The sequence below is a fragment of the Lichenostomus cassidix genome, chromosome 3, assembly GCF_008360975.1.
Source record: "Lichenostomus cassidix isolate B80296 chromosome 3, HeHo_3.0, whole genome shotgun sequence".
NCBI lineage: Eukaryota > Metazoa > Chordata > Aves > Passeriformes > Meliphagidae > Lichenostomus > Lichenostomus cassidix.
In genome coordinates, this window is record NC_139483.1 from 106433544 (window position 1) to 106577722 (window position 144179).

A 144179-nucleotide genomic window follows, 5' to 3' on the forward strand; every position below is an offset into this window, starting at 1 on the left:
TTTTCAAATGTTGCATTACTCTGTAAAAGACAAAAAGAAAGAAGCTGTGCTGATACATTTTACACGGACTCATGACCATGTAGGTTTGTTATTCATGTAACAAGTTCTCTGGCTTCCTGTTATAAATATCTTAAAGCAATGCAGCTTTTAGGAGTCATAAAGTACTTTATCCTCAGTCTCCTTTTTTAGGCAATAAATTAATTAGTTTTCATATTCCTTTTTACCTCTTATTGAAACCACCATGCTCTCATGATGTTTAACAGCCAACACCACCACTAGGAGAGATTTATTGCATATCGCTTGATTTCATGTCAATCTAAAGGAATAAAGTCCAGGATCTGGCTGCTCTTTGCTCCTCCTCATTGGTTTCTGTAGCAGCTTCTCTTACCACACTCATCTCTGCCCTCACAGGACTCACAGCAAAGGCCATCTCAGGCCATCTCCAAAACAGCAGACTAAGGGGACAGAATTAGCAGAGGCAGATGCAATAAAGGAGAAGCAAGAAGCCTCTCAGGAGGATGTTTAATGAAGGTGGTCTCTTCTACAAGATCTGTAGTATAGCCTTTCAATCCTGACCCCACCTTTGTGAACAGAAAATAGCACTGCTTTGTGGTATCACCCTCTGATCTGGGCTAAAGGACAACACTGCCCTCCATTCCCCATAAGGTGGTGAAACAGCACAAGGCAAGCATCCAAGATGTTGTCAGACCACAAATTAATACCATCTATTTTCTTACTGGGATTCCTGTGCTTAGGAGAGGATTTCCGCCTCCCTCAGGAGCTGCAACATTAAAAATACATTGCTGTACTTTCCCCAGTCAGTCTGAACACTCACAGCACAGATTTGGTGTCTGTGTAAAGCCCTCACAGAAGATGTGGGTAGCAGGTACAATTGGCAGTGCCACAGATCTCCATCTAGGGATGGGTGGTAGCAGACACCTTTGGTTTCAAAGTACTTTTCCAAATAGGCAGGGACATGAAAATCAAGTCATATGGTGACAGAAGAAATGAATATTCATTGTTTGCCTTTTATGATAGTAGGAAGCACAGCAGCAAGAGCTGAAAAGATGGAGTTTAATTTTTGCAGGAGTGATAAGGAACACATGTGGGAGCGCGTTTGTTTGATTTTTTCACTCATCTGAGGTAGCTTCCTCAGTCATTTCCATTTTCTCCAGATGAATCAATATTTTCTCTCTCACAAAAGAAAACAAAACCACAACTTAACCTCCCCACCCACACAGAACATATTACTTAACTGCCTGCTGCTCCCAGCTATCTTCACAAGCTGTGTTCTTGCAGCATTTTAATTTTTCAGCCCTCTCAAGAAATATAATAACATTAACATTATGCATTTTATGATGCTCTTACTTGTTACAGATCATGCAGTTCTTTTCTAACACTGGGAGCTTTTATCAGGTTACAGCATGAATTAGATATAAAAGCTCAGAAAATGGCAAGGATATTTTTGCAACCAAAAGAAAACCTAAACAGGAAAAAAACTTGTCTATGTCTTTCTAACAAATTTCTAAGAAAGCTTCTATTTTTTTGTTTAAAAACCTGCAATTTAATAAGATTTTCAGAATTAATCAGTGGGAAAATATTTAAAATATATTCCCAAAAACTGGATATTTAAATTAACAAGTTTTTCTTTTCAAAAGAAAACTAAAATAACTTGTTGTAGGAGAGAAAAAACAATCCTCTTAATGGAGAATAAAGCACTGAATTTACACCCAATACTTTTCAAAATCTGCATTTCATATGTGAAATAAATGACCAAGTTTAACCAACAAATATTAACCCTTTGTAAACCCTGGCCTGGCAATCTTTACTTATGTGAGCAGTGTTTCAGCAGCTTCCCCAACAGCTCTGCAGCTACTCAAGGAAATAAAACCCAACTGAGGGAATAAAACTTCCCCAATAAAGCTGAATACTTGAAAATACATCAATGCATAATCCAGTACTTGTCTCCTCCCATAGCAGAGATTCAAAGGCACTTTAGCTTCTACTCTTTTGCTATTACCACTACAGCCTCCTGTGCCTTCTCTGACAGCCTGGCTGTCCTCACTTTTCAGCAGTGGCAGGTGTTTCTGTATAAAATCTCCAGTGCCAATGGGTGCAGATTTCTGCTCCCACAGGGTGTGACATCCTGCCTAAAAGCACTTCAGTGTTTCGTTCCCTCCACTTCTTCAGCTGGAAGGGTTTTCTCAACTATTTTCAAGACCACCACATAGCACAGAAACAAAACAGCCAATTCAACCACAGAAACAAAACAGCTAATTCAACCACAGAAACCACAGGTTTTGCTTTGTATTTTTTTTCCCTGAAGGGTGACCCTAGTTCTTACATCCTTTCTCCACTGCTCTCATCCCCCAGTAGGATTAACAAACCTCTTCTGTCTCCCCCTTCCCATCCCTGCCCTCCCTGTGCAGTGCTGGCCCTGTTGTTCAATGAAGTTCAGAACTGAAATGAAAATTCCTAAGGGATCTTTTTTCTTGCAATCCACATTTCTAAAACTGTATAGCACATTTGAGTTTTAGTTTCTCAGTTTGAGGTAAAAATCATTAAGGTGTATGAACAAGAACTGCTTGTTAGTCTGAAGTTTGTTTTACTTACTCTTATATACACAGCCTCTGTGTCTATTCTGAATTATCCCCCTGAATTATTTTTTCACTATTTAATGTCTTTTTATACCATTAACTTTTACTATATCCACCCAGCTATTAAACTGTAACAACTTAAAATCACTGTGTCAATAGGACCGTTTGTGCCTTTACTTGTTTTTGAATCTCCATATGGCAATGTGGCTCCTGGGCATGCAGTATACCTTCTTCCAGTACCTCATCAGGGCACCTATGCCAACCCCTCAAGCCTGTTGATAATTCTTGTTTAAACTATTGTGTCTCAGCAGCCCTTTGAGCTGAGCACAGTCCACCAGTGCAGCCTCATCAGAGAATCAGAGGGACTGTTCCTGTCCTCTTTGCTTTAGGGTATCCTCTGAGTAAATTTGATTTGCTTTGACTCTCTGCTCTGTAATGCCTTTTCCAAAACCATGTCCACCTTGCCCTCTGCCGTTATTTCCTTTGTGCTGAATCACTTGTTTCCAAAGTTGTCTCCTTTCTGGGAATAGGCAACTTCAATTACTTTCCTCAGGCAGATCTGCGCTTTTTCCAAGCTGAATCCTCCCAAATATTTTGGTGGTTTTAGTTTCTTTTTGTGGTTTGCTATTTCTCTGAGCTCCAGACTCTGTGAACCATCACTCAGTTCCCCCAGCTAACATCCCTGACATGTCTGTTATTCCACTTTAAAGAGGATTCATTGGATGACACCAGGGAGGATATAAATATCAGCATATCCCAGCAGTGTTCTCAGAAAAGGTGCTGATGCCCTGCTTGTTTCTGAAACGTGCTTCAAGCTGACTTTTTAGATCCTCCATGGATTTTGCCATTTGGGATCACCAATATAATGCATTGCTCACTTTATCATCCACATTACCTGCGGGGCAGCACTTGCAGGCACCTTCAGATCAGCAATATCTAGGCCACTACACAAAAACAGCCTGAATTTGAAAGGCACAATGTGCTTGCAGCACCCATTCAAGTATCTAAAAATTAAGCCAGTTTTACCGGCACTAATGCCGGATTACACGTTGTTGCTGTGTACTCCCAGAGACAGGCAAGACCAGCTGGCAGTGCCCTTTGGCACTATTCTTTATTTTCCTGCTCAGGAAGGAAGCAGCATGAACTCAGTCACATCTGTCACTGGACATCTTTCCTTGTCCCCTCTTTGTATGGTCCAAGTTTTAGCCATGCCGTGTCGGAATGCTCCACTGCATATCTTGGCAGTTTTTGTCCTGGTGTTGTCCTGGTGCTGTCCAATACCTTGAGAAGCTGCAGAAAAAAAATCATCCTTTGCCATATCTTATTTAGGCACTAGAGGGACTTGCCTGTCCCAGGGTGGTCCAGCCAGCTTGTGCTATGCTCCTGAACTGTTCCTGTGGTCGCTGCCTGTAATGAATCATCTCAATTACCTGTGGCCTAAGAGATCAATGGGGAATGGGTTTAAGCTTAAATAATTGTAGATTTAAATTAGATATTAGGAAGAAATTCTTTACTGTGAGGGTGGTGAGTCAGTGGAATACGTTGTTCAGAGAGCTTGTGGATGCCCCATCTCTGGAAGTGTTCAAGGCAGGTGGGATGGGACTTTGAGCAACCTGGGCTAGAGGAAGCGGTCCCTGCCCATGGAAGGGGGTTGGAACAAAATGTTCTTTAAGGTCCTTTAGAACCCAAACCATTCTGTCATTTTATGGTCAGGCCAAGCTCCTGAGTGATGATCAAGTCTGTGAAGGACTCACCAGGCAAGGCCATGGCAACCAAGAGAAAGGATTCCAGCTTTCTCCCTGCTAGATCAGCTCCCAACACTGTCTCAGTCACAGGAAAAATGAGTGCCAGGGATCCAAAGGCTCCAAGCCCACAGTGCCCAGGCATCTCTGCCACCCATGGCTCAGACATGGTCACATCATCTCTCAAGGGCTCTTACAAGCCTGCACGTGCAGAAATTGGGAATCAGGCTCTGGCTTCCCCCTCAAGGTCTCACTCCTGTGTGTAAGTACAAAGGCTCGATAAAGCCTTTGCATTTAGACTTTATTCACTGGGAGCACTCAACCACTGGCATAAGTACCTCATAAAATAGACAAAGAGCTGTAATACGTACCAATGGAGCTTAGCATTTCCTGGGGTTATTGAGGAAGGCAGCACCTTAAGATGTGCAAATAAATGGCTGACAGGGTCTTTTCTGCAGAACTTCCCACCTTAGACCTCTCCTTCTTGCTGCCTGTAAGAACTCCAGTCCATATTTGTAGATCAACAATACCTAGGCCACTAAATAAAAACAGCCCAAATTTGAAAGCCATGATGTGCTTGCAGAACCCAATCAAAGACCTAAAAATTAAGCCTATATTACCAAGGCAGTTGCTTCCACTCTTCTGAAGAACTTCAGGCTTCCAATCTGAATCAGTGTCTCCACAACCTAACACAGGCCCTCCAAAGCCATCACAGATGTGCTCCTTCTCTGCAAGTTATGTTCCTCCACACAGAGTCATAGAGTCAGAGGATGATTAAGGTTGGAGAAGACCTCAAAGACCATTAAGTCCGACTGTTAGCAGCAGTAGAAGTGTGTGCATAGGGGTGTCAGCATGAAAGACATTGCTGAATATGCTGTTTCTTCTCCAAAACACTGATAAATACTTCAAGATGAACACAGCCTGCAGTTTGTCTAGTACTGAATCAGGCAGAGGCTGCTAACTGACATTTTTGAGTTCTCCAGTTTCCACTCACCCTCCTCTTTCTGTAGGGTTTTATTGCGGAAGAGCCTTTTTCTCTCAGACTTTGCAGAGTATCCTTGGTCCCATCGCAAAATAAGTAATTTCCACTTGACAAAACTTGCTAAAACATAGCAGAAATTGGTGAAAGGGGAGACACCAAGCACAGATCTGCATTTTTCAGGTTTTGCTTTTTAATTACATTTCTGGGATTTAGAATTACAAGTATAAAGCTCCTGCAAAGCCAGCCTGCCTTTCCTCCTGCCTTTCCTGCAAGGAGCTGTCAGCTCAGCTGGGGCTGACCTGCTGTCCCGAGCAGTCCTGGCTCAAGCTCCCAGAGGAGCAGAGCTTGCTGCCTGGAGAGTTGGTGGGCAGCTCGCCTGCTGCAAATGCATTTCTCTGCTGCTCTCCTTTGGTCCGAAGGAGCTGCAGAATTTTCCTCCTCTTATGTAATGGTCTGCTGGTGTCTTTGCTCGGAAAACCTCTTTTTCAGCTGGAGGGTGTCAGGAGCTGTGTCCTACCTCTCCTGGGTCACTGCTGAGAGAGCAGCTGCCCCAGGGAGATGTGCCAGGGTGTGGGGCAGCAGAAAGGAGCAGCTCCTCTCCCTTCCTTCCCTTGTGTCCAGCATTTCCCGGGGTCACCCCCCTCCTCCTAGGAGCGCGAGGCAGCTCTGAGCGACCCCGGGCAGCAAATGGGGAAAAGGGGAAATTTGGGCTGGGAGCTTCGCTCGGAGCGGTGTGTGCCGTGTGTCCTGTGTCCCCTCCGCCCCCTGAGAGCCACAGCGGGCTGGGGCAGAGCCGAGTGCGGGGGGATGCGGTGGGACCGGGGGTGAGAGCGGAGCGCGGCGGGGGAATGCGGTGGGACAGCGGGATGCGAGCGGAGCGCGGCGAGGAGATGCAGCAGCCGCGGGACCGGGGAATGGAGAGAGGAGTGCGGCGTGGGGATGCTGCAGCCGTGGGACCAGGGGACGAGAGCGGAGCGCGGCTGCTGATGCTGCTGCCGCTGCTGCTGTGGGAGAGAGGATCGCCAAGTCTCCGGGCCGAGCTCTCCCTCCTCCGGCAGCCGGCGGGGATGGGGAGGGGGAGCGAGGGAGGGGCGCGGAGGGGTCGGGGGACGTTAAAATGCAGCATCATCCTCCGGCCCCGCAAATTCCGTGTGTGTGCGTGTGTGAAGGGGCGGAGGGGGGAAAGCGGCAGCGCTGCCCGCACCGCCCGGAGCAGCGGGGCTGCGCGGGGCGCGGAGCGGAGCGGAGAGGGCACTGCGGAGCCGGCAGCGCTCCCGGTGCAACGCCCGAGCCCCGCCGGAGAAAGGGGGGCACCGGGCGGGAGGGGAGGGAGGGGAAGGGGGGCGGCGATGCTGCCTGGCTTGGGGGGAGGGAGGAGAGAGGGGGAAAAAAAAAAAAAGAGAGAAAGAGGGAAAAAAGGCAAGGGCCCCCCCTCCTCCCTCCCCTGCCCGGTCCCTTCCATCCCCGGCACACACACACACGCCCGCACGCACACACACACCCCATTGATCAATATTTGGCTGTCTTGCTGCAACTTGCTGCAGTCTTTTAAAGGAGTAGTAGAGAGAGAGGGAGAGAGAAAGGGAAACTGGCAGGAAGGGGTAAGGAGCTACACATGTCACATGTGCTTTCTAAGACGGCCAGGAGCATCTGCAGGCTGGATCTGGTGGAGGATGCTGCGGCAGGTGATACACAGAGGGCTCCAGTCGTTTTTCTACAAGCTGGGCTTATTCGTGAGCAGGCATCCGGTGTTTTTCCTCACTGTGCCCGCAGTCCTGACCATCATCTTCGGCTTCAGCCTGCTCAACCGCTTCCAGCCTGACACTGACCTGGAGAGCCTGGTAGCCCCCAGCCACAGCCTGGCCAAGATCGAGAGGAGCTTAGCCAGCAGCCTTTTCTCCCTCGATCAATCCAAAAGCCAGCTGTATTCGGACTTGCACACCCCGGGGAGGTATGGCAGGGTGATTCTCCTCTCCAAACCCGGAGGCAATATTTTGCATCAGGCTGATGTGATCCTGCAGATCCACCGAGCCGTGCTGGAAATGAAGGTGAACTACAAAGGCTATAATTATACTTTTTCCCATCTGTGTGTGTTGAGAAATCAGGATAAGAAATGCGTGCTGGATGATATTATTTCAGTGCTAGAGGATCTGAGGCAGGCTGCCCTCTCCAATAAGACAACAGCCAGGGTGCAAGTGAGCTATCCCAACACTAAATTAAAGGTATGCTCTTACTGCATGCTTTTGCCAATTAAAGAGGCAGCACTTCATTTCTTGTCCTAAACAGCAAAAAGAAATATAATCATATAATCTATCTCTCTCTGTGGAAATGTGTGTGATCTGGGCTTTCCTCGTGAAGCAGCTGAATCCAGTGCCTTGCTTTTGTTCTGGGTGAGGAGGGAGGGTGGGGGACTGACTGGACGCTACCGGAGCAGGAGAAGACGGGAACGGAGAAGAGCCTGAGCACCGGGAGACCTTGCAATGCCTTGAAGGTTCAATACGTGGGGGAAAAGGGACAGGAGGTCGGTGGGGGGTTGAGAGCTGCTTTGCACTATCACCTTTTCCAGCTTCACTGCTGTGGTGGGATAATTTGTCTTTAATGTGGCCAGAAAAAGCTTTCCTCAAAGGCACAGTGAGGTCCTGTGTCTCCCTTCCCCTGCCAGTGCTGAAGGAGCAGCAGGAGGTTTGGGCCAGAAGAAATTTCAGGTGTCCTGCCTTCTTTACCTGCATGCAAAAAAGGGGAAGGGAAGTGGGATTTTTTTTTTCCTTGGTGTGAAAATTATTAACTCTGTCGCTGATGGATGGGCTGGAGTTTTGATATGGAAGCCACCAGCTAGAGGCTTCCAACAAAGTTGAAACAAGGTAAAAGGTGAAAGAAGTTTCAGTCCTTCCAATTAAAAGAATAAACAATTTGGCACAAATTATCTCAGGACTATTTCCCTGGCACACAAGCACCCATCTGCTTTCCCTCCCATCTGGAGCAATTCCGCTCACCAGGACCAACCTGCTGTGAGTAAATAAGGTCCAAAGTTTGCAGGTGGCTCATGAAAGAAGTTTTTGTGGATTACAGTATATCTGCATGTTCCCCTGGGCATTGCACCAGAGGCAGGATTTGTTTAACTGACTGTAACAAACTCCCTAGCACACTATTTACTCACGGCTTGGGTCATAGGGAAGAGGATGCACTCCTTCTTGTAAAGCACAGATCTCTGGGGTTATCTGGTCCCCTTTTTCAAAGAGCTCCTCAGGGATAAGAGAGATAGTGCTCTTGCAAGTACCAGCACCAAGATCCTGAGGTTATAATTTGTTTCTTACTGTTCATTTACCAGAACAAAACCCCATAAAGTCAGTCCCTGTTCCGTAATCTGAAGCAGAGACATAAATTGATTTTATTGGTCTTTTTACTTCAGTAAAAGGGCCAGGTGAAATGGCTTGGATTTGGTCCTGTGGCTGTAGATGTTACAGTAATTGCTGTGTGCAGAGTTGTGGCTGCCTGAGTTGAGTGTGTAGAAATGAAAAGGTGTCCTTGCTACTGCTGGAAAGTCCTGAGAGCACAGAGTGCTCAGAAAAACAAGCTATTCTTGATTAAATATCCCTGAACAAATTTTAGCTTCTACTTTGCTGCAAAGGCAATCCCACTACTGCAGATTTAAAGTGTTTCCTTTACATTTTGCTTATTTTAAAAGTTAAGATTAAGGTAATTCAGTGGAGAATAGTGATAATCTGGACTAATAGTGTTATAACCAGCTTTATACAGAAATAGTCACTCTATGCTCTCAGTCCAGGTTAATTTTTTTCTGTAGAGAAACCTGACCTGAGCTTGTCAAAACTAGGATGGGGTCACTTGCGATGTTTTTTTATTAGAAGGTTGCCTACAGCTCCTCCTTTTTCAAAGATAAAAGCAAAGAAAAAGATAATGTGGTCTGGATTAGTTACTTCTTGAATTGGCAGATAATTCATACACAGAGAAAGGTTTTCCCAAAGCATAGATGTCTAACTCTGAGCACTGCCAAACACCAGCCCAGCACCTTCCATCCCCCAAGGAGTTGTTGTGTATCATCTTTTGGGTGAGGGAATAAATGCCCTTAAGTATCTTACTTTAAAGCTGGACAGAGCAGGCAGCTTTCTACCCACTTCCCAGTGAAAGAAGGTAAAGTCACCGAAGTCTGTCACTGCACTTCAGAGACAAGCCAGCTATTGCAACCCATTTCTGTGGATAGGGAGAGTTCCTGCTTTTACTGAGAAAGAGAAACACACTTTGTCACAATTTTCCTTCTTCTTATATGGTAAGGACTCTGTTATGGAGCTGTGGTCAGCCCAGAGCCCGGGCTGGTCTTCAGCGATGGCATGTCTGCAGAGACTCAATTTTTCTGGTCTCTTTGGCTCCAGCTGCTGGGATTAAATTACTCTTTTGTATAAAGTAATTCACTAGTTCATGTCTGTCATCTCTGTTGTCCCATCTACTGAGGATTAGGAAATTGTGGGCAAATATCTCATGCTCTCTTTCAAGCCATGGGCAAAGTCTTGGTTTAATCCAGGCTCCCATGGTGTTTACTGACCTCCCTCTCTTTGCACCTCTGAGCAAAGGCTGTAGAATCCTGGTCTGTGTTTCTTGTTTTGAGGTGTCTTGTGTTTAACCAGAAGTATCTCAGATGCTGCTCCCACTTGGGCACATGAGGTTCTGGATGTTCAGTGAAGGCAAACAACCCCTGTGGCTGTATCTGTGAGGTTTTTTATTTCTTCGTACTTGAGTTGTGACATTAAGGAAAAGTTATGGCTAAAACTCACGGGACTGCAAACAAGAGGGCCAAATCCACCTGCTCCTATTCAGTGTAGGTCAGTGTTCATCGCATTCATTGGTCCATGCCCTTGGGATTCTTCTCAGATAAACTTTCCTGCACCTTTAGGACCCACCAGGATCTTCTAGGTGGCCTCACTTTCCCAAAGGTCACGTTGTTTTGTTAATACTGGTAGGTGTTGCTCTGTCTTGTTCTTTTAATAATGGCCTCAGCTTGAACAAAATTCTTCTAAGAACAATGTGGGGATTTACAAACAGTGAAGGTGCCCCAGATGTGTTTGGTTGGCAGCTGGCATGGGTCAAGTGTCAAACTGCACTGGCCTAGGAACCACAATGACGATGCTGAGCTGTTCTACTCCTGCTCCATCTGGGGGCTGCAAAAATACCTTGTAGTTTTTTATCTCCCTCAAGCCTTGTGAGTAGCTCTCACTTTGTTTCTCTTCTCATCTCCTGATGGAGGGCAAATCGGTTCAAATCTCTCAGGTGAGGCTGGCTGAAGACTGACAGGGGGTGAGCTCTTGGCAGGTCTCCCACGGGAACTTTGTGGGAACCACTCAAGCAGGTTCCAGCAAACTGCTCCAGTTTTGAAGCAGCTGTTATCAGCCAACAAAATCTGATAAAACTGCTTGGCTTTTCCTGAGGAAATCTGGATGTGAAGGATAACTGTTTAGCTGTTACTTGCTGTAGTGTTGGAAGAACTTATAACCCTAAATACTTCTACTTTCACTATGCCTCCGTACGTCAGGAAGTTGATCTTCCCACTCACCAGAGAAGGAGCAGAGACACAGAACCCACATGCAGAGCACAGACTGCAGGGTGGTTCCCAGTGCCTGAGATGGGTTTAAAATCCACTCTGGCAACTCAGGGGTCATTGTAGACTAGTGCAGGTGAACCAGGCTGTAGGAAAATGCTGGCTCCCGTTGCTTTGGGGACACAGTAGCCTGTTCACTGCAGTCTGCAGCCCAGCCAGAGAGTGACTTGCCCAAGGTCATGCAGATAGACTGTGACAGAGCAGCAAAACAAAGCTGGATGTATGAAATCTTGATGAAGACTTTTTAGATACTTCCTGAAGAAACATTGTTCATGCTTTCCTCAGTCCAGGACATAAAAATGGTGTTCCTGTGCTTGGGGTCTGGACTGTGCCCTAACTTGCACAGACTGGGCAAATCCACACTGAGCACTCACCATCAGCCATCAAACTGTTAAATCTCAAGTTTTGGCAAATATCAGCTTTGTTTCTGTTAGTTAAGACTTCCAGAACAGTGACTGGGCATGACCTGGGAGACAGCATGGGAGAGAGTCCACTCCTGGTTGGTAAATCTACTCTATCCCTCTGATAACAGTGCTTAGTGTTCTTAGAAGTGGACATTGTGCCCCTGCCTCCAGGGCCAGAATGTGGTCTGAGACACAGTTTATTTGTTAGTATAAACAGAATTATTGAGCATGTGAGGATTACTTCTTGTGTACCATCAAATATGAGGGAAGAGATTGCTTTTTGACCCTGTTTTGCCTATAACCACAAAAAATTTGCTGTCCTATTCCAGAAAAAAAATCCAACAAAAATAATGATTTTTTTTTCTGAACACAGTCCTTATCTGGAAGGTGGGTGGGGGGAAGCATAAAAATATTTTTCAGGTATTTCATCTTTACTGTTTCTTTTCATGTTTATTTGCTAGTTTGTCTGAGAAAGAATAATAACTGAGAATATGCCTGTCTGAGATCAAAATAAATATGACAACTGCTGGTTTAAAGGAACCTTTGTCAGCAGATTGGTTTCTGTAATACTGCCTTCAATTAATTAAGTATCAGTCATTTATGAGCACTAGGCAAAATAGCAGCCAATAAACCAGAAATCTCTATTACCACATTTGTGATAAACACATCAGCTGGATATTGAATCTTCTCTCGCTTAAGCAGAAACGTTACTTGCATTCGTTTAACATCTTGAAACCTCTAATTGCAGTTTTGCTACTGGCCAGATTCTCAATTTTTCTCACATTAACAGCTGTACTATTAAATGAGTCTTGCTCCATTTACATTTGTGAAGTCTTTCTGGCTGCTCTAAGATAAATCCCTCCTTGAATGTCCCTGAGGCATGGACCACCTCCATGGGACAGGGAAGATATGAAACCAGAGCCCACCTGCAGCACAGTAGGCATCTAAGCACCAATAATATCCACAAACTGATTATCCCTTCAGTAAAACCAGTTAAAGTGTAAGATTGCCCTGACTCCAATGAGCACATGCTGCCTTGGAGGCAGTGTGGCTCTGCACCCATTTGTGATACCACCCATCCCAATCCAAGCATGGGGCTCAGGATCTTGTGAAGCTCTGTGGCTGGAAAAATCTACCAAGTCAAAGCAAAATAATAAAACATGTGCAGGGAGAAGATCAGAAGAGGGAGGCTGGAGGCTGCAGATAGTTTTCATCTCAGCCTCTCAGATGCAGACAGGACTGGGGAGGCTGAGCTTGGAATAGCTGCTCAGTAGCATGAAAGCAAGTGGAAAATGTTTGAAGCCTAGTAGCATCTTCTGGCTCACAGACTGGGAAACTAATTGGGGAAAAAAAGACCCTTTTACACTTCCAACTGTGTTTCCATACATTGAGCAGCACTGAGTAGGGCTCCTCACCCTCCTCACCTGGATGGGCTGGTGGAGCTGTGCCCTGTTGGGAGATGTCTCTGCAGATATCAGCTCTTGAGGATGCAATCAGGCAGCCTGTCTGCTCAGCATAGGCAAGAAATCAAGTGTTTCCTTGCATTTTTGAGAGAATTCTCCACTTCTTCCTTTGCTTAGTGTATTAGGAAAGGTGTCAACCTTGGCTCTGATAGATGAGGTTTTAAGATAACTCTGTTTTGTAAAAGCAAGGCCAGACTATGAGCCCTGACTGCACCAGAGACACGAAACTGGATTGACCTGCACCAGGATAAGCTATTCCAACACAAACAAATGGCAGAAAGGCAGCAGAGACCTATCAAAGCCATCATGAGTGTTTGGGAGGTCTTTTTGCCTTGCTGTTCTTCAGTTTGGAACTTGATTTTCCTTGTCAATGTCTGAGGGACACTCCACCTTCAGCTGACCACGGGGGCAGACAACAAGTTCCTTGGGTGTGGAGCTCATTCCTTCCCATCCAGCAGCTGAGAGCAGTGGCCATATAGAAGACTGCAAAGAAAATATTCTCCAGTGACCTTTTGGATGACCTTGGTCATCTTCTTTGTGCCTTCCCCTCCCAGCTACTCCACTTTTTAGTTTTGTCAGCACTTGCAGGGGGACATGGCCTTTTGTGCAGTGCCAGGCCTTGATGTGAATAATAATAAAGAAGCAATTGGAAGGTTGTTTGGGAGGAGAGAAGAGAAAGATGCAATTTCAAACCCCTTCAGTTAGTAACAATGGCTCATACCTGTGGACCTGGGATGGATGTCATCTGCTTGCCAAAGGTAGGAAGCTCAGTAGAACTTTGCCATCTTCCTAAAAAAGATAATCCTGTGTGGACATAAAAAAAGTATTTATTTCCTTTACTAAATATTTGGTTAATGCTTGCCAATGTTTTACACTGACATGGTATCTTCTTATAACAGCCATCCTTATGTTCTTCCAAAATGTCTTTGTAGTCCCTCCCTGTACTGGCTGTGTTAGCTGTTGGAGGGCTTTGAACTTCTCTCTTTAGTTTGATAACAGATGGGTATTCTTGGTATCTGTAACAAGAATTAAAACAAATTCAGATACAATCATGCTAGCAAGGCAGGGGAACAAAATTTATTAGAAGATGTGACATATTGCCAGAGAAAGATATTTTTGAGGAGAGGAGAGGAGAGGAGAGGAGAGGAGAGGAGAGGAGAGGAGAGGAGAGGAGAGGTCCTTGTACATATTCCATGGTAGAAGTGAGAGGGACTTCATAAGGACAAAATTAGATTAATAAATAAGGCAAAAAAAGGTTCTTAAATTATTTAGCATCCTTTATGCGTATGTGGGTAAGCAATGATGTAGGTAAGGCTGTGCTAAGCATTTGGAAAATTGTAATCTAAGAGCAAAACCTGTATTAAACCTCTTCAGACATTGAGATAAAAGACCTCTATACACTTTGTGCAGTGGTTGTTACAGAAGTCACAGTGAAAAAACCTGCTGACTGGTTTTCCAGGAGAAGTGAATTGAGCTGGGGAAACCGTGATCTTGCATTTCTACTGAAAGCTTTTAATTTATGCAGGGCCCACATCCACTGCCCCTTCCTAGTGCAAACAGTGACACGTGGCTGGGACTTGAGCTGTAAAACAGCTTTAAATACAAATGAAAGTCTTCAATAAAGTAGGAAAGCAGGTGCTGTGTGTGATGGAAAGGAGAGGGGAAGACAACAAGAGGCAAAGGAGCAAGCTATAAAGCCTTTTACACCTCTTTTTCTCACTCTATTAGTCCTGTTCTGTTTTCCTACCTAGCAAGGTGCAAGATGCTCATGTGGAGAATAGACAGCAAAGAAAGTTCTTGGAAGTGAGGCTGTGAAACATCCTACAAAGGGAGAGAGCAGTGACCGAGCCCCTGAGCATTGCAGAGACGATCTCATGCAGTGGCACATGGCACTGCCCTAGCCCTGGACTCACAGGGTGAGAATGAGCCTCCCTCTTACCCTGGTCAGGCCATTTGGGAGCAGGAGCTTAAGGTGAAATGATGGAAATCTTTGATGACACTAGCAAGCACGACCTGGTGGCAGCAGGAAGATTTCCAGCTAAAAAGAATTAGGGTGGAATCGTCTCAAAGGCAAACTAGCAATCTTTTTTTTTTTTTGGTGTCAGCTCTGGTATGAAATTTTGCTTTAGTTTTTTTCTTTCCCTTAGCACCACTTCCACACTGGTAGGCAATTCCTACACAACAGCATTTCTGCATGCCCAGCAGCAGCTCTGCTAGACACCAGACAGCCCTCACAGCTGTGAGTTGGCCAGATCAGCTTTTATCCCTGGTTTTATGTTTTGCCACCAAACACAGCCTCCTCCAGTCCACTCTTGCCAGTAAACTGGCATCACAGCCAGGGAACTTCTGGGTGATCATGAGTTGTGAGACTGGCATGTCTCTTGCTGGCTAATTTGCAGAAAGTTTTGGTCTCATAGTGGTCTATAGCTAAAAAAATTGGCACTACATGTGTGTAATGTTTCCTGAGTACATATGATGGCAAATATTTTGGTGTCTTGCAGAAAAACTTTTCTCTAAAAATACTGATTACACAAACCCTGAAGCCTGCTTGTCTGTGCTGAGGGCATCTGAGGAGGTAAAGGGCACTCCTGCCTTCCTGTCCCACACCTTTGAAGGCAACACACACCACTCAGACTCTTAGTGCAATGCAGCCTAAGCAAGGGTGTGCCAGCGGGATTAAAGATCCATCTCCTAATGGGTCAGTCTGCCACAGTTATTCCCTTTTGCTAATGGTGGGAGACCTGGGAGGTGCCATTAAATCCTTCCACAGGGAGCCTAAACACTGACATGTATCCTCTCACAATGTGTCAGGACAAACATCACCTACAGGGCTGGTTTGGGGGCATCTAAACCTCGTGCCCAAGTTTGGCACCGAAACAAGACAGAAAAGCTGCCCTCGTGTAAGACAGGGTCTTGCTTTCCTTACACCTTGTGTGATTGTTTCCACCAACATTACACAAGTGTTGCCAGGCTGACAGGCAGGTGTTATTCTTACCACACACAAGCTGCACTTTTGCACATGTGCCAACAGCTTCCTAAAGGCTGCTACAATTCAGCGGTGGCCATTGAGTAGTTTGCTGCTTCTGATCTAAATCCTGCATTCCTGGACTAAATCATGCATGACCTGGTGCTGCAAGACGAGCTGGCCCAGAAATTTTCAGCTGAATCTTTTTTTTATCTGAAGTTACAGTACTCTTGAAACCGAAAGCATTTGTGAAGCATTTTCTACCCTGCTCCCAATTCCATTTTGGAGGATGGAAGGAGAAAGGCATATTCCCACAGTTTCATTCTGATATGCCCCTAACAATTTTTAATTTTTTTTTGGTATTAAAATGGTTCTTTCTGGGTACTCTTTCAAAATTATTCCAAAAAATATTTTTCTCTCACAGTATACTTTAGATTCAAAAATAAAGGAGGAAAAAAACAAAGTCACGTTAAGAGGAAATGTTTTCCCACATCCAAACTTTAGGGAAGAAAAATTGCAGAAAAATAGTCACCCAGCTAGCTGAGGGGACAGCCCAGTCCCCCTGTACACAAATGTACTCCCCAGGAAGATGCTCTGACTCTTGCTAATGCAGTTCTACACCAGAGACCAAGGCACTGTATTGATGGGACAAGTGATCCTGGCTTCCAGTTTTCCAAGCCAGTTTAGTTTATAAAAAATTGTGCGCCTCATTAAGAAGAAAGATGTTGTTAGCAGTATTTCATCATGCAATTCCATCTCTTTGACAGAATGTGTGACTTAAATATAAATCACCTTTTTCCTAATCATTTTCCAGGATGATTTCTTAGTGCAGATTTTAATACATTAACCAAATACATTAACAAATTCAGTGCCGAGTAAATGCAACATGGAAATATTCATGTGCATTTTTTCCTTAAAATTCAATTCAGTTTGTTCATGTTCTTGACTCCTTGAGTGAGGTTTTGTTCACAGATAAACACAAAACATCCCCCAAAAAGGATTTCACCATGTAGACTTTTGCATCCTGAAGACAAACCCACTTCTCTTCAAGAGTGGTTGGATATGTAGTAATAAATATTCTAACAGTGGTGTTTCTTTGTTAACTAGCCTTTAATTTTCCTGTCCATAACTGATTTCCCATCTGCTTATCGAAAACACTGGTCACCCACTTGGTGCACAACACATTTGTCCTTGTAAATGGCATAGAAATTTGGGACACCAGCAGAGAAATGTGAACATTTCTGAAGATTTACAAATGTCTCTCCACTTCTTTCTTTCCCTAGGCTTCAAGATTAGTACAAGCATTAGGCTTTAGGTATATACCCTAAAATAAATTTCACAAGCTTGACAAGCTTAAGAGCTCCCCTGCTCTCATAAAGCATTTGATGTTTTGGTTTGGGGAATTCAATTTGAAAGAAAAGGGTGACTTTTTTTTGGTTTGGCTTTTTTTTTATTCCTAAAAGAATACATCTTGTATCCTTACAACTTTTACAAATTTTCTTACCTCAAGTATCAGATTTTGGAAGTGGGAGAAAGAAGACATCCATCCTTGAAGGGAAATTTGTCTTACATAAATGCCAAATGCTGTAATTGCATATGATCCATGGTCTTTTCATCACAATATTCACCTCAAAAGGCAAGTTAAAACAGGTCATTTGTCACTACTTAACAGATCTGAACAAAGCTCCTTTAGGAACTATTCTGATACTTTCGTTGTGGAAAATCCAATCACATCCTGAAGTAGCAAAAATAACAAAGAAAAATAAGGCAGAATGGGATGTATTTTCATTTCCTTTAGAACAGCTGAAAAAATGTAACCAGGATAGGGAATAGCCCAGGATGAAGAGCAAAAAACCCAGATTCCCTCCTAAATAATTTGAATTGGCTTTTCCCACAGCCTCTTCAGTGAGGATACAGTGGACAGAAAGGACATTTCAGATGTTGTTTGGTAAAGGAGCAGTTTGAGATGTGGAATGGTGGTTTTGGTGCAGGGCTATGCATTCAAGAATTCATATTCTGCTGTGACTTCTCCTTTATATTGATTTTTCCCATCATAAAGGAGGGCTGTGGTGCTGCTGGAGAAATTCAAAGAGCTGTTGAAGTTTTATGAGCCTCTTCCGTGTAACATCAAGAGGTCAAAGACATAAAAGGTTTATAAGGTCAGTCTAACACATTCCCTGGCCTGTGCAGGATTATGAGGAAACCCTAATAGAGAAATTAATTCGGATTGGCTTGGATGGGAAATCAGTCATGTGGGTTGGAAACTGGCTGAAAGACTGTAAACGAGGAATCATGATAAATGATAATGTAACAAGTTTATGGAAGGTATCTTGCAGGGTATCTGGAGAATTTGTGTTAGGTCTGGTCTCATCTAACATCTCTATTAATTATCAGGAAATGGAATTGAATTGCACAGGAGTGAAGTTCAATGATAATATTAAGCAAGGAGGACATGTCAGCAGCAGCTGAGTCACAGAATTTACACAGACAGATCCAGAGCAGTTACAAAGCTGAGCAGAAAATATTACCATTTTCTGAAGTGCTTGTTTGCATTCTGGTGCCCAAAGGGCAATGTAGGGTCCTCCCTTGGTACTGATTCCTGTTAGCTGAGTTCTGCAAATCTCAAAGAGAAGGTGCAGCACTTAAATGACATGTTTAAGGTCAAAGACAAAGTTGATGTTGGAGTTTTGCAGCCCCCAGAGAAAGGACACTTACATTTACTTCTGCCTCTGACACTGCTTTGCAAGTACAGACATTTCAGTACTCGATGTTCTACTTCCTCCTTCACCTTCTTGCAGATCAAACTCAGCAGGACACAAAGAGCTCCCTGTGAAGAGTTTGAACAGTGCTTTGGAGGCTGTAGAGGATGTGTTAAATTTTCAGGGAAGCCTTGATAGAATGTTGATTTTCTTTGGTTCTTTTGTTATCTTTCTAGAACGAAACAAGTCTTCTTCTGGTGTTTTATGCTGACTGTGGATTTTTGATGGATGATTTGATTTGGATTTGGATGATTTCTGAAAGTCCTTTTGCCATGTGATGCATTTTTTGATTGTTCCCCAGCACTTCAAATTTGAATATCCTCATACCCCTAATGTCATAAATTGGCTCCATTTTGTCCCTGTTGAATTCTGTCATTTCTTAATTGTATTCTGGTTGTGCCAGGGGAAAATTATGTCAGAAGACAGTCCTAAAACTTAGCTGAACAGGATAGTTATGAAATATTCAGCTGGATCATTCCTACTATTTCTTTTCCAGCTTGAACATGATTGCAGACCAAGTATCTAGGAAATGGCTGGTGATGTTTGTGAAAAGAACAGTGGAGTCAGACCGTTTCTTCTCCTCTTTTTGAGCACAATGTCAGGGCCTTTGCTGCAGTGGATGGGACCTGGTCTTGTCTTCAGAGCTGGGCTGTTACCCTGCCACTGGGTCTGTGATGGAGCAATTTGTGGATGCTCATGCAGCATGTTAAAATAGGCACACTCATCCCAGAGATGGGATCTGTTTCCTCTAATTTGAGCCCTTTTCTATGGAGCATCTCATCTAAAGTGGTCCCAATGGGCAGTCAGAGGATAGAAGGGTGAACCTCTAGAAGCAATGCATTTCAGTTTCTCTAAACATCTACATTAGAACAGGAGAAACTCACCATTCAGAGACATCATGGACCAGAGAAATATTCATATTATGCATTAACCTTTCAGATGGCTAAAATTAGGTGAGTTGAATGCCACTATACATTTATTTCAAATCACCAAAAAAAAAAGTTCTATGAAATTTCTGTAAGCATGGGGATATGCTAAATCTAGAGATCTTTATTGAAAAGGCTCATGTCAGTGAAGTGTTTCCAAAAATCCTAGGGAATAATCTGCATTTGCACTGACATGAGAAAAAACTTCCCAGAATAATTCCATGGGGAAAATCTAGGCTCCTACTGAAGTCCATTGCAACTTTTTCTCACCCAAAATCCCTGACAGTGCTTTGAAAAACTCTTTTTGGAAATTATTATTAGACAGTTGCAAAAGAACTAAAATACATTAATCTGAATAAAGAATTAGCTCCCACTGAAGGAACTGGAATTAAATGCCATCCTCTTCCAAAATAGATTGCCAGATATTGGCAGTTTATTGCAGCAGGGAGACAGATATTTTGCAGAGTGCTCAGAAGACAAATGCTGAAATTCCATCATCTGGAAGTGCTTTACCATCTGATTACTCTTTGGCTTAGATTTAGAATTTTTCCCTAAATATTTGCTTGAAATCCAAAGGTGGCTAGATACCACAAGGTCCCACCATCTGCAGCATTTTTGTTTTAAAACGAAAAAGTCCAGTCCTTCTTGTTCTGCCAGAACCAAAACCTTTCCAAATAGACTATACTAATATAAATTGAAAAATCACTTTGCACAGCAGGTGATTTTGAAAAGCCTTTTTTTTGTTTTTTAGCATCTATTGCATTAAAGTAATTGTAAAATGTATATTTGAGAAGAAAAGCTTTGATGTCTTGCAGGGAAACATCTGAAATAAGTTGAAAATATGATTGTTAATAGTATTATTCTTTACAGTGAATATTCTGCATTTCTCCAGAAGTGTTTATATGCAGTAATTAAATATTCACCTTGGAATCTTGAGCTCATTCTTAACAGCAGAACTACATTAATGTATACATCTAAGCACACAGATAACCTAAGTTCAAGCATTTTATGAAGGTACCTAAATAAGCCTTTGGGGCATTGTAGGCTTTAGGAGGACTAAAATCCCTAAGAATGAGATTCAGTCCATTTAAGATCAAAATTGCCCTCCAGAGATGCCCTATTTTCCTCTTTTCCTGGAGCAGGCAGTGCAGTAGTCCTGACATTTTCACAGTAGTCCTGACATTTCCAACCTGATGCCTTGGTTAGGCAGCCTGACTCAGGACCTTAGAGCCTAAATTCTGACTTCTCATGTTTTGAGCTTTGTTCTGGCTGAAGAGGCACATCCAAATCAGAAACTCTCCTTGCAGATAATAGGGGTTGTGTACCCAGAGTAAGGACAAATACTCAACTGTGAAATGCAGTCACCTTGAGGATGGAGCCATTCAGGTGTGGCACAGCTGAAATCACCACCAGGCCAGTGGGTTTGAGCAAAGAAATTAAAGAAACCTTCTTCCAGATGGCAGCAAGGAGGGGATGAAGGGATTAAATATTTTGTTTTTCTTTTTTTCCCTGTATTCTTCCTGTCCATTTGCATAAACCTAGATTATTTCTCCAATCCATTTCACCACTCACCACATGAGCAGCTGCTCCCAAGCTTGGCAGGGAGAAGATGCAGGCTTAGGACAGAGAGGGAAGGGACTTCTCCTTTGGCAGCATCACCAGTTCACACTGTGAAATACAGAGATTAAAGGAAGTCAAGCACCAGAACAGGAAGATTTGTGGAGCATAGGCAGCTTCTCCAGCTGTGTGTTTGCACAGCACCTTGCACAACAGGGTCCTGGGCCATGCCAGAACCTCACTGGTGACCAGTGATTATGGTCTGAGCTGAGACCTCAGCATTTGCTGGACTTTGTTTGTGTCCTCCCAGTCCTCCATAGAACAGAGGCTGCATTAAGATAACTTTCCAGGCATGCAGAGCTTGTTCAGTGGCAGTCCCTGCAATCTCTAGGTGAAGGGTTTTTATGGTTGTCTCACACTGCTGTTTAACACTTGTTTATTAGTGCAGTGTGCCCTGTGCTGAGACAGTGCAAGACACCTTCTCCCACAGAGTATGACTGAAAAAATACAGAAATCCAACCCTCATAGTGTCAGTGAACTTCCAGAGTAAGAGTCCTCCAGGGATGAGAGGCAATGGGTAACCCAAAGTGGAGAATCATAGATTAATTTATGTTGGAAAGATCATTGAGTCCAGCAATTAACCCAATACTGGAAAGTCCACCATTAAACCATGTCCCCATCGACATGTTTTTGGACAATTCCAGATGATGCCATGGGCTTTGCTTTTTTTAACTGGGATAAGAATTAAAGAAGACCTGTTAGAGGATCACACATGACAACACATTCATCTCTGTGGGCTACTAAGAACATAATATTTTACCATGAAGGGCACACATTACAAGGTGATCTTGAGACAGAATTTGCAAATATAAAAGCTACCTGCTGATGTTCATATGTGGGAGTCAAAAATCTCTTTGAATGTACTGAATTTGAAAGTACCCTGGGTGGGAGTCAGCAGAAGCCCAGCTCCAGTTAGATTTTAATGCATAAACACAGGCCTACTTAAATGCCTCATTCCCATTTCCCCTTCCCAGATTCTTGTCCAGCACCATGAAAAGAAAAAAGAAAATTAAAAAAAAGAAAACGTCTGAAACCAGACATTTTTTTGGCTCTCTCTAGCTAACAAATGGCCAAACTCATTAAAAAACAGTGTGTGCTGGAGAGAAGGGAGGGATGCTTCACGGTAGAGAAATTGCTTCACAATGCCAAATTTGAGAATAATAAAAAAGAGGGAAAACTGATTAATTATCTCTTAGAAAAGAGGAATTTTCAACTCGACATTTTAAGTGTCCTCAACTGTATCTTCTTTGTGCAGTGCCTTGTTACACCTTACTGAGCATTGTGAGAGTAGAAGCTCCTGCTAGGATTTGGATAAGAGCACAACAGCATCTTGTATTCAAAGGCCGGTCTTAGCTAATTCAGTTTAGTTGTAAATTAACCTCAAAACCATTCTAGCCCCAAAATCTTGCCACATCACACTTGGCTCTGTCTGATTCTCAGTTACTTCTTTTCTTCTGACTTTTGATAGAACATTTTTGCAGTGCTTCAGTACTTTGGCTGCTGGTCCTCAGAGAAAACGGGATGAGCAGAGACAGATAAAATTAAAGAGAGGTTTGCCAACATAAAACATAATTTAAAAAGAAAAAAACACCCTTTTCTGTGTCATTATTGATACTTCAGATTGTAAGAGCTTAAATGATTCCTGTGGATATGCTTTGCTGTTCAATTTTTATTCTCTGCTGCTTGTTTTTTAACATTTCCTTTAAATGAAGTAATAAAACCAGGCAAATCCAATCCCTTCTGCTTTCTGGCAGGTTTTCTCCCTATTTCTTCTGTGTATTGGACTTCAAGTGGTGTAGCGAAAGCAATTAGAAGAGGCACACTGTGGATGCTCTTGGAGCAAAAGGGCCCACAATTATGTCAGGGAAAACCTGTGTCCTCCTTTTAGAATCTCCTGTTAGGGACAATCATTGGATCCCATTCTCATCCACCCAAACCTCTTCAGTTTGGCCTTATGGAGTATGCGATGAAGTTTTGCAAGCATTTTTATGTCTTTTGCTTTTACTGACACAGAAAGAAGACAAGAAAGAAGGTATTCTACATTTTTGATCTTTTCTGCTATCTTTTTTACTTTAGTAATTAGGATCTTGTTTAACCTATAACTCCATGGACTTCAAGAAAGATTAAGATTAAACATTCTCCAGAGATAGAAAGAATTTTGGTTGAATGTTGTCCTGTTTACTCCATTTGGAGAAAGACATGACCCTCTTGAGATAAAACTGTCTTGGATTTCACTTGGGTACAAGATAGCTTTAATTCATAATTTGCTTACTTTTTGTTGCTAATATAATTCAAATCACTGCATTTAGAGGAAGGATTTCTCTATTTAAAAAATTGAACAGTTCCATTCTTTCTCCTTCTTCCAAGCAGCTCATTTAATTTCTTTTTTTGTTGAAGAGGTGGAAAATCAACAATACTCTGAGACACCCAAAGGCATCTTCCATCTGTGCTGTGGAAGACACTGTCTTGGTGCACCATGGTTTAGAAGTGGACAGAGACTGAAAATTGGGCTAGATGGACCACTGGTCTGCACTAAAAAAGCATTTCTTGTTTTATTTAATTCTCTTTGGAATTTCTTCCTTTCCTGTGAATATTTTTAATATTTTGCTTGAACTGTGGAGGAAATCAGAATTAATACAGAGTATTCATTGATTAAAAGTATTCATGACATAGTTTCCTAGAGACTGCCAAATATGAGAGATGGTAAATGCAGTCTTCAAACACATTTCTGCACGTCAGTGAGAGTGTTTAACTGTATATATCCAAATATTGGTGTTTTATGCAATTTTCTAGAGACACTGCTGTCATTGATTCATTCCTGTGTTTCACCTTGGCACAAAAAAATCCTTTGGGATGAACAGTAGCTGTGGACAAGATCACAGAGACAAGCACTCTTTTTTTCTTTTTTTTTTAATTGTACCTGAATATTTTTCATGTCTTAGCACATGGCAGGGGCTTAGATGTTTTCCCAAGTTGCATAGGTGGAGCGTCACAGCTCCACCATGCAATGCAGGAGCTTGGATTTCCCCCCACGTGGCATCTCCTTGCAAAAGTTCTGGTCTGCACTGACTACTTTTACCATCATCCTTCATCCTGGCAGATTTAGGGGCCAGATGCAGCCCTACCTTTTGCTTCATGATTGCCCCACTGGCAGGGACAGGCTGTGAAAAGTAGAGGCTGATCCCAAAGTCCTGCCTCCACTTGTGATCCTGGGCAGGGCAGAGCACAGACTCCAAAGACCATGAACAGTGAGGAGGGAGCAGGGGCTCTGTGCCTACTGAAAACAAGAGGACAGTTTTAAGACCTGACCTGGTAGATTTACACAGCCAGGGTAACCTATGACTTCAGAGGTCCTGCTGACATGAATCTCCTGTTCAAGGTGAACTTGTGTCACTGACAATAAGCTGTGCTGAGCCACCCACCTTCCTCCTGAGTGAGCCATCCCAGTGTCCCCAGGCTGCTGGGCATCCAAAGCAAGCTGTGCCCTTCACCCCTGCTCCCATCTTGTGGGGCAGATGTGCAGACATCAGCTCACCTGCCTGAACTGTCTGTGCCAAAGCTGTTTCACTGCTGTGCCTGTGTCCTGCTTCTGATGGAGGTGAGAGCAGAGAAAGGCTGAGAGAGAAGCTGTGCTACAGAATTATCCTGCAGTGCTTGTGGTTCTCTTTGTGCTGACTGTGATCCCCCCATCTTCCAGCACCCTTCCCACCTTGGGAGGTGAGTGATCACAGCCCACATGGGTATTGCTCATCAGCTTCAAGGACACCACTGTGTCCTTGGGTGCACGGGTGCTGCTCAGGACAATGGGGGACAAAGTTCTGCTGGGCAGTTAATCCATTCCTCTTTTCCAGAAGGAGCTGGGACAGCATCTGAGAAGGACAATGGGAATCTGAACTTGTGAGTGAAGGGGTCAGTTGAGCAATGAAGAGCTTGAATATAGGACAAAGAATGGAGTTGGAAAGGAGATAAAGGTGAAATACGGTCTAGGAGGGGAGTGGAGCTGGTCTAGGATGGAGAGGGCTTATCTTACATTTTCATCCCAGAGGGATGTGCAAGGGAAGCAGAAGGTGAAGTCAGAGCCTTTTCTACTCCCCTTCTGTCCTTCCTTTGCCTTGACACAGATGCCCAGTGGAGGGTGGTGAAACCCAGGAACAGCTTGTCCAAAGAGATGGTGGATGCCTCTTCTCTGGGACCATTCATATCCAGGTTGGACGTGGCTGAGCAACCTGATCTAGTTGAAGATGTTCCTGCTCATTGCAGGGTGCTGGACCAGGTGACCTTCAAAGGTCCCTTCCAATCCTGACCACACTATGATCCTCAGAACACCTGACAGGGGATACTGAAGGAACAAAGTGAGGAGAACCACTCAGAAACAGCCTGCCCACTGCCAGAAGCTCCTCCAAAGAGAAGTGCGCTCTAATAGCAGTCACACTCTGCTATTGCACCCTTATGAATTCTTCAATAATTTGATTTAGTTGTCAGGGACATTTCACTTAATCTCTGTTATTACTACTACAATATATAAGTCTCTTGAGACACTTTTCATCTGTTCTTGTCCTTTTCATTAAAAACTAGAAACCCAAAGCTGTTAAGGATAGGAGCGCAGGCCCAGAGTCATCAGAAAGAGGTGCCAGCTGGTTTTGGTTCCCTTTAGGGTGCTCTGTGTACTTATCTCTTTCACTTAAGAATCACTCTAGCAGACCATGATTTCCCTGGGAAAGGGCTGAAGTTCTGTGTGTTTGTTAACCTGCAGGACATGTCTGTGAAGGGGCCAATATGAGCCAAGAATGATGAGACAGGTCAGGCAGTTTTCAGCACAATAAAAGCAGGGGTCAAGTCTTAAGTAATCTCGTGGCTCTGCCTTAAATGGAGAGAGACAGGCAACTGCAGAGAAAAAGTCTGCTTTTGACCTGTACCTCAGGACGGAGCAGATCATCCTTTGGATATGCCTGACTCTTCACAGTGACTATAAACCTAATTTGTTTGACCAGCTGGTGAGCCTAGCCTCATCATTGATGGGTGGCTGGAAATAACTGAATTATTCTTTATTCCAGCATAGAGTTAGATAATTATTTCCTCAATAACTTCTCAGGGCCGCTTTCATACATTTCATTTTTGCTATGTGACCTCCTGACCATTGCTGTGTCCCTGTTCCCAGCCAGCCAAAGTGCAGCTCTACCTCAAATGTGCTGCACTCAGTGTTCACCTGCTCTGGATGCTCCCTCCATCCTTCATCCATAGAAAACAGCTGCACAGCATACAGTACGGGAGCACCTGCACAGCTGCAAGGGCAGGAAAATTGTTACATAAAAATGCATGGGAAAATGCTGACGTGAATCAGCGTTACTCACTTTGCCCTGGAAAGGAAAGCTGCAAGAAATTTTGGTCATTGGTGGCTTTGTAATAGGGATCTACTGCTACAAGATCATGCATAAGTGTACCAGGGACAGGGACAGAAAAATCAGTTTGATTGAGGAGGAAAAACCTCCCTCGAAAGTTTTGCAGTGAGGCTGAAGGGAACATGAGCAGTCCAATATGTTAAACCTTAAATGAAAGGGGATTTAATTTTTTTACGTTTTTTTAACCTTGAAAACCAGCAACTGGCTGAAAAGCAACTTGCTTCATCCTAACCTCTGTGGCTGTTAGCATAATGCTTTCTGTGACCTACAGTAGAGTGGGAATGTCCTTATCAGAAGGAGAAACAACTGCATTGATTTCATTAGGATGTTGATCACACAATGTATTTCAGCAGACATTCCTGGTTGCCCTCTGTTGAACATTTTAAGGTTTTAAAATAAAATAGCATGCAACCAGGATGGCATGCTTTATCTTAACATTTCTATAATGTAGCTTGATAATGATCCATCACTCCAGTTGATGAGAGGTAGTGGTTTAAGAAAAATAAAAATAGAGATTAATTTGCTGGCAAAGGTCCTGCAGATATACTTGAATGAGAGCGATCAAGCAGTAGGGAACAAGAGCTCCTCCTTGCCAGGGATCTGAAAGGAGTTTTAAATCTCACAGCCCAATCTATGCTGAGCAGTGTGCTAAGAAGGCAAGAGCCACACCCTCTCAAAAATACCTCCAACCCTCCCTTTTTCCTGTGAGAGGAAAGACAGTGGAGGCTGATGCCATTCGAAACAGAGATGAATGATAGAAAAATTTAAGTTGGAAAAGACCTCTAACATCACTGAGCCCAGCTATTGACTGAGCACTGCCAGGCCCACCACTAAACCACTTCCCTCAGTGCCAATCTCCACAGCTGTCCCTCCCTGCCATTTTTATTTAGTGACTGCAGTCCTACTTTCTTTCTAACTGAATGTGCTTTTGGACAAAGAAAATACCAGCAGATGACAAGGCCCTGCCCAGGGCTGGTGCTGCAGGTCCCCACAGAACCCCGGGCTGGGAGCTGGGCCTGAACCTGCTGCACTGAAAATATTAAGGAAACAAAAAAAGGTCACAGGTAATTTTAGTAGGAAGGGAATATTTCTAGTGTCCCTCTGGGATGCATGCTGAGAGGATCTGTGCCTACTACTATTATCACTAGCAAAAGATATTTAGCTCAGTAGGAGCAGCTGGTTTTCTCTAACCTGAGAGGCCCTTAGCCCTGGAGCAAGTCAAACTTCCCATGACACATATCTTCTTAGGAAATTAAGGGTCCAAGCATCCTCTACAGATAAATTTCCACATGGTAGGGGCTTGTTCTGTGTCCATAGGTGAATTTTACTGCTGAACAAACAAGGAGTTTGGATTTTCAACCACATGCAAGGTCAGGTCTGCATAGACGCAGGTGGCAAAGTCCATCATGCTGGGAGAAAACGAGGGTGAAGCTGTTCCTGCCTGTCATCTTAGCTCTCATTCTCCTCCCTTTCAGAGTCTAAATATATCAAATGGCTTTGGGGCATCTAGAAAAAGAGAATGGAGAACACAAAAAACAATTTAGTACTGCCCATTGAAGCAAAGAACTTTGCTTGGCCCCTATTTTAGATGAAATATCACATGCCCCAGCAAGTGATCTATATTTCATTGCATCTTTAAAGATGTTCAGATCTGGAGAGAATTACCTGCCATCAGAATCTGGGAGAACAGACACTGTTAAGTTTTCATCAGACATTTTTAAAAAAATTAGGAAAGAGAAAGACACATAGACACAGCCTGGAAATCTGAAACAAGATTCCAACCATGCAAGTGACCTTGCTAAAGACAGTTAACATCTCCTATTGTAGATGCTTTGGGGATACATTGTATAAAATCGTGTAGAACCAGTAACTATTATTATTATTTATTTATTTGTGTTTGTTTTTCTGCATATAAGACCAGAGAGTAGCAACAGATGTAGGTAAAATGTGTAAGGGGACTATAATCTGAAACACCAGACTATTGTTATGAAACTAAAAATAGCAGCATGTCAGCATATACCAGGAAGGATGTGCTGATTATGAGCAGAAAGCACATTTTTTCATGAAGAACTATGTGGAATCTTGTTCAAAACCTGACTGGCTCTTCAGGCATCACTTATACAAGTCACTCTGGCCACATTTGTTTCCCAAACTCTAGGCTTAGTTCAGGATTTTATCCCTTCATGCCTCCTTCTTTCACTAAGGTGGTCCTGGAGGACAACAGAGAACTTGGGACAGTGAATAGCTCCCCTGAAGTTCCCGTGAGACTCCAAGAAGTAAGTCCTGACTTGGACTCTGGGAAGTGCTGAAATTCATGTTGGCAGCACTGGGTCTCAATTTTCCCATACGTCAGTTGTCATCTGTAAAATGGGATGAATGAATGACTGGTTTTCCACCTATTTCTTCTGTCTTCCTTGCTAAGATTGTAACCACTGCAGAGAAGCTGTGGCTATCCTGACCCTGAGTGTGTTCAAGGACAGGTTGGACAGGGTCTGTAGCAACCTGGACTGGTGGAAAGTGTCCCTGCCCATGGCAGGGGGCTTGGAATGAGATGATCTTTAAGGCCCCTTCCAATGCAAGCAGTTTCATGATTCTGTGATTCTCCAAGGGTGTATTAGAGAAGATTCCCATTTTCCCAAGTGCTGTGGTGCCAGGTCCATGTTGGCATACTGTAACAGCAGCAAAGGCAAACCCCTTGCTTAGACAGGAAAAAATCTGCCTCCAGAAGGAAAGGAATGGACAAAATGTCCTCACAGCAATTCAGTGCCTGTGATTTCCTCGATTCCACCTGAAAGCTTACTCTCTATTTTGCTGACATATGAGCTGGGTGCCCTATTGTACATCAGTGTAAAAAATAGCCGTTATCTGCTGTTTCGTGGGAGATACGGCAGAACATGATTTATTTGTGCCTGCTCTGCTGCCTCCTTTGAAATGTTGCCGTCGCTCGCTGCACCTTTTGCAGGGGAAGGCAGATGGTCATCACAAAGTTTCCCATAACCTTGCCGTGCCTGCTGCATAGTGAATCAATGAAACCTGAATTACAGAGCTCTGTCTGGGCTGGGAGCTGTGCTGCTAAACCATCCTGCAGTGCCTGCAAGCCTCTGAATGTCAGCACTGCCCAGACACTGAGGAAATGTGCAATTTCTCTCTAAAATTCTCAAAGTGGTGCCAAATGGGGGTTTTTAGCTGCAAAGTTGCATGCAATGTGAGCCAGGACTGCATTGCTCAAGCCTTAATTACCAGCTTGGAAATGCGCTTTTTGTGAGTGTCTGAGTGTTAGGTGTGACCTCTCCTTAGAAAGAGTAGAAATAAAAAATCCAAACAGAATTCGAGCATGAAATGTTGGGGACAAGGATTTTTTTGAGTTTGAACAGCAGCAGCTGCCCCTCTGTGATAGCTGTCTCTGCTTATGTGACATTTGCAATGAGGCTTCAGGTGATTTGAGAAGCTGGCACGAGACTGCAGTTCACCTTTCATGTCAGCTTGTGCCAGGATACCCTTGCCAGAAGCCACGATTTCGGTGGGAAATAACAACTGGGAATAGGGAAAGAAATGAACTTCTGAAAAGCACTCTGTCATATTCCCTGGGCTGTGGCAGGCAAACGCTGGGAACAGAGTGAGCTCCTGCCATGAAAGTAGGCATAGGCAGAAATTTCTCAGTGGGAGGATTACCTCCTTTACATACCTGATTGAAGGCAAGGTGAGTACAGAAAACATTTTCAACACTGCCTCCCAATTTCTGGTATTTATTTACTCTATGAGTCAACATGCTGGAAGACATCTATGTTTCATAGAGCGTAATTTCACTGATTTTTCCCTAAGATAAGAATCATTGCTATGGGCAGGTCTAGCAATTTCAGATAACTGCATGCAGCACAGGTGCTTCTAAAAATGGTTAATGCTGGATGTAATAGATGTTAAAATGTCTCTCCAAATGGTTCTGGTCTTTTGCTCATGACTTCTTCCACATGTGTGTGTAGAGGGCAGACCCTCTCCCAAATTCAAACTGCCAGTTCATTCCAGTAGTGTGCCCTGGCAAAGAATGTTATCTCATGAGAACTCACTGCTGCAAGATGGTTTAGACATCAACCAACTTGCTAATTTTATACTTTTATTAAATACAAGAGGAAATAAATCTGAAAACTTATAATCCAATTTATGTGGGGAAGAAAGCAAAATGTTACTCGGTGTGCAACAGACACTTAATCCCTGGATTTAGACTTTTTGTTCAAAGAGATTAGTTGTGCTGGGACAATTTTATTCACTGAGTCTTCTTCCTCAGTTTGCAGGTGAATTTGATCTTCTAAACCCACACAGGCTTCCCCTGTCTTAGAATTTAGTGGCACATAGAGTTATCCTACAACAAGTAGCCTAAGAGCAAGGACCTTTTTACAGGACCTTTCTTATTAAAGCCTTCCTACAGTAAAAGGAAAAAAAAACCCAAACCAAGTATTTAAATTAGGCCAGACAACTCCAAAAAAAAAAAAAAAAAAAGCCTGGTCTTGTTAATAGACGGCAGCTGAGCCTGAGTGGACCTGATGTGTCTTTTACTGATTGTCATGGAGTTATATATGTCCTAGCATATGCCAAAATAAGTGAGACCAGACTAAGGATTATACTCCTGAAATATAAAAAAACCCCAAATCTTGGCTGAACTGAGGTGTAAGGTAGATTTTTTTTCTCTGTGCCACTGATATAAATCCATGAAATCTCAAATAAACAGTTCAAAAGGTCTGATTTTAATTATGTTTTTCTGGAGACAGAGTAGCTATTAAACTTTGTGGACCTGTCTGTATACTGAGGAATCAGGCTTCATTTTCTGCACATTCCCAACTTCTAAAAATCATTTCCAAAGTGTCAAGAAATCACAAATATTCCAGAAATTAATCTTCATCTCAAACTTTTTGTAGTAATTGGAGATTTTTCATTGTCCATTGGTTAAATGTGGAAGGTGATCCTCTCCCATGGGGTGAGGAGCTTGCATGCAACATCTCAGTCCCAAACACCTGGGAACATTTGTGGCTGCAGTGAGCATCTGGGCAGCCCCTGAACTGCAGCACAGAAATGCAATGAGAAATGTAATGAGCTAGACAGAGTTGTGGCAGGGAGCAGGGACAGATCCCAAAGGCCACTGAGGTGAATGGCACAGCTCCTGCTGAGTGCAGTGGTGTTTGAGCAGAGCTCTCAGCATGTCTGTGAGAGGAGACAGAGTCTATCACTTTATCACATCATATGCACGATAACCACATGCTCATCTTTTCTGCTTTCTCTCCCAGGATGGAAGGAGCAGTTTCATTGGCCACCAGCTCGGAGGGGTCATGGAAGTGCCCAACAGCAAAGACCAGAGAGTCAAATCAGCCAGAGCCATCCAAATCACTTACTACCTCCAAACGTATGGCTCTGTCACCCAGGACCTCATTGGGGAGAAGTGGGAGAGCGAATTCTGTAAACTGATGCACAAGATGCAACTGGATCACCAGGATCTGCAGCTCTACTCACTAGCATCCTTTAGCCTCTGGAAGGACTTCCACCAGACCAGTCTCTTGGCCAGGGGCAAGATTTTGGTGAGCCTGATGCTGATTCTCCTGACTGCTACCCTCTCAAGCTCCATGAAGGACTGCCTGCGTAGCAAACCTTTCCTGGGACTCCTGGGAGTACTCACTATCTGTATTTCCAGTGTCACTGCGGCAGGGATATTTTTCATTACTGATGGAAAATATAATTCTACTCTGTTGGGAATCCCTTTCTTCGCTATGGGTAATTATTTATCTTCATAATAATAGGATTAACAGAGTTTAATGACAGGATTGTAAATTACATCCTGGGTTATAAAGTGCAGATTTTACTTTGAGTGAAAGTCTAAGTCATTTTCATCTTGCTAAATTGATCTGTGCCTTGCCAAAAAAAAAAAAAAAGGGGGGAGAAAAAAAGAAAGAAAGAAAGGAAGCGGGGGGGAAAAAAAGAAAAATGGAAAAAAACCCAAAGCAGTAGTAACAATAAAAATCAAATGACGTTCCTGGAATCTTGGTCAATATGAGAGAGGGGCAGTGTTATTGATCTCTGTTACAGAATGAAGGAGAAATTGTTATTGAAAACTAGTCAGCTCAGCAGACAAAATGGATATGCGTTGACCCGACTTTGATGGGAGGCCAGCCAAAAGAGTAAGTTAAACAGGAGGGTACCAAGGAAGGGCAGATTTTAACATCCTTCCCAAGGAGGGCTTTTCTTGGAGCTCTGCCTGAGGGACAGAGTGGGACAGGTTGGTGTAAGAATAAGATTGATGGACTTTATCTCAGAGAGGAGATTACTGTTGTGGTGTTTGCCAGGCTGTGAGCACAGGGACCTGTCAGGATCTGTGGCACATAATCCCTTGGCTTGTGAAGTCCCAGATCAGTTGCAGAGATTTCCTTGGCATTGCACCCAGGCAGGGGAAGGTGCAGAAGAACAAATGTAAAAGCCAACTCTTTAGGCAGAAGAATTGCTTTCATTCCTTCTGTTATTGTTTGGTTCCAAGCACTTTTAGTGCATCCCTGTGGCTGATGAGTTTGCTGGGAAGTTGCATCGGAAAGGCAGAGGGAAAGGTGCCCAGCTCAGTTATGGAGGTCTCCTTGTTCAGTACCCTCACATCCAACTTTGTCAGATTTTTGCCATACCATGAGTCTGAACCCGTGATGACTCTGTGCAAAATCTCAGTGATCGCAGCCCAGACATAAACACTTTCATGACGGATTTTTGATGGCAGGGAACCCTACCTGTGGCCAGAGCTCTGCACTTTTACAGCTGAATTCTTAAGTTCCATTCATGCTTCTAGTTCACCAGACCAAGTACTGTGTTATAGTGAGAGATAACTAGGCATGTAAAGCCTCAAGTCAGAGTCAAAGTTTGAAGAAAGGTCTTGTACTTTTCTTAAAACCTCAGCCTCCCAAAAGACCACATTTTCTTCCCCTAAGGAAACTCCTGTGGGTGTATGCATCCCCCAATCCCAACCTCCTATTTAATCTATCCCTTAATAATGCATCTGTGTCACTAAACAAAGGGGCTGAGCTGTGGCCTCACCAGTTCATCTCTCAAAATCTCTGGAGCAGCTGCTTTAGGTGGGAAGGAGTGGAATGGAGTGGATGGTCAAGATTCCAGAAGAGAAAAAGAGGAGTGAGGCAAAAGACCACTGTTAATGGTTCAGCCTCATTAACAGCGATAAACAAGGCCGTGCCAAAGCCTCTAATTCCATCATCTGCCCTATTAAATTGTGCCAATGGCCCCTGGCATGGGCTGCCCTGTGCCAGCTCTTCAGATGCTGTGCATGGCTTTGAGGTGGCAGAGGAGGTGATGGAAAGAAAGTGCTGGGATGAGGAAAAGGAAGAAACCTGGCAGAGAACAGGCCAGATTGTGACAGGGATGTATCCTGACCTGTGGGAGAGGTGTGGCCTTAGGAAACAGAGAAGGGAGAAAAGGATTATGGTGAGGAAGAGGATGTCATGGTTGTTATCAGATTTTGGCAACATTTTCCTGTGTGTCAGGAGGTGCTCATCAAAGGAGGAAGCAAAAGGCATTGCCTTGCTTGTGCAGCAGGTTGAAGCAAAGGCAAAAAACCCCAGAAGTGATGGAAAGCACCTTCCCTAGACTGTGTATTTGTGTGCTGGTGTCCTTTTTTAGATGGTGGGAGACATGGGGGTCACATTCTCTTTGCTTGACAGGTCCCAGACTTGCCATTCCCAAGGAGCTCCTCAATTTTACACCTTCTCTGCAGCCCCAGAGTGAAACACAGGTGGGGGTTTTCTGAAAACATCTGAAAACAAAACTGATTGCCTCAGTTTCCCACCTCGCTAGTCCATAACTTTGTTTGCTGTCTTAGGAAAAGTAACATTTATAACATTTTTGTTGTGTTTTGCGCTGTCATTGTTGTCACAGCCACTGCCAAGAGCAAAAGGAAAGGAAAAAATCAACCTCTCTTGAAGTGAGATGTTTGCAAGGATTGTTTCTATAATATTATATTGAATGAAATTCAGGTTGAAAAAGAAAGCATTTATGTAACTCTTCAGAAATTTCATTCAGGAGTCTCAGGCAGAATTGAAAATATCATTAGAGAACAGCTTGCAATGCTTGGGAACTGCTGCTTGAAAACATTAGGCAACACTTTTACAGCTTAGTGAAGAAAAAGACAGAAAGTATGTCTTACTAAAACCTAACTGGATTGTATTCTGCAAAGTACCTTGTGCCTTCAGTCCCTTAAGGGACACTAATGAGACCTTGCTGTGCCCAGAATACACCCAGAGCCTTGCTCACCTGGGCATCCACTGGGCAGGGTTTTCTGCTGGACTTGACCTTCATGGACTGATGTGACACCCCAGAGTAAATACAGTGAAGACCCCGACACTGTTGTCTCTGTGGGTCAATAAATAATCCCAGCTCACATCCCAGTGTCCCTTGCTGCTGGCACAGCAGAAAGCAAACAGCAGATCAAATAATAATTGAGTGAATATGGAAGAAAAAATGTGCAAGGTGGGGTTTCCCTGAACTGCAAATGCCAGATTTGCAAGTCAAACTTCCACAGTCAAGTTACTTAGATTAAAAAAATATAAAACCAGGCAATAGCAGTGACAAAGACCCTGCAAGTGCAATGCAGAGGACACAGGCAGCTTTAATTCTGGCAGCTCCCAACTTTGGAACACTTCAACCTGACATTTGCAAACCATCCATTTAAAGTACTTTTGTTTGGTCAAAAATACGCAGTTTCTTCTAACATTCACTTTTCAAAGGACCAATTTTAATGGAAATTTTGTGATATTCTGGGCTTGTCCTTTTCCCTGCAGAGGTGGCAGGATGCTGCCATGTGAATGACAGGAATAACCCTGGATGTTTAGATCCACAATTCCTCTTGCAGGGCAGAGCTTCTCTAGGTTTCAGTAGGCGACAGAAGCCTACAGAAAAGTGAAATGTTTAATGTTTTTCTAAATTTAGACTAGTGACCTCCACCATAATTATTTGCTGTAGTCCTGCCGTGAGGGAATGGTCTGCTGGGATAAAGGACATCTCTGTTGTATGGGGGAAGAGTGTTAGCTCAGATTGGCTTTTCTTTGTACTTGAAGGTGAAAAACTTCAGTCTTAAGTTAGGCCTGAGAACAGTGGTGGAAAATCCTGCTTGCTCTGACTCCCTTTTCCCGATACCACAGTTTCCTCAGACAGCTGCCTCAGGAAAAACAGTTTCCTTAGAATACCACTGCATTTTTAGGGTCATTCGGGAGAAATTCTTCAATAAGGTCCCCTGCAAATAGTGCTCTGGCTGCCAGGATCTCCTGCAAACAGGAGCAAGGGAGGCTGATTTTTAGCTGTACATACCCCAGACAAATGGACAAATGTTATGAATTAATGAGAAGGTGCTTCTTTAGTTTCAGAGCTTCCTTGTTTATTACCAGAACACGGCCTAGATATTTTATTTGTCTTTTTTTAGTCAGAATTTAATAACCTCCATCTGAAATCAGAATATGGGACAGCTCTACCTTGTATTTCTCTTCTGGGACAAATAAAACTTGCAGTTTCTTCTACAAATTTGACATCAGCAGAACTGTCATGACTGGCTGCGTTTCAGGCAGGAGATAGAGGGTCATATAATTAAGTTTCAGATTTGTTCTAGCCCTGGTTAGATGTTCACATCTGCCTTTTGTGTTTGGATTCATATGCAATTTCAAAGGGGTGTTATGTACGTGACATAATTATGGTTTCCCATGCCTAATCATCACTAATTAATATAACCAGAAGGTTAACTACATAATTGAGATATTATTGCTCCCATGATCTGCTTTTTAATGCACAGGAACCAGGCTGATATCATCAGGGAGATAATGATTTAACTCAGCTGAGGTCCCAACTGTGTATTTCTAAATGCAGGTGTACCAATTACATCATTTTACATTGTAATTATTTTTGGCCAGTCCATGAAATACTTCATTATATAGTTTAGTGGAAACCTTATGATAAAAAAACACCTACAGTATAATTATAGAGTAATTATGCTTTTTGTACTATAAAGGGTATGTGTTTCTTAGAAGGCTGGATTCACAGCAGATATGAGAAATATTTCATGTCATTTGTAAGTCCAGATCATTAAGTCCTTAAGATATTTGTGGGAACAGCTGTTTGTGACTGAGTCTTTAGAGAACATTAATCACAGTGGGTGCCCAATATTGAAATATTGCTGCCACTGGTGCCAGTAACCACGCTGCTGGTAGAGATGTAGGAAAGAGAAACAAAAACTTTAGGAACCAATAGGCTACCTGCATCCAGCAGAAGCCCCATGCCTGATGTAAGGGCTCGAGATGGATGGCAGAGATTGTACTTTCAGTGCAGAATTTTCTGTTAAAATTTCCCATTATTCCTTCCCCGGAGTTATTTAAATGGAAGGAGGAATCAAGGCAAAAGCAGACAAGACTCCAGGGCAGTTATTAGCATTTCAGATAGAAGCCATCTAACCTCTTCCAGATGGCAGTTGTTGAAATGATGACTGGTGATCACCTTTCAGTAAATTTGAGATGTCACAGTATTATATTAGTAGCAGAGTAATGGAAAATTGCAGGAAAAAAGTCCTAGTTCAGATGAGGAAATTATTTTTTTCAAACCTGAGAAGACAAATGTGAGAGCCAAAGTACAGGCTGTCACTAGTTTACCTGTACATGAAGTACCACAGTATTCTACCCTTTGCTTTAAGCAATGGACTTTCTGATTACAAATGTGACAGAAAGATTTCACGAGTGACTCAGACTTTGTTTTGTTCTCTTGATGCAGCAGTAAAGCAAATCCCATATGAATCTCATGTTATACCATCACCTCCTATCTGGATGAGGAGCAAGAGAATGAACCTTCAGGGAAAAGAGACCTCCTGACATAAACTCCCACCCCTCCATGCCTTAGAAATACAGTGAATTTGTTGTTTAGATCTAACAGCAGCTCATGTCCCCACTCACTCAGCAGACCATTAAAGGCTTGGAATTACCTCACCCTTAATTATAAAATTTCTTGATTTTACAGAGGGAAATGGGAATTAAAAAAAAAAAAAGCAGGGAAAAAATGGAAGATTTAAAAATGTTTAAGATTGCTTATTTGGATATGCTTCTAACACAAATGATTCATATGAATGGGTTTGGAAATTCTCCATATTTGTAAAGTTGGTTTCCCCATAACATGATGTATTTCCTGACAAGTCTATTCCCACTTGCAGTAGGTGGGATTTTTTCATTTCTATAGGACAGGTTAACCATCCAGGAACAATTTTCATAGAATTTGAGTAGAAGACTCAAAGGTTTCTGGGATAATCTGCTGCACTAGCACCATGCAGCCTGGTCCTGCTGCTATGCCTTGAAGGGGTGATGGCTGGGGAGAGGCAACTGGCCTGGCACTGTCCTCTCCACAAACACAGCTGAGGGCAGACTATCTCTGACCAAGTCCTTTGGGCCTTCTCACACCCTGCAGAAAGGGATGCACAAAGCAGCCCCGCCAGCCTCAGTCCCAGCAGCAGGGTTTGTAGCACCTAATCCAGGTGTCCCAAATGTCTCCCCTTAACTGAGTGACAAAATCTCCATTTCCTTTGCAGTCAACAGAGCAAAATAGGTAACTCCAGATATATTTTGACAACTGCTTAGTAGATGTTTGGGATCAGCTGTGTTAATCTCTGGAAGGTTCTATCCATCTCTGAAAAAAGGGTGACTTCTTAGACTTTAACACCTGAGGTGTTATGGTTTTCAGGTGGTAAAATAGGCTCATTCCTAGACTGGGTTATTTAAGGTTCTTTATTGGATGCACTTCTTCTGTGTGTTGTTCTCATTTAAGTTGTACATGAGGAAGAATTTCTCCACAGAAAGGGAGATTAGACCTTTGAACAGGCTGCCCAAGGAGGTGGTGGAGTCACCATCCTAGTGTTAAAGGAATCACTGGATGAGGCACTCAGGTCTGCTCAATATGGTGATGTTGAGTCATATATTGGACTCGATGGTCTCAGAGGTCTTTTCCAACCTCATTGACTCTGTGATTCTGTGATTCTCTTATACACATAAGATCTTAGACGTAGATATATGGATGCATATGCAGGGGATATGAACAAACTGCTTGAATCCCTTAGAGGTGGAATTCCAGCCCTTCTTTTCTGTACAGACCTTTCAGAAGGTCTCTTATCAACCCAAAAGTCATCCTCCCTTAGCGCAGGTGCTGCACCCCGGGAGCTGGGGCTGCAGGGCTGCAGAGACTCTGAGGCTCAGCACAGGCTGAAGCATTCACCCTTGCACCACTGCCCAAGCACAGACCATCACTGCCAGATCTTCTCTAATGACAGAAAATACAAAAGACATGGTCTGGGTTTGTTTCTTGAGAAAAGTCAGGTAAACTCTTCCTCCTTCTGCCTCTAGTTGGAGCTCAATTGACCCACTTGTCCCAAGAGAATCTCCAAATACAATTTTCTGTTATTATTGTTATGATTATTAAAACTTCTTCCTCAGCTCTCCATCTGAGTCTGGTAGTTGTCATTTGAACTGCTTCTAATTTGTTGCAAGCATTTCTAAAATCCTTTTGAAAATGTTATTTGATAAGAGAGGAGAGCATGATTTAAGCTAAAAAGTCAAAGGCTAAAAAGAATAGTTTGCTTTTGCACTTCAAATGTATGATTACTACTCAATCAATATACAAATTCAGTTCTGATAGAAAAGGATATTTTCTCTTCAGGTGCTCCACACGTTTGTCTGAACACCTCTTGCTTTCATTTTTCTACCTTTTAATGGCAATGCTCATTCCTGTGCCTGAGTTATTTGAGGTTCTTTATTGGATGCAGCTTTTCTGTGTGTTGATCTCATCAAGCAGGAGTTTCATTCCCTGTGCTTGGTATGTATCGACGCATATCACATTTACCTTTGGCTAATTTGGGCTAGAAATAGTAGAAATTATTTAGCTCCACGTATGTCATCCTTAATAGGGCTCTGACAAATCCAGCCTTGAACAGCACCAATAGCAATTCTACAACCTTCTCAACAGTTTCTTCCAGGGCTTAAAAAGCCATACATTTGTAAGGTATTTCTTAACATTTCCACTGCTAGTTTGCACCTATAACTCCAGGGTCTGTCTGGTCCGACTGTGGAGTGTAATTTTTCACAGTATCTGTGTATATGCAAATACTTTTAGGATATTTTATTTGTAGGGCTGTGTTTATTTCAGTTTGGATATAATTTCCTGCCAGATCTTTTTCTCTCAGATATTTTACTATTAGTTCACACTTTCCTGTGAGTGCCATCTACACAGGAGGATTGATGGTGGCTTCTGGTCTCTGCAGCAGCATGGTGGATCTGCAGGAAAGAGCAGGTGTGGGGTAGGCTGAGGATGTGTCCTGTTTTTTTGGTGTGTTGTGGAAAAATTCAGCCTTGCATTGCTGTTTCTTTTCAGTTGGGGAGGAAAGGAGGGCTCTGTTACTCAAGGAAGCACAGAGTGAATGCTCTATGCTCCATCAAGCAGGCTGTCTGCTTGCCTTAGATACTGTGATCCTCTGCAGCGAAATCCAAACTTGTGCCTCTGGGTTTTGGGCAAAAATGGAAGGCAGCAAATGTATTTGTTTTTCTCCTGGAATACATTTTGTTTGCAAATCATCCCTGTAACCCACTATTGTGAGATATGGTTGTGGCTGAAAATTCAGCCTGATGAAGAAAAGGTTGGATTTTTACACAGCTAGCTAAAACATCTTCATTATTTTGAATAATATTGCAACACTAAACCATAACCGTAAAGAAGAAGCATAAAAATTAATGACCATGCTAAAAAACCCAATTCAAAAATGGGTACAAAGAAATTTCACTTGTGAAGAAATTTTCCCATAGCTGCCTTCTTTTAGTCTGATAATTTTCCCCCAAAGAGTTCGAAAAAGGATACAGAACTCAATAGACCATTTGCCAAATGTTCTAAGTCAATATTTATCTGCTATATTCATCTGCAATGTTAAAAACTTTGCATAGAATCAAAGGCTTAAGGAGTCTATTGCAAATACCAAACGAACTAAAAAGACTTTACTCAGTATTGTATCATTTAGATGTCCTCTGTGCAGCCACTAGCTAGATGAGCCTTTAATAATTCAGTTTTATCTTTCCATTCCTGATCCTTTTTCACTCCATTTCCTTCCCATGAAGTGACTTCTCCTCTCTGGTGGGATAACTGCCTGCAGTCACATCCAGCATGCAGAACCCACTGGCTCAGGGCTCGCTGCTCCATGAGCAGTAAATTACAGCAGCAGCCCACGTAATTCATGGCATTGTCATACGCCTGTGCTCCTGGCCCTTCAGAGAAAGTCATTCCCAGGTACAACAGCTGTGGCTTTCCATGTGTTAGTCCTGCAGGATGTGGAGAAATAGGTCACATTTCAGCCACACTCATCTGATGGTGAGATGAGGAAGGAGATGCTATTTTGGATGGTCAAAGAGGCAGTGAGAGCTGCAGCAGCTGAAGATGCAGGCACTGGGCTGAATGGGATGAAAACCTCAGGCTTTTGCAGCAGCAGATCACTAAAAATGCTCTTTAGTTTTTGTTCTGCAAGAGTGAGCACACTGTCCTCACTGTCTTGGCTGGTTTTCAGTGAGGATAATTGCATTTGTCTCTTCCTCTGATTCCCCCTGCTGTGCAGGTCAGATGCAGTGCTGGTGAGCACTGCCTGGCTCCAAGCACTGCGCAGGTGCTGCTCTGGGAAGCAGATGCTGGTTTTTACCCAGATGTGTCTGTATTTCACTGGTGGAAGCAATGGCTACATTATATGGCTCAGCAGTCTCTAAAATTATTCTGAGTTCCCTGAGTAGCTGTGCCTTGGCATGTCCTTGCATTTTCCTGCAGTCATCTCTGTCATTGCAGCACTAGGGAATTTTTTCTCATACTCTATCTTCCTAAAGTCCAAGGAGAAAAAGCATTCCTTTACAGCCTCATTTGAACCTTAGACCTGCCCTAACCACATATCCCAACCCATATTAATGGAAATTTGTCCCAGAAATATTAAATACCATAGTTTTTCCTGGTGTTGTGAACTCCATTGCTGTTGATACCCTGTTTTTAAAGAAAACTATTAGCATTGCCATGAAACAATTCAATACAATAGCATTCTGGAAACTTTGCACAAACTCAGAAACTGCAGGTGTAACCTACTAGAGGGAGCAATTGCATTGCTTTGTAAAGGGGACCTAATGGCAGATTACTGCACCTGGTGACACCCTAGAGGCTGAAAAACTCTGTGTTTCTTTAAGTTTCTAGTTGATATTTTTGCTGTTACTGTTGAGAAATCATCCTCCAGGGAGGACATAGAGTTGCAAGAAGCTGAAGGTGTGGAGTTGTTCTGCATACCAAGTGCAGAGCAGTGAAACCTTATGTCCTTCTACCGTAACTGGAAACTGTTTAACACAAAGTTTTCTGTTAATGCAGTTTAAACCTTCTAAAACTAGACTGGGAGACCTGGGAACAAAAAGCCTGTTTGTGCTTAGAGTAGGTATCACTGCAAAAGGCAACTGTTCAAAGAGCAAAACCCAAACCCATCTAAAGCACAATCTTCTTTTGAGAGCAGCTGGAAGAGGTGGCTCCAAAGGAGAGATGCTGACTGCTCTCCTGAAAGCATTAACAGAAAGTGCCATGTTGGAGAGGTACAAAAGTTGAGTATTTTGGAAAAAAACCACCATTGCAAACCTCCCTCCCATCACACTCCCAGTCAACTTCAAGACACCAGTTTTAGGAGTGGGACCTGCTGGACTCAGCTCATATTCCACTGCAGAAGTAGAATCATAGAATCACAGAATAGTTTGGATTGGAATGAACTTTAAGAATTATCTTGTTCCGATTTCTCTGCCAGAGCAGGGACACCTTCCACTATCCCAGGTTGCTGGAAGCCCTGTCCAGCCTGGCCTGGAACACTTCCAGGGATCCAGGGGCAGCCACAGCTTCTCTGGGCAACCTGTGCCAGGGCCTCACCACATTCACAGGGAAGAAATTCTTTCTACCATCAAATCTATCTCCACCCTCTTTCAGTTAAAAGCCATTCCCCCTTGTCCTTGCCCTTGTCAAAGTCCCTCTCCAAGCAACTCAGTGCCTTTCATATTCCTTCACGTGGACTTTCAACGCCTCTCCCATCAGAGCTAAGAAACAGTAAGAATTTTATCATGCAGTTAGCCTGCTTCTAAATTAATAACCTTGGTAGGATATTGAAGTGGGGAAGGCTTTACTAATCATAGATGGAGATGTTCTAACTCTTTTTAGGTTATTTGAAGTCAGGCAATGCAGTTAATGAAGCAAGTCTCGAAAGATCTCTGTTACGTGGATTTTGACCTCTAATATACTGATTCTTTCCCTGAAGGGAAAGTAATAGAATCCCTCTGTGGACTATTAAAAAAAAATGTGTCGAATTTTATGCTGATTTTAAACTGGTCAGGATGTGTTAAAGTAATTGGTGGTCAAGGACAGACAAACAAGCCCAAACACATAAACATAGAAACTTAGGCAAAACAAGGCAAAAATGTCAATCCATTTATTTAATGTTTTAAAAAAGTAAAAAACTCTGCATGTGGTTCAGTTTTATAGCAATGAAATTGATAAATCTTAACAACTCGGGAGTTTTGTTCATGAATTGAAAAAGACACTTGCCAGCTTTTCAATTTCTAGAAGATTGTCAGTGCTCCAGAAGACCTTTTCTTGTCTTTTGTGACCTCCTTTACCCGACCCTGTCACATTTGCATTCCACTTCCCTTGGACCTGCCACTGCATTGCCAAATGCACAGCAAAAAATGTATTCCTTAGGAAACTTTATATTTTAGCCATTGATAAACTCCCCTTGGACCTCACTCACTGTTTATTTGGAAAGATGAACATACTTCTAGTTTCATCAATCAGTGACACAAATGTCCCTTTCAATGTCTCTTACTGGAGCACATTTGAAGGTTTTTAATTCCCAGAGGGGATTATTTTACCTGACATTAGTAAGGAAAGGTGGAAGCATCATGGAAATTATTGAAAAATAGAGACTTTTTTTAACCTGCAGATCAGGTTATTTTCCTTTTCCCTCAACAGTGTGTGGAACTGTGAACTGATGCACTAACAACTTAAATAGCTAAATGGAGCACACTGGTGATATTGGAAATTTCCCAGCCCTTAGATGCTCCTCAAAGGAGGTGCCTTCCAGCCCTTCCATCAGCTTTTTTCCCACCATCTCCTCTGAATAAATTCAAGTACCTTAAAGTTTTCAATTAAAAATATGACCAGATTCCAGCAAAATTAGACAGTTATTCTCATAAATTCCTTTAAAAATAAATGGTCAACAATTATGTAAATTGTTCAAGAGTAGGAAACTTTTTATTTCTTGGGAAAAAGAAGTGATAATTTTCTAGGTTTTGTAATCTTCACATACTTTACTTTCCAATCTAAAACCTCATTTTACTTTTCCTCTGGAAAAAAAATAATACATTTCATTAGATAAAAGATTTAAGCACAAAAGTTCCAACAGCTTTACTTTCAAGAAACTTAATGTAAAATATGATGGTAAGAGATGTTTTAACACCCTAAATCAACCATCTATCTTGAAAAAAATCAGTAAATCTTGTGCCATAAAATGATTTTTAAATGTGCATGACAGTATGGAAAATATGTCGTATTGGATAAACCTGATTTTTAAAAATTAATCTCCAAGCTTACAGGAGAAAAGAAACCATGCTGGTATAGCCTATGTTTAAATAATGGTAATTTGATTTACTCCTGCACAACATTTTGATACATGCATGTATTTGTACTACATTAAATCACTGTAGCTTATATTAAATATAATAATGAAATATTAAATTGTAAATGCATGGTCTTCCTGCTGGAAAGACATAAATAATTGGGAAAAAAAAAATTCTGCTATGGTATTCAACATCTTTCCCCATGTTCTGGAATGAAAAAGAAATCAATAGTAGTAAACTTCTTGGATAATGCAAGGTTTGGCAGATAAAAAATAATGAAAACGCAGCCCAAGCACATCGTTAAGCAGCTCATTTTGTCAACATGTGCTCCATCACAGTTAAGTGCTGGATTATGCATCTAGAAACAAAGAATGTATTCACATTTGCAAGATGAGCAATTGCATCCCCAGAATAAAAAACAATGAGATCACAGTGGATAACACAATGAATATGAATTCCCAGTGTGCTGCTGCTGTTGACATGAGAAGAAGAAACGGGAAAAGTCTGTTAGGGAAAGAATGGGAAGGTGACACCAGTTAGGAGAATGACTTTAGGAAGGTGTTAGTTGGCATTTTGAGGGGACTCACTGGGTAAAACATAGATGTCTGTCTCGTATGCAGCATCTCTGTGGCACTGCTGAGCCTTTCCTGGAGTATATTTCAAAACAGACTGGAAATCAAGTCCAGTGGGAGGAATGGGATGTTCATGCACCAGACAACAGCTCTGCAGGGCAGGTGGAGATGGCAGAACAGGAGCCCCATGTCTAGAAACTGCAGGGAAACCACTTGATATGAGAATAAAGACAATTCTTTTGCCCAGAAAGGAATTCACCACTGGGACAATTCCTCAGGGTTTAATGGACTTTGTATGATTAAAAAAATTAAGACTAAGACTTCATTTTGTAGTGTACAGTTCAGACCTCAGAACTGTGATTTTGATGTAGAAATGAATGGTTGCAGTCATTTGGCACATGATCAAAATACTTTTCCCGAGTCTCAAAACCCAAGAAGTTTCTGTTACAAAAGAACATAAATTCTGTCTTCTGTCTGTGTAACAAATCAGATTTGCTTATGCTCAACCTAAATTTTCAGCTTCTCAGCTTTATCTCACTATTCCTATTTTATGCCTGCCTTTAGGGAACTTTGGATAATTGTCTTTACTCACCAGACTCCTACAAATATTCTTGCAGAATAATCTTCTGCTCATATCTCTATTGCATAGCCTTTATTTTACAAGACAGATGATAAAAACCACTCTGCTATTTAATGGCATTTTGTAAGACTGTCACGTTACAACCAAAATCCAAACTTCCGAAACCTTTCTTAGAAAATTTCGATAAGTGAATGAGGTCCACTGACCAATTGATACACACAAGTATTTCAGTATTCATCTTCATTTTTTCTGGCAAATTTTTAGCTTTTAGGCTCTTCAGAGCAGCTGTTCACACAACAAACTCTTCCATATCTACATGTTTTTTGTTCGTGTGAATTCAACATGTGTAAAAAATACTGGAAAGATATTATTGTCCATATCGCTTACTGGCTTTGGATAACATTTTGCCTGAACTCATACAACAGTAGGACTCCGTGAGATGTTGCATCCCAAGGATTTCCTCTAATGAAGACATACTGCATCTCTTCTATTGGTTTCTGTTTTCATATCACTTCCTGCCACACATTAGTCTTAAAAACTTTGCTCTTTCATTAACTATTCCTTGTGGCTGGCCCAACAGAGAGCTGGCAAATGCTCATGTGTTTAAATAAACCATGTGTTGTCTCTCAACTTAGAGATTAATTTCACCTGCTTCTCTTATCTGGTACCTTGTTAATGGTATTTCCTCCTTAATGCTGATATTTGCTTTTGCCTAGACATGAAAGCTGGTTTTTGTGGTTAGGAATTGCTGCTCTCCACCTCCTAGGGTCAGCAGAATGGTTAGTTTTTCACCTCTTCAGTTCTTTGACACCCTTTTTATGTCATTCCAGTACAAACTGGCAGTAATTCAGTGAAACTGGTCACAACATTCCCTTCACACTAGTATGTGACATGAGAAAGCTGAGTATACTGGATTTGTGAAATACAGTGAAGGAATAAGTCTCAATGAGAGCTCAAATTCAAACTCTTCTTCAGCCGAATTGTAGCACTTGCTTCTTAAATCAGTTTATGGTTCTATGATCATCACAACCTGGATTTCACAACAGATTAGAGCCTATATACAGCAACTCAGATTCTAGCACAGGCCAGGAATAAGCTACTTAAAGTTTTCTCTCATCACAGCTCTCGCTTTATGGCTTTCTTCGGGTAGCTTGCATTCCTCAGATCGATGCTGGGTACTGGATTTCCAGTATAACAGATTAGGTCAATAGCCAAACCATTTGGGAACCTAGTACTTTCTGGAAAACAGCAACTGCTTCTTAGCGCAATCTATCTTTAGAACTACAAACAGTGGGGAACAATTTTAAAGAGAAATGGAAATAAAGTAGTTATATTGCTTTTTTTCCTTTTTATCCCTGTTATGGCAATTTTACTTGCTGCTGACCACCTCCTGGCAATACGGTCATATTATTTCCCTGCTTCCAGAGATTCCTCTAGCCATACCTTTTTTCCCACCCTTTGTTTTTGCCTTCTGTACTCCAAGCTCCCTCTGGTTGATGTAGTTAATCGACTATTCTTCCTTTATCCTTTCTTCCTGCACCCTTACATGCCCTTGGCTCTTCAGAATGAAACTGTGGTCTTTCTTTTTTCTCTGTTTTCACTTACTGCATTTGATTCCTATTTGCATGAAGTGTATGACGTGCCCATGAGCCTCCTCAAACTGCTTTGCAAATCTCTTCTTTGGTTCCTAAGGAATTCAGGATAACAGTGTTTCCCCACTTCTTCTTCTTACAGGCAGCATCCTTGTAAATCCCTCTGTGCCAGATGCCTGCTGCCTGCGCCGGTAATCCCCACACGAGGTGACATTGTCAAACCATAATCCATAGTCTCCTTGTTGCCTCTTCCTATTTGCTAACGCTGTTCTTTTAATAGTCAAACACAATAATCTTCCAAGTGACAACTAAGGCCTCAGCTTATCTGCGTGGAGCAGCAGAGGATCCTAGCAGTCAGTAAGGCTAGAAGGGGAATTGCTTCCAGCCCCATCCCAGCAATCCTGGGACATGTGCTGCCTGCTCACCCCGGGGCTGGTTTGTAGTGTCTGCCCACACCAGCTCCCAGCATCTGGGAAAACTCAGTTTCATGTGGGGAGTGGGAGGTGAGCCATGGTGAGAAGCCCTAAAGGAGCTGAGTGGCAAGAAAGCACTTGGCTTTCAGCATCCTGATGCCTTTTCCTACATCTTTTGAAATTGTCTCATTGCTCTGCAGATAATGTAATTGGTAAAATGGACCTCCATTGACTGGTCTGAGCTCTGAAAAGCCCCACAATGCCCATGTCAGGAAGGACTTGCTAGTTTGGTCCTGGTAAGAACAGAGAAATAGGAGCATCATGAAACAGGAGAGCTCCTTGTACCAGATTCTTCAAAATAATTGATTAAAATGTAGCTGTATTTTTTGTTAGAAAAAAAAATATTGCTGGCTTTGTAGTCAGACCAAATATGTATGTGGTGTGCCAGAGAAGGGGCTCCTCTACTTCACCCTTCATCAATCTTCCAACTTCCCAAAACTCTTCTCAATAAATCAGTGTGGAAATGGCAGAAATCATGCCCTTTTCGCACTGGCTTCTTTTTGTTATGGTTGAATTCACAGGATAAGTCCATCAAAGTCAATGGAATTGCCTCAGAAATTAATTTGTCTGGGATATCTTGCAGCAGATATACTGTTGGCTTCTGCTTTTATTATTGCTGTGCTCGTAGCACAGCCCTGTTGTGTGAGATCCATTCCAGGCTCTGAGGACCCTGCAACACAAAATCATTCCGGAGAGTGAGAGAAAGGAAAACTCAAAGATTTCATCAATGTCACAGAGGAGACCTGGCTTTAGAAATTTAACATGTCCCTTGTGGCTTTCTTGCATGTTCTGGTTTGGGAAAATGCCACCCAGGTGCTGTAGAACCTGGGTGGGAGGAACCACAGAGGAGGCCAGATGTTTGCTTGGGAAGGTGCCCAGGGCCTGCCACCACTGCATGAAATGAGAGAAGGAGCCACTAAAACTACTTTCGAATTTGATTTACTTGGGGTTGAAATATTTTCTCTCACTACAGAGGATTTGTTTGCGATAGATGCAGCTGAACTGGGCTGTAATGAGGCCATGGGTTACTTGGCTGAGGAGGGTGTTGCTGCAGAGGTGGAGGTGCATTGCACCACTGAGGTAGAGCTGCTTCCTTCATGTTTGGCCGTGAGCCACCACCAAAACTCTGTCAGGAGGACTGAGACAGCTGCTCTAATGCTATATATGTCTATACTATGCACTCTGGGACCTCCATTCAAGGGCAGATTAGCATTTAAAGAGGATAACGAAGGTTAGCAGCTGGCTCATCTGCTGGTCTACACCCAGACAGGCTCACCCAAAGAGCTGCAAGCAGGAAAGAATAACCATATCTGCTTTGGGGAGCCATAATGATATTGGGAAGGTCAGAGTCTTTCTGGAAATACCTCAGACACACTAGACGTTGGCTGATAAAGGAGAGAGGAGAAAAATTCTTTTGCTCAATGAAAAGATAAATGAGCAAGAGATCAGCCCTGGTGCCAGCAGAACTGCTAGAGGCACCAGCTTCACCAGAGATGCAGCAACAGCAATGGCAAATAGTTTAATAATCCCTAGCTGATATCAGCATCCTTCTGTTCAAGTCTCTAGCTGAAGTCACAGAATAATTAACCTTGGCTGGGTTATAAGATCAGCAATGTCCTGAAGAGACTTGCACTGACAGAATATTTACTGACACATATGTGGGTAGGAAAATCATATCAAATTCTTACCAGAAAGTTGGCATATGGCATTTCACAGATAGATGAGCGTTTATAGGAACGGGCTATGCTAAAGGTGAGATACAAGGGCTGAGCCTTTGTAAAAGAACTCTCTTTTTCATCTCAGAGATAGGCAGAAAGTGCATCCAGAGTCACCTGTGTGACTCTCAGTGGGATGAGATTCCCAAGGCAGTAGTGCACTACAGAGCTGTGGCTATCCAGGCACCACTGATTTTTGTACTCTTCCTTAAAATACACAGTTCCATTGCCAGGTGCCTTCACACCAGGCAAGGCACTGCTCCCCCAGAAAACAGCAGCAGGCAGTTTTGCACAGCTGTTCCTGCACCATGGAGTGATTTTATGAAGAGACTCTCATTTTTTGGCTTAGTGGCTGCCAGCACATCTGGGACAGGCAAACAGCAGCCGTCATTGCAAAAATGTTGATAAGGCTTTATCCTGTTTCATCCTCCAGCATTGCAATGTATTTAAGTGAGAAAAACCTCCAAAGTTACCACTTAAATATGGATTAAATACAGATTTTCTCCTTTAAGCATGTTTTTTTAGTAGATAAGGAGGTTAAAACTTCTGGGGTTTTGATCTGAGAACTGAGCCTGAGACACAGAGCAAGAAACAAAAAGCTCCTTTATGCTCCTCTGCCAGTAACACCTCCTTGTATGAAAATGAAGCAGCTATCTAATAGGGAGAAAATGTGATGGGAAATAATTTAGTTGAAAGGGTGTCCTTGAATGGCTGAAGATACTCAAGATGAAGCTCAGGAGAGGGGGGAAAAAATAAAAAGAAGGGAAAAGAAACACCCCAAGAGAGACAACAATCAAGAGACAATCTGTTCTAATGAAGTTTTAATGTCTTAAGTTTCTTCTTTGTGTTAGCTAAAAGATTTTAAATATCTTTCTATATAATAAATTCCTGGCCTGACAGAAGAAAAGGCACAAGTGATATGTTCTCAGGAACAGCTACTATGATGACACTGTAGTTATGATGAGACAATAACATTGCAGTTAACTTTGAGATAATTTTCATGCCCATTTTTCACATAACTGACAGTTCACCTACATGATGGGGTTATCAAATTTTTTATTACTTGTTTCTTGCTTAATAAGCCCAGGTTTTGCCATAGAAGTAGTAACAAAAGCATTTTAGTCTAAAAAACAGGTATATGAAAACAGCGTAAAAATTGTAGCATAATTGAAATTCTATTTCTCTCTACAAGCAGTTGTGTATAACGAAGTGTACAACCGTGAATGTATATTTGGGAACTTTTGAAGTGATCATATATGGTTGTGAGGTGGCCACATATACTGGCAGATCTGGTAGGAAACCAAGCCACATGTCTTAATTATTAGTGGGTTTTCCTACAGCTGGCATTTCAGCTCCATGGAAGGGCTGGTGCTCAAAAGCTGCAGTTCACTCATTCTTATTTATTCTAAATAAAATATTCAAAAATACACATTAGTATATGGCATCTTGCTGCTTTGCTCATCTGAGGGTTTATTATAATTCCAGCTTTAGCTTTTTGTCCTTCCAACATAACCTTAACTCCAGTATAAAAAGGAACAAGCTAAAAGTGGGAGTCTTTGACTTATGATTTAAAATCTGAGTCTGATAATTAATGAATTACAATAGAAACATAGCTGTCTATTTTAAGTCAACTGAAATAAAGAGGCTAGGGGGATTCTTTAATAACAATAAACATGGAACTCTAATTTCTTTTTATGCTCTGTGATCACATACAAAAGACCTAATATAAATAATTGCATTAGATGTCCTATTTTTGGAAAAAATGCATAGCTAGTATTTAGGAAGACTCTTATTGCTCTGATTTATCTATTAATGAAGCAAAACCCAGTTAATTACCTAATTTGCATGATATTTTGCATCCACATATATGCTGGGATGAGCACTGAGAAGAGGTTTTGCATCAATCCATTTTTAATAAGTTAATGATGTTGGCTGGGCTGGCTCTGCAGATCAAATCACTGGATGCTTTTCTCTTGCTGGACTGAGAATTTGTGATCAAGGTACAGATCAAACGAGCTTGTGAGCTGAGGAAGGCAAGACCTTTCCTCCTGCACTGCCAAGATCCTGTTACTGCACTGGAGCTGCAAGTCAGGAACCTGTTTGATGTCCCACAATCTTGTCCCATGGCCTTGAGTGAGGAGAATATTGTAGCTTGTAGATTCCTGTCTTTTACCTTCTTTCCTTCCTGCTCCTCTGCCCCATTGCTCTGAGGCAAGACAGGACCCTGAAAACTGCCAGCCAGAGTCACTCACATGAAGGCAGAATGTGGCAGGTCTACTTTAGCACCCTTTATACATCTCACCTTCATGCTCTGTGGTGTTTCTTTCCACTCTTTGTCCGTGCTTACTCTGTCCCATTGTGTTGGGTTGTCTTTTTCAACTTTTCTATCCCCCCACGATCATGTGTTTGCTGTTGCTGCATCCCTTGTGTCTGTCAGGAGCTGCTGCCTCAAGGAAAAAGACTTACACAATTTTCCCTGAGGCCTTCCCAAGCCCTGTGCAGCAGAGGGTCTGATTTTCCACATAAAGATTTGTACAAGAATGCATCTTCTCTAATTTAGCTATTTAAAAACAAAGCATTTGGTCTTAACCAGTTGGTTGTGCAGGCTGAGCCTACCCTGGCCAAGCAGAGCAGCACCCCCAGGGAATGCTTCTTCATATCCCCAGGTGGGAGTTGGAAATAGTTTTGAGTCCCCAGTGATGTTCTCATCTCTCTGTGTTTGACAAGAGAGGGAGCTAAGGACAGCAAGTTTTGTGTATAAACTAAACTCTGCATGACTAAAGTTGAGAGAGATTAATTTCATCCTCAGGGGCTTCTGAAATACTCTCATGTGCTCTATGCACACACAGAAAAAGTGCCATTAAACATGAAAACTCATGAAAAAAACCTAGGTCTTAAAATAAAAACATCTGCCACTGTAGAAACGAGGGGATCTGGCAGAAAAGAGCTTTCCAAAGAACAGTCTAGAGTTGTCCAATTTCGGCTCCCTTCAGTAACAACTACAATGAATGAGCCATTTAATACTGAAAAGAGGGCAGGGTCGTCACTGAGATAAATTGCTCGTTCTGGAGACTCAGCTACAGCATAAAAGTAACAACCAGCTAAAAAAATATATCGTCCTAATTACACTGGGTCATATATCGAAATATGGTAATTTGAGTGCTGAGTCACCAAGACTGCTGAGGAAAAGGTTTTTACTGTTAAAACAAAAATTGGTGAAGTCTGTGTTTTCTGGATTTAAAGCCATCATTGGGAATAAGATAAATAAGACCACATTGGCTTTTGATCTAATCAAAGCAATTTTGCTTGATTTTAATCCACCATTTCTAAAAGACATTTGGAGTTTTATTCAGATTATTTACCTTTGTGCTTAAGATGAATTTTAACAACTAACACAAGACTGAAGCTCAAAGAGCAATTTGAGCTCCTAATTATCTGGGGCAGAAATATTTTAGACCCAGTGCAGAGTGGTAAATGCCTTCATAAAAGTTCATCTTAAGTATTCAAAACTTAGTTTTATAGACTAATCAATTGTCTTAACTATTTTTACAATTGCTGGTGACAAGCAGTCACCCTAGAAAGTGATAAATCCTACATATTTTACCTACCTGGTGTTGTGGTGAGGTGCCTGCCTCTATCAGCTGACTGTAGCCAGACACTGACAACTGTTCAAGACCAGGTGCACAACTTTCAGATCTCTAAAATCAGTGAGATTAATCCCACTTTTCTTGATGCAGTAGATAAACTTCCACATGCTCCTAAATTTAAAGCTGCATTGCGTTTAGAGCAGAAAAAGGATATGTTTTTATTCCAGCATTCCAAAGCACTTCATTAAAAACTGGGGAGGAAAGGGAAGGGGTGATTTGTTTGAAATATTGTAGAGGAGGAGTTATGAAATCACAGGTTGGCAAGACATTGACATTTCTAGCTTGTTGACATTAAACATGAATGTCATTTAAAGACAGCACCTGCCTGAAAAAGCTTGCAAATGGTATTGTTTGATGCCAATGGAAGTAAGAAGAAAACCCATTAATTTCAATTTGTATTTTCATCAGGACACCCATAGTTCAATAAAATGCCTCCCCCAGTGAAAGTCTTTAATACCAATGTTAAATATGGGAAAAGTCTCCTGAAGAAGAATGGGTTCAGCAGATATTTAGTGGTACTGCTGAAGGTGTTTTGGACAACACCAGAGGACAGAACAATGGAATGACCTTTTACATGAGGAGCTGATCTAACAGACCAAGGATATTCCTGAGCTGGTCCTCATGCAGACTTACTTTTACAGTCAGGGGGAGAAGGACACAGCTACAAAGGTCAGCCATCCCCCTTATGGTCTCAGGAGGATACAGAGCAGCTGCTGCTCCTTTGCTGCAATGCTGTCCTCAGCTCAGACATCTCACCCAAGGGTACCTGAGAGGGCAGAGTGCCACCTCCACCAGCAAGTGTTGTGCTAACATCCCTATCATAAACATCTGGCCTCACTTTCCTGTTTGGATGGAGAAATCCTCCCTGATATCTTTACCTGAGCATCTTTTCTGGGTTTTACCTCTGGCAATGTGTGGACTGAATAAGCTGGTTTGAACCATGTCGTTGTTCATCTGCAGCTTCCCTGAGAATAATGGGAGACCTGTGTAGCTTTCATGCTCATGAGACAATCCTCTCATGCTATGTCATGTAAACATTTGTAAGAGATAAAAATGCTTCCAAATACAGACTTTAAATAGATCTTGGCTGCATTGAAAAGTGTCCTGGCAGCCTTGGTTTCCCTTGCATTATGCAAGGGAGGACAAATGCCAGCAGATAACACAGAAAGAAAACAAGATGATAAAAGTCTCGACTCAATTCTAAGAGTAATTACAAACTTTCTCTATTTTCTAAATGCCTTCCTGAGCTTAGTCCAATTATTGCCTGTGGGCACTTCTGATATTTTTATCTGAATTCCTAGTTGCCAGACAGACAATGAAGCAGGGCTAGATCATGACAAAAAGGAAAATGTAGCCAAAAGGATTTCACTATCAGCTTAACTACTATTATAATAACATAGAGTACATTACACAACACAGGCATACAAAGTTCTGCAGCAATATTTCCACACTGTCCTTCCTGTTTTAAATTCTGATTCTCTTGAGGAGCAATATAAAAACTTCCAGCAATACAAGAATATTTTTCCATTAGGCTGGAATTTCCAGCTCAAAGTAGCACACGAACATGTGGGGGAGTTAACATCAATCACTCTTGGTTTGGTGAATCTTACCACGAATTCAGCTCTGCTGTTTTACCCTAATATTTTTCCCTGAGCATTATTTTGAGCCCTGGGTGATGCTCTGATGAAGCTCATTGCCTCACAAATCACAGGCTCATGGACACAGTCACATATGTCAGCACTGTGTCCATAAATGCATCAGGATGGCATCACTAACAAGAATGGTTGTCTCACTTTTCTAACCACAATACTGGAAGATTACATTGAAAAAACAGGTCATAGAAAAAGTATCTGTTCTAGAATTTAATAAAGAATCAGCTTAAATCTGGTTGTTTAAGAAACTTACTCTCAGGAAACACGTATATGAGAACAAGAACAGAAATGCATCTTTCTCTGTTGTCTTAGAAATCACTGTAAAAATCACCTCTGGGAATAATAGTCCAGGCATTCCAGAGCTTAAGCTCTGCTTGAGAGCAAAATAATGGCATTCATCTTTAATTGCCATAAAAAGCACCCTTACTGGAACTAGATGTCAAAATTTTAAATTCCCTAATCAGACTGGCATTTAGTTACTTTATCCAGTGAGATGGGAAAACGATCTTAAAATAGAACTAACTATATAAATATATGCTTGTATTTCTGAGGATAGAATTAAAGAGTTTTGTTTCATTTGTGAGAGCTCTGCATTTTTTTCCTGCAGCTGAATCTGAGCTCTGACAAAGTAGGAACATGCTCTCTGGGCTGATTAAACCAAGCAAATTTCACAGCATTGGCAGCATAGGGCTGAGGGTCTCCTGATGCAATAATAGTGCTTATGGTGCTTGCTCTGCTCCCCAGAGGTGGGAGAGTATTATTTCAGGTTAGCTGGAGGCTCGGGTTTTAATGAGTGTTCTTAATGCCACATTGCTTTGGTGTGTGCTGAAAGATCCTTCCTCCATGAGGAAAAGTAGCTGCCACTTGCAGTTTTCAAGCAAAACACTTTATAGGGCAGAATATCCAAAGCACTGTTGTGTTTTTCTGATGTGCCCTCCCTTTCAGGACTGACAACAGAAATTCTTGCATTTCTGGAACCAAGGGAATAAAGTAGGAAAAGAATGAGAGGTAGAACATTCTCATCCTCCTTGTGCTGTTGCTTAACTCCACTGAATCTGGTGTGAGCCCTCCATTCACAGCCCTTGCCAAAAGAACAGACAAAGATTTTTTTCAAGGTGGTACCCAAAAATGAGTGAAAACATCTGAAGATGTTGGCTGCAATCTTATTATTCCCCAACGGGGAATGGGGTCCAAGAGAAGGAAAACAGTAAATGGGCAGATGGTAGCTGGGAAGGAATGTGACCATGAGGAATAAACACACTCATGAGGAGGGGATGGGAGCAGGGAGAAGTCCTGGCAGCAGGTGCAGTTCTTGTGATTTTGTCAGTAATGACACCCTTAAAGAAACTTGGCTCTTGCAAAGGGGGAACTTGTGTAAAGAGGAGAAGGATTAAGCCAAAGGGAAAGGAAAACTGAGTTTATTTGAGAACAGGCTATGATGCTTGAACAGATAGAGATGGAGGTGATGACAACCAGGAATACACATTGCAGGCTTCTCACCACTTCAGAGCCTGTAACACTGACAAACAGACACATGCTGAAAACCAAAATCCCTCTGTTATCATCACTGTTTGGATGTTTTCCCCCTTCCAGCACCTGTTGGTATAACAATTCCCCCTGCAGACCTTGGGCTGCAGAGAGCATGGCTGAGGCTGCAGGACATCCCATTCATTGCTGGGAAATGCATTTCTTCCTTCTGCTGTGAGTTCATTTCTCATTAATTCCTACTTGCACAGCATTGCACCTCACTGCCCTAATGATTACACAGTCCTTAAACAGAAAGGAGACTCTTAAGTACTCCATCCCTGCATGGGGAAAAAATGAGGGTGAAGTTGGTTTGACCAGATATTATTCCTTCCCAATGCACATACACTTCTGATATTTGTCATTAAATTCCCTTTGCTTCTTTTTTTCCCCCCTCAAAGCATGATAGAGAAACTTCCTCCTTCGCTGGGTTTTGAAGACAGAAAGTCATGAGGAACAGCCTCTGAATCAGAATCAGACCCCTTTTTTCAGCTCATGGCTAGTTTCCTGGAAATGCATCATATGTATCCAACACTTTCCTCTGGTGCACCCTGAGGCTCCACCTGCTCTCTGCTAACTTCAGATGCTCATCTGAGATTCCTGCCTGCCCAAGGCTCTCTATAGCCAAAGGGAAAGAGGGATCCTCAGCAGGTGTTCCTGAGCTCAGTAATCACTCTTCCCAGTCATTATAAGGAAGACCAGTGCAAAAAATACTAATGTAGGTACCTCTTAATTGCCTAAAATTGGGTGGGGTGAAGCCAGGAAGCAGCATGTAAACTGAATATCACACTCCATGCAGAAGTTATACAGATATTGTGGCCTCCCCATCCCTAGGCTGATTCTGACCTAGACTGGATGAGCCTTTTTTTGAAATCTTACAGTACAAAAGTCATTGGCTAGATCTGGTCTTTTTCAACATTACCATCACTTGTTACTCCAACACTACTCACACAGGTGTCTGGATCTTGTCTTCCTTTTGTAATTGGATTGCTATTTTCATAACAGTTTTCACCATGACTACTTCTGTCCATGAAAATAATTCTGTTGAGTTTTGCTGGTGGCATTTTTGAGAGACATTGAGCTCAGGCTAGAAGAAAACAAGCAGAAAAAAGAGGATCTTCACATTGAAACAGAGCCCCCACCACTCCTGGTAAACTGAAGGTGATCTGTTATTCTTTGGTCTCTCTAAAATATTTTTTCCTCTACTTTTGACTTAATGAATTGCGTAAAACTAAAACATGAGAGAAAAGTCTCATCTACACTTTGCTGCACTATTCTGTGATAACTGCATTCACCACAACCAGGGAATATTCCATAATTTATCACTTTAATCTACTTCTTTGTTGACAGTTTTTGCCAAAAGAAAAAAAAATATCTGTGGATTAGCTATTTGACTGACAGGAATAGGAATACCTCCAGCTAACTCTGTAGGGTTAAGTTCTTTAACACCCTGTGGGGGATCTGGTGCTATTTGTCTCTCACGGAAGAATGTATAAATAAAATGGACTGAAAAATATTTCAACACATCTGTGGCCTTGCAAAACAGCTCAAGTTTTTGACTGCTGTATAATCATATAACAATATTAGTAAAGGTACAATCTTTTATGTAGTTGGTGATATTTATATCCAATTTATTTTTATTTTTATTTTTATTATAATCATTATTTTATTACTACTACTTATTATTATTATTATTACTAATGGCATATTTTGAGGGGCAGAGCAAAATTTCACTTTCTCTGAACTGGAAATTGGGATGGAAGTAATCACATAACCTTAGCTGGCCTCACAAGGGAAATTATCTTCTCTCTATTTAGCGCTAGTGAGAACTTGCCTTATTTGATTGTATTGTGCTAATTGAGGAAACCTAATTTAAGAAAGCTGGCCTGTAAAATCCTGCTACTTTCTTTTAACTTCAAGGTGTTGGTGTTTCTCCTAAGAATGAAGCAGGCACATAAATTTATGCTGTTGTAATTTTATAACGGATGTCTCTGGCAGATGGCACATTTTAACAAGGTTGAAAAATCCCTACAGGCTCAAAAGAAGAACAGAGAACATAACAAACATTTCATAAGGAAGTTAAATTCAATATATTTAAAAACAAAGGAAGACTTCTTCCAGTAGCCAACCTATATACAGAATGTTTTTATTCTCAGGGGGTTTTAGAACAAAACAAACCCTGACCATTTTAAACGTGGTTGAAAATCTTCTTGGTCTCCTCTAGGTTGTTTTTCATTAATGTTTTTACCTCTGGTTTTTACAATAGACATGCTTGAAGAGTTCTGTACAAAATTACTAAAAATGACTGTGTATTTATATTGCCTGAGGGATGTGACAGAAAAAAGGCACCCCTTCCCTAATTTCCATCAGGACAGACTCATCCTTGGTGCAACTTCCTATATGACTAGAGACCAACTTTGAATAAAATGAAGTTGAACCAATGGAGGTCTTTTACACAGGAGCGAATCCAAAGTAATTTAAGAAATTGTAGCAGATGTACTTGGGTTTAAGACAGTATAATTGAAATGACAATTCAGAAAAGTATTTAAGCACAGACATAACTCCATCTCTGTTCATGCTTAGCTTTAAACATGCATTAAAATCCAGTCACTCAAATACATGCTTAAATATTTCCCAACGGGATGCTTTCTTGAATCACAGCCTAGACTCTGGAGCAATGTTCAGATTTTATGATGTGCAGTATATTTAAGTAATGCCACACTTCACAGGCACCCAGAATGGGAAACTTAAACTGGTAGCGATGTTTTAGAACAACCTTCCTGTTTATTATGCAGATTTGGCTTGTGTCTCTGTGTTTAAGACCATTTTAACTTCTCTACTAGAAAAATAATTCAAATCCCTTATTTTCTCCCAGACAGCTTCAGTTGCTTCACCATTGCGTTTTGAACTCTTAGTCAATAGGTCTGGACACCTCCATGAATGATGGTGAGGAAAATCAGGACCTATAAAAATGATGGGTACAGATATTTTATGTTCAGACAAGGAGAAATGGTTTTAACTTAAAGAGGGCAGATTTAGATTGGATATAAGGGAAAAGTTTTTACAGTAAAGGGTAAATCTCTAGAGCTGGTTGCACGGGGAGGTGGTGGATGCTCCATTCCTGCAAACATTCAAGGTCAGGTTGGACAGGGCTTTGAACAACTTGATGTAGTCAAAGATGTCCCTGCTTATGGCAGGAAGGTGGATTAGACAACCCTTCAAGGACCCTTCCAACCCAAATGATGCTGCATGGCAAACAATGTGCATGGAATTTCAAAGCTGTGTTGGAATACCTTTTCAAGTCAAAAGTGTTAATTATTGAGATTAGCCACTTTTGTTCCACATCCAAGCATTTACAAAGCTCTCCCTTGAAACATACACTATGTCAATTTATTTTTTCTCAGACTCTGAACAGCAAGATTTGTGATACTTTTAAATTTCAAATCTTGCCAACACATCAGTCTTCATAAAAACTCTTTTGAGAGATTAAGCTCTTTAAGAAGATCAGCCATTACAGGGAAGAGAATGTGGAAAAATAATCTATACCCTGTCTAGCATGATTAAGGCATTGGATATTATTTTGAAGTAAATAAGCCACAATAATTATAAAATCACTTCTTAATATTTCTCTACAAAAAGATGTCCCTATATCAGCTATTTGGAGGGTCTCCTTTTTCTCTGCAATGCCCAAAGAGAGAGCAGAGGTGATCATGTGGAACTAGATTCCTCTTTTCTTGGCTGAAGATAGTGAAGATGACTCCCAACCACACCTGATGTTATCTTTGCCAGTGGCTGATCCATTGCTGCAGTAGAAACATCTCCATTTCCAGGCACTTGCAGATGCCCTAAGACCACAAGCTGAGGAAGTGTGACATGAAGTCAGGTTTCATTATAGCATTTATGCAAGGCAGTTTGGGGGATTTGCATTTATGTTACCTCACTTTTTTCTTTCTTAAGACTCACCAATCAGAAAATAATTTTTTCAAAGCATTGTCAGCTAAAGAATTTCTACATGAGAGCACATGCTTTTCCCCCCAGGGTAATGCTTGTTTGACAAAAACTAAAGAAAACAATTGACTCTGCTTTTCAGCAAACACTTGCTTTTGGGCAAACAAAAAAGAAAAAAAAAACATTTTGATTGCTAGACATCTGAAATTTTAACCAATCTGAGATCAGTTAAAAGTTCCAGCTACCTGAAACTGGAAACTCTAAAAGAGTTAAGGCTTCCCTTGAAAAACTTACCAAAATATGAATTTTCTAATAGAAAATGACTTGTTTTTTCTCACTGACTCTGATAGTCTGAGCTGTTATTTTTAAGCACAGCTTCTTAAAATACTGTGCAGTTTTATTCTGAATGAGATTTGCTGTGGGTGTGCAGCTGATTTTGTGGAAACACATCTACAGTGTTCACCTACACGTGTTTAGATAAGTTGCGTAAGAAAAGAAAGTGGGCTGATATTTCTTCATGCTTCAGGTCCTTCTACGCCCTCACATTTCTGAACTGATGGCTCTGCTGGTGCCACTACCACAGCACTGCATCTGAATACTCTTGGTTATTTTTGTAAATCAGAATTTTGTTTAGCTCAACATCAGAGAAGATAATTTCTTCCTTCCCCCGCATTTGAATCTCTTCAAAAGACATATATTATAGTCTTTGAGCTATAAAGAACCTATGCTAATGCATCTCTAATCCTGACAGATGTCTTTGGACAATATTTTAGTAAAATATATTTACTGCCAAATGGCTTTTCAAAGGTAATGGTCCGTTGTTAAAAATGGTATTTCATGGTAATCTGAGCTCTTTCTGAATTTAGGCCACTTCACCATACAAGAATTTAACCTCATCAGAGAGAAAAATGAATTTCTATGAGTGGTATCCTGCTATAGGTTCCATTTTACACCTTTCCCAGTACAACTTGATGTGTTTTGCAGGACAAACACCCAGTGAAACAAAAACTTTTTTAAATCTGAGCGTTTACCAAACCCATTTTTATTAATCCTTGCAATATGTTTGGCTGATATTATATCTGAAAGACAAATGCTTTGGGGTCTCCCTATCTCTACTTTTTTTTAAAAAAGGCTGGCAATCTGATCCAATAGAGGCCACAAAAGAGACCACAAAGATTTGCCTGCCTCGTGTGACACCCAGGCACACAGGGGTTTTGGTAGGACATCATTTGTCACCCCTGCTTTTCTCAAATGTCAACCCCTCCAGTAAATGTGTGAGGTTTTGTGATTTGAACTCAACCACATAACCACTCTCAGATGCTTTAAATTCATCTCCAATATGAACTTTAGGTTTAGATCAAAGTAAATGCTTGCAAGAAAATATGAAAAATAGTGTTCCTTCACATCTCCACCTCATCTTCGGAAAGATAAAAAGGAGAAAAATAACATTTCTTGGTCTATTCCTTTCCACAGCTATAAATCAAGCAAAGTCCAAGTTTTCTGAATTGAACTTTTCAATTTATATTTACTTTTTTGTTCTTCCTGATATAGACAAGACTCTGCCAATGTTTGCTGACCTGACAGAAATGCTTTGCTGAATACTGAATGAAAACTTGACTTCCAGACACTTTAGTTAAGATAGATGCTCTTTTTATTATAAGGTATACACTACTTTTGGAAAAAAATTCACCTTGGAGCATTGTCATATTGAACCAAGAAGTTTTTATTGCAATAACAGCTTATTCTTTTCAAGGATGCATTGCTGTAAGAAAATGAATAAGGCAAGCTTAAGTGCAAGATGCTGGAGTAAAAAGGTGGAGAAAGGAATTGTCCCCTTTTCCTTTGAGGGAAAAGGCCAAATGTATTATTTTCTCTGAACTGCAGTAGTAAGAGAGGCAGGGAGCAGTGGGGAGCATCACCTGTGAATGGATAGGCTAAAGAAACATCACTTTTAGGACCTGGTGCCTGCTTGTCTTGCATGGGAGAAAGGAGTTTTATGTGTTATTGCAGTTTGACAGACTTTAACATAGCTAGTTCCCCAAGACTTAGTCCCGTTTGCAAGATTCTTTGATATCTGGCCAATTTGTCTAAAAATACCATTTATTTGACACAGAACATAACAAACATACAAACATAGAACAGATTGACACACATAAACACACAATGAATACATAATTGCAACACTATGGTAGCTAAAAATGCAATTATGGGGTAAAACCTTGCTTGAACTATAAAAATAGTTAAAAATGCAAGAAATGCTTGCTTGAACTATAATGCAAGTTAAGAGATGCTTGCTTGAGCTAGCTGAAATGCAAGTTAAGAAAGGTACCTATAAGTTAGCCAGAATAATACAATTTAGGAAACTCAATGATCTCACCAAATCCAGTTTTTGGAGCTGGAGATACATCAGCGTCCTCACTCAATCCCAGGGAAGTAACCACAGGGCTGCATCCAACCCTGGGGAGAAGGCTTTTTCACGCTCCAATGTCCATGTAGAAAGCTTCTACTTTTGCTGAGTTTTTCGTGGTGTTTTATAGGGAAAAAGAGTGTGTATTTGAGGTCACTTGAGAATTCTTCACATTCTCTCGGTGTCTCACTCTGAGTTCCAGACGCCAGCATTGATAGTCAGGATTAAGCCATTGACTTAATCTGAGCCATCGATCTCGGCCAGCAATCAGGGAGAGAGAGAAGGGGGGAGGGGTGTTTGTCCTGCCACACTGCTGATGATGCTGAGTGACTTCCAAACACACAAATGTTCCAGTAATCCCATAAATCAGTGAGCCTTTGGATCATTCCAGTCTTCTGGAAACAGAAGATCCAGTTCTTGCCTCCACAACTTTTTAATGTGGCATAAAAGGGAACGTGACAAGATGAAAACCAATCACACTTACTTGTATTTCCTACTTGACAACTACTGCTGTCAATATTAACTTCTTATCTACTTTATCTGCTTCTGATCTTGGAACTTTCTCTAGTCATTGTCAAATATTCATCTTGCATATTTTTCTCTTCCTAAAAAGAGCACCCTTGCAGAGCACCCAAGTCCCTCTCCTATACCAAGTGTGTCATGGTAACCCTGACAAGGTAGCTCAAACTCCAAGGAGGCTCCTCCAGGAAGAAGGTTTTTATTTCTGTGAATGGTTTCCAATAGTTGAACAATCCCAAGAATTCAACAATTTGAAACAATTCTGTCTGGAGTCAGGTCTGGGAATGAAAACATTCCAAGACTCTTAACACCAAGCTGATAAATGTTGAATGAATGAGTGTGAGCTGGAAAGTTTCACCTCACAGGGAGAGAACTTTATATGGGGCTTCTGCTCCAGAGGAGTACCTGATGTTGGAGGACTGGAGAGGGCTTGTCTGTGGGCTTTTCTGGCACCCCATGCAGGAGTTACACAGGATTTCATTGCCAGACCATAGTATCTGAATGAAACAATTGACAAAGTCCATTTGCAAACATTGAAAGAGAATCACAGCCAACAAGGGAGGAGAAAAAGGTGAGAAAATGGGATTAATGAACCAGATGAAACATAGTGAGGTATTAAATTAGATTTGCATTTCCCCCCCTCTATTTTGAAGGATAACAGACAATTCCATCCATTGCAGGATATTGCAGCCTCCCTGAAGAAGAGTTCATTTGTCTTTTTTCAAGTTCTGCCAAGGGGTAGTGTATCAGCAAAGATGTGTATGGTTTGCCCAGCCAGCCACATGAAAGCAAAACCCAAGAACAAAACAAGCATCTTCTCTAGACCTTCAGGTCAGAAGGGAAATGACTCTCAGTCCAGGAAGGGTAATTGGATATAACAAAAATACAGAACCTCAAATGTATTTAGATATCTTATCCCACTGATAGATGAGGGTTAAGTTTCTGTGCACCTTAGAAGACTTAGGAAAAATTCAGAGGCTTTTTTGTTCATAAGACATTTCTACCAATCAGTTGCAGGTAAAAAAACCCACAGAATTACTGAACTGTATTAATTATTTATTCTGACAGTCTGAACAAGCAATTGAATTGAGACAGCTTGGGAGTCTCTGTTGACTAATAGGGGAGAAATATTCCAGAGTTTAAAGGCAAGGAGTGAATTGAGAGTGTGTGTTTATTAATACATGATTGAATTTACTGCTCCGAGGAGAAGTTTATGTTATAGCTCTTTGGTTCTCATCTACAGAAAAGAATAATTTGGGAAGGCCTTAGAATAGTTAGGCAGGCTCTGAAACATAAAATCATTAAGATAGTAAAAAGTTAGTGGGAAATTCCTGAAGGAGAATAGATAAGATTTATATTGATCATAATTCCTATGCAAAGTTCAAACTAGAAAAAACAGGAAATGAATAGGCAAACTGGATGAAGGATTTTTTTATAATGAAGACTAGAAAATAATTACACTGTATAAATCATTTATTATCACAGAAAACCTGAAAGACAGCAGATTTATCCTGAGATTGTTTTATTTTGTTTTAGTCTCTTGGTTTCAGTATTATGATGTCAACCAACTCTTGCTGAGCAGAAAAACCTTTGTTTAAAAAAAAAATTAGAAGGCAGAATTGAAATTCTGAAACTCACAGAAGCCAGCAGAAATAAAGGGTGAGCTATACACAGTACAACTGTCTGAAATGGCTCCCTCAGCAAGTCACTGCAGGTTCTCTTTGTAGTCAGTGAGATGAAATATGCACTGTTAACTCATAATTCATCTGTCCTGATTTAGAAGCCGCCCTAGACTGAAAGGAATTGTCCCCTAAATGCATTCCTCTTTTGTGGATGAAAGGAGTGTCTAAACAGCTCAGAGTTACATGTGTTCAGATGAACCTCACTCCAGATGTTTTGCAAATGCACGAAATTCTAAGGAAGAGAATGGAGTCTCTCCAATCCTAAATTGAATCTGTATGTAGCAAGGAAGCAAAAAAAATAGCAATAATTCGTAGCTTGGACTCCCATTCTCTTGGAATTTTATGCATCTTCCATCTCTGGGAGCAATGGCTGTATCCATAGCATTTATCAAGACTGTGCCACTGTTTATTCTTTATCCCGAAGGCCAGCTGGCATTATCTGACAATATCCATATGTTTCAATTCTCATAGCCTTCAAAAAAGAGTGCCCATATCCAAATTTCCTATTGGGAACAGTTCCTGGCCTATAATACATCCTCAGCTGTGCCTGGGAGCTATTTATGAGAAATTTACTTGGCCCAGATCAAACCCTCTGACAATCAAAAATGTGGCAAATAGTTTTGGGTAGTCCATTCCTGAGCATTTTTAATGTAACGATACAGAGTTACCCATTGAAAATGACTGTATGGCACAGCTTTAAAAACCTGGGCTTCACTAACCTGCAGCTCATTTCAGAAGACACAGTGCGTGTTGGATTCAGCTCAGAGTTATCTTGTCTCTATTTTCAATAAAATATAGAAAAGATAGTTTGGAGCTACAAAGGAAGGTGATAATATAGTGAGAATGACTGGCAGCTGGTGCTGATAAAGGGGACTGTGTGCTGGATAACCCAAGTGTATATGAATATAGGAGATACAATCAATGGGAAATGGGCATTAAAGTGATCACTGTCAAAAAACTGAAATCAAACCAGGCCAGAAGAAGAGTAAATGACTGTATGATTTATTTCTGATCTCTTTATATAAGACATGAATCAATCACAACAACGCAGAGCTACATTTATAGTTTATTTTTTGAATCAAGAAGAGGCTAAATATGGAGTTCTACAGTATTACACATTGGTAAATGAGCAGTGAGTGGTCCAGTCTAGCAATGGGTGTGTCCTGGCAACTCACCCCCAGTCCCGGTGAGAATAGATGGAATAAGAATGTTACCAGCCATAACATGAACTAAATATCTTGATCAATCTGAAAAAAATACACTTTCAAGGAGAGAGCCAAGGAGATTGAAATCCAGATTGCTCTGTTGGGGAACAATGGACAAGACCTGGGTTGTTACCACCTGGCTTTCCCTAATATCACCATGATTTTTAAGCCATACAGTAGGATTATTGCAAAATATAGCTTTCTTATAGAGGAATAGCATTAGAGTAAAAATTACATTTGAAAATGAAAAAAGAAAAAGGAAAAATGAGCATTACTCTGGAACTGGGGATATGTGTATGTCTTGTGCAACAGAATTTGATTCAGCTTCTTAAATAACCTGATTCAAGATAAGGCTTTCTTGGTTTCCATTGTATCAATAGAGGTCAAAGCTGGGATTCAGCTGCTTATTGCAGATATCTTGTGCAGTTTAAGAAGCTCTGGGACATATTCTGTCTGGCTTCCAGCTGCCAAAAGAAAAGGACACAAAGAAGCATTGTCAAAGTATCCAAAATATTAGAGAATGTCTATATTTCCACCACTGGATTTCATCACTAATAAACAAACACATCCAAGAGAGCTTTTCAGTTGATCAAATGTATTCCACTTTTTCACAAATGCATTCCACTTTTTCACAAATGCATTCCACTTTCAGGACTCAGTACAATTTTCTAAGAGTATGAATTTTCTAAGAGTATGAATCTAAGACACGTATTTAGGTACCTTGAATACTCCAGTTCTGGACATGTATCTAGGCATCTGAATGGAGTCCCTGCTAACTTTGTGTAATCATATGTTGTTGGGTAAGAAAATGTCTCCAACCTACCAGAGCCTGATGAAAATTAATTTCCAAAGGTTTGAGAGATTATCTCAAATAATTCTGCAAACTTTAGTAATTATTCTGTTAGATCTTGTGGAAACAGGTCCCAGGGGACTAAGGAAACATAACACTTCTCTTTAAATAGCAGCATAACCAGAAGGATCCAGAAGGATCCAGAAACTTACAGACTGGCCAACCTAATGGTGAAAGTCAAAAAGACGGAGAAGAAGGTTGTTGAATAATCAATTTGCAAACACTGGCAGGATAATGTGATGAGAAAGAGTTAACATGAATTTGTCATTAGGTCACATCCAATCAATTTGATATCCTTCCCTGATGAGGAAGCACAAAGTTGAAAGTTAAGACATATAAGGTAATTTATTTTAGTTATTCTTATATTTTCATTTTCACATAAATAATGGATGCCAGATCATTAGTCCATCTTCATGTGCTTTTTATGTCTTGCATGTGTCAAATGCCTCTCTTAAATGTGTGGCATGTTTCCCAGGAAAATGTCATCTTTTTAATTGACTCCCTGCAGTAATTGCTATACCTTGGCAAGAACGAAATGAGATATTCATACCAGAACTTGTGATGGAAGTACTGCCACAATGAGAAATTACTCATGTCCTTGAGGGATTCCCCATTCTTGAATCACAGTTCTACACCTGTAACTATCATGGGTAATATTTCCCTGTTAATCATTGATGCTGTCAATCACTGATGCTGTCAATCACTGATGTTATCAGCCCGATTTCCCCAACACCTACACTGGTATTCAGAATGCCATAAGCATTAAACTACACTGATGTGAAAGAGATACAGAAGAAAGCACAAAATTTCTTGATTTACAGAAGAGAACACAAAACTCAAATGCCTTTTTTGAGTCAAAAGAACTGTTCAGTAAAATGACTTATGAAGAACCAAAATCCTTAGGATTTAATATGAAAGTTATTGACTAGAATCTGTGAAAACCCAAAGCCTCACTCTCAGTGCTTCTCTGTTAAAGATATTATAAGATAAATGTCCAGAGTATTCAACATTTTTTCCCACCTCAGAATTATCATGGTGGACTTTTCAGTATGGACTTCTAATCATATTTTATTACATGAAACCTGCAGCAAATTATAGGTTGGCTGGCAGTAAATTTTTAAGGAGATAAAAAGATGCTTAAATACTAAATTAGCTTGGTGCACTCATCTTTCTCTGAATATAGACTGTCAGTGCTTCCTCAGCTGTTTTAATTTAAAGAAATTCTCAAGAAAATTGTTAAGGTGACATTTGTGAAGCTGAGCATAATAAAATCTCAAAAGTTTCTAAGGGAAAACTGTCAAATGTCAATATGTCTACACATGCATACATAGTGGGATTTTCAAAATTGTCTTTGAGGTAGAAGGAGAAATTACTTAGATGTCTACCAGTCAGTTTAGATGTCTGCATCCATTTTTAATTGCCTTTTTAATGTTAAGAGTGACTAAAATGTCATCTCACCTAGAGTTATCAGCCTGAAAATTAAACTTCTAAACTCCCTCAACAGTCAGTGACGTGAAGTGGGTGTCCCCAGAGAACAATCCATCCCACCTATTTTAAGATCCAATTAATCATTTCTTTGTCTATAGAGGAAGCTCAGGTGCCTATCCTTGTCTTGGTGCCTCTGAAGAGTAAACAAATATCAGGACATATATTGTTCAGCCTTGCAGAGAAATCAGCTGGGGGGGGAGCTGAGGGACCATTGGGCTGGTTTCTTCATTTTTTACTTAATTATGGACTGAAAAATTAACGTGGACAAGTTGAGTACGTCAGATGTTAGGGTAGGACTGTGCATACTAAAATATCCAGAATTCATGTGAAAAGGTTTGCTGAGGCTGTTGTCTTACAGAGAAGTGTCTAGGTTCTTCTCACAGTTCTCTAAATATTTCTTTGAAGTTGTTTTCAGTTTCTGAAGTCTACCAACTTACATTTAAGCACACAGGGATTTTCTGTAGGAAAAGTTCTTTGTGCATTTGTAAAATTCAGGTTCAAGTTGGAGTGTCTCAAATTTGAAAAACCTGCATCCAACTCTCCATCCTTTTCTTGCCAGAAAAAAAGACAAGAAAAAAGAGGTAATTGCTTTGACATAAAATGTTCAATTTGGCCTGAATCCCTTTCTTAGACTCTTGGGGGAAAGAAAGCAAAGGAAATTTAAAAAACCCTGCATTAACAAATGATGAAAAGTATCCCGTTCCTGTCAGTAGATCAATGGAAAGAGGGCCTACACTTGCTTAGATCCAGTTCCAGGGTTAATTCCCTGCCTATCTGAGAGAATTAGTGCCCACTTGGTTCACAGTCCAGCACAGTCTGCATCAGCAGGCAGCAGGAGCACTCTGGGGGAGGCAGTGCCTACCCAGGCACTGTTAATGTGCCCTGGCAATATTTGTTAAATCAGTGATTGATTTGAGATGTCACTGGATTCAGTCCCAGATGAGTGACATAATCCCCAAACGAGACATTCTCTGCTCTTTTGCTTTGCCTCATCTTGCTTGGTTTAGGCATTTAAAGGCACTTTTAAGGCCAACTGCTAAGAACAGGAAAGGAAAGAAGCTGGCTATATTTGCACTCTATAAATTTATAGCAAACCAAAACCAAACTTTATGGTGCAAGACAGCAACTTGTATCAGCAATAGTGTGGCAGTAGGAGCAGGGCAGTGACAGTCCCCTGTGCTGGGCACTGGTGAGGCCACAGCTCAAATCCTGTGTTCAGTTTTGGGACTCTCATGACAACAAAGACATTGAGGGGCTGGAGCCTCCCAGGGAAGAGAACAGAGCTGGGAAAGGGTCTGGAAGCACATGCTTTATGAGGAGCAGCTGAGGGAGCTGGAAAGGCTCAGCCTGGAGAAAAGGAAGCTCAGAGGGAAACCTCATCGTTCTCCACAACTCCCTGACAGGAGGGTGCAGCCAGGTGGAGGTCGGTGATAAGACAAGAGAAAACAGCTTCAAGTTGCTCTAGAGGAAGTTCAGATTGGACATCAGGAAAAATTTCTCCACTGAAAGGATGACCAGGCATTGGAACAGACTGCCAAGGAAAGTGGTGAGGTCACCATCCCTGGAAGTGTTAATTAGGTGTGTGGACGTAGTGTTAGAGACATGATTTAATGATGGACTTTGCAGTGCAGAGGTAATGGTTGGACTTGATCATCTGAGAAGTCTTTCCCAACTTGAACCATTCTGTGATTCTAAAGTGAGATATAATGCCAAAATTCAGTCCTGAAGAATAAAAATAAAAGAAAATCTTACCAGGATTCCTCATTGTTCCAAATCCACTCTTCCAATGAGACTAAAACACTCCTTTGGATGCTGAATATTTTCCAACAAGGCTTAAGGAATTCCTCTTCTTTAGTGAAAAATAAGAGGTGGCTGGGAAGGAGACATGATGGGACATGTCAAGAGCAGTGATAAAAATTGATTAGTACAACCACTATAAAAAGGTTTGCAGATATCTCATTTTGATTAGCTGCTTCTTCAAGTCAATATTCAAGTCAAATTTTGCCTGTACTGGTTAGTCCTCTCCAAAGTCCTTTGTGGTGTGAATATGTGAGCAAGTTGCCTGGCTAAGAAACCTGAAAGAATAAGTTGAACAAGACCCTTGACTTACATACCTTCTATACGAGCATTTTTTACATTAGGTTTTTTTTTAATATTAAATTCTTCATCCTTGCGGCCCAAGATCTTCAAATCGCTGCTTCCTATTAACAAAACTTGGGATTTTCATCAGAAGTTTGCCTTCTCTTTAAGGCAAGCTCAGGGCTAACTGACCAGCATTCAATTTTTTTTGTCTTGGAGACAGAAATAGGGGTCACAAAAGAAGAGAGATCATTCACAGCAAGGTTGGATTGGGTTTTCTGACAAGCTGCAAGAATCACTTCAGTGGGAGTCACCAAGTGCCAGGGGATATTGAAAACCCTTCAACCAGGGAGTAGACCCTGCAGAAGAAAGTTACACCTGAGCAGACAAATCTGCAAAATAAAATTGAGAAAGGTCTATCAACCACCTATGCTAAAAGAAACAAGGAGGAAAAAAAGGTCGATAGGACAATGAGCATTTTGGGTTTTGTTCTACTTAGTTCATACCTCAGAGCTCAGAAAGCAGACAAAGACTAAATATATGAATACACCCTGCCTTCATCTGGGCTGCTGGCAAGTCTGTCTGGACACACCACCTCCCAGTCTGCTGTTCCAGAAGTAATAAAATCTGCTATCATCGTTCTGTTAGTGACAAAGGCAAAGAAGAATTTTCTGCAGAATGGTTTGTGAGAAAATTAATTGACAACAGGCTTCTTGGCAGTTTGCAACCATAACATTTGTATGATCTGCTGATGCCACAGTTTTATTCCCTGCTAATCAGATATTGCTCTCTTTACTGTGCAAGGGCATCTCTTGTAGCTGTTGTTGGCATGCAGAAGGCAGACCTCCTAACAGTAATAGCTCCACAACATCTTTCAGTCTATACCTGCACATATTGTCTCAGAATGCTCCATGGAGAAAACCCCAACACATAGCAGCCAAAATGCGACCATCTGCTTCATCACTTCATGATGTGGAAATTCAGCTTTGCCAGCCACCTCCTTGGATCCTGTACAAATCCCTACCTTGCCAAATGAGCCAATTCCTCAGAGATAATTGTGGTACTTATTTACACACACCTGGATTCATCCCACCTGGAGTAACTGAGTTGTCAGCATCTGAAGCTCTTGTCTCCTTGAGCTTCCTCTTGGTCAATGGAATGAGACAGACACTTTTACATCACCAGATAGAAAGGATAGGATTTCCTAGACTTGAAGGGCAAGAGGGATAATATCTGTCCTGCACATGACAAGCTGTGGAATGGCAGGCCAGGGTTAGAGGGATGGGGTGCTAGCCAGGACCCTCAGCGTGTTGTTCTGAGACAAGCTGGGTGCACTGTAGAACAAATGAAATCTTACAGATATGAGCCAGAGTCCCCTGAGGCAACAGAAGACAAAAGAGAAATATCAGCAAAACATCTCTAAAGAATTAAGAGATGTTCCTGTAGAAAGCCCAGCTGAATTACCTCTAAATGAATGCCTCAACACCCAGCACAAGTCATAAACAGGAGACATTAGAAGCCACCATGCTGCTAGAAACTGTGACCCAGCAGCTATTCCTGAAACTTGGTGGGATGAATCCCATGACCAGAGCATGGCTAACAACAGGTACAGGCTGTTCAGAAGAGACAGGGGAGGAAGGAGAGGCAGAGGGGATATGGCTCAGGTGAAGAGTCAAGTCAACCCCTGTTGTAATGTGTGTCCTTCCTGTCCCTGACCCCGCCCCCCTGACCCCTTCTGACTGGATGTGAGTCAGGACTGCCCCCCATCCCTAGAGATAAAATCCCCAGCCAGATCCGGAACGGGCCTCTTTGGTTCTGGACTCACATGGAACCTGTACCCTCCCTCGCCTTCCCTTCCCCCTCCCCAGTCTCCCCATTCCTCCCCTGTTTTCCTCAATAAAAACACCATGGAGACCAGGAACCAAACAGCTGCCTTTCTAAACCTGCAACGCTTCTACAAGGACCGTGTCTGACCAGCCCCACAGCTCGTGGCCATGGAATGACCATCCTGCGTGTTCCAGTTCTGAGGCAGCCCTCCCCCTGCAGCAGGGGAGAGCTGCCTTCAGGTTCTGCACTGCTGCAAACCCCCTGAGCTTTAGGGAAACAAACTTCCAGTTCTTCATGGGACCTCCTTGGAAACTGACCCCAAGGACTAGGGAGCAGAACAGAGCTAGAGGATCTTTAAGGAAATTTTCCACAGAGCACAAGACCTGACAATCCCCAGTAGCAAGAAACTGGAAAACAAAGGCCAGCATGGCTGAGTAGGGTCAAACTAAAAGACTAGAAGAAAATGTACAGCGAGTGGAAGCAGGGAGAGGTATCCTAGAAAGAGTATAGGACACAATCAATTGTGTAAGAATGGGGCAAGGAAGACCAAGGAACACCTGGAGATGAACTTGGCTAGTGACACAAAGAATAATAAGAAAGGCTTCTGCAGGCATGTTGACCAGAAAAAGAAGGTCAAAGTCATAACCCCCTGATAAAAAAAGGCTGACAAACTGGTAACACCAGGCAAGGAGAAGGCTGAGGTATTCAGCAGTATTTCTGCCTGAGAACACAGCATGGGACTGCAGTGATCTGGTGCTAGAGCAGCAGAACTCCATGTCCATGGCTATGTGAAGCTTTCATCTTCCCATTTAAAATTAAAATATACTTATTATTAGCGTTTCATATGAAAGAATAAAACTAAATCTAAAAAGAGGTCACAAATATGCAGATTGTGCAGCAATTTTTTAATGGGAACATTTTATGGGAATATTTTCTGGTTTTATTACTGCTTTTCCTGAAAAATACATTTTGGAATCATGGAATCAGTTGGAAGGGACCTTAAAGGTCACCTAGTTCCAACCCCCAGCCACAGGCTGGGACACCTTCCACTTTCCACACAGGAGATATCTTACAGACCACAGGTAAAACTGTTGTAAAAAAAGGAATTTTAATATTCCTTGCTGAAACATTTTTATATTTTTCCAGAGTGCTCTGGTTTGTATTTAGCAATCTTTTAAGCTTGTTCTGTGCAGTTGGAGCCTTATGAATGAAAACACCATTATAACAACCATTTATCAGCTTGAGAGATATAGACTGAAACGGTACAAATTTCTGGCTCAGTCCTATAATGATAACTCATGACAATATCTAAAATCATTTTTAGTTCTTTAAAAGTGAAGGGAAAGAGCAATTTGCTATGTCATCGCTGGGATGAATGGGCAACATTCTCAGAAGCAATCAACTAAAATAAACTGATATATAGGTTCCTGTAGGAGGCAAGCAATCTTAAAATCTCTTTCTAAAACAAAGCATAATTTTGCATTCTGTCCCACACTTAAATTGCAGTGATTTACAAATATAGTTCATTTTATATTTATTGTTATTTGCCTTTCTGTGTAAATTCAGTGTACTGAGAGCCTATCGTGAAGTGCTTCTCACAAAGCTTTGCTGACATAAAAGTAATAAAACGAAGCATTCCGTGAGATCAGTGATTCATTGGGAACAGTCAGCACCTTGCTCCTGGAGTAGATTATAATTTTCTTTCTTCTGAGCTTAGCAAGCAAAACTTTCTTTTGGTAACAGACTTACGAGGCTGCTTCTTTACAGATTTTTCACATCTCTCAGTTATATGTACCAAGCTTTTAAATGGGATCTGTGGTTTGGGTTTGGGTTGTCTCTACCTTACCCCCATTTCAATGACTGGCAAAGCAACATTTTAAAATGTATCAAAAGCACTAAAAACTAAGGGTTTAAAGTAGTTTGATCCAGCAGTTTCCTTCTTTCCTTTTTCATTTCCAGTGTTGGGCTTCTTATAAGGAGTAATCAGACTTTGTAGAGAGGATGACTGAAGCAGCATGTCAGATGGAAAGAGAGGTGGAGATCATCTCCCCAGTTCCTATTACCACGATGGTTTTAACTGTCAGAGAAATTAATGAATGCAGTCAGTAAAATCAAGTGGGAGTGATGAGCCCAAAACGGCTAAGGGTTTGATGCTAAAGCTGGCACTAGGGACACACCTTGTGTCAGTCACCCTTTAAAGCAAGGCAGCCCCTGGCCCTCTCACCAGTACAGCTGTAGGTGCTTTCAGCCAGTGAAGCCATTGTAATAAAATTGTGATAAACTGAATTAGCACACTGTGCTTTCTGTCATGTCCACAAAGGAATTAGGTTTATAGATTCCCCCAAGTTTATAGATATAAACATGATATCTGGGTACCTCAACAGACCTCAGAAATTCAACATCAAAGTGATCCTTTTGCCATTGCAGTGGCAGAACATCATCACCCTTTGGCCACAGCCTTTACTAGAAAACAGAACAGGTCCAGGGCTGTGGCTGTCTATGCAGAATTAAATTTTTTGCATGCTCCCTGGCATGCTTTTGCTCTGTCCGTGGCATTTTCCCAAATAATTCCCAGGTGCAAATTAAGGATTGCACATGGCCACTCTGTTCTAGAAGCTAAAGGAGTAACATGCCATAGTTTACGTGCTTAGATTGCACCAGCTTGCCTCTGTGACAGGAAATTAACCCTAGAAATAATTAATTCATTAGAATGGATGTGGATTAGGAATCTCCAATGACCTCCATAGGGATGTATGCACAACAGAAGATTCATTAGAGAAAGCACTACTTCTCCAGAATCCTTGATGTGTAAGGAAAATATATGTTTAAACTAATTTCATGTTGAAGATCATTTCCATCTGAAATTATGGATCTTCAAAATAATAACAGGAAAAGGGAGGGCAGCCAGCTGACTCACTGCTCTTGGTATTCCAAGCAAAAAGACCCAAAACAGAAGTGTGTCTCATATGTTGTTCCAAGACTATTGTTTAGCCTTAAATTTTCAGGCTGAGTTTAGTGAGAATAATAATTAAGTGAAAAGCTTAATGATCCTCCCCCTGGGATGGACTGCTAAATGTCAAGTTTCAGATACATTAATGAGCTGCTAAATGCTGCTAACTGGAAAAGATTTTTTTTAAGTCCTGCACAAGCCAACCCACTCATGTTTTTGATGGCAACATTGGATATATCAGATGCCTGTGGGAGTTTTGCCATGAAATGAAAGCTCCTCTTGTGCTTTGTTTACAACCATTGCACCAGGGTTTTTGAGGAGCAGCTTGAAGGTGATACCACATCCTACAAAACTGAGAAAGAATTTTTTGGTCTAATTGGTTTTTTGGTCCATCTCTTCATGAAGTCCTCTGGTAAATGATTTGAGGAGTGAATCAGAACCATGTAGGGAAGGAGTCCATAGCTGGTGACTGCTCTGACTGTTGGAAAGGCTGAAAAACAATTAGGGAAGGAGTCTGGGGCTCGCAGGAAAAGCAGCAGTCATGTGCTATCTTAAAAATTGGGAAAGCAACATATTTTAACAGATGTTTACGAGTTTGTATGGTTTACTGCTGTGTCTCAGGCCAATACCCAAGGTATGAATCCACAAAATAAAACATATACATATATTGATTGATATCAGGATTTAAGCATATAAGCAGCAATAAAAATCCTGTGTTACATGAGAATGACAAGGCTGGTCAATGCCCTGAGCTCATTGATGGATCCTTCTGATAGTTCAAAACTAGACAGTTTAAAGCTACAGAGATTAAAACTAGATGACTTTTTGCCTCAATTTCCCTGCCATAAAATTGGTATAATACCCATAACAATCTCACAGAGGTCATGATATTCATTCATATATGCAGTGCATGAGGGAATCGATGCTATATCATCCCACAGCAAAATAATCAATTTTTAATCACTGCTGTGCACGAGAACCAAGGGTAAATGGGACCTGAGACCAGGCAGTGAAAGAGGCAAGTATTTGTGTCAATTCAAAGACAGGTTTCTAAATGGTATTGCTACAATACTGAAATTAGTAAAGTCAAAAACTTAAACACCAGATTTAAGGGCCTGAAGAGCTGCATAACTTTAATTCATGCTTCTTGTGCATTTGGATTTTAATGCAGTCAGCCCCATGAATACAAAGGAACATAAAAGCATTCAGACTGACTCAGGCCAAAGGATTATCTAGCTCAGCATCCTATTTCTGATGGCAACCAATGGTAAGTGCTTTAAAAATGAGGATTTCAACACGTCAAGCATGAAGTCATCCTTTCCCAAAACACTCCCCCCAGGCTCCTGCTGCTTCTTGGCTCATTGACTTGTGCATCCAAATATGTTATCTTTGACTTTAATGACCCTTCCCATGCAATTTTCCTCCATGAATGTGTGCAAGTTCTTTTAACTTCCTGAATGATCCATATTAGTGGTACAAGGTTTTGAACCACTTTGATACAAGTGTAGCTGCAGGCTGTGGAGCAGCAGGCAGAGCATCAATATGTTGCAGTTTCCATTTCTCAACAGAGCTGCAAAACTAAATTTAAGGAGAATTATTTCATTCCAGTCATCAGATAGATCATTTCTTCTCTCTTTGGTTCATTTTGCTTTTAACCCCTTGTCTAATGAGACGAAACTTTTAAGTCCAAGGAAGGACTTTTGGCCACGCAGAGGAGTACTGAGCACCTTTAAAACCATTTGGTAGCTCGCCCGAATGAATTCCTGCCTCTACAGCATTCCCTGGCACCGCTGTCAGACAAATAGCATGTATTTAACTTAAACATCCTGTGCTGACAACGTGGCTAAATTTATAGGGACAAGGTGGAGTGTGGGAGAAGGCTGCTTCTCCCCTGGAGCGTTGCTGTGAGAGCAGCACAGTGTGTGCCACAGAGCAGGGCAGCAGCCACATCTCTGCATCAGCTGCTCGGCAGCTGCCTTAACTCTGGAGCAGGCAGATGTGAGGATGCTCCCCAGCCTGAACAGCCCCACTGCTGGGATGGCCTGAGCCAGAGCCCTGGTGCTGCAGTGATCCAGATGGATCTGTGGAGCAGCCTCCCTCCACGTTCCTGTGCAGTGCAGAAATGGGGCTTTTTAGGAAGGGAAAGGGAGATTTAATACCTACTTTTCAGATTGCTGAGTCAGTCCCCGTATTTCCTTCACTCCCAGCAAACAGAAGCAAAAGGCCAATGTCGCCTCCCGCTCTGCCTTCCCATCCCTTTTCTGAAGTAAACAAATGTCAGCAAATCTTGCACTAACACTGTTGGAAATATCACCCTGTCAGCAGACAGGTTCACTCTCTTTGCTCAGAAGCTCTCTCTTCATTGCAGTAAAGGTGTGCTGTCACATCAAGATAAGCAGTCTAGGTGGAAATCTCAGTGGCCAGGGGAGGAACAGAGCTGCTGTGCTCTGCACCACAGTGTCACCAGCTGGAGTAATTTCCAAATAGGAGTCATTAGTGTAGGAATTTGACAGGATATGACCTAGGAACTATCAAGGTAGAAGCTAGTCTTGCTTTACTCAGCTAGAACTTGTCCCTGGGGTAGCAACTGAAAATGAGCTACTTCAGCCAAGATGCGGTGCTCACTCTCTTTAGTGTATTTCAAACCAAGTCAACCCCAGCACTGGCTCTACAGTCATGGTGAAAAGATGATGCCCCATTAGACTTTGGGTTGTATGAAGATGTTCACGACCTGAGCAATTATCTCCCTTTGAAAGGGAGATAAATCCCCACAAAGCTTTGCCCAGGTGATTTTTCATCTGTTCCGGGAAGGGGATGTTGGTTGTTACAATGAGTAATTTCACTGGGGAAAGTGAAGAATGAACTTTTTCTGCTTATTGCTTGTTATGTCTGGGCTCTTGCAGTTCAGAAACTTCAGACTGTGCAGACAATCACTGAAAGGTAAAAGTTTTCTCCTTTCACAATTGTGTCCCACCATTGATAACATTATGCACTTGTCTCATGCATAAAACTCCAGAAGTTTGTCCCACTCCTTTCAAACACTCCTTCACTATCTTCATTCTCTCAAACTTACAAATGCACTGGTCATTTTTGGACATCTATTCTTTCACACCTTCTATTTACTTCTCCAACTATTTAACCATCTTTTTTCTTTTCTTTGAAGAATCCACAATTGTTTCCTCCTTGCCAGAAAGCAGCAAATGACTAAATGTATGGTTTCCATAATGATTCAGGTACACACTATTTTTGCTGGATTCCAGAATCTACACTTGATCAAAACATCTTCCTTTCTTGAGTCTCACTAGTACCTTATTCTTTTGGATATTACTAGATTATCAAATCCAGGTGATAAAGTGTTCTGATCAGTGTCACAAATCCATCCTATGCTTTTAGCATAAATGACTGCTTAATAAATTCATTTAAGACTTGATCTAAGTTCATTATCTTGTCTTCTATATGTCACTTAAACTCCCATCAATAAACAGCAGTTTCCATATGTGCAGTTCTTGTTTATAATGTTCATTAAAAGGCTTAAATGAGAAACAGTGATAAGCATTTCAATTCATTGCTAAGCACAGTAGAAAACTAAGCAGGATTCCAACTTTATGTACAATTTGCAAGCAGTATACATTAGCTCAAACATAAATCTCCCTTAATGAGGTGTGGAGCCTGATTATTAATCACATCCATTGAAACATTCTCCATGTTCAGCTCTGTTTGAATCGGGGGGCTGCTATTTAATATTTCTGTTCCTTCAAACAAGAAGAAAAGTTTCTAGGCACGAAAAATTGTCAAAAATTATCAGAAATATTTTTAAGTAAATCAAAATATCTACTAAGCATAACTGGCTTCATTGATGATATTTGTGAATTTGCTGTGTTTTCAGAAGTGCTAAAATCTATCAATAATATGCAGCACTGGAGATTTCCCTGAGGTCCTTGTCACTAAAGATGATAGCTCAACTGGCTGAGGTTCCACTGCACTTGGTTAAACATTCTTTCTGTTAAACCCAGCTTTGTAAACTAGACAATTTATTATTATAGGGATCTGTTACTTAAAAGAATTCTACCCTGAATACTTTTCAAGACAGAAAGGCACAGCAGGGTGTAAAACCCTTCTATCAGCATTTCAGCATAAATCTGCTTAGACAAGAAGTTGTGCATGTAGTGACCTCACAGGAGAATGGACCTAGAAAGGATTGAATTTCTCTGTTTAAATGCTCTTAAATATCACAAAATTCCATGTATCAAATGCAATAAAGAAGTGTAGGTTTAGTGAAAACAAAATTTCTGCAGATCTTGACTAGACTTTATGTGTTAGTTGCTGTAAGCTCTGTGACATTCAGAAGATGTAAATAGTGTAGTACCACTGAAAATTCCTATGGCTCAAGGACACTCCTCCCTTTGGACAATGCTGCTCATCAGTGCATCACTTCCACAGTTAGACCCTCTAACCCCAAAGTCTGAACCATCCCAGGCATCTTTGGTAGGATGGGGTTTGATTTCACCTCTAGAACTGGGATTCTGAAGAAAGGGTAAACCAGTAACCACTGTGAGAGTGGCTTGGTCCCTCAGCTGCCTCATCAGACCTTCCCAGTTACCCCCAAAGCAGCACAACAGCCATGGCAAAACTAAATAAAGAAGAAAAGGTCAACAACACAACTATGTGAACAATTCAATTACAATCACTTTACAAGTACCTAGAGAGATGTAGAATTGAAACCATTCTTTTCCTACCTACATTTTAGATTAGTTTTAAAAAATGTACTCTATCTTTTCCTTCTCCTTAATCAAGCTGGGAATTACTTGACTCAGTGTTGTGGTTAGGGTCCACTCTTTAGCTGGATGCACTGTGCTGAGATTTACCTTTGTGGAATGGGATCTAGATTAAGGTACACATTTCCTACTGCTACCTAAAGTACAGCCAAGCTTCAAATTTGCTTTGCTTTTTGCATCAAAATCCCTAAGGATTTACTGACTCTTCATAAAGAAGTAGTTTAATATTTTTTTCTATTGCTTCTTCCCTCCCTGAGATGCAGACAGTCCTTGGTGACTGTGATTAATTTGCTTAATCTCTGCGCTTCAATCTTTAGATGTAACTAGGGATACCAATATTAATGATAGTAATATTAGTGATTTAGCAGAAGAACAAATGCATCCTACACTGCAGTGTGTTGAGATGCAAAGCTGTTCCTCTGTAAAAAAAGTGATGATGTGAACCTAAACTTTCTAAAAAGGGGTGTATTTTCAAATCAATACACCTGAGAAAGCAAGTCCAAAGATCCAGAATCCTGGCCTGGTGGAAGGTGTCCCTGCCCATGGCATGAAGCTGGAATTAAATGGTCTTTAATGTCCCTTCCAATCCAAGGCATTCTATGATGCCATGATTCTGTGCTCCAATATGCTCCTAATGATCATGGCTCCTGCCATTGTGGCGCATTTATTAGATAAAACTAGATGAATTTCTCTAGGACATGAATTGCCTATTCCCAGGAAAAAAAAGATAAAGAAAAATTGTTGTTTTCATAGATAAAATAAAGTTTATTTCCAGTTGAATCACTTCAAAGAATTATAATGTAAAAATACACCTCCTGCCCATCACTATGATTTAAAAGAAAGCTGTCTTCATCCTTTGTATGCAGAGCAAGTTATGTGTGTGTGTGTGTGTGTGTGTGTGTGTTAATGAAAACTGAATATAATACTTGTATTTCTCAGTGCAAAAGTGCTGACTAAAGCTGTGCTATGGTGCTTCCAAGACTTTTTGTTTGTTTGTTTGTTTGAATTATAATATACACACCAAGGTTATCACCACATTGACTGCTACCACCTATTGCAGCAAATAACCTTCTTTATGTCTTGATGCAAAAAAAGTGCAGAGTCATCCTGATCTTCCTTCCTCGAAAGTTTACAAAAGCTGGCAGCAGCAAGCCAAAATGCTTCCAGCAGAGCCTCATGGTTTCAGACTGGGGTATCAGTGGTTATTATGTGGAGTGATAAATGCAGATCAGATGCTGAAAGGACACACTTTGGTTAAGAAAACACTGAAGACAGATTGTTTTTCATGCTTAAAAATCCTAAGCGTCTCAAGACAGAGTTAGGTATGATGGCACGAAAGTAAGAGACCTCAGGAATCTGAACAGAATCTGCCTCCCAGCACTGACAGGATGTACCCAGCACCTACATTAATATTTATTAATCTAACCTTTAGATTTGCAATGAAGAAGTCTTTATTACCTCCTTACATAGTGTGTTCCTGAGTTTAATGAAGCTTAAAGAAAGAAAGATTTGTTTTTTTCTGATATCTAATCTAAATGGTTTTTCGGGTTTTTTTGCAAATGAAACCAATGATTTCTTTGCCTTCTCCAAGTAGAAATGAGAAAGACTTGATCGCTGTCCTTATACCTTTTTTATGTTGAATGCTGTTGAGTCCTCACTGAAATTCCAGTCTATGAGGGGAAAAAGTCCAACACGTTCAGTTTCTCTTTATGCTTTTCAGATATCAAAACCAGGCCATTGTTTGCTGGTTTTATTCTCCAGGGCATTCAGCCTATTTTTTCCAATTAATTTTTTTTAAATGTCAGCCACAGCAGAGGTCTAGAACTAGGTGATCTTAAAGGTCCCTTCCAACCCAAATCTTTCCATGATTCAATTAAAAAGTCATGCCCTATTTTAAAACAGTGCTCCAGTCCTCCTTTTTGAAGATAGATACTTTGCTGGTTCTTTCCATTCTTCTTGGACCATCCCATCTACATTTATCCCCTGAGATGATTTCTAATTGTTCAGAGATTGCTTTGGATTAATTTTTAATTGAGTCATTTCTCCTGGTGGAATGAATTTAACTCAATCAAGTGCTCTTAAATCTCTTATTTCACTCTTTTTGCTTCTATCCCTATCCTCTTCCAACTTATTTTAAGTATCTGCTCATAATTAATCTTTTGTTTTTAAATTTGGGGCAGAAAATGCATTATTTTTTTCTATTTTCTCTGCAGCCTCCCTTCCTTGCTCTCCTACCCTCACAAATAATGGAATAAAAATTTCTCATCTCCTTTCCTCTAAAGTAGTCATAGGCTATTGCCTGTCCAGCAAATAAAAAATTGCTGTACTTCATTCATGTCATGTTAGTACCAGAGAAACTTGGCAGTTTTGACCCAAAGCCAAAGACCCTCTGAACCTTCCTAGAACTGCTCAGTGAACTTAACTCTACTGTCAATGTTGTTATGGCATTAGGAATGAAGCTGAAGAATTTTATAGACTGTGTTGCCTGAATCTCGAGAACTGCCAGCAAATGTTCAGGAAAAATGGATTTGTGTCCTTGCTGGGAAAAGGGAATAGACCTGCTTATCTGGGAGAGCACCTGAGGCTGACTGGAAAACTTGGTATCAGAGTAATGATGTGGGAAAACCAGCCAGGCAAAGATTTCCTCTTGTGTCAGCAAGGGAATTACTGCACTATATTCCCCAATACCTGTATTTGTGTGATAGAACTGAAGTTACTTGTGAAAGGGGAATAAATGGAAACTTTACATTTGTATCATTTCAATCACAAGATAATCAGTGCCAAATTTGATACTCAAAGAAGTTAAAATAGCAATACTTTTTCCCTAAGATACTATTTGTTTTATTTGCAAAAAAGCCTACAGCTTAATTACAGTATTTTAATTTTGAACATTATCACAAATTTGGGCACACACATTATTGTATACTCTAGTGCAATTTTTCACACATATATTTGACAGTATAACCCCTCTCTACTAATCATTGTGCACCTACCCCAAGGTTAAATGCACCCAGGTACTCATCACTGAGAATTTGTTAACACTTATAAATTAATAACAATAAAAACATGGCGAAGGTGCAACTGTGAACATAAACTTGCAGGAGGGCAGACAAGTGAGATTCTGGAATAAGGAGAGAAAAGTCCATATTACTGTGAATTGATAGAGCTGGTAGAGCGTTGCTTCACCCATCCCCCTGCTGAGCTTTCTGTGAAGGGAACAGAGCTGGGGAAGGGCCTGGAGCACAAGTCTGATGAGGAGCAGCTGAGGGAGCTGGGGGGAAACAGCCTGGAGAAAAGGAGGCTCAGGGGGAACCTTCTGGCTCTTCACAGCTCTCTGACAGCAGGGTGGAGCCAGGTGGGAGTTGGTCTCTTTGCTCAGGTGACAAGCAATAGGACCAGAGGAAATGGCCTCAAGTTGCTCCAGGGGAGGTTTAGGTTGGATATTAGAAAAATTTTCTTCACAGAAAAGGTTTTCAAGCATTGCATCAGGCTGCCCAGGGAAGTGGTGGAGTCTCCATCCCTGAAGACATTTGAAAGATGATCAAATGTGGCACAGAGGGACATGGTTTAGTGGTGGCTTGGCAGTGCTGGGTTAATGGTTGGACTAGGTGATCTTAAAGTTAATTTCCAATTTAAATGGTTCTGTGATTCCTCTACCATTAAATTAAGCCATGCCAGGACATAGGCCCTGGACTTGGTGACCAGCCAGCCCAGTCCACACCCTGCAGGAGACTTAAACACTTGATTTAAACATATAAAAATTGCATTCAAGTCACTCAATTTTTCAGCTTTACTCAGCTGAAAGAGCCAGTTCTTTCTGCTTGATGGCCCAAAAATGACAGTGTACAAGACAGCTGTGCCTTGAGAATTTGAACAACTCACCCTAAACTTACCAGGGAATTCAGGGTCCCTCCTGAACTGAAATACTGGTTCACAAGAGAGCAGCATTTCCACACAGGCTTTTTGCTAACTGCAAGACTTCTGTAACACTATGTTTATCTTTCACTGGGGACTCTGCTCTGCAGTAAAGCAGGTAACATTCACAGAACCTGACAGTTTATGCTGTAATTTTCCTTGTCTAGAATGGCTGTCAGGAGTCTGCTGTGGGCAACATAAGCAGCTGTATGAATCCAAACAATTTAAATCTAAAGACAAACTCAACAGACCTTTCGTTGCACACACTTGATTATTTGCAAATCTCCTGTTGTCATATTTCTGGGTTTGATACAAGAAAATTTGCTTTGTGCCTGCTTTGGTTCATACAATTCTTCCACAGAGAGTGAAGGACCACAAACAGAGGCAGAAACATCTACAATGTACTTTGTTTTCTGCTCAGTAGTGTTTGTCTCCTTACCCTGGCCAGAATTTTCTCTGGGCTAGATCCAAAGTGCCGAGAACATTCCATTTCTAATCCAAATTAAAACTTGTGTTTTTAATTGTTTTAATTTTTTTAATTATTATTTGAAAGCCAAATTTAATTGTTATTTGAAAGTCAAGCTATTTTGAATGGGTTTTTTAAATGCTGGCTTTTCTATTTTCCTCAAAGTTGGAATTCCCTAATGATAAAAACCAAAAGAATGTGCATGTGAGTATATATTCTTTTCAACATACACATTATGTGAATATGTATACATGATGCATAACTTTTATTTGTTAACCTTTACCAGTAAGATCAGCTCAGTTTTACCATTCTGTCACAAAGTTTAATAGCTGCAGATTTCCTAGACTGGGACTGACAAGTAAAATTAAACTAAGTCTGTATTAAATTTTAGTTTATTAAAAAATCATACATGTAAAACACTTAGGAATGGAATACAAAGTCAAAACCTTTCATGGAACACTGACCACATCTGACTTTTCTGAATGTCCTCTCACATGAGCTAAGGGAACTCCTTGTCACCAGGAGGAGCTCTGGACAGCAGAGAGAAAGAGACAGAGGGAGATATAATCACAGAAAATAAACCCATACATTTTCTAGATAATTAATGTGGACCAAAGTCTTAGCCAGTATTCAACTCTCCATCAGTACCACCAGCAAGTCAATTTTCATACAGTGTGGAAACTTGTGTACTATCACTGAGAAATTACAATTTCACTCAGTAGGCAGAGAATCATGACACAAATTATTCTGGTTATTTGTACTTACAGTATAGATTTTCCTTTATCCTGCATGAAGAACCAATGTGTCCTATTTTTGGTCTCACCCACTGATTTCTCAAATAATCCCTTTAATTTATACTCTTTGGAAGAAAATGTAGTTATTTGTATTTTTAAGTGTTTCAGGTTGAATCCCTTAAACCTTGAAAGATGTAGTAGGATACAAAAGGAATTTCTAGAATGAACCCCAGACCTGAACCAAACTTCATGTTCTCCTGTATTTGCAGTCCTTTTGGGAGCTAATTCAAAGTCCATTAAAATTGATTAGTGTTTTCATTTCTTTTCTGAGCATGGAGAGTCTCAGAATATCAGGCCTGTTAATTTAAACACCTGAAGATGAATCTGGTATTTAGCCTTAGGCAGACACTTCAGAGTTTTCCATTTGTTTAACTGGTGACAAAAACATAACAAAATTTCAGCTGACAACATTTTTTTTCCTGCTGGAGGATGAAACACCTGGGGGATGACTGGATCCTCTCTGTGCACACATATAAACTTTGTTTTCTCATTTCAGGTCATGGAACCAAAGGAGTGTTTGAACTTCTTTCAGGGTGGCGTCGGACCAGAGAGAATCTGCCATTCAAGGACCGAGTAGCAGATGCCTACTCAGATGTCATGGTCTCCTACACCATGACAAGCTCCTTGTATTTCATAGCCTTCGGCATGGGGGCAAGCCCTTTCACCAACATCGAAGCTGTAAAAGTCTTTTGCCAGAACATGTGTGTCTCCATCCTCTTGAACTACTTCTACATCTTCTCTTTCTTTGGCTCCTGCCTGGTCTTTGCTGGCCAGCTGGAGCAGAACAGATACCACAGCATCTTCTGCTGTAAAATCCCCTCGGCAGAATACCTGGACCGGAAGCCTGTGTGGTTCCAGACCATGATGAACGATGGCCATCAGCACACCTCTCACCACGAGACCAACCCCTACCAGCACCACTTTATCCAGCATTTCCTCCGAGAGCACTACAACGAGTGGATTACCAACATCTATGTCAAGCCATTTGTGGTGATACTGTATCTCATCTATGCCTCTTTCTCCTTTATGGGGTGCTTACAGATTAATGACGGAGCCAACATCATCAACCTTCTTGCCAGTGAGTCCCCAAGTGTCTCCTATGCCCTCATCCAGCAGAAGTATTTCAGCAACTACAGCCCCGTGATTGGCTTCTACATCTATGAACCTCTGGAGTACTGGAATGGTACTGTGCAAGAAGACCTAAAAACACTCAGCCAGGGGTTCAACACCGTGTCCTGGATCGAACAGTATTACCAATACCTTCGAGTGGGTAACATCAGTGCAACCAACAAAAGTGACTTTATCAGCATCCTCCAGAGCTCCTTTTTAAAAAAGCCAGAATTCCAGCACTTCAAAAATGACATCATTTTCTCCAAAGCTGGAGATGAGAACAACATAATTGCTTCTCGTTTGTACCTTGTGGCCAGGACTAGTGAAAACACACAGAGGGAAGCAGTGGAATTGCTGGAGAAGCTGAGACCACTGTCTCTTATACAGAGCATCAAGTTCATTGTGTTCAACCCTACTTTTGTTTTCATGGACCACTATGGTTTATCAGTAACTATGCCCATCCTCATTTCTGGTTTTGGCATCCTGCTGGTGTTAATACTGACCTTTTTCCTGGTTATCCACCCTCTGGGAAATTTCTGGTTAATTCTCAGTGTCACCTCAATAGAGCTGGGTGTCCTTGGCTTGATGACCTTATGGAATGTAGACATGGATTGCATTTCTATACTGTGCCTTATCTACACTTTGAATTTTGCCATAGATCACTGTGCACCCCTGCTTTATACATTTGTATTAGCTACTGAGCACACACGAACTCAGTGTATAAAGAACTCCCTCCAAGAGCATGGGACAGCCATTTTGCAGAACGTTTCTTCCTTTCTTATTGGGTTGGTCCCCCTTCTCTTTGTGCCTTCAAACTTGACCTTCACACTGTTCAAATGCTTGCTGCTTGCCGGCAGTTGCACACTTCTGCACTGTTTTGTTATTTTGCCCGTCTTTCTAACCTTTTTCCCACCTTCCAAAAAGCACCACAAGAAAAAGAAACGGGCCAAAAGGAAGGAACGAGAAGAGATCGAATGCATAGAGATTCAGGAGAATCCTGATCATGTTACAGCAGTCTGAAAGGCTTAGAAAAATATAATAGTATATTCTCTTTTTAAAAAAGCGTTGCACAGAGATGCAGGGAAAATAGAGCAAAGATCTCAGCTGCTTGTGCTGGCCAGGTCTGACAAGGCAAAGGAAGATCAAGAAGGGGTATTCATGACACCTCAAGGTGCAAACTTTTTTTTAACAAAAATAATGAAAGTGAAATAATCTCAAATGTTTCCTTTGAATCCTCATTCTCCACCAGGGAAGAGTCTGTTGGCCATTGAGTGTTCCTCAGTGTCAAACTGTAGCTCTGATGGGAATTGCTTAATATGTCATATGTAGGACTGAAGCAAATATGAAAAAAAGAGTTACCATTAAGTAAACATTAGGGAAAAAGGCAGATCTGTTTAAAAAAATTGTCCATGGAAGAGAATGAAAAAATATTTCAAATGAGAAAAGGTTACAAGACCAAGAGAGATTGAAAATGCCATGGTAATTTTTTATTTTCTTGAGCCAAGTTAGTTATGATGAAACCTATGCACTTGGGAAGTAAATGTTTAAAACTATCTAAGCCAAAGTAATTCCCAAATCCAGTATACCTTGTATATCTGTAACACCACAATTAGAGAATTATTGCAAATATGGATGGCAAATGGATACTGTTTATATAGGAGAAGAAATTATCATAGCCATTTGGAAATTTAACCCTTAATTCCTTTAAATGTGACATATCATTGTTATCCCAAAAGGTCACAGCCACTAGTTAATACTATACACATATTTTGGTATTTCTGAATTATGAATTTCCCCTTGAATTAACAGATCTCACAAAACTAACCCAGGCCATTGCCACTGCAGCACTGTTTGCAGTTCCTGCAGTGTAACACTTCTGAATCCTAATTTATCGGTGTTGACATTAAATACTGAATATTAATCAAGCAGGCGCTTTAAACGTAATGATGGATTGCATTTCACAGGCACAACGTGACTATGTAGCAGCTGAGTCAGCTCTGGAGCACCTGCACAGTATTATCTTTGTATATTTGGTCCAAGGGACGAAGGGAGATGTTTGCTGGTCCCTGCAATATGCTGCAGGAAGTGGGATTTTCCCCTTCTTTAAGCAAAACATTATTCAGAAAACTTGCCACACGTTAAAAAAAACACCTTGTAAAGGTTTGCAAGGGGCTGGATCAACCCTTAGCTGTAAGAAGACAGATTGGTCCCCTGTGGGAAGGGGAGGGGAGGGCAAAATGTCTTTTTTATTGTTATCATTATTCCTAAATATTTGAGTGTTGATCATCTGCAACATAAAGCTTTGTTATGGCAGTTGAAATTTCACAGGAGAGTGCAGTAAATCCGCAGTTACTATGTGGCACTAGAAATTGTACTGTAAAGGACTATGACTGACTTTCTCTGCTTTGTAAACTATTCAGCTTAGTAGCCCAAGGGAAGGGATGAAAACAGATCTAGCCAATTCAGTTTGCTCTTGGCCCAGTTCTGCACTGGAGCTTGCCATGCCAATCTCTCCTTTCGGTATTTTAAAAGGGCTTGCTTTCTACTCTCTGGAATGTGGTATAGCATCACCTCCATGAGCAATGTCTTCCTGAACCTATAGTATCCATGAGGACACTATGTAAAGATATCACTATATGGAGTGTCTATGTCTACTTTGTATTACTTGTGGGTACCTTTAAAAGATAATCTGGAAGCTGTTTGCCTTCCAAAATGTGTATACATGTCTATTTGTGGCTGATAACTCAGTCTCAAACCTGCAGAGTTTGCTGATGAGGGTGTGTACATATGTTTTGCTAAAAAGCTCTCTGCAAGATGTGAATTCTTTGCTATATGACGTATCTCACCTCTTCCTACTGTTTCATGGTTAGGGAGAGCCAGAAAAAATTCACCTGCAGTACAACAACAAAAAAAAAAAAGCCATTTGAATGCCAGTTCTAATGCTCATGAGCTGCTTCTGTTTCCAAGGAATGCAACTTCACCTCTTCTCTATACTTTCTGTATTTGCCATTATCATTTGCCAAAAATGACCTCTGTGTTTTAGGAGTGGTCAAAGATCTTGATTGTTGGAGGAAACTTTTGAGTGCAACATGTCGTAGAGAGAGGGAAACTTTCTAGACAGGCAGAGTTTCCAAAGTTTGAATCTAGACCTAAACTTCAGGGGTAGCTAGATCAAGTTTACTGGTTTGACCAAAATATTCAAGGGCCAGACACAGAACTGAGATCTAAATAGTTCAGTAAGGTTTAAGAGCAGGGGATGTTTTAATTTTGGGTTGTGGCTCAAATGTGTCTCTATTTGGGAAGTATTTACTGACCTTGATTTCCACCTTGACAACATCATGCAATATCTACCCTGTTTTGAGCAGCCCATTGTGAATGCCAAGCTTCCCATGGCTCTTACATTTCCTCCACTGCCCACACAAGACCTGGGTTGTTGCAGCACTGTGACCTTTGGTTATCACCTCTGGAGGTGTCCCCTGGGAAATTCCTGGTGTTCTCTTGTACTACCCAGATGTATCCCAGGAATGTCTGTCGTGCATGTTTTTTGAGGGAAATAGCACTTTCCAAAGCCATCAAGGCCAGGACTCATCTCATTTAAGTTCAGATATTAACAATGCAGATATTTATATCTGAATTTCCTTTATGGCCATAAGAGAGTGACAGACATTTCTGATCCATTTTACAGTTGTGTATTAGGAGTAAAATTAATCACATTTTCAAAAATGCAGATTTCTGTCCATTGGTGATCAAGGAAGCTCAGCACAATTAGTCCAAACACAGACATTAGCAATGCAGACTCATCCAGACCCAGGGAGATTAACCCCATTTAAAATGACAAAATATCAAGAGAAACAGAAAAAATTACAAACATGCCTCCCAAACTTCAATTTTAGGGATAAATCCCAAGACAAACCCAGCTCAAATTTTATTTTTTGCTTATGAAGTTTTATGCAAAACAGATTGTTTAAAAATCTGGAATTCTTTTAGCAGAGAATGGTGAGCCAAGACATCAGAAGATGTCAATATCAAAGGTGGTCTCACACAAATGAACTAGAATTTGATGAGCTGTCAGACCAACTCCTCTCAGTGTCATGCATGTGCAGTAGCACTCGTATAACAGGCACCAAATACACAGATCACACACTAGACTAGAAGCTTTTTATTTCTATATCAATGCAGGAGTGAAGCAGAAAACAAACCAGATCTTCCATGGATGTCATTTTGCTATTTTTGTCAACCAATTTCCACATCCACCAAAAAAGGCCAGTGCAGCTGTTACTTCTGCAGATACATCAATCTCTGCGGAACAAGGAAAACTAGAATAATTTTGGGATGGGGAGTCCACATTTTTTAATTCCTTCTACTTGTATTTGCTTATTTTTCTTTCGTTTCTTTTCAGTACATTATACCTTTTTCTACAGCACCTTTTCAGCTCAACTGGAGCTGCATACGCTGTGAAGAGAGCACATAGCTCATGCCAAGCAATTTGACACTGATACAAGCTGCATATTGGATCATTCTACACTCTTCCCCCCAGTTACCATAAATCCCCTGCAATACTGTGCATATTCCTTTAATGTCTGATTTTATATATGGCCTAGATAATCTTCCAAGAACCCTGTGTGCATCTCCTGCTTGGTTTGGTTTCATTCCCTCAAAGTATATTGCTTTGAATTCATTGTTGAGATAACTCTGTTGAAGTCAACAGATTTATTGCCATGATATATTTGACTTTGCATGTCTTGTATCTGTTAAGAAGTGAAACCATGACAAATGAGCCTCTTACATTGTTGGTATGCTTGTTGAACAATATATCTGTCTATACTCTATAGCCATAGTTGCATGCTGCACTCAGGGGACTGCAGTGAAGGTCTATGTCTTTAAACTTTCCTCTGGGGGCTATCTTGACCTTAATATATTCCTCTGTCTTTTTTATTAGAGTCAAGTCTTCACCTCTGTAGTCCAGTACTTAATGTAGGTTTAAATTTTATTTTAGTAAGAAATTGCTTACGGTGAGGGTGGTGAGGCTCTGTTTGCCCAGAGAAGCTGTGGCTTCCCCATTGCTGGGAGTGTCCAAGGCCAGGTTGGACAGGGCTTGGAGCAGTGCAAAGTGTGCTGCCCATGGCAGGTGGCTGGAAATAGATGGTCTTTAAGCTCCCTTCCAACTCAAACCATTCTCTGTTTCATAAATTTATTGCCTCACCAGCAACGCATTTTTAAGGCCAAGATAGGTATGGATGTGTGACATCTTGCATGCATAATTTAAAGAGATTATCTTCAGGGTTATCATTCTCAACATTTTACTTCAAACAAATTCTATTTAGAATGTAACCTGCCACATGTTAATGTCTAGTCAAATTTCTTGAACAACTCTAGTTTTGAAATCTTCTCTGACGGGAAGGAAATGAACCAGGGGGAAGGAAGAATATGCAGTTAAGTGGTTGTGTAATCAGTGTTCTTTTTTCCCCCAAAGGCTTTCACTGCTCTACTCTTAATTAAGTCACACTGAGTAGTAACTCTAGCATAATTAAGATTTATTTCAATGTAGTTATTCCATATTTCACTATGACAAGAGCTTGGCTTATTGTCTTTATGCAAGTACCATGCTAAGTCTCTGATTAATTTTTCAGTAATTATAAACTTTAATAAGTTATTTTTCATTGCAACACTAGGTTTTTGAGTGCTTCAAGCTCTCATTTGATCTCCTAGGAAACACTGTAAGGAAGCAAAGTTAGGCAGTCAGTGAGCAAGAGATATGTTGTAGTGTTGGGGGAAATGGATTTTTCATAAAGAGGCAACTTCTCCTCCAACAAGGCTTTAAACAAACACTGATGCTCTGAGAAAATTAAGGTGAAGTGGAAACCAAGTAAAACATTGCTTGGAGTGTAGTGTAATCAGATTATTATACACAGATAAAACTTTGATTCTTCTTTCATAACTTCTTACACCAGAAAGGCATTTGAACAGGAAAGGAAACTGGGTATGGAAAGCAGCTCATCCATCACCTAAAATGATTCTTTTCACTGTAGTCTTGCCTCACATTAAACCATGTCACACCCCAAGTTAGTGCAGGTTGTTCCACCTCAGCATGGGTGTCTCCATGACCTGTTTTCCATGGACAGCAAGGAAAGGATTTAATGTTTGTTTTCGCATACCTTTGAGAAGGAGATTCAGAACTTCCTTCCCTGACAGAGCTGTGTGTGGGTGAGAGCTGAGAGATGCAAGCACAGGTATTTCATGCCTCGTTCGTTCTCTCTCTGCCTTCCTACAAGCAGCAATACCATGAACACCATGAACCCCTGATACCAATCCCACACTGAGAGCTGGCATTTGTAATTTCCCTGGGAGTAAATTGGAATTTGTGATCACAGCAGTTCACAGGCTGACACAAGCTGGTACACCTCTGACCAAGAAGATTTTAGGGGCTTTTTTTAGAGGTGTTCTTTGACAGATTCCCACTTCTCACTACAGAGCCCCACACATCACCTCACCTGCCCAGCAATGGGGAGGTGTAAATTTTTCTTGTGATATCGCAGTCAGGAAGATGAAAATTTTCTAGAAGCTTTTATTTTTAATCCTAGAGGCTTTCCCAAATGCAATCCTTTTTTTCCCTCAATCACTTCACCATCCCTTTCTACCTCATTCATGGTTTAAAAGAAAAGGATCCAATGTGAAACCTGGATTCTCATCCTACCCATAACCATGCAAAACTTCATTAACCACAGATTTAAGGTGGGTTATGGATGTCCAGGTCAAACTCAGGGATCTGGCTTTCTAGCCCACACAGGCAATCAAAACCCTGTTGAAAACAAGTAAATGTGAAGCAGTTCATCTTTCCTAGCTCCTTTTGCTTCCTCTCTGACATAAAAGTGTGTCCACAACACTATTCTCATTTTCTTCCTTCTTCCTCATTAAAACAGAGTTTCTCTTTCCTGCTCCCTCAGGCTATCTTCCCTTTGCAGCTCAACTTATTTTGTACTTTATTCTTCTCTGTGTGCTCTCAACCTCTTCAAAATTTCCCTATTTATTTTTGAAAATTCTGGGAGCGTAACTCTGTTGAAATAAATGGAAGATGCTTCCATGCTTCAAAGTGCAGCCTGTGGTACAGACCTAACTAATTTATAACAGAGCCCAAACAGCTAAATACTTTCTTCAGACAGAAAAGTATCTGTAAGAAAACTCAGAAAAAAATTAAGCCTAAATTTCCATTTTTATGAGGTTTTTATCTATAAACTTCTACTTCTTGTGATTCCTTTACTTTAGGCATTTATTTTTCAGCACACTTTTATCATAGAAATGCCTAGTTTTGCTCCACTTTTCTGTATCAGCAACAAAAATAAATGGACATTTCTTCATGCCTTCAAAAAGAAATTATTGCCCCTGCTTGGAACATTTCTTTAATGAATTTCTGTCCAGAGCACATTTTCCAGGCTTAATTGTACAAACCTCTGGAAACAAGTATTCTAGTGGAAATGCTGATACAGACTTAATGAGAGAAAAATGATTGGTACCTCATCAATGTCCTGCTGAATTCCAATCCTTCTGCATCAGCCTGCTGGATACTCCAGGCAGTGTTGCTAACATGGATTGATAATCATCTCCTTCACCATGTGGGCAATATCAGCACATCAGAGTCTACCCTGCTTCATAGCAAAATCATGAACAGACTGGCACAGCTTTTTCTGGAGAAGGGAAATATCCCAGGGTAAGGCTGTGTGGCAACTCTCTGCTCAGTTACCCATCTGTGTATGGAATATTGCACTGAGCTTCTCTGTAAAGGACAAGAAGCATCACTTTTCTTCCCATGAGCCATTTGAGAATAGGACATGAAATATTTTAGATTTAGTCATGGATACACATTTTTTACACGGGAATTTGAATAGAGATGTCAATCAAATAGAGTAAAAGTCTCCGTGAATAGACAAATCTTAGTCCACAACATCTTGCAATTCTGACTTGATACTTCTCTGATCTTATTTTCTTTCATCAATAAGGACTGAAATTTTTTCACACTTATCACATTGAAGATAATCCCTGACCTACAAAAACATCCTGTCTGCCAGAAGCAGACATTCTCTTGGAGGAAATCCCATTGGTTTCAGCTCCATGTCAAGGGAGATTTGGCAGGATTTGGACAGCAGTGGTGTTAGTATGTACCTCCCCAGGCATAAGCCCTCATCCCCAAAATGCAGACCCAAATACTAAATATGTAGGATTAGTGGGATGTGTGATTTTTCCTCTACTGAAAAAGGTCATTGCAAAATTTAGTTCTGAATTCACCATGAGGTGGAAAAGCAAAGAACGGCCAAGGACTCAGCCTAAAAGCAGTTATTGTACCTGTGTGAGAATTTCAAAGAGGGCTCATCCAGCTGTGAAAGCCTAAACAGGGACAGTATCATGCCCTAAACAAGAATTTGTTTCTCTACTCACTACCTCAGAGAGCCACACTGCTCCTGAACAGCATCACAGAGCCTGACCTGAGTCCTGGGCATGATAATGTTGAAGCACAGAATTTAGGGTACATCTTCTTAAGACCAGGTGATTCCAGGTTTTGGAATGACACAGGCATTGGAATTTAATCTTCAAAACTAATAAATACCTAGAGAAATCCCTGGCACAGAAAACCACCTCTCTCCCCAGCAACCCCTGGGCACAGTCTGGGTGCCAGCATGGCCCTGGGACAATTCCCACCTGAGAACCTATTTACAGTTACCCAATTTTTAGACTACAGGAATATTTTATAGTATGGACATTGACAGACCATGTCAGCCTCCTTCAGGGCTGTAGAGCAATCCTGGCATTCCTTGATTTGTTTCCAAAGTTATAATTTTAGACAGCAATGTAGCCTATGTTCATAGTGGTATTTTACTGCTGAAGATCTTCATCTGGCAAAGTACTCAAGCAAATTATTTAGTTTAATCAAATTCTAAAGTCTCATGGACTGGGATATCTTTACATTTAAGCACGTGTTTAAATATTGAGCTACATAAGGATGCACTTTTCTCTGTGCTTCAATTTAAATAGGAGCTTTGCAGAAAAAGAGGCCTTAAAAGAAAAGGCCTTTTTCCAATAACATACTAAATTCTACAATTATAGTAGCAATTTCACAATATGTAGAAAAACCGTGCCAAGCACATATATTTTCAGGGTTTCAATTTCCCTGATGTAAGACATCTCAGGGACATTTTAGTGATTTGTTACAGTCATACACACTCAGGCAAGAACAAAGCCTTGCTGAGCACTTTTCCTGGGAAAAAAATAGCAAGATATTTGACTCAGAATGAGAATACAATATTTTATGATGTTAAAGCTCATTTCTAAAAGAAAAAATGAAACTTTTCATTTAATATAATTCATTATTTCTTTCAAGTGGCATTCTAGAGAAGTGCTGGATATGCCTTTATTATGAATAAGACAGGAATTGCTCAATGAAGTTAAATTCAGCTTTGCCAATAAAAAAGATATTAACGCCCCCCACCAAAAAAAAATTGGCTTTGTGCCTAGTGTAAAATTTGTTATGGTATCATCTGTTGCTTTTTAATTAAATTAAATATGAATGGTGACATTAATCGGACATAAGTGGAGAATCACATGTCCTGGGGCTGCATCTCGTAAGGAGCATTTATGTACACCAGGAAAACAAATCAAATCCCCACTTGTGCAAAAACAGATGCAACTGCCAAGCCATAAACATGGTGAGTAATCCCATTGGCTTCAGTGGAGCCATCAGGATGCACATAAAGATATGCACATAAGTCTTTGCCAGTCTGAGGACTGGGATAAACTGATATTCAAATCTGAAAAGGAAACAGAAGTTCCTAAGACAGACATTTCCTCAAGACCCTTAGAAAGGTTCAGTGTAGCTAATCTCTGTTTCTTCCAAGAACAATGCTTTTTGAAATACTTTGTCTGAAAACATAAACTCAGCAGATATAAAGGCACTGCAAGCATTTAAGGGTTTAATGACAAACTGTGTCTTTTCATGAAGTAACTCTTCCCCTGGGATGTCTGTAGCCAACAGTTTATGGAAGCAGATGACCAGATGGAAAGGCACATGCAAAAATCAGATATTAAGTTGTCCCCCAAGGCTACAGTCAAAGGAGAGAAACATGCACTGCAATTCCTTGAGCTCAGATGGATACTTTAGGATTAGGGCCCTTGCACCAGTCTGCCAGCAGCTGCCAGAGCTGGGGAATAGTCTGGGATAATCAGTTGATAAATTTGAGGCAGGTGCATAAAATGGAGTCAGACTAATCCCTCTCAGGCATCTCTGTTCAGTGTTGCTGCAATGAAAACGCTGAGAAGCAGCTTTGGGGTGATGGACAGTAAGCAGTGTGAATGTTCACTTTGTTTTTGGGGGGTTAGGGTGACTTATGAGGTCTCCAGGAGTGCAGCTCAGTGACTGGAGCAGCACAACCACTGCAGCTGTGAGCAGCCAAGAGTCACTGCAAAAAGGGCTGAATTAAGCAAGTCCTGTAAGGAAGATACAGGTAACTTTTTAGCCATTTTTTATTTCCATTTGCCCCTCATTTTAATGCAATGCTTGTTCTGGTTTTGTTGTTATTGTTATTTTAGCCCATAATGGTCAGCTTTTTTACTTCCCTTTAAGTTGCAGAATTTGCTTAACCATTTTTTTGTGTGTGTGAGAATTTAGATTAGATGTTTAATTACTGGGATTTCTCAGGTGTAGGCAACTTTACTATGCTACGGATAAACAGCATAAGTCAATATTGATTTTCCTCCCTTGTAAAGCTCCCTTGTTGCTGAAAACTGTTAACATTTTTCAAGATTCTACCATGACCATATTTGTACAACAGCCTTTTACTGAGCTTGAAATTCTATACCAAATACTTATGTCTTTTAAAGACTGAAATCTTCAATAAAACATGTTACTATGTTACTCATAAATATTAAAATTTCCCCTTTCTTCAATAGAAGGATATTCAGTACTAGTTCATATTACAGGATCATTTTATCAGGTGCCTGTTGCCTTAGATTTAGATTTAGAGGAAATTAACAGGTTTCTTTTGAGAGCAAATGTGGAGCTAAGAGCTTGGGCAGCAGCAGGCACTGGCATCTCCATCCTCACGAGAGGCACAGGGCATTTCAGGACTGGGGAAGAGTGGGTCAGAGCCAGGGAATTGGCAGCCCTGAGCTGGCATATGGTCCCTCACAGATTATCTGCAGATAGGCAATTTACAGGTGCCCTGAAGCTGTGCGAAATGCAACCAAATGTTTCAGTTTCCCAGACGGAGCTGGCGACATAATTGTCTCCACAGAACATAATCCAGTCCCACTCCTCGCCAAACACTCCTGCCAAGGGATCCTTTCTCACCAAGTTTTCTCTCACTCTCTCATTCAGCCTTCTCCCTCTCCTCACAACCCTGGCAGCTCTCAGCTCCTCTTCCCATGGAGCAGAGTTGGAATTTCAAACCCTTTCAGCGTAAAGGTATCAGGCATTGTTTTCCAGGATTTCTTGACCATCTCTGGGAAGACCAAGGGGGTCTGCCCAGATTGCACCCAGCTCTGCCCCGTGGCTTGGGAGATCTGCCCCTGCCTCTGTGCTACCTCTTCTCTGGCTCTGGAGAGTGCAGGTACCAGATATGAGCATCCCTCAGACCCTGGAGTTTGCAGGGAGCTTCTAAGGACACATTAAATCATTCACACATTGACTCACTTTTCCTCCATCCAGGGCAAGTGGGAACCTTTGGGCTTTGCCTTCAAGGCTCTGTCTGTTCTTGAAGTCCTGGTCTGGGGCACCTTGTCTAGAGGGAATACGCTGGACAAAGATTCTGTCTTCACCCATGTACCTGGTTTTATTTCAAATGAAAAGAGACAGATAACAGAACACAGAGAGTTTCACCTGAATGTGAGGAAGAACCTATTTGCTCTGAGGGTGACTGAGTTCTGGAACAGATTTCCCAGAGAGGTTTTTGAATCTCCTTCTCTGGAGATAATCAAAAGCCATCTGAACATGATCCTGAGTACCATGCTCTAAGGGGCCTTGATTGAGGGAGGTTGGACTAGATGTCCTCCAGTTGTCCTCCATCCTGAACCATTCTGTGATTCTGTGGGAAAAGGAGGCAGTAGTGCAGGATCTGAAGACACAACCTTGCCAGTCATACTGGAGAGAACACCTGACCAGGGATGTAGGCCTGTCCATCTTTGTCAGGTTATTTTCCAGAGATACACTTATTTTCATTTCTAAATCACTTACTATTTCCCCAGGTGATTTGTGCAGCTAGTGACTCCAAAAGACATGGAAAAAAGTACATTACTAGAAAACTGTCTCTGCTAGTAGGTAAGAAAACTCTCCTTGGTGAAAGAGGCCAGTTGTTATCCCACATAATGAAGTGATACCACAGTTGTGTCTTTGAGCTGCTGAACATCTCCATTTCCAAACATGGGTAATATCAAGGGCAAAACCCTTGTGACAGTAGAATAATACTGAGGATGTTCAGATTAATTACAAGAAGTCATAGAATTACCTAAGTCAAAATATTTTTTGTCATCAAAATTGTGTGGCTGACGTGGCAAATCACAAGTCCTATGAGAGAATTTACCAAGTTTAGGTCTAGAAATTTAGGACTGCCAATTGCTTCAGCCTGCACAGCAGACACTTGGCTGTAGCAATATATCTGTGTTGGTCCCATCTCAATTGCCCTCCTGTCAGTCCTTTGCCCAGACTCCTATGGAAATGAAGGTAATTTTATCTCACCAGAGTGGTTCCTGCATATATCTCACTGGTGTAAAACAGCCTGAATCCTAAAGCTGCACATGAAATACAGTTCCTTACCTGCTCAGGACTTTGTCTCCTTAAGGCTTTCATATCAGAACTGCTTAACCAGTTCTCATTTACTAACACTGCCATAAGATTTTCTCTCTTTTTCTTCCATTTTCTCTTTTTATTTAATTTAAGTAGGTGGGTATAAAGTAGACAATCTCTGTTCTATGACAGATTTATTCCAAGGGGAAAAAGAATTTTCCTCTATTGCATCATAGTTACTAATACAGCTTTACTTGGGAGAAGGTGTTGACACCTGCCAAGCTGAATGAAACAGAGAGCCACTGATGCCTCAGGAGGGTTCAAGGCCAGGCTGGATGGGAATTGGAGCAGCCTGGTCTAGTGGAAAGTGTCCCTGCCCATGGCAGGGGAGTTGGAACTAGGTGGATTTTAAGGTCTCTCCCACCCAAACCATTCCATGATTTTATTATTCTATTTCTCCTGGCCTGAGCTGGGTGCTGCCATTTCTGCTTGTGTTGTTTCTCTGCTAGTTACGTTTTCATAAGGGAGGATGCAGATTTGACCCAAAGTTACAGAGATATCCTAGAGAATGAAAGAATTTTTTTTACTCTGTTCCAAGGAATAGTTCAGAAACTCCATAAATTGTTATGAATAAGAAAAGGTAGCCCAGAACTGGCATGAAATTCTCCTCTTCATTGACAAGGGCATAGAAAACTTTGACCAAGCTTTCTGTGCATGTTGCAAATGAAACAGAGTATCATTTCAACCAGCAAGGCCCTAAACCTGCTGAGCTCCTAGAAACAGGGTAGTCTATGTTTGACTATAAGAGAAATCCCAAAGGGTTGGGGTTGCAAGCAAATTTAGTAGTAGTCATAACTAAATTCAGGCTAAAAATGATAAGGGCTTTGGCAAACATATTTGCTATTAAAATTAGAAAAAAAAAAGTTTATTATAAGTTTTGCAAACAAATTTCACTGCCAGGAGCTGTCTGGCCATGAGAAGTTTCTCTCCCCCCAACCTGTGTTTGGTCTGGGATATTTCAACAGTGAAGTAAAATTAATGACAACAAATCTGTGTTTCAGAGGCAGGTCTGACCTGCTGGCTGCAGCATCTCTTGTTTGTGGCTGGCCACTATAAAGAAGCAGCAATTACTGTTCTGGCAGATAAAGTCACAGTTGAAGACACTGGGGTTTTGCTATTTCAGCTTATATTGGTACTTATGCTGCCCTCCAGTGATAAAGACTGTTGTTCCAACCTGTATTCCAGACTTCTGTTGCATTTTATTTCTGGCCTGTTCAATTTGCATTGAAAACTGTAGTTCTCATTCTAGAATTTTAGTCCATTTTTTTTCTAAAGATAATAATGATATTATTCCAGTTAATTTTATTTGTATTTTTTTTTAAACTTAAAGCAAATGCAGACCAATTTAATGTGAGAAATAGAATTAAAAGTAGCATGGATTTAAATATGAAAAACCCCCATAAATACATAATTTGGACCTATTAAAGTATCACATTTAATAGGAGTTTCAATTAAGTAATTTTTTAGGTACAGATTGACTTTTTAGTTTTAGTTCTTAAAAAAAAAATCCCATGTTCATTGCTGTTATTATGCAAATAACATCTTGGTGATGTTTTGATGGATGGATCTCAGGTCTGTGCTGAGCTGCTGGTTCTCACATGCACCTCAGAAATCCATGATGAGTGTGAAAGTCAGGTGGCATCTTCCTGGCAGCACACAGACAACAAACAGATGCAATGCTTGGTAGCATTGAAGTTTCTATGAGCTCATGGTGCAACAAAAGAAATTTATGTGTTTCTCAGCTCAAAGGATTGGCACAGCTTCTTACAAATCGAGTGTTCCAGAGGTATTATTGATGCTGTAAGAACCCATCACCTGCCAAGAACTGATCTGTATTTTGGCTGGTTGTGGTGCCTGTAGAAATATCAGAGACTGGAAAAGTTTGAGCCTATTTTACTCTGCTGTTTCATTTATGACCAGTATTGGATTTCTAGATGAAATTTCAGTTTCACTTGGGAATGATGCAGCTGTGGTGGTGGTTTTTCTCTGTTTCTCCTTTACTTACTATGCTTTTTCTAGCATGTTTCTCAGATATATGTCTGCAGCTCACACAGGCATTTCTGAGTTTTAGAGCATGGGATACAAACAAAATATTTATGAGAAGCTGAGTGAGTGCCTGAGTGAATGGCTTGTGCAGAAATCCCTGCTGCCCTCATTATCACTACTAACTTTGCTACTGCTGTTAAAATTAAATGAACCTTCGTCTCCCACACCCATTGCAGGACCCTGGGTTTGGACAGTGATCAGCAGGGCAGGACAGGTCAGAACAGAATTCCTGTGATCTGGACCTGAAGGAGTTGGCACAATCTCCCCTTGACAATTCACAGTTTAACCACCATTGACCAATTAAAGACCATTGATTCACTTCTTCAATGAGAAACAGCCACAGTATTTTTTAGGTGTAGGATCAGTCCAGGCTGAGCAGTTTTTCAGCTACAATGCAATGATCCAGAGACTGTGTGTGAGGTGATGTGTCCAAAAGATTCCACTATATAGAATGAAATGGTTTCCTGCTTTTTGTCTAGGATAGCAATTTTACCAATTCTTCTGGTCTAGACTTCCCCAAAATAGTATTGAACAAGAGCTTGGACAGGTGTGTGCAGCATCCAGGCAGAAAGCTTGCTGAACAGATAAAACTCACTGAAAGAGTTAATAACCAAAAAGAGTTTGCAGAGTATCCTCAGGGCTTGCTGGATTTAGGTCTGGTTTTCAGCAGCCAGCTCAGGAAACAATTTTATGTAAACAGATGATGTGCCTGAAGGTAGCACTTGAAGAACAGGCCCAGGGATGGAAAAATACAAGACCTCATACCACACTAGAAGTTTTTCATCCTTCACACAATTGGAGCTGCCCTCTTAATTATCTCAATCTGGGCCAGGTTAATTGGAGCCTTCCCTGACGTGAGTCAGTCTCACACATTTTTTGCATCTTTGCTAATTAAGACAATTTTCACCTTTTATAGCTGCTTTAGTATTCAGAGCAGTTTGCCATAGGCTAATTATAATTATTGAGTGATGGCTTTAAAATTTCATATTTGTGATGACATTTTATCACATTAAATTGGAATCCCATAATGCTTCTTACTCTATGATAGACAAGGAGGTCATCTCTATTCTGGAAGTTATCCACTGTGTTATATACTGTGCTGATATTGGCCATTTTCATTCAGAACCATGGCAATCTCTTCTCCTCTTCAGCTGAAGACATTCAGCATCCAGCTGATCCCAAAGGAATGCAAAAACACTGAGTTCAAGATCCAGGCCACAATCCCTTTCCTTTCATCCTACAGATGCCCATGATCTGTGTTATTTTTAGAACCACATATGCAAGTGCTGAGGGGCTGGAAGGAAGAAGCCAAGGCAACATATTCCTCTCATCATTGCTCCTCTGTGTCCAAATCCATGGCATTTTAAAAGCATAATCACTGATGCACAGTGGAAAGACTTCCCCAGAGATTTTCAAGGCTCCCTTGAGCCACAGGAGCAAGTAGAGCTCAGTCTCATCACACAGTCATTGCTGCTTGCAATCAATGCTCTATCACAGCTTAGAGCAGCTTTTCCCCACCACTTGGTGAAGGTGAAGGCTCCTGAAGATGCTCTCAGGGCTTTTCCAGCACTGACACTTCCCTGGAGTAACTCTGAACAGTTCAAGGCTTGACATCAAGGTCCCAGAACATCCTCCTTGCTGCTTGGCCATGGGTTTGCTGCTTATTACTCTAGCTGCAATCACTTGGGTTTTGATGCATGTTTGAAAAAGCTGTAAATAGCAAAATCACGGTATAGAGTAGAAGAAACTTCACTGATTAATGTAAGCATTGTTTACTTGGATTCATCCTACAGTGTGCAAGGGAATTTACTCACTGAATTCCAAACCTATGCCAGCCTACAGCCTTGCAGAGAGGTTTTCTACACTGAGTAGTGCTGTGATGGTGAGGAGACAAAGCAGGCTGCAAGCACCGATGCAGATATGTGTCAGCACAGCTCCTGTTGGAGCTCATCCCTCCTGTCCTGGAACAAGGCTGTCCTGTGAGCAACAAACACCAGCACAACCATGCCACTTTCAAAATCAAACCAGCACCTTTGCTCAGATCCTTGACTGCTAACCCTGCTATCATAGCCTGGCATAGCTTTACAAGCACAAATATTCCCAGTTTCACCCATACCTTCCAAACACATGCTCACATCCCACTGCTGTCTGTAGGAGAGAAGTGTGTGCTTATGAGCTTTGTTCATTTAGTTCACGCAGGATTTGAAGACTTTATTGAACTGTAAGTAGCTGGGTGTTTAATGCCTTCTAAGACAGGAATAAAGGCCAGTTGCAAATGGGAATTGCTTTGTTCTTGGTTAAGGAAAAAAGCTACAAAACTAAAAATTATATTTAGTGATGAAAAGAAGCTGCCACAGAATAACCATGCTGTTGCTTCTTCTTGGCTTCTTGTTAGAAAACTAAATGCTTCTGTTTAAGTGCCATTTTTTCAGCTCCTGTGATGCTGTAGCCTGTTTTACAATCAGATTTTCAGATTGATTTGAAAATTTGTATCTAAGGTGGTTTCAGTTTTTTTCTGAGGAAATAATGTCAAATATAATGAATAAGTTGTTATGATTGTAAATTTGAAACTTATGACCCATCATATAGATAAGGCTGTTATTTCTTCTATCTTCAGATAAGGTAAATATGGCTCATATCTCTCTGCTCTGTTATGCTGCGCAGATCACAGTCTCTTCTAAGTAGCTGACAATATATAATCTCTTGAGCATGTGTAGACCAGCTCAAATTTTACCTGATTTCTTTAGTTCTTGGTCAAAGTGCCATGAGATTTTGGGAAGCCAATCCTTTCTTATGTCAGGTCAAAATCACAATACTTAAGGAGGAATTTTTGGGGTTTTTTTTTTAAGGTAATGGTGTCAGCAGAGGTAAGCAGAAACAGCTTTGAAATACAGCCCTGAAAAATACTGCTAAACATCTGTTTTTTAAGACTACTCAATAAACTGTGCACCTGTGGCAACACAGAATTCTATTCCAGAAAACCTCTCCAGGCTCCAGCATTTTTAGAATAGTTTCAGTTATACAGCATTTTCTTTCAAAGATGCTTGCAAATAACTCTTAAGAAATAGCTGGAAGTTTGCAGTCCTAATCTTTTTCTCAGAGTACATCTTTAAAGAGAGCATCTCTGAAGGAGTCCACAGCCCTCAGAGTATTAGTAAATCTGCAACAGCAGAAGGCAAAGGAAAATTCACTCCCCTCCTACATTTATAATGTCTAACACCAGTCAAAAAAAAATTAATAGAAATTGAGAGAGGAAAAAATCTATTTTTAGAGCTTTAATTTTTTTCCTTCTTGGCAATTATCCATATTTTGGAGGTTGCAGTCATTTCTGTTGGCAGGAGAAATCAATAAAGAATTCAGCTATTTCTTCAGCATCCTCCTCTCTCGCCTATGAGGCATGTGAAAGGCACAGCCTCCAGGCAGGAGGGAACAGCTCCTCTGGCATAGAGAAAGTCCCTTCTTTGCTCCTGGTTCAAACCAAGTCTCCCACAGGCATTTTCAGAGCTATATTCCCAGTCTGGCTGTAGTTCTCATTTTTATATCTCCACTTTCCTGGTATCTTCTACATCCTTTTTTCCTTGCCCTTCCTATGCAGAAGTTCAAGCACCCCAAACTCTCCAAGTCACCCTTTCCCACTCTCAAGTCACCCCACACCCTCTGGATAACTCCACAGGCTTGTGATGGATGGAGATGTAGAGGTCCTGTCTCCAGGGGTGAGCTGCAAATTTCATTCTACTTTCTCAGCCTTCTTTTTCCCTTTCTCCCAAGGCACGTCATGGAGTCACAGAATGGTTTGGGTTGGAGGGAACCTTAGAGGCCCCCCAGTTCCAGTGCTCTGCCATGGGCAGAGACACCTTCCACTATTTCCTGTTGCTCCAAGCTCCATCCAGCCTGGTATTGAACTTTCCAGGGTTGGGGAATCCACAGCTTCTCTGGGCAACCTGTACCAGCACCTCACCATCATCACAGCCAAGAATTTCTTCCTAATGACAGTTCTGAAGTATGACTGGGGGTATAAATGGCAGCATCAGCAGCAGATCTTATGGTAAATGCTGTCATCAGTGATGGTTGTGCTCAGCCACATTTTCCTGGGCTTTTGAATCAGTGAAGAGCAGGGTTTAACCTCTGAGAGCTCCATAGGAAGGTAAATTCAAGTTTTTGTATCTACAGGCAGTTCAGACCAAGTACTGTGCTACATCCACTGTGCAAAATAATTAGTCATTCACTGAAATCCTGTGCTGCAAATTAAGATTATAACTGTGATCATAAAAATGAGGTTATACTGGCACATATTCTCTATCCATATTCAGCCACAGAGATGACAGACATCCTTCTAAATAGAAAGGTGTCCATTTCTGCACTGTAACATTAAAACTCTTCCCCAAACCAATTATTACATGGATGGAATACAAATAAGATTATCTTATCATCACTTTTTCTGACATCCCTATAACGGAAAAGCCTCAGTTTAAAGAGAATGTAATTGGTAGCAACTGACAGCTTGGTAGCATGTAAATGTTGTGTACATTTGTGTGTTATTATTCTCTCATTTTTCAAGCATTGAGTTCAACCCCTGGCTTTCAAACAATGGTGGTTTTCCCTAAGACTTCATTGTGACATTATGCAGCAAGTTCTCCAAATAGTTTTACCATATCATTTTGTCCATCCTGTTATAAATAGCTCCTCAGGATTAATTTGCACTTCTGTTCTCAATCAGCCAACTTTCTATTTTTAATTCTTCAGAGGAATTCCCTGAGGAATAGCTGTTTTAAGACTGCAGAACTGTAAGGGATCTCCTGCTCATAAAATCTAACCAAGAGTCCCTTGACAGCTGGTTCCTGAAAAATGTGATTCATGTGCTGCCTGCTAAAAATAGATGTGGCTGAACCAAAATAAAAGTTCCAATGTAACAGAAACCCCCTTGAAACGCTGCCAAAAGTATAAGCACCCTCCACAAAACTCTAATGACCCAAGGTGGCCAATGTCTACAAAAGTCAGGAAACAAGGCAGAATTTTTAAGAGATTCCTAAAGATGGTGCATGGCTCCCATTGACGCTCAGTGCTTAGGATTTTTTAAAAGTCTGGTAGAAATGTTCTTTTATCATTGCAAAGGCTTTGAAAAGCCTGGCTGTACAGCAGCTTTGAGATTGCCTTGTTAGCAGAGCTCCCCAGACAGAGATCTTTAAGAAGGCCATTTTTCAGAGCTTGTGCTTTCATCCCTTTTGTAGCCAGTAAGGGATAGCTAATCAAGGACTCAAAAACCCTTAGATGTGATCAAATATCCTGGCCATCCTAGTGTTAATGGGAGAACCCAAAAATGTGAAATTGCCTAGAAATAAAACTGAAATAGACTAAATAAATTTCACTGCATTTGAAGAGTGTACTGCAGAAGGAAATGGGAAGCAAAGCCAGTTAAAAATGCATTAATCTTTTAAAGAGTCATTCATTTTTAATAATGTAAGGTATAGGTTCCATTATTCATGCAGGTAAAGTCAACTTTAAGCAGCTTTTGCTAAAATCCTGCCTGAACCCCTTTGATGTCTCAACCTTCTACCTTCATCAACAGGAAGGAAAAGCTCAATTCAGCTCAAAGACAGAGACTCAGTGAAATTAGTCATATTATATAGAGCTCCCCCCAAGCTGACCCACTTGCATGATCAGCTCTTAAAAAAAAAAATTATCCTTATTCTGGATGAGAAATCCAAGCAAAAAATAAATCCTGATTACATCACAGTTTAAGTGCTCAAAAAGACAATACTCTGGGAGATGTGCTGGCCAGTTCTGTGGAAATTGGATATAGGTGGAGCAGAGGCAAGGCACATACACAGCTGTGAAGGAAGCAGAGAATTTCTACAGACAAAGGGGTTTTAATACTGAGGCAGAACCTTGCCCTCCTCCCCTTAGCTCTGCAGGTGGTCTACACTGTCCTGATGTGTCTCAGGCCATCTGGAATTGTTTCAGAGATCTCACTGCTGACCTGAGAGCATTCAGCATGAGCCATAACCCTTGGATTATACCTTGAAATGACAGAATTGTTTATCCAAGAAATTGTTCGTACACATGCTGTCGTTTTACGTCATTGCCAAGTGGACACAGTCTGGACCTGGGGATTTGGTTTCACTCACTGCTGCATTTGGGATTTAGTATAAAACTGTGCCCTCATATGGTTTCTGCCTTCTGTTTTGAGGTTTGGGAACAGCTGTACCTGAATGCTTTTTGTCAGGAGCTGAAAACCACATAAATAAGAGCAGAACAAAGATTGTCAAGTCACTGAGTACCTTTTGTCTGAGTAAGCCAAGAAATAGAGCAAATTTTTCACAGTGACCCAAAACTCAATAAAGTTTAAGCAGAGCAAAGCAGAAGGAGAACTTTTTAATTAGATAAAGCAAGCGGAAGAGACAAATTGTTTCTACATCAAGGTCCACTGTCAAGAATATATTTTTACTGGCATCTCTGGTGTAATTGGCATCCTCAACTAAAAACTTTGAGAAATGAGGAAACTCTGCAGACCTCACGGATCTGAGAAACTTGATGCCACAATAAATACATCCATGGTATCTTCAGGAATGGCAGAGAGAAAACTTGCTATGTGGTGTATTGCTGTTGGATTATGATGTCCAGACACCATTAAATTCTCTAAGATCAACAGGAACAAATGAATTCAAAATTTCTAGAGCATGTGAGGAGCCAGATGGGAGGCTTTACATAACGGCATATCAGAAATTTCTTTTTATGTCATCTTAGTAGCTGACAGACTGACATTCCTAGAAACATAATTCCTTGACAAGAGAGAGAGATAAAGTGTGAAATGCAAGATAACACCGTGAAAAGTGTATTGAGGAGGTGAAGGGAGATACAGTAGATAACAGGATAAGAGGACATTGTTAATGTGTTAATCTGCATAAGGAGCTTCTTGAAGGAGTTGTAAGGCATTGTGCTGAAGTACAGGGAATTATTTTGTCCTGTCAGAGATTATGTCTCTTTGAAAGATATTCATGTGCTCCTCAGTGTGAACATCCACCTTGCCCATGGTGTTACCTTGGTGTGAAGGCTTTGCATGGCTGTAAGTTAATGAATACTCTGCTTAACTCTGAAACAAGGTTCTCCTGGACAAAGCAGGTTTGCTTTGGTACCTGTTGAAAACTGTTTTTCTGCATAGAAGGATGCAATCATTTGTCTGCTGGCAGTGTGGATATCTGTTGTCCTGAGAGGGGCATGTAAACATTTTCTGTGTGTTTGCACATGGTCAAGGTCAATTCCTTGTGTAAAGAGTGATGAGAGTTAGTTTTTTTGTGTATGAGAAGTTTACCATAGTGTCCCTTCCAAGCCAAGCCATTCTAGGATCCCACTGCACTCAGCAACAAAACCTATCAAGGTTTCTATGTGAATTTTGAAAAAATGTCCAGCAACTGATGAGTAGCTGAAGGTGGGAAGTCTCCTTGCTTGAGCTGTTGCCAATTTCTCAAGGCAGCAGTGGGTTCTGCACCCTTCAAGGCTGTTAACCATGAGCTGGTAAGATTTCCCAAATCACATGCCATAACCTGACTCCTCAACATCAGCTCAACCTTAAACCCCATTTGCTGATGATTTTCAGCATCTTGAGGAGCTGTTGTGCAAAGCTCTGTTTCCCCACAATGTATTGGTGAGGCTCCACAGCCAAAGAGCTCATCCCATGGGGTGCCAAGGCAGGGGATCTATAAATCTCCCCAAGAAAGGGGTCATGGGAGCATTGAATCCCATGGGAATTGTTGGCATTGAAAGAGAGGTAGCCCAGCTTAGAGCCAGTCAGGATGCTGGAGCTCTAAGGCCTAAGAGGAGACAGCATCCAGTGACAGGGAAATATATTTTGATATCCCAAGGACAAGGACTGATGGAATTTAACTTCAACAAACTGAAATGTAATATTTTGAGGCAAAAATGTTGGAATGCTTGATCCCATTTCAAACACATGGAAATGAATAATTTATAAATCCATCTTTTTCAGGATTTAGGAATAAAATTAATAATAAAAATTATTAGTAAATAGTCAAAACCAATAGTAAAACCCAACTTTTCATGCCATTTGTAAGAAAAGCAAGTTTTGATAAAGCAGTATTTTCCAAGGACAAGAAAGGGGCAGAGCTCACAGAGTTCTTATGTCTAGGATCTCTTGAGACAAAAATGCTCAAAGATTGCACCAAGGCAGCTACAGCTCTGGGGAGGAGAGGTGGAAAAAGAGAAACAGATTTAGGTTAAAAAAAAAAAAAAAAGAGAAAGTCCTGGTAATAATTGCCTATGAAATTTCCTGCACTATCTTACCTGTGTGATATTACTCCACTATTGGTAAAATTTAACAGTTTTGCAATGGATTTATAGTGCCAAAAAGTAAGCAACGATTCAAACCTCACATCTTCCTCTTACTTTCATAATTATCTTAGGTTTTCTCTTGTGGCAGGTGGAATTAGTTTATTCTCAAAAAAATAAAAAAGCCACCCAGAAAGATAGCAAAAATAAAGGAGCAAGATGCCATTTCTTCTCTGCTTGAAAGCCTGGGCAAGGAGTACCATGTGTTTCCCCATCTGTGCAAAAGTTTTGCTTATTGCTCTGGATCAAAATTTAAGGGAGGAAGGACTCCAGGGATTTTAGTTCAGAGTGAAATGCTGTACAGCACAAGCAAGAAAAGTTTCAGTGAAATTTTGCATCCCTATTCATGTTTTCCACTGCAGGGATAAATAATGGATGAGCAACCTCATGTTTTATTGCCAAATGTAAATAAATGATTAATTTATTTTATGTGTGTGCATATATATATATATATTTAAAAAGCTGTTTGTAATCAAATGATAAATTTTACTAGCTCATGACCCAGAGTTTAGTTGACGGTCTGTGAGGATGAAAATTTACAGTATGAATCAGCAAAAGGTTCTGCTTTCTCAGCACATGCATTGCAAAGGGTGATGTCTTGTGTACATTTCAAACATAAAATTCATTTTCTGTTCCTGTGCTCCAGCATTTCTCAATATTAGTTACCACTGAACATTAAATTGTCCAGCATTTTGGTGAAATCATTTAGATTATGGTCTCCTAGGTGCAGTGAGTAGGGTGCTTGCTCAAGAGCTGTTTGAGAGACTCTGTGCATGCTTTGTGCCTTGCCATCACTACAGTGTGTGAACACCAAACATCCTAAGTCCTGCAAAAGCAGGATAATGAGAGGATTTGTTACGTGACAACTTTTAAACTTGAGTCCTTTTGGAGAGAGATTCCCACTTGGGCTCATTCTCTATTTCACTTCCTTGCACTGAGGGCTGTTCCACAGCCTCCTGGAGCTGCTGGAAATGCCCCTTTGACTTCAGCAGGGTTTTGCACCAGTTTGCAGGGGGACAAGAGAGGGCTGTTTCCAAAATTGTTGGTATAACTTGACTGGAATATGAGTGACTGCAGCCTTTGATACATAGGTCGATGGACTGAGCAGTAACTCAAGAACAGATGCTAAAATAATACCCAGGGGAATATCAATCTTATATTTTTAGTCCAAATCTTTCCCAGGATCCATTCAGCTATTAATGATGTTTTCAGGACGAAGAGGAGATAATGCCATGCTTTCTGAGCTGTTTCATTTTGACCTTTCCTTGTTGTTTTTGAATTTCAAGACATAAATTAAGAAGGGAGACTGTGTTGCATTTATTACATGAAGTTACCTTCTGCACTTAATTTCATGTCTGAAATTGAGCACCAGCTCAATGAAGTCCAAACTTCAGTCTCATTAATGTCAGAAGTTTGAATATGTAAAATTTGTCTTACATTTTTTAAGCACACAGTACTTGTAGTTATGAAACCTTCAGCATTTTGAAACATGTGGAAGAGCTTGAAATGCATCCATGTGTTCAGCCAAACCACCTGCACATCATAACTATGGTTCTTTTGATGACAATTTATGACAAAAAAACACCCAAACCTCAATTTAATTCTATTTTTTTTGATAGCGTCTCTGATCCAACTGTGTTTTCTCAGCTAAGACAAATTCATCCTCCAGCAAAACACATGGTTAGGAACCTCTGTGCAACTTCAAGGTGGCAGCTGCCTGAAAAGTGTCAAAATCAGACTTTTCAATATCCTTGAGATAAACAACCTCATGGCTTCTACAGTTAAACTTTGTCTGACCTTGATCAGTGCCGGCAAGTAAAATGGTGATTTCTTTTAAAACTTCCAAGCCAAGCATATAAGTATGAACCAAGACTCCAACATGAGAGCCTGGGATTTTTCTGGCCAAAATAGGGACTTTTCTAGACTCCATGTTTGGCCAAAATACAGAAGCAGGCATTTCCTGGGCACCATCCTTTGTGTCATGACAAAGGTGAGAAAAACCCAGGAGAAATGAATTGTGCCCTAAAAGTACCTCCTTCTTTCTGCTGAAGTGGAAGGAAGCTTGGGAGATCTGGCTCATGCACAGGTGAACCATCAGATGTTCTAGCTCATGCACAGATGCAGAGGTGAGGTGAGGTGAGTGTGATGCTGAAGGGGTTTCTTCTGGAGTAAACTTCCTCTGATGACAGCCAACAGATGGAACAATGGGTACAGCCAAATATCAGCAAACCTATTCCCAGGGAATAACAGGAAAACTACAAAGATCGAGTTAGGCACATCCTGAGACTTGCCCGAAGCCTAGAAACAAGAATATTTTTATGAGCATCAGTGGGCTTTAGAACAAGCCTGCTGAGAGAGCAATCTGGGAATGTGTTGACAAAAGCACCTCAGAAGAGGTCTGGATACATGCAGGGGAATCAGCAATGTAATGCCTTCCAAGAAGAGTTGCATTATTGCTATATTCGTTGCTGATCCCAACCTTGGGGTGACAACAATTAATTATTTTCAGTAGGGCTTCCATTATAATCCAGACTTAAAACTGTATGTATATTTGTAGCTTGGGGGGAGGGGGGGTAAAATCACAGAAAATTATCTAGACAGTGTCTAAAAGTTGGTAATTTAACAGTGACTATTTTAGACAGTGCAATATACTTGCTCAGTGTAGTAATAAATTATGTGCAGTTTGCCAAGTAATTTACCCAGTCCCCTTTTCATCATTTCAGCTTCAAAATGCTTTAAATAAACTGTGACATTATGTAAATGACTGTGTATTTATTTAACTGTTTCTCTTAGACCCTAACCATGCAAGTGAGAAAATACCGGGTATTAAATGGACTATGCAAAATAGATACAAAATCCCAGACTTTAGACTCTGTTCTATTAATTAGATATGAATGATAAACTGTTCATCATCTTAATGAGGAACACAAGGCGATGTAGATACTGTATATTCATTTTTCATATGATATTTCATTCCACCCCTTGGATACTTCTTCCCAGGGATGCAGCAGCTTTGTAAACATGCTGTAACCAAACTCTGGGCCATTTCCAAGTGCCCTGCATGTCTGTGCATGGGTGAGTTCAGCAGTGGTCACGTCATTTGATGCAGTTCTGTAAAAATGCCCAGGTTGCATTCCTGCCCCCTCAGTCCAAGTCTCTGTGTGTTTCCCGTGGGAGTGGAGCCCTGATGTGTTCAGCTGGAGCATCCTGAGCAGTGGGAATGGCCTCACCTCCCAGGCAGCACAGCCCACCAGCACCACGTCAGCCAAACCTGTGATGTAAAACTGCAAGCTCGACTGTGTAACCAGTTCGGTGTTTTCATGCTAATTAACGCTTGAGGTTTTCTTTTTAAATGACAGTGTTATAATCATCAAGTTCGCTGTGTGCTCCCCTGCAGGTTGTTGTTTTGCTGAGTTTAGAACATTAAAATGCCATGTATGGGTTAAGATCTAAGCCTGCTGTGTTTCCACTCCTGCCAGTCAGTCACAAAAATGATTAATAAATCATCAACTATTAATATCATTCCTTCAAGTCATAAAAGGCTGCAATATACGTTTATGGTTTTTAAATAAAAATTGATGACTATAAGTTTTTTTGTAATTGGGAACATAGTGGGAGGGGGGAGAGATAATCTGATGAATGCTGTTATTTATTTTAACTTTTATATTAGGTTCATGAAAAAAAATATTCTCTCTATAACCTACCAAGATTTATCAGCCTGTGAAATTTTATAATAAAGACTGATTTTCTAATTAAAGATTTGTCAAATAAAGAAAATATGTGTGCATGTATTTTCTGTGTTTGGGGGACAGTCATGTGAAATAAAATGGTTGAGCTGCATTTGCAAAGTGCTGTGACAATGCATTTCCTTGCTCTGTGCTCCATTCCCGCTGCCCTGCACTGAAAGTGGTTGTCAGTGCATGTGGATAAAACACAGAACAGGGCCATCTCTATAAATTATTAACCTGGCATTAATTTCAAATTTAGCCTACCCATTTTTTGATGCATGTGCCTGATGTTCTGGAAGCAGCAGAGCTGTGCCAGGGGATTCTATCACTGTTATATTAGTCCATAGCAGATTATCCTGTCCTTATCTCCCTCCACCAACTGCCCAGAGAAACCAGAGAGATGAGGTTTGTGCTTTAATTTTGCCTTACAAGAGATGAGAAGAACCCAAGCTCAGGATTTTCATGAGTGAGGTGAAATTCCTTATCAAGTCCTACTGAAAACATAGACATGCCACATAAGCTTTTTCATGTGGGAGGGACTTGTCAATGCCATCAAGAAAGAGTGAATGCCCACAAGGTACAAATTAAATGTCTGGAAGACAAGGTTCAAAACCCCTAACAAAGGAAAAGGCGTTTTTTGTTTTTATTTATTAGAATTTCTCTTGCCATTCTTGTTATCCTTGCAATAACTCACTCCCTCTTTGAAGGTCACTATGGTCCACATAGTACTGCTGAGAGCAGAAATTCCACAGACCATAAATCATCTGAAAAAAAAAAATCCTACTCCAGGTTGGGAAATTTGCCACTACTTGATTTCATTGACAATCTCATTGTCCTTGTGCTGTGGATTTCTCTTTTGCTACCCCAAAATCAGTCACTGACAACCCATGTCAGAAATTCAGCCTTCCAATGGGACCATGTTAATAAACAAAAAAAACCCTCCAATTCCTGCTCCTTTCTTCCCTTTCAAAGGGGGACAAAATTCATTCCTGTGGCTGTTGAGACAGAAATGTGTTTTTCAGAAGAACCTGTTTATTTTAGGAGTCTTGGACATGTCGGCATTTTTGGCCTTTCAGAGAAAGGTTAATCCCATTGTCTATTTTTTGTTTCACTTTTCCTTCCTCTCTGCTCTTGTTTACTTCATCTTTGAAACACACAGGATCAGCCTCATGTGAAAGGCAGCTCTTTGCAGACACAAATAGTCCATTAACCCCACTTTGGAACACCTAATATCTCTTATCTCTGTAAAAGCAGCACTAAGCTGTGGTCGTAGCACATTGTCTGGGCCACAGTTAACAACAGCTGCAATGCTGAAGATCATTTTTAATACCTACAAGATCATTACAGCAGCCCTAAAATGTGAGATAATTCTAGGAAATCAGCATTATTCCAGCCATTTTTATGGTGCTTAAGCTTTGGTACTTCTCATGTTGCCTGTTTCATGTTCTTGCCTTTGCTTTCACCTCAAACAGATCACAGTTTCACAAAGAGCCCACAAATTTTAGTTGATTATTTGTGAATGAAGGTGAGAATTTTTATTGGATCTCCACAAGTCCATAAGTTCTCAAAGGGTGGGATGAATTCTCTTCCCAGGCAGCTGTGCCATGGCTAATGTAAAGTTAATTTCTGGTGCAGCTCTATAAACACCCAGACAGGAGTCTGAAAGGAGATGATTTCCCCACATATTTTGGTGTGATGAGCTCCATAAATTGGTCCCTAAGTCAACTGAAGTGGTTCCCATCTCTGCAATGATGGGGGAAAGTACCCAAAGAGAGTCATATCTGAATTATTTGAAGTTTTATGAGTCACTCACTTTGCACCATGGTAAGTGAGGAAGGATGTTGCAGTGGTTGCAATCCTGCATCTGCAATTTACATTGGACATGAGGACAAGGGGACAAGCAGGGGGAAACAGCCCCTGCCCAGACTCCCCTGCCAGCTGATAGAAATGTATGTTCCTCCAAAATGGGATTCTCTCCTCATACAGTGCACTGTGTTCTGCATTTATTCGTGTCAGCATTAGTAAACGTGGGGAAAATTGATACAGAGCATTTGTTTTCAGCATACCAAATCACACTGCCTTCAGTAATAAGGGTTGCAAATGAAAAACTGGTTCAATGACATTGCTCAGCACGGCTTTGCTGTGATGACTAAATTCTCTGGGATCTCCAAAGGACCCTAAAATCCATATTTTTCTGCTATGCATTATGCATAAATATGAATTTCTAATCAAGATATGCACTCTCCTTCTGGTATATATAGAACAGTCCTGAGTTAGTAAGAAATAGCTTTCTGCTCTCTTAAAAATTGAGATTCTTCTCTAGTGGGTCTTTAAATCTTTGTTCCAGGAATTGATCATCCTGTTTTGACGTCAATGGCCCATACTGAGGTTATTGAGTACAGCAATTTTACAGCCAGCTCCTCTGTTTTCCTTCATGTTTTACAATTAGCCAAAGTTTTAGCAGAAATATCAGCTGGGAAGAGAGCCTCTTGTCATTTCAGATTCATCAGCTGCAGAAGCCACCAAGAAAGGTCAAAACCAAAAGCAAACATATGTCTTCATATTTACATTTAAAAGCAGGCAGCCCAAACAGCAGAGAGCTCTTGCCTTTGTTAAGCACAAACAAAACGTTCTCAAGCAATGAAGTGTGAAGGTGACTGGCAAATCAACCAACAATATTTTATGTTAAGTGTTTACAAAAAGAATAATTTAGGACAGAAAATTCCACTTGTCCCTGAGAGTATGCTACCCATGGTGGAACCACCAAGGTTCCACCTTGAAAATGGCTCCACATTAAGAAGAAGGAATTATCTCAACACCTTCGTTTCTTTGTTTCTATTGTTTATCTAGGTGCCAATTTTTCCTTTTATTTCATATTTTTTAACTCTAAAGACAAAACTTCTATCCAGATTGTTGCTTTTTTTTTACTAACACATTATTTTCCTTCTGCCCCAATATATAGAGTTTCACGGTTGATAAACCAGAGCAATTTTTACATGTTTACTTAATGTTTTATCTTCTTAACTTGTTTTTCCTATTGTTTTATTGATTTACCTACCGCTTTTCATATAAATCACCCCGAAGCTAAATTTCACAAGTTTCCTGTTCACATGAAAAAATTGTGAATACATTTCATAACCTGGGATTAAACCTGCTGACATTCTGCAGTGGCCCAAACTCTGACTGAAAAATATTTTCTTATTTTTCTCTTTGTAGTAGCAGAGCCCATTGACCAAACCATTTGCACCATGAGAGCTCTATGGCTGCACTCTGTGGTGGGTATAAGGTGGGCTCAGGATTCCAGCACAATAAGGGATAAAAATGTGATGCATTCAGTCCACATTTTGTGGTGTAGTATGGAATTACACGCCTTCCCTCCCAGTACAACAAGGACATTGCCAAACTGGGGACATCCCAGTTGAAGGTCACTGAGATGTTCAGGGAGCTGGAGATGCCCAGGACATCCACAGAGAAGCTGAAGGAGTGGGGTTTATTCAGATTATTTAAAAGAAAGCCATGTTGCAGGTCTCACAGGAGACTTCCAGAGTTCTTTCCAGAGGAGCAAAATGGGAGGACAAGTGACAGTGGGCATAAAACACTACAAAGGAAAATTTGATGAGATACAAAAGGTTAAAATGGATTCACCATAAGGGTAGTCAAATATGGAAACAGGTTGTTCGGGGAAGTGATGGGATTGCCAGCTTTGGAGACACTCAAGCTCAGCTGGACATGGAACTGCCCTGTGAAACCCAATTGGCCTTGAAGAGTCCTATCTGAGGTTTGGACTACCCGACTTCCAGCTGAAAGGAAGGTGTGGCCAGGTGGGGGTTGATCTCTTGTCCCAAGAAACGAGTGACAGAATGAGAGGACATGGCCTCAAGCTGTGCCAGGGGAGTGTCAGACTGGACAGCAGGAGGAATTTCCTCACATAAAGGGTTGTTTAATATTGAAATGGACTGCCCAAGGAAGTGGTGGAATCACCATCCCTGGAGGTGTTCAAGAAACAACTGGATGTGGCACTAGGTTGACAAGATGGTGATCAGCCAAAGGTTGGACTTGATCTTGAAGGTAGGTCTTTTCCAACTTAAAATATTCTGTGATTCTGTGTGATTCTGTAGTCTCCATCGCTGATTCAGTTGAAAATTAAGACATAACTACACACAAATAGCTTGTGCATTAACCTACATTGGATTTCTCTCCTCACCTCTTGTGCCATGAAGGAGAGGACTTCTCTGGTGAGGTTTGGAGCTCTCTTTTCCTTACCACGTGTCCTGTATGTCAGTGGGTGAACTGCAGGAGGTCTCAGAACATTCAAGTCCTGAAAAGTTCTGTACAACATTGAAAGAGAGTATTGGAAAATTTGTTATAACTTGGAATTATTCTATATTTGTTGTCATTGAGGTATTTGTTGGATATACCATAGTTTGTTGATACCAATTGGCTGACCTTGATCCAATTAAAACAAGAATGTCAGAAACTTGGTAGAGTTTTCACGACTTTTTCTAAATGAAGAATTGGTCACATACATTGAATATTCAAGAACATGATAGTGTGAGATTATGGTTTTTTCATTCTTTTTAATTTTTCCTAAAATAGAAAGCAGCACTTGTGAAAGCCTTTGTGGTTTTTTTCTTTTTCCTTTTTATCATTATCAAAACTTTTCCATGGGTAATAAAAATAGGAAAAGCCTTGACTAATAATGTAAAAATCCCTTTCTGTTTGACACAAAGGCTTGTTGATGCAGATTTATACTTTATACACATATATAGGTCCACATATAGGCATTGTGAATAGTCACAGAATACATGGAAGGAACAGTCCTCTGGCACACAGAGCCCAATTTTTTGAGCAGAAAAGCTCCATCTAGACAAGGATGAAATAGTGTTAGGAACTATTTTCTGCTGCAGAAGTCAATCTGAACAGATCTACAATATTAAAAAAGGTTTTAAAACAAGATCTACACTACCTAACTACTTGTGCTCCAGACCCTTCCCCAGCTCCATTGCCCTTCCCTGGACTCACTCCACAACCTCAATGTCTTTCTTGAAGGGAGGACAAGGCCTGGCCACAGCCCTGGAGGTGCTGCCTCACCAGTGCTGAGTACATGTGGCCATGGTGAAGTTCTCCTGTGTTCATTTTTGTTTCTTTGCTCTTATTGAGATCGATGTTAAATTCTCAAGTTTTCCCAGTTGGAGAGCTGGATCTACCACACCTGGATTTACCACAGCTGGATCTACCATGTGTACAGCATCTTCAAAGCTTGAAGGATCAGTAAACTCTCTCATGTGTCTATGAAAAGACACACATCCAAGTGACCATTCAAGTCTTTTCCTTCCTAATTAAGACCTGAATCACTGAAGTAGTTAATATATAGAATAACCTCTGTACTGTGCCTCTGCCCCCCTAGGAACAATGACTGTGATTCATAAGGTTCATTATGTGCTACATTTGGCACATTGTCAACAGTGCTACCTTTTAAAGAGCCAGGATAAGGGGTAATGGAATGGAAAATTTCCTTTTATCCCATTGCTGGGTCAGTCTGGGTGTATCCCATGTATTAGCTTGCAGCCAAGAGGCAGAGTGTGTGTCTTCAAATCACATGCCCTTTGGGAATTTCCAAAGGGAATACTAGTGACACAAAGGAAGGAAACAAAGTAATGTTCAGCGACTTTAAAGAATTCTTATGTTTTCTTTCCTTTTTCTTTTCAGTTGGCCTTTCCAAGTTCTTGCTAAAAGCCTAATTCTGTCAGAGGTCATTTTCCTTTTGAATGCTAAATATGTAGGTTGAAAAGTACATATTGTCTGGAATTTGGGGTTACATTAAAAACCATTCACCTTCGTCTGACAATGCAATCAGAGCCTGGGATTAGAAATTGGGCTGATTTTAGAAGATTGTATAAATTTTCTTTGAAAAATCCACCAAAAACTAAGAGAGTTTTTAATTCAGTTCTGAATTTTCATTCAGTCCAAGCCAACATTGCTATATTCCAGTTATTATCTACTTTTATCTCAGACCTGGCAAACCTCTTTCCCCCAGATTGCCTGTCTACCCTGTCATGCAAGGCAGTCCAACAGCTGTGCCAACTACAGTATCATGCAGTTATACGATAGGATTATCTCACTTAATTATAATTCTAAATTACTACTGTGTAAAGTGTTCATATCCAAACCTCCTGCTAGAAGTCATCTATTACTGAATGCAAGAGTTCAACAAATAATTCCAATTCTTCATGTCTTACACACACAAGTTTCCTTCTAGATAAATGGAAGGTCTTAGGTTAGGCAGGTGTGGGCTCTGTGATCTGTTGTTGCTTTCCAGGGTTCAGCCTTAGACAGCAAACTGAACATTTGAGAATGTGAGTTACTGAAAATAAGATTTTTCAGCAATTTAACATTCGTTACAAACTGCACATTTGCAATTGCTGCATCACTAAAAGTGGGGCTGAAGGCTGTATGGATCCATACAGCTGTTGGATAGTCACTCCAATAGGTTAATATCAAGAATTTTGCACAAAAGAAACAGTCATGAACAATGATGATTTATTAAATTCTGTGGCAGAAAACAATTGGGGAAAAAAAACCCCAATATTTTGAAGAGTCTCCATCTGTCAACACTTCTGTTTGAGGAACCAGGTATTACACATCAGGAAAAATGGGATCCAAGATCCTGCCCTTGGTTTTTTCCTTTTAGTTTTGTTGCATTTGCTACAGGCAGAAGCAACATCACACTCACTCTTTGAAAAATGCTGTTCCTTTGTCTTCTCTCAAGCTTTGTGGTAAATTCTCTGCTTCTCTGTTTCTCTGAAGTAATGTGCATGGCCTCAGGAATGTCTTTATCTCATTCCTGCTGCATGCTAGGTTTTATTCCATTCAGTTGGCCTGATCCATATGCATTTCTATTTTCCAGATAATTACATTGTTCTATTTGTATCATTAGTTTTATTGTTGCTGTTTCTAAGAGTCTTCTCCTACCTAACTGATTACCAGGTTTTCCTTTTTGAATTTTTCTGAGATGCTGAGTTAGAGGAGAAGGCAACAAACCTCTTCTGTTCCTAATCATAATCCCCAGTTTCTGAAACCTTGAGGCTTTCTTATTACTGTTCCAAATAAAAAGCATTTTAAAGTCATCATTTCCCTTCTTGATGCTCTATAGCAAAAAATGGTTTCCCCACATAAAGATTCCAGGTTTGAACTAAAGACGTCAAGGAATGGGGAATTCACCCCTTCCAACCATAATTTGTTTCAACTCTTAGCCAAGAGTTGTGCCTAAAACAGATTATCCTAGTTTTTATTATGTTTATTATTTATGCTCTATATTTGTATACTGCAAATGCAGTCTCCTCTGAAACATCTACCAGACTCCATAACTGGGCACAGTGACTTTGTTCTGGGATGGAGGAAAAATGCTCACACTCAGCTGCTCCTGGGAAAACATGCTTGTTGCCACCCTGTCCTGAAGTTAGGAGCCAGCTGGCATTGCTTATCCTGCTGCTGTGCCTCAGTGTGTCCCCACCCCAGAGCAGGGAGGGAGCTCAGACTGGCTGAACAGGGTTGGTGTGCCCAGGACATGTGTCTACAGCCTCCTCTCTCAGTGGTGAACCGACTCTGGAAGCCCCAAAAGCATGGGAGAATTCTTCTGGCTTTGTGGGTATGGCAGCAAAACCTCCAAATGCAGAAATCAATCCAAATGTTCACGGAGACCCTGGAAACATCTGCTGGGATTGGTGTCCCTTAATTTGGATATTATTCCAAATTTCCAGCTAGCATCCCAAAGGGGCTACTGTTAGTATTCACATGCACATTAAATGTGGGTATTCTGCCTCAGCTTTGATCCCACCTAGCTGGCAATACTTTTAATATCAGTGCTTGAATGAGCATAGTCTTCACTGTGGTATTCCTCAAAGTTTATTAATGCTTCCTTGCTGTTGGCATGGACATGGTCCCTATTAACAGCAGAGGAGAAAAGAAATTTAATTGTGATTAGCAAAGGGATTTTTCTCTGGAAATTAACTTTCCATTCTTGAGTACTTTCATCGGCTTGAGAGTCTAGATTTTTCTTTTGCAGAAACACTGCTTTGCCAAGTATGCCTCTTTTATTAATGTAAATCTATCAGAGGTGTCACACTGTTCCTAACTTGAGCTGAATCTGACCTCATAGGAGCACAAGGCTCATTTGGTATTTGGAAACAGGACAACACCCTGTCCTTCCCTAGTTGCCCCACAACTTCCTTTTCATCCAGTTGCCATCCTTTTATAAGTAAAGTAACTTTACATGAAGGTAAACAAATATAATAAACCAATCTCTTTTAAGAGGAACTGCACCTTCTTTTTATTTTTTCCTTCTTGTAAATCTTCAAAACTGAAATTCTAATAAACATTTTTTCATAAGTTATCTGCTGTCACTTTTTATTTGTCTGAAACATTTTTTTCCCATTGGTATATCTTTCAGCATTTACCCAAGCCAGAAAAATGCTACTTCCTGACGTTAACAGGCTTGCAATATTTAAGTAAAGCATATAAGCTATTTACAAAAACCACGTTGACAGCAACATTTCAAAAATGAGACTGTAATGTAATAAAAACATTATCCTGGCTTGTGTCTGATAAAGGAATAAGAAAATAAATGAAAAAATGCGACAAATGAGAACTGGGAGAATTTTTCAGAGATGGGAAAAAGGAAAGAAGCTAGAGAAAAACAAAGTAAAACCTTCTGAAAAGGCCATGTTTGACTGCAAGGATTTATGGCTTCTCTTCTTGTCTCAGTGCACCCTCTGTGAAAGCATTCCCCATGCCAAACCTGAATGATTTGTCAGCTGCCCACTAAACCCTTTTTCTTCAAAGGGCTTAACCACAGTTACAGGTCCATTGTATTTCCACAGAATGGTGCATCCATGTTTCAAACAGCAGAGCTTAACACGTCCCTGAAAGCATCCCTGCCACTGATGTTAGCAGCAATAAATGTGCCAGACTGAGGATACATTCCCAGCAGGGCTGTGACAGTGCTTAATATAGGTCCCTATATGCCCACCTGTGTAGAAAAAAACCTGTTACTTGATGATGTCTCTTTCTATTCAGCCATTCAGGGGCAAACTCTTCTCTTGCTGTCATTCCTTGGTGAGATACAGCTTTTCTGTAAATAGCACCACATGTTGATTTCTTCCTTCTGTTCCTTCAAATCCTGAAGCAAAACCTCTGGAGGCAACAGGCTCTGGCAACAAAAGTGGGTGAAGTTTGTGATACTCAACATGACTTTTATTGTGCTATGCCATGCCTCAGTGCCATGCAGCCCTTTCTGGCATCAATCCCAGCAGCATCCCTGGAAGGTTGTTTGTCTTAACCCAATCTCTTTATACAGATGGAAGAGAAATGAGTGATAGGAATCTGCACAGCTACCTAACGACACAGCCAATGGACTGTTGCCCAACCTAGCTATACAGACAAGTCAAACTGACACTGAAACTGAGAGGAACCTTTGGAATAAAGGCAGTTTCCTGAGGAGATGAAGGAAATGGCAGCCAATAAAAAAAAATGGGGATGGTGGAGTACAGCCAGAATATTAGTGTGCTGCAGATATTTTTCCTTGCCTGTCTTTGAGAGTCACTGTGACCTTGGAAGAGTTTGCAATGACATGAAGCTGTCCCGTTGCCTTTTGGCTGGTAAAAATATGAACCAGGCACAGCAGTAAAGGGGAAAAGGATATTACCTTGGTTTTAATAGGATCCTAGGTGCACGCTTGTCAAAGGTGAAAACACACCAAGAGGCGACCTGTACAATGAGTATACAATTTTATGGACCTCACAAATTAGCATATCTACCTAAAACCCCCCAATAAGAAACTTAATAGGTGAAGTAATTGTCCCCCTCTTCAAATTACCTCCCCTAAATGAGATTACAGTCCAGCTTACATAGTATCTTCCAGAGAGAGCGATTCCATCCAAGGTTGGAGCCTCTGGTTCTGAGATAGTGTAGAGCTCTTGGCTTCCTCCTGTGAATGTTTGGTCTTCCTGCTTTGCAAAACCCCCAGGCTAAGCTAAATATCAGACTACAAGAATTACAAATATGTGGGGCTAAGGTACAAAGAGTGTGTGTAGAGGGTCCAAGGAAAGGGAAAGGGAAAGGGTTTAAAAATGTACGGAAAGGGTATAAAAAGAAAAGACAAAAAATCATCAGGTATCAGTCCCACCCTTCTATGCCCAAGGCAAGAACAAAAGAGATGTTAAGCCAGCTTGGTGTGCTTTTATTTCTGCTCAGCAGAGTTCAGCCAGAGCATATCCAGGTTTCTCTGTTCGTGCAGTGCCCCAGCAGTGAGGCATCAGAGAAAAGAGGTGTGTGGTGAACAAGCAGCTCCTGCACTTGAGCTCATGCCTCAGAGGGACATCATGAAGGGAGAGCTTGGTGTGACCACTGGATAAGCAACTTCATTTTGCTCTCTTGAGCCTCAAATCTGGTTCAACACACCACAGAAATGGACATCATCATTTTCTTACTCTCTCCTCTAAGGTGACATGGCTCACTGCCTGCTCAAAGGTTACTAAGATTCATTAGAGCACTAATGCCTATCAATTTCTATGCAAAACTCCACATTGTTCTAATCCAGTGTGTATTTCACACCTCTGGAAGATCATGAATTGGATGAGAATGGAACAGGAATAGGAAACTTCAAAGCTACAAAACTTCAAACTCTCTTATTTAAGGCTGTCGGTTTTACCTCTCTAATTCATGATGTCTTTAGCCTTTATTCCCCTTCTTTTCAATAATTATCAAGACTTCTTTGTTTTTTTCCCTGTTATCCTCAAATCTACCTTGCTGCATGTGTGGACAGAGCAGCAAACTGCCTTCAGCTAGAGTATAATTTTCTTCTTTTTTTTTCCTCTTTGCTCTTCTTTCTTTTTCCTGCTGGTTTTCTTCTTCATATGGTAGCTGCTCATGTGGATTTCTGAGATAGGCACAAAATTACATCCTCTGGCTATTGATTTATACAAAACCCTGAACACCTTTCCAGGCACTCCACTAAGGGATTTCAAAACCCACACAATTATTCCAGGAGAAATTCTAAGTATTGCAAGATTCATCGCTATTTAAATGAATGAATCCCTTGCTAAAAGACCTTTCTTTCACCATGGTAAGGAAGAACTGTCCTAGAAAATAATTCTAGCAAAGACTGATCTCATAGTTTAAGATATTGGTCACTAAGAGTGAATTTGGCAAAGAAAACATTCAGAGAAGTAGAAATTAAGCCTCACATCCATATGAATAAAGTTTGCCTATGGTTTTGAGGTGAAGCTTTCAAGGTTACAGTCTCATTTCTTGGGCAAGAGCCCTTGTTGCACAAAAATGTTTAATGGAAAGATATGGATATGCAACTCAATTTCTACTTCTCAGTCTCTTCAGAAGGGTAGCTTGCTTTGTGTAAACAGTTAAATAGCAGCTGGGCCAGAGAAAAGTAGAGAAACTAGTGGTACAAGCATGTGACCAAGATTCTTTGAAATACTGTAGACTCTGATTAAAATCCCTTTTCCCAATGGGAGGAAAAGGAGACTTGGACCTCCATCATCCCCCAGCTCAGCGTGCAGCCTACACTGCTCAGCATTCTGGATCCTGCACAAAGCTGTCAAAAGTCATAACAGAAAATGGGGAAAACATCATTATTACACTTGGTATTTAGGTGAGGTATTGAGACTAAAGTCTGACATTTGACTCCCACTGGATGTGTGCAGCCTTTAAGTCCATCACAGCTTTCCTTCTGACTGTTATATTTTAAGAAGAAAAATATTCTGAAAAGTTATTTTTAACTAATATAGCTGGAATCAAAAGTTCTCCCTATCCATCAGCACAAAATCAAAATTAGAAAAGTCAAAATATGAAATATAATGATCCAGAGCAACAAGATCAGAGCATCACCCACTTCAAACTTTGTCCAATTTAGTGATTCCACTTCCTGATTTCATTGTTATCATTTTTGATTGTTGAAACTAAAAAGGAAGAAGTGAGAAAAAAATCCAACACAAAACTTAATTGCTGTTGACCATCCTGAAACATCCTAAAAGGGTCCTGCCTTCCACAAGGTGAATATCCATCTGCTTTAAATATCAGGTCCATAAAAGAAAACTTGCCTTCACTACACCACCATCCTTTCTACATGCTGAACCCCTGGAAAAATGGCAGTAAAACTAAAGATGGTTCACACAAACCGGTTTTCTTGTTACACAGCAATTTTATGAGCCTATTTCTGGCCCAGCCAGATTCCCACATTTCACAGCCATGCACCCTCAGGGACTGCAGCTATAGCCAAGCTGGGCTTTTAAAATCACAGAGGTGGCCCAAAACACTGACTCTGTGAGATTTAGGGTTGCTCCAGCACTACATCATAGAAGTACTCATGGTTCAAAATGAAAATGTACTCATGAAAATCAAAATTAGATAAAGAACAAGTCTTAGTTCAATACAACAGTAAAACCAGTAATTCATATTGGGATTCAAACCCCTGTTTAATTTCTAACTGCAAACCCTGGTTGTTTTAACATCCACATGTAGGTGTTAGATGCACCAGAACCTCTTCTTTTTTTTTTAAATCCTCATTTAATTCTTTTATTTTCAGCTTCAACTCCAGAAAAAGCTTACCATAAGCAGAAACCTCCTCGCTAATCTCCAAATCTCCATGGAGAGTGCATCTGTTATGGTGCTCCCTCTGATCTTACAGTTTTCCTACTGATCTAAAAATAAATATTTGCTCATAATTTATTTCGAAAAAACCAGTTTCTTTTTCAGGATATCAGAGTAATGTCTACGAAAGAAGGGGAAAAAATCTGTTCTTTTATTCTGGCTTTGAAGAGAGCTAATAGAAATAACACCTGATTCACTCAGGGAATGTATTTTTAAGCCATTTATAAGCACAACCTTCAAAGAAAGACAAAACGCCTTCTTCAGTGCCTGTTATTGGATCTAAACCTGCCTTAATGGCATCAAAGTGCTCTGATTTGCTGGACCCATAGGATGTGGGCAGGACCATCCCTCCCTGGGGTCGTTAAAACCAGGCTGTTTGAGCATCCTTGAATGCTTTTTCAGGTAACACTCTTTATGTCACCTCTGTGGGACAAGACCCTGCCAGGAAGAACTCCTGTGGCTCCTACAGAAAAGTCACTTTGTGCCTTTGCCTTTGTGTGATCACGAAGAGCCTCTGCACAGTCAGCCAGTGGCCCAAATTCTGCTGCTGGATAAATGCTCCCTCCCCTCTTAATAATGTGCTGCCAGGACAAAGCATGTCCTTCCCCTTGCCTTGTGCCTGATGTTTTACACTGGAACATTTTGTTTGGTGCCTTCCAACTCGCGCCTCCTGATAAAAGCTGTAAATATGATCCCTTCATCTTTTCCATGCTATCTGCAGCCCCTACTATATCCCATCAGATTCCACTCTCCGCCAAGATGAGTCCATCCAAGCTGCCATTGTACAGAAGCTGTTCCATGTTTTTTAACTTGGTTTTGTTGTCCTTAACCAGTTCTTTCCCTCTTCTGCCAGTTCCTGGGACAGTGTGTTGGAGCTGTGCATGACTGGTGCAGATGTGGTGTGCCAGCACTCCTGGCAGCAGCCTGGCACCATTTCCCAGCTCAATCCCAGTTTCTCCTACCAAGTTTTTTACTGTAGCTGAGCTCGCTCTGCAGGCAGAGTAAAATGGGATTGAAACACTGCCAAGTCCAGTCAATACCGCCCAGCATGCAGGTTTGCACTGATGAAATCTGTGTTTTCTGAGCCTTGGCTGCTCAGATTTACCGACAGGTTGCTGCTGAGGGGGAAAGGATGAGTCTGGGAGGAAAAGCCTCCACCTGCCTGTATCTCCATACCTGCTGCCAGCACTGCCTGCCAAGGTTTTCCACTGTGCACCTGTTAGATGAGCAGAAAAAGGAAGATGAATCCCTCTCCCCAGTTTCTAACTCTCCTCAGATGTCTCAAAGAAGACCAAGACAAAGCTACTAGTAAGAAGGAGACCATCACACTCTGATGTCCTCTCAGGCATGTTAAAACCTGTACAGGTAGCACTCCAGAATGCCTAAACCATGGCAACTCCCAAACCTTGATTTGTAGGATCAAAGCTGCCAACTGTCTTTGGGGTTGGGGAGAAAATGGGTGGAGACAGTATTTTTTTTCTTTATTTAGTGATTAATTTTAATCAGAGCATCTGCAAATAACTTCTCAAGTGGAGGTTTTGGTTGTTCCTCATTAGACTGAAATCATCCTCACACACTTTGTGCAGCCAATCAAGTCATAGAATCAAATGGTTTGGGTTGGAAGGGATCTTAAAGATCATCCAGTTCCAACTGCTCTGCCATGGGCAGGGACAACTTGCACTATCCCAGATTGCTCCAAGCCCTGTCCAACCTGGCCTTGGACACTTCCAGGGATCCAGGGGCAGCCACAGCTCCTCTGGGCAATCTGTTCCAGTGCCTCAGCACCCTCAGAGGGAAGAACTTCTTCCTAATATGCAATCTAAACCTACCCTAAGTCACGGTAAAGCATTTTACTACAGACACATGCAGGTTATGGATTGCAGTTAAATGGCACCAAAAGCAGCCTTGATGTGAAAACATACAATTTTGTGATCAAAACCCAAGACAAAACCACAGGTAACAGCATTTATCCATTCTCTTGCTTTATTTGAAAGCACATTCAGATAACAAAGTGTAGAAAATAAAGTCTGCTCGTGATGTCATCCGTCTGGTTGTGTGTTTAGGGGAATAAAAAGGGCAGAGAAAAATGAAAATCACCACTGTTGTTCCAACACAGTGACAGTAAAGTGTCCCCTGATGTTAAGTGCAGCCAGCAAGTGAAGTTCTTTACTGCTTCATAACACAGTGTTATATATTAACATATTAACTCAGCAACACCACTTGAGAACTTACATAGTTATTTACAGGTTCGCTCCATAAATTTTCTCTTACATTGGTGATTGCAGTTCCAGGACATTGCACTGACACACAAAGTGTTGGAAACATTGATGGACACAAACAATTGAATTTTATATTGTGAGTTACAAAATCATAGTAGTTAATGAACTCTCCCACCGCTCTGACCTCTGAGGTTCAGTGATCGCCATACTCAGATCCTCCATTTCACTTCAAGCCCCAACATGCTGAAAAAATTCAGTAATAAATATTCTAGGAAGTTTTGTATTAGTTTCTTCCAGCTTTGAATGCTGCTTACACCACCAGCATGCTGTGAGTGACACTTCAGCTGTGTACTCCACTGGGTCATTGGGAAGGTCAAATGCATATTTCAAGGACTATAATGAAACAGAACGTGGAGGAAGTCAAAATCACTCAAAGCCAGGAACAAGGCAGCCTTCAGCCTTCCTCACCTTGGTGCTACCAGCCAAGGTAAATCTTTAGTGCAGTCAGTGGGTCTCCTCAGCCAAAAGGACCCTCTTAGCTCAAGAGAGTTGTTTACACCAGAGTTGGAGAACCAGCTCCCAGGCAATGGTCAGTACTTCTGTACATCTGGCATTTCTTGGGCCCCATAAAACTGAAAAGATATTTTCTCCTTTTATTTCTATTGCAGTCTCAGAGCAGTACCCTGATTTTGGTGGTGTTGCTCCTGGTTTATCTCATCTTTAACTGAGAAGGATGAGAGAAACCAGGAGCCTCCTTTCCCTCTTCCCTATGGACCCAGCCTGTCTGCTGTGGGTGTTGTTAACCAGGGGCAGCTCCAGCAGGGCTGGTGAGGCTGCTGGGGTGGGAGATGAGAAAGGCAAAGGAAACACAAGATCCTTTTTTTACATCAGAAACTGAAAAAATATGTAGGCCATGGACTTCCAAGCAGGTGTACACATATTTTAAGCAGGAAGGAGTCTGATCCCCTAAACAGTAGAGAAATCTATCTAATACATGCCTATGATTTCTTGTTCTAAGATATTAAGCATAGACCAGTATCAGCACATTAAATGTGAATACAATCCTACTGCCAACAAACTGAAACAATAAATACAGCACATATACACAAAAAATTACACTTGGAATTATTTCTTATTAGGATACATCTTTAGTAGTAGGAATATATTTCTATACAATTAATACACCTAAGCTTTGAGAACACAGTCAAATTTCAGTCATTTTGGGTCAGTATCACAAAAAGTCTATTGGTATCTTTGTAAATTTAACTCTTTTAGAAATATAATTCCTAAGAATGAAAATGTAGATCACAAACCATTAATATATGTTTTTCCAAAAGTAATTTTCTCATGTAATTTCCCTGTGGTTGTTTGGTGTATTTTAATTTAATGACTCTGGGATTCCAGATTTATTATCGTATTCTCAAAAGCTCAATAGCACAGCTGAAAATATTTTATTCCAACAAATTGTCCATGGCAGTAATTACAGCACTTTATTTCAGCTTGAACTGCAAGTGTTGCAGAATGATACCTCTCTGAAAATCTCATAACTATGAAAGCAAAGCTACTTCTTCCATAATAAAGTTTTACTTGGTATCTGCACATGCCACTGCATTGCACCAACTTTGGATTTTGAAACCCCTTCATTAGAAGTGAAGTTTCACTGTGTGAAGGGTCTTTTGAAGGCAGTTCTAGTGTAAACAATCCAGCTGTCTGTACAGCAGGTCAGCACTCTGCTTCAGCAGCACAGATGGGTCCTAAGGTGATACTACCAGTGTTTAAATTAGAAAAATGCTCAGAAAATCAGATTCCAGGACTAAAAATGGCTGTTTAGAAATATTTCCAATTGTCAATAATTTTTGTTGGTAGATTAAATAACCTATTCTTGACCACATGGTAAGTCATGCCCCAACTTCTCCCCTTGAGAACTCTTCCAAACCCTGAATGTTTCTGTAGTTCAGAAAGTCCCATCCCAGCTTTTCCTGCCCTAGCTTCCAGCTTTGATTCCTCATTCTATCACCTTCTGAGACCATGAATTACTCCCTTCCTTCATTTACATTATTATTGCCTCAAAGTTATTTATATTCTGATATAATTTACTCTCACACCTTTTCTCTTTTGGAGTACTTAGCTTAACCCTCTCACCTTAGTTTCTGTTGCTTACCCATTATCTTCTTTTTCTCCTCCCTGTTACACTTTCTCTAAAGTTTCCCTTAGCTTTGGGGAGCAGAACTGCAGACAGACAGGTTCTCTACACACTAAACTAACTGAGAGAACGGCTTGTAATTCAGGATCGAGGATCTTCAGGTGCTCCAGGGAAACACTTTTAGGTGTTGCAGATTGCCTCCATGAATGCAAAACCCTACAGTGAGATCCCTTTCTTGATTTGTTTTGCAAGATTGGTGCAGAAAGAGCAACACTTTCACAACAGCCTCTGACTTTAGGGTGCTGAGCCTCCCTGCAGCCCTCTTCAGAAACCAAAATGGTCTTCCCATCTCTATTTTCATACTATTTTCTACATGTACCTATTTGCTAAGTGTTTAATATTTTCTCTAATGTAAGATTACACTTGATGCAATGTAAATATTATTTATAATCGAAAATGTATTGTTTATCACACATGGATCCACCATCTATGTCTTGAGATATCTTCTGCACAACGTCAGGTTTTGGTCAGTGCAACGTTACTTGATATTTCACAAATGTATTAGTTACATTCCACCAAGATTAAGAGATCTACTCCCAAAACTCCCTTTATGTGTTGGGTCCAAAAGAGACCAATGACCAATCTCACTGACTCAAGGAATCTACCAAACCTTTATCAGCAACTTTCCTTCATTTGTTCCAGTGGTCTGATTTGATATTGAATGTATCTCTCAGAATAGATCTCTAACAAACCAGCTGGGTTTTTTTTTCTACACAACTGAAACACAAACCTGCAGTGAGTGACTGAAAAAGGCTCTTTATTCATGACTAGAGAAGCATCCTGTGTGTTCAGAAATAACAAAAGCATTAAAATCTGTAACTAAGCCTTGTATTTCAAAATGTTTTGCTCTGACTTATAGGTCCAAGACACACTCCCTTGGACCTATAAGTGAAATAGGAGTAAATGGGGAAGTGAAGATCATTCCAGGCAGTTACAAAAACAGCCCTCACCCTGTTCACTGTGTTCCAAGGGAAGGAGAATATGAGCCATCCTGAAAAGCAAAGCATGTAGACAAGAAAAAGGTCAGTATGGGATGCACAAGAGCTCAAGAACCTGTAAACGTGGTGATCAGAATGGTGGTGCTCATCAGCAGCCCTCCAGAAAACCTCATTTCAGGCAGCTAAAGGTTCTTCCCTGGGGCCAGAGAAGTGCAAAGACTTGTGAAACTTGGGAAAATACAGACATGGAGGAAAAAAACCAGAACTCGCACGGGAGGAGGGAAGAGAAATTGTTGTTATGGTGAACATTTGTTCAGAGCTTCTTACCCAGGGCAAGACTCATCTGGGGACATCCTGAGCTGGAAAATGTGACTAAAAAGATGCCAAAGCAGCTTTCCTGAGGGATGTAGATTGATCTGTCTGAAAGTTCCCTGGGGAGGAAGAAGAGGCAGAAATACAAACATAATATGAATAATGTAGAATTATGGGAGAAATAATGCTGGGTGATTTAGCAGCTATTCAGATTTATTCTCATGACCAAGATCACCCTGCATAGCAGAGGTGGGACAACCTCCAAAAGACATTGTCAGCCAAGAGAAAAGTTCCACCAAGGAATCCAATTCACTATCATTGTGCCTGTCATTCATTAATCACACTCTCTTTGTATGGAGACACATCAATTTTCTCTTTCCCTTTCCATGCCACAAAGCCAAAAATCTTCTGCTATCAGCAGTCTTGTGCTGTGGGTGATAAATATTTTTAACAAATCACTTGTTGGGTTGGGTACTTTACATTTTTGTTACAGATCTAGAAATAAAATTTGCTACAGCTGCATTCACCTGCATGGACAAATGCCCTCTACTCTCTTCCACAATCTCACAACCATAACTTACATTTTTAGTACTTTATTTTTTTCAACTTCTTCTGTCATAAGTTTCCTTAATTCCCCTATTTCAAGAGTCTCTTCAGGCATTTTAAATCTTGATATGTCTTCATTATAATCAACAGATTTCCAAGCCTGCAGAAGAAGGTTTATAGTCATTCTTCATCTATGACTGAAAATGACAAATAAAAATTTCCATGTCCACATGCTTTGCATAATTTCACCATCACTTCAAAATACAGTGCTGCTCTCATTACTCTGTTACTCTCAATCTTACTGCCCAGGTCAGGTCATTATCTAAGTAGAGTCTTAGCCTGTGTCAATTATTTCCTTCAAGTCATGGGCAGTGAATTCAAACAGAATTTTTCTTCTTTGCAGCTCAGTCTGAATGCACACAAAGGTTATATAATGAAAGATTCTCATTTATAGCTATTTTTCTTGATGGTGCTATTTTCATTGAAAAGCATTTAGTTTAATGTTTATACATAAAAAGAGGAAATTTCTTAATATAACAAGAAGGATGAAATATTGAAAATGCAATAAAGAAATCTTCCTTCAGAGTCGTATTCCTTACTCATTCATCACACTGAGTAGGTTTTATACTGTTGGTGCTTTGACAAAGCCCAGATCACAAAATAGTATAAGTTTGAAAATTGTAAAACATTGAGAAGATTTCTAGAACAGCAAAATGAGAGATTTGCTGCCTTTGATGACCTCAGACCAAGGTTACATATCTCAGTTTGGTAAAATAATCAATTATCAGCCTCAACACATGAAGAGAGAGAGAGACTCTGTCCTGAGCATCAGTGGCAAAGTACTATCTTTAGAACCATCTGGCTACAACCTTCAAATCAATTCAAAGCTGACCTTGAAAATTCAAATCCCTAATAAGACCCCCCATTCCTCTACCACTGTGATCCCAAGCGGAGCACAAATTTTATGAGCTGCTTTATATACAGGTGAACAAATAAGGTGTCCCAGTTCTCTTTTATCATTGAATCCAATGAGATCCATTTGCTCCTAGGTTCAGATTCTGCATTTAAATTAAGTACTGCATGCTGGAATGTGCATTTCCTGCTGGATTCAGGGAAACATCTTCCACTTGAACACATGCTCAGCATAAAATTGCCTCTACCTCCTGCAAAAGCTGGAGTCCTAACTTTTCTTATAGGGCAAGATATTGTTCAGTAGTGGCAAAACTACATTTTCAGGCAAAAATAATTATGGCACTGAATAAAAATTAAAAAAATTTAAATCATATGAAAATAAATATCATATGAAACATGTTTATCATTATCCTGGAAGTTCATACTTGGAGTTTACTAAACCTCTGAACTCTTTAGACAGCACATGTATCAAGTACATTCTCTACCATGGAATCCAAAAATATCTTGCACTCTTTAAAAACATAAAATCCAGCCCTACCTTGAGTATGTATCCATTTCTGGGATGACCCAGCAGCAATTGTGAGGAAAGTACATAATTTTAACTAATAAAGAGAAAAGCCTCCCCAGTATAAGTTAGAGGAAGGGTTCATGCACAAACTGTGAGTTTATTTACCCCTAAATCTGGCCAGACTACTGAGCAATTCCTACAATTTTGCAAACAGCGTTGCTCCTGTTAATCTCATTTATAGGGCTGCTGTACATCTGATTTACATCACACCTTAGTTATAATAAACATCTTAGACAAATCTGTAAAATAATAAAGAAATAAGTTTGTCTTATACTGAAAGGTCTGTAGGAATGAAAAACTCAACTTCTGGGGGGAAATTAGCACAAAACAATGTATAGGTAACATGGCAAGTCTTTGTACCTCCACAAGTTCTCTTGGTATTTATTCAAACTTGTTTTGCTAAAGCATTGCAGAGGAGGAAGCAATAATTTCCTCTACTCAGCTTAGGAAATTCAACAAAATTCTACTTCTGCTATGTGGTCTGAATATCATTTGAGAAAATAGCAACTGCAGAATGGGAGTGCTGGGACATGCCAACAAACATCAGATTAAACCTTTATGATATTATTGTTTAAACCAATATTAACATCACCATGGATTAGCTACAAAAGAAGTTCAGCTCAGTGTGGCAGGAAATGCATGTTAAACACAATTCTGAAATAACAGTAGGATAAATTAAAGTTAAACAGGAAATATTAAACAGGAAAATATTTGAAACTCCTTCACAAATGCTTTCTTTCCTTAAAGGAACAACTCAGAAGAAAGCTTTGCCCCTGTAAGTTTCTTTTTAACAGTCAGCAGAAATCTGTGTGGGAGACTCTTTGATTTGCAATTAACTTATTTTTAATAGAATCATATCCTTCTTGAAGAAATGACATAGAAACATCAAAATCATTATTTTAAACATTCAAAATCTGCCTCTACCTTAAGATAAATCCAAAAAAGCAAAAGGAGATAATAGGAATAATTATGGCTCCTATCCAACACAACTGTTTCAGCTGCCTTACTCTGCAGGTCATTTCAAGGCACATTGTTTTTCTGTTGAATGCATTAGGAACTTACAGAACTTCATTCTCCTAAATTGTTACCAATCTTCATCCTTCCAGGACTTTGTGTTTAAAAACTAATTTGCAGCTGCACTTTGGAAAGGCTCCTCTGTTACCAGAGCTGTGATTCTTCTCAAAAATACACCAGTTTCGAATCTGGTTTCATGGTTTGAATTGAGTAAGGTTTTGCCATTTTATATCTCATGAAGTGATCTCATAAAGAATTGTGATGAGTAAAATACAAGGCGAAAACTTCAGTTATCAATCAAGAAGTCAAATCTTTCTGCTCATTTTCATCACATTTCATTGTAGTTTTGGCCAGAGAATAGTAAAAATGTGTGAAATATTGGTTTGCTTAATTTGGCTTGGGCTGACTTCATTTACGTTCTATTTTTTATTACAAAGTGGTTCATAACTCCTACATGAATCTGCAGTTTGAGCAAGAGACCTTTCCACTCTCATTCACAATTGAGCAAGAATTTGTCAGTGTATATCTCATAAAGTGAGCCTGTGTATGAGTGTGGTACTTCTGATGTTGCCTTGACTAAAACCAAAATATTTCTGAATATTGAAGGACTGAAGTCAAAGTGGTTTTATGACGTCTTGTAGCCTTGTGATGGGAGAAATGATCACCAGGGAAATCCACTCAGCTAATGTTTCCCCACTGTGTAATTCAGAGCCCTGAAAAGTGAAGCTCTGACTCAGATATGTCCTCTAAGGAATCCCTTCTCTCATGTTCCAGTTCTCCAGTGACTGCAGCAGGAATTTAGGGAGATTAGCTTTGGTAAACTAAAACTGGCCTTTATGAATACTCTCCTTCCCCTGAGGGAAAATACGATCCAAACTATCATTTCTGTTAGTGCTAATAAGAGCAAGGAAAAAAAAAAGGGCATTTTAAAGCATATGAAGTGAAGGAAAATTTTTAATAAAAATCAATTTTCTCTCTTTCTTCTTCCTCTGAGTACTTAAAATATTTGCCCAACTCCAACACACTATTTTGGACAGGATGGAAAGAACTGTACATCATACATAGCAATAGGGAGTAAAATAAACCTGTCACCATGTTTTAATTCCTTTACAGCAAGAGGAACTGGAGCCAGTAGGGTTGTTTGTCATCAAGTTTTCATTTGCTGTGTGTGAGATGAGCCCTCATGCTTCCAGCTGGGTTTCATTCATGGCTGCAGAGTCCCTGGGTGCAGAGATGGTGTATGTCCTGTGGGGGAGAAGGGACAGTGCTCATTTGGTTCATGCCAAACTGGATTTTAAGTTCCTCCTCCTGGGAAGTGATCCCTCAAAATCATTCTGTTCACTGCACAGGCCTAGGGAAGCCAACTTGAGTTCAGGGTGAGGGACTGGGTGAAACCCCCAAAGGAGGTTAAACACAAATCCAGCTGCCAAAAATCCGCCAAAGGATTTGTGTCCCATTTGACTAAAACTGCAGAAGGGATTTTGGCAAACTATAAATTCAACACCTCAGAAATTTACAACAGATATAAACTCTGTATGTTCTGCAGATTAAATGAATCCGAGTGCAAGATTATGGTGCAATCTGCTCCAAGAAGCTGTGCAAGCTCAAGATTGACTCACTCTCTGAGCAACACATCAAAACAAGGTGGAATTGGTGACAGAATAATATGAATTATAAAATTGTCCTTCTTGCCTCTATTGAGGCACATATATTTTAGGCCTTTGAAGCAAATTATTGGAATTCTGTTGTTTCACAGTCACTTGTATGTAGTATGGGTTTTGTGGCCTTTGTGTCAGTCTGCACTGTCAGATTAACACCCATCGTTGTCTCATTGTTCAATCACAGCAGTAAGGTACTTGTCTGGCACAATACAGAACTAGAAACACTCTCCCTCCAAGTGCATAATTAGTGTTTTCAGGAAATTCAAGGGTATTCAGCACAGATTTTGCCTGAAAGTTGTAAATTATAAAAAATAGGCATTTTTATGAGACGTTATTACACTTTGATTTTTCTGGTTTGAGGTGGGGTATTTTGGTGTGCATGGTACCTGCTGGGTGGTTAAGGAACTGTTGTCTCTCCCTGTTGATTCTGTGGCTGAAAGGCATAGTATTAACAGGTTAATTATGGAAGGAATTAACACAATTCTTTTCCATTTGCTTCACAGGCAATAGAGGTCACCAACACCTTCTGGTGGAAACTCATATGATGGCGTGAAACAAAAGGTTCAGAAAGACAGGACTGATCCAAACCCACTAAAACCAATGGGACTTTTTTTCCAAATTATACCAAAGGAGTTGCAGCTGAATCTAAAATAAGGACTGTCTCCTTGCTTCTCTCTATACACCAAGAGTCACTTTCCAAATTCCCATGGCAAGAAAAACCCCAAATCAAAATGGTCATGGTCAAAGCCAAGAAATAAAATTCAATGAGCTGTGATTCTTGGCAGACCTTAGTTTGGTACTTTTTGGAACCTTGTGCTTGTTCTTAAAGGTATCCTACTTCTCAAAGAAGAGATTACCTTGATTTCTTCAAAGAGCTCTTTTCCTTCAGCCCTCCTGACCGACAGCAGGCAAACTTGCAATCGATGACCTGGTAGATGATGGGGTTGTACATGGCTGCTGACTTTGCAAGCAGTGTTGGGATCACTGAGAACTGGATGGGGACTGAATCTGGCCGTCCAAAGGCTGACCAGACCGAGACCACGGCGTAAGGGATCCAGGCAAGGAGGAACCCTGCACAGATCAACATTGCCACCTTGTGGGAGCAGAAAAGACACAATGAGGTTTATCCAGAAGAGGCAGACACTGGCAGCACAGCATAGAGCAAGGCAGAATGCAAGAGAATTGCATTCCACTGAATGGAAAAGCAAAATGATTACTTGCTTCTTTATATGAATTTACAATATGAACAAAATCTGCCTCTTTATCTACTGCCTGTGTTTCTTTCACCTGAAAGAAAGCACCTTTCAGTGCAGTTAATGAGGCTGCTATCAGACCTTTAAAAATGCAATAAGGTCTGGCTAAATATGAGGAAAATAAATGAGATTTTGGAAAATAATAATAATATGATATTGAATTCAAATTATTTTAGGAGGGGATTCCTTTCTAAACACAGAATCTATTTTTTAGGATAATATGCAGATAATATGCAGATAATAGCAGAGCTGTGAAAGTTTCTGAAAAAAGGTCTTATGAAAATTGGGAATTTAACTGAGAATGAGAATGCTAGTACGATGTCTATATTTCTTTCTCCTAACCCCTATCATGGATTGATACTCCATTAGAATAGGTAGATACTTTAAAAAGCAAATTCATGTTAAGCATTTTTGTTCTGATAAATGAGTTCCTGGTAAATTAGTAATTTACTTCCTCAGAATGTGAGGAAATGTAACCATAAGAAATTTCAGTATAAATATCAAAGAAAAACAGTTTGGGGTCAAAATCTGTGATTTATATACTTTACCTGAATCAGCCTGTCTGCCCTCAGTCACAGCCTGATATCACTCCAAGTGATGCCATGCCATAATACATCCTGAAAAACATCTGCCTTTGTACTGCTGCCATTGACAGATTATTGCTGCATCCACACTGGTGGCAGCACATGTGCACTCATTTGGAATAAGGCAATTAGCAAGATTAGATTACAAAAAAATTCACCAGAAAGAACAAGGGGTTTGGACATTGCATAACCTTTCCTGTAGTTTGTTTTTTTGTTGCTGTCTGTCACTGAAGGGACAGTGCAGGTGAGCCAAAGATGTCAAACACAGCTTGTTTGTTATAAATTGTGCTGTGGAGTCTAATGGGCTATTAGGGAGACTCATTTTCCATATTTATATTTATCCCAACATTATTTTTTCCAGTGTAGATTCAAGACAGGAGGGAAAATTACTGGTGTTGTAACTCAGATCACATTGAAGTTTTACACAATCCTCCCAATATGGAAAAAAATCTGCAACCTGAAATCAAAAGTTTCTATTGCTCTTCAAAAGAAATTTGCTGAATAACTGCAGGAAAAAAAAGTAACAATTTGAAACATCCTTTTGAAAAGCAAGTGCAGTTGTTCCAGCTGTACTGGCAGCCCTGGCTGTACAGGTACCTAGCTGAAATTTTCAGATATGTTTAGACACAATGTCCCTTATTGCTGTATGTCATATAACTTTCAGTTCAACTCACAAAAATTGTAATAAAATTTGATCAGCCAAGCAAAACTTGCTGCTTGCCTCACTCTTGGCATGGCTTACAGAAGCTGGTGAATCTTTTACAGACAAGGAATCTGATTTTGTTCAATACAAGCCATTATTTTGAGACATTTCCTGGCACAATAACCAGCATCTAGGATCATGGCTGTCACCATTGCCAAACAGAAAATAGATTCAATCAGAAAGGAAAAACAGGATATGGTCTGAGATGAAAAATTAATTTTAGCACTGCAGTGCATTTTTATCAGCAGTTCATGGCTGAGCCTAACTGATGAATTGTTTGCATTAAAACAATTGCAGTGTCACAGGACCTATTTTGGTTTATATCTTCATTAACAGAGGAACATAAACTGTCTGAAAGTTTTATTTCCCTGCTACAATAATCTGCTCTCTATCTGTTTTCTCTTATAATTCCTATGCACATTGAACACCTTAAATTAGTCTTCACAACTGTTTCTGAGAGTAGAGGGTGTTTTATGGTGGGGAGCAGGGCCATGGGGAGATGATATGACTTGTAAGGTCACACAGGAAAACTGTGGCTGAGCTTCAGAGTGAATCATGATCCCAGGGACTTGAGTGCCCTGATCACAGAATGATGTTTCCACTCCTGTTTTTACCCCACCTTGACAGCAACAGAGGAGAAAGCTACAAAAACCACCTTCAGAGTATTGCATTATTGTCACCAAACCTGCTTCTATGACTTAACAAAGCAAACGGAGGTAAAAGTTCCTACTTACCTTGGTCAGCTTCATTTCAAGTATGTGGCTGTTCTGAATCCTGCTATCATAGTGAGCAACTTCTTTGGTGGACGATTTGACTTTTAAAATTATTTTGACATAGGAAAACACAATCACTGCAGTTGGGAACAGGAGGCAGAAGAAAAGGATGCTCAGAACAAAAGCCTGTCCAGCCACTGAAGCCTGTGCCAGCCACCAGTCCAGAGTGCAGGAGGTCCCAAAGGGCTCAGGGGCATAGCTCCCCACCCCAGCAAAAGGCACTGTAGCCCAGAATGTAGCATAGGCCCAGATTATTGCCAGGCAGATAAATGCATGGTGTCTCTTAAGCCAGGTACCTGGAAGGAAATTCAAGAGTTACAGGTTGATGCCCAGATGTATTTGGCACGATGAAATGTATTGTGTCACTGGAAGTGTTCAGTGCCAGGCTGGATGTGGCTGTGAGCAATCTGCTCTAGGGGAAGCTGAACCTGTGGGGACTTTGGAACTGGATGGTCTTTAAGGTCCTTTCCAATCCCAACCATTCTATGAGTCTGTGAAATATGAGTTTGCTTGACTGTTTGACAACAACTCTGTCGTGTTCACCTTGGCTCTTTCCAGGTGTCCCTAGTGTCCCTGAGGTCACATTGTACCTCATGAAGACCAAGACTCACTCACATGGAAGGCTCCACCTGTCCTCATTTCAGATCTTTGCTTTAAGTTGTGATGATTTATGACTGAGAAGATTCCAGACTAAAGCAATCCAAACAACCAGCTCCCAGCTGTGGGAATTGTGTCCAGTAACTCCAGTTCTTTAATGTAATTTAGGATATTTCCTATTCTTTCTCTCCTATATTACTTGACTAAAGTTCAAACTCAGTGACCAGAAAACAAGGCTTTACAAAGGAAATAAGATATCTAAGATTTAATTTTACTTTGTAATCTTTTCCAGTACAGAAAATCACCATGTGTGTCCTGTCAGAAGTATCTGTAATAGAGGTTTTCTTGTATCCTTGCCCCTCTTTTTATTAAATACCAATAGAATTCCTGGAGATCTGAATATTACCTCTCTGCTCATCTTGAATACAGCTCTAATTCATCTGGAAAAAAGTTTTAGTTTTCTGGGTTTTCATCATCTATGTATTCAATATGTAGGACTCAGGACTAACAAATTTAAATCTTTAATTTTTGCAGAAACTTGGAATATGGCATTGTAACATCTCCTTCCATCTTGGAACCTCCAACCTGTTTGCACTCCCTGACTCACAGGGGAGTTTTCACTCATGTCACACTAACATTAAGGAGATTTCTTCAGGGTTTCAGAGTGACTTAAAACAAAGCCAAAGCAAAGAAACACCTGTAATTTGGATGTGTCCTGCACCCCTTCCCAGCTGATTTTACATTTCCAGATCACTGGAAGGAAAACAATGCCTGACAAATGATGTATTCATGTATGATGGCTGAGAGACAGAAAGGTGGTTGGTTTAGTCCAGGAATGGAAAAACAAAACAAAAATAGTGTAAGTACTAAAGGGGAAACATTTTTTAACCACCTAGGCTGAACATGATAAACATGGGTTTTTTATTGCTCTTCATCATTTTGTATGGATCACTGTGATCAGAGCCCTTGAGCATAAAGGACTGAAGAGTTTTCTCTCCTGTGAACTAAGATGTCATGTCAAACACCACAGCTGGTGGCATGAATGCAGCCAGCCATGAAATATTCACTTCAGCTCACCAATTCTGTGAAAAATTGTCTATGATTTGGGTTGCCACTGAATTATTTTGATAAGAGTTCTATAGAAAGAACTTAAATCTTGCTTAATATTATTGGTGTATCTAAAACTCAGCTAAGCATACCTCCCCTGCACTCCCATTTAGGGAAAGGTAAGAACACACCAGGATCTATAATGGCACTTCTTAGCACAGAACCACAGCTTTTATCTGCTTGCACAGACTGGCTTATTTACACTTCCTAGCTGCAAACATTCTCTCTAATTTAACATGATTGATATTACATGTCATCATAAAGAAATCTGTTGTGTCCCTTAAGTCACATGGGCAAGGTGTTTCTTAAAGTCACCTTGAGCATTCCCTGTATTTGGATGGGAATTTAGTCCCTTACAACACAAGAAGAACATCTTTTCTAAACTGTGAAATACCATTTAACTGGAAAGAATGAAGCATTTAATGCATCCTATTCCAGAAGTACAAGATATTGATGGATATCGTGGTACCATCTTGCACTGCTAAATTCATTTCATCCTCTCAGGTTCCATTTCCGTATTTGAGAGACAATTTCACATTATGACTTATTGGCCTTCCAAATCCCTTAAGTGTTTTAAATAGCTTGCCACACACTTCAGATGAATTTAGGCATCTAATAAGGAATATTTCTGTGATATTTCATAAGACTCTGTACTGTGTGCAATACTTGCATCTGTTAATGCTAATTTGCCCTGATAGACACAACATGATTTATCTGTGAGGGGTTACAAAAACTCATGGCTTGTGCAGACAGCAGAGGGACAACAGTGAGGGGGTTGCAGCCAGCCAAATGAATTTAACTGGGATTACTTGGATCATGCAAACACATTTCTCTCATCTGTGCACTCCCCTCTATATTTCAGAAAACATTCTGAAGAGGTTAAGTACGATTTCAGTGTAGTAAACTATAGCACTCAATATAGCTTCTCTGCAGTCATAGATAATACAGTTATCTATACATAGATATATAATTGTCTTACCATAGGACAAGTGGCAGATTTTGAGGTACCTGTCCAGGCTGACAGCTGTCATGGTGATGAGGCTCCCACAGCCAAAGAAGAAACCAGCCCACCCATACCAGCGGCAGCCTATCCATCCAAACATCCAGCGGTGGGAAAAGAAGGAGATGATGCTGAAGGGTTTGCCTACAACTTCAAAATAGAAGAGAATGTCAGTCTACTGATAAAATCCACCATTGAGAAAATCTCCTTTTATCAGAAAGGCAAACCCTCTCTTCTGCACAAAACTACTACCAGTAAAAGTGCTCTGCAGTGTGGAGAAAGGGCTTCAGGCACAGGAGATGTGATGACTTTAAGCTGAAGGAGGGAAAATTTAGATGAGATATTAGGAAGAAAATCATTACTGCAGGGATGGTGAGGCACAGTCATGGGCTGCCCAGAGAAGCTGTGGATGTTCCTTCTCTGGAATTGTTCAAGGCCAGATTGGACAGGGCTTGGAGCAACCTGGTCAACTGGAAGGTGTCCCTGCCCATGTCAGGGGGTTGGAATGGGATGGTCCTTAATGTCCCTTCCAACCCAAAGCATTCTGTGATTCCATGACTTGTGTGCCCTCCAAGCACAGGACTGACCCTGAGACAGCTCTAACTGGATCCCAGAGCACCAGTGATGGCAGGATGAGCCAAGCCTGCAGAAGGGCTGGAAAGAGCTGCTTTACTATAGACCACAGGAACCAGAGGTAAACCAACATCTGGAACTGACCAGGCTCTTCCCAAATGGAAAACTTCAGAGGATGTGTTAAGTTCACATGTCAGTACAGAAACAGGAAGGGTGATGGTGAGTCTGAGCTTGAAACAGGCACAGATCTGCTTAGTCTACATCCTTAAAGCTAATTGTGTGTCTTCAAGCACAAAATAAGGAAATTTGCCTTCCAAAAGGACTTTTGCAAAGTCAAGGCCCAGCAGGAGGATACACAGTGAGGTAAAGTGTTAGGTGGGAAGGAAAGATGTGGACTTGAGCTGCAGAAGTGGTTTCAGCTCCTCTCCATGCCACACATTTCTGTGGTGCATCCTAGCAAGTCACCTGGGCAGAGATACCACAACATTCTGAGCTTCTCCAAACAGATGGGAAATGACTCAAAAAAATTATTTTTGAGGCTTTCTCTTTCGTGGCACTTTAGCTCATTCCTCCACATGTAAAAGTGAGTGCTGCATTATGGAAGAAGTGCAGTTAGGTCAAATGTTGTTCCATTCTCACCTTAAAGCAGATTTACGTTACTCATTTTCTTTGTAAGTATTGTGAAAAAGAGAGAGTTTGAAAATTGTAATTTCTAATAGGAAATCTCTACTTTCTCCTAATTATAATCTTTTCCTTGGTCATAATTTAGGCAAACAAAAAAAAAAAAATCAACTTTAATGGAACTGAAAACTCAAAAATTTATAATCTAGGAACATATGTTTTCCAAACCCTTCAGGTTTTTTTACCAGCCTGATCTTCAATTCTCCCAGACCTGAATATTCCAACTGCAGCATTCAAACAATATTAAATATTGAACTCCAGGTTCCTGTGACTGTATTCCTTCCTGCACAGGAGCAGCCAGAACACCTCAAGGATTTGAAAACATCTCAGCTGCCCTGGGCTAGTTTCCCTGGCTGAACCACAATGTCTTTAATGTCATAGAAGCTCAGTGAATTTGTTTATGAAGAGAGCAAAAATGGTCCTGTAAACTGCAATTCCCACTAGGTAACCTATTAATAGAAGCCAAGACAAAAATCTTTATTTTGTTGAAGTGATTTGTAGGAAAATATTTTGGATTGTTCCCAAAAACATTCCGTTTCACTTTGAACTGATGCAAAACCAAGCATTCTGTTTTCATTCTTAACAGAAAATTAAAACGTTTCTACCAAAACCAAGTCTTGCAGAAAATTACCTTTGCTTCATCTTCTATGTATGAGGATTAAAAACCTTTCAAAATAAGATTTCTTTTTAAACAAGGTATTTTTGGGTTATTTTCCTTCAGCCTAAGCCTGTAAGGAAAGTTCTGCCTGAACCTGCAGGTTGTGCTCAGGTCAATCATTCTCTGGGCAGAATAAATGCACTTTTAATTTTTCAAGCAAAAGATTACCTCAGTGATTAAGATTTCAAGAGAAACATTAAATATGGCAAGGTCTAGGATATATGCTAACAGTCAGCAACTTTGGCCATATAAATGAGTAACAGCTTTAAAGGCCAACACAATTCTTTGCAAAAAATCAAATTTCTCTTCAGCGGCAGGACTCAGAGCAGCCCAGAGC

The 144179-nt window shown here is 40.8% G+C and overlaps 2 protein-coding genes across 3 annotated transcripts in view; one reads left to right on the forward strand and one right to left on the reverse strand.

Annotated features, from left to right (window-relative positions):
* The first annotated feature begins 6716 nt into the window (after positions 1-6716).
* Positions 6717-88155, forward strand: PTCHD4 (patched domain containing 4). Of its 2 annotated transcripts, none has more exons than XM_085057007.1 (3): positions 6717-7369; positions 31739-32219; positions 85321-88155. In XM_085057007.1, exons 1-3 carry the CDS (start codon positions 6944-6946, stop codon positions 86952-86954), a joined length of 2541 nt encoding a protein of 846 aa, XP_084913133.1. In that variant the 5' UTR covers positions 6717-6943; the 3' UTR covers positions 86955-88155. The 2 variants fall into 2 exon arrangements, with proteins under 2 accessions (XP_084913133.1, XP_084913134.1); XM_085057008.1 differs by lacking the exon at positions 6717-7369 and adding an exon at positions 27062-27526.
* A 47036-nt stretch (positions 88156-135191) lies between these two features.
* Positions 135192-144179, reverse strand: part of OPN5 (opsin 5) — a 16507-nt gene continuing 7519 nt past the window's right edge. Inside the window, exons 3-6 of the mRNA XM_085057434.1 lie at positions 141910-142080; positions 139188-139522; positions 136771-137006; positions 135192-135497 (exon numbers count right to left, since the gene is read on the reverse strand). Of these exons, the coding sequence (XP_084913560.1) occupies positions 135434-135497; positions 136771-137006; positions 139188-139522; positions 141910-142080 (806 nt within the window). The 3' untranslated portion in view covers positions 135192-135433. The remainder of the gene's footprint in view (positions 135498-136770; positions 137007-139187; positions 139523-141909; positions 142081-144179) is intronic.

Excerpts from the sequence above, each read along its gene's own strand:
- PTCHD4 (XM_085057007.1), top strand. The coding sequence starts at position 6,944 with ATGTGCTTTCTAAGACGGCCAGGAGCATCTGCAGGCTGGATCTGGTGG. Across the intron at positions 7,370-31,738 it reads GAGCCGTGCTGGAAATGAAG|GATGGAAGGAGCAGTTTCAT; the intron begins GTGAACTACAAA and ends TTTCTCTCCCAG. Across the intron at positions 32,220-85,320 it reads AATCCCTTTCTTCGCTATGG|GTCATGGAACCAAAGGAGTG; the intron begins GTAATTATTTAT and ends TTCTCATTTCAG.